The following is a 108,135-nucleotide window of genomic DNA, read 5'->3' as shown; positions in this document are numbered from 1 at the left end:
AAGGAAAATTAACATTATACAGATTTTTACATTTTTTGGCTAAGTTTTTTTTATGATCTTTTTATTTAGGATTTGAATAAAGGAAAATTAACATTATACATAATTTTACATTTTTTTGGCTAAGTTTTTTTTAAAAGGATAATTACTATTAAATATTTCTTTATATATATATGTTTTTAATTTCTTTACAGTTATCTTTTCTTCATGATTTTAGCAAAGGAAACATAGTATTTAATAATATATGAATTTGTAAAAACAACTTTTTAAAAATCGTGTTAATATGTGAATAGTTGTAGTTTTTATGTTTTTGATCTTTTTAATTAGGATTTGAATAAATTAAAATTAACTTATAAGTTTTTAAAAAAGGATAATTACTATTAAATATGTGTTGACATATATATATAAATATTTAATTTCTTTTCAGTTATCTTTTCTTCATGATTTTAGTAAAGGAAAATTAGTATTTAATAATATATGAATTTTTAAAAACAAAATTTAGTTTTTTGTTTATGATCTTTTTAATTAGGATTATTTGAATTAACTTTTAAAAAATAAAAATTAACATTATAGTTTAAACACACATGTCACAATTTTAAAAATTTACTTATAAGTTTTTAAAAAGGATAATTACTATTAAATATTTCTTGATATAAGTATATTTTTAATTTCTTTACAGTTATCTTTTTTCATGATTTTAGTAAAGGAAAATTAGTATTTAATAATATATGAATTTGTAAAAACGAAATTTAGTTTTTTTGTTTATGATCTTTTTAATTAGGATTATTTAAATAAAATTATAAAAAATAAAAATTGCCATTATAGTTTAAAACACATGTCACAATCTTAAAATTTTAATTGAGATGTGTCGCGATAATGTTAATTAGTAACTTCGAAGAACCAAGCTATATGTATTCAATTTCTATTAAATATTTCTATATATATATATTTTTTAATTTATTTACAGTTATCTTTTCTTCATGATTTTAGTAAAGGAAAAGTAGTATTTAATAATATATGAATTTGTAAAAACAATTTTTTAAAAAATCGTGTTAATATGTGAATAGTTGTAGTTTTTATGTTTTTGATATTTTTAATTAGGATTTGAATAAATTAAAATTAACTTATAAGTTTTTTTTAAAGGATAATTACTATTAAATATTTATTTATATATATATGTATATATATATATATTTTTTAATTTCTTTTCAGTTATCTTTTTCATGATTTTAGTAAAGGAAAATTAGTATTTAATAATATATGAATTTTTAAAAACAAAATTTAGTTTTTTTGGTTATGGTCTTTTAAATCAGGATTATTTGAATAAACTTTTAAAAAATAAAAATTAACATTATAGTTTAAAACATATGTCACAATTTTAAAATTTTACTTATAAGTTTTTTAAAAAGGATAATTACTATTAAATATTTCTTGTTATAAGTATATTTTAAATTTTTTTACAGTTATCTTTTTTCATGATTTTAGTAAAGGAAAATTAGTATTTAATAATATATGAATTTGTAAAAACGAAATTTAGTTTTTTCTTGTTTATGATATTTTTAATTAGGATTATTTAAATAAAATTATAAAAAAAATTGCCATTATAGTTTAAAACACATTCACAATCTTAAAATTTTAATTGACATGTGTCGCGATAATGTTAATTAGTAACTTTGAAGAACCAAGCTTTATATAATAAGATACAGATTGTCCCAACTGTTTTGGCAAATGGTGGATAATACTGATGAAGATGATTCTCAGTTAATAAATGACTATATAAAAATAAATATTGTTAAGCAACCATTGTGTGCACATCCTTATCGCGGTCGCCAATTTGTTGAGGAGTTGATTCACGGTCATCCAGATCAATGCCACTTTCTTCTGAGAATGCGTCCTAAAGTGGTTCTTGAGCTGTGATACCATAGAAAAGAATAATACAAGATGAGATCATCTCATAATGTGACAGTGAAAGAGAGAGCGGCAATGTTTTTACACATTTGTGGTCATAATATTACTCAATGAAATGCCATGAGAATTTTTGGGCATTCTCAGGAGACGATATCCAAAAAATTCCATGAGGTTCTTGATGTGTTGGAGCAGATGGAAATAGATATGTTTAAACCCGATCATATGAGTCTCACTCAGGTTCATCCTAAGTTGCGATCTGACAAGCATTATTGGCCGTATTTCAAAGTATTTATTGGTGCAATGGATGGGACACGTGTGCCTGTTGTCGTATCGGGACAAGATCAACAATGATACTGGAATAGAGAAAGTGTTTACAGCATGAACATTCTTGCAATTTGCGACATAGATATGTTACTTACATACATATATGTTGGTATGACTGGGTCTGCGCATGATGCAAAAGTACTTGCTTTAGCTATGCAAAGTGATCCTATTTTTTCACATCCACCTGTAGGTAAGTATTACCTTGTTGACTCAGGATATGCTTTACGGCGTGGGTATCTAGGACTTTATAGGCAAACTCAGTACCATCAAAACCAGTTTCAAAATCAAGCTCCACCTAGTAATCATAAGAAAATTTGGAGTCTGGAAAGGTAAATGGAGGATAATGCAAGACAGGGCAAGGTACAACATTGGAACAACAAGAAAGCTTGTGGCAGGAACTATCGCGCTACATAACTTTTTACGTAAATCAAGCATACATGATCCTGACTTTGATGTTGATTGGAGGGAAGATAATGATCAAAGACCTGCAATGAATGATGACGATGAAGCAATTTTAGAAGAAGGGACTGGTTCGAGGCAATACATAGAAGGTTTATGAGATAATATTGCAATGGATTTATAGAATACTCGTGGGTAGGTGTATCTATTGATTTAACAAAAAATAAATATTTTTTAGATTCAAACTTTATGAAAACTTTAGATTTTTTATAATTTATTCAGTATAATAATTAATATTATAAATTTTTATTTCATTTTTATTAAGATGTTGTTTATTATATGTATATAATGCTAATCTACATCAATTTTTATATGCCAATCAAGCTTTAAGAAATAAAAATTACAGATAAAATATCACAGCCAAAAATCTGCAGCAGTATGATCTACAGCTACAACAATCTTTCTACATCAAAAAAATTAAAGCTACAGTCTTTACCAATCGGCCCATTTATCTTGTATTTTGCACGTTTTTCATTTCAGTGTTTTCATCTTCAATTCCCAATAATGTAGATATATAAATTTTGGATATACATTATTATGTTTTGGTGTGGTAGATCGAATTGAGCTATACATTCAACTTGATTTTACTTTTGGTTTATTATTTAAATATAAAAGATTTTTATATTAAAAAATTTCTCTGTTTTGAAATCATTTTAACATTTATGGATATGCTTTTTTCCAGATCTGAGATTACTATTGGACTTTGAACTTCATTAGCAGCCTTCTTCAGACTTTTGGAGAAATCTGCTATGCAAACTGTCAAAATTTGTAAGATTTTATTCATCAAATATTTTTGTGATTTGTGTATTAAATCAACATAAATTATAAATTCAACTTAATGTAATATTTTTTATTATTTTAGATTAAATTATATTTTTATGGTCAATCTTCCTTTCTAAAAAGTAAGATATAAATCATTAAATATTTTGCATATTCATTTCTTATGTGTGTTAAAGCCAAATCTATGATATGCGTAAGTTTTTTAAAAATTGGTATAAGATATTTTGACTAATTATATTGTAATTTAATAAATATTAAATATGGTAATATCATATTGTGAATAAATAGTATCTCTTATTTTGAAAAACAAAATCTTAACACCGTACCTAATCAAGACAAATCTATGGTTTTATGGACTAGTCTTGCGAGTGTTTGGGCTTGTGTTACAATGATGCAAGTAATCTGGTGGGTGTGACCACCTGACTTTATCCGGTTATCCCGTCAGTCTAATTGATATCTTTAAAATTTTACACATTTATTGAAGACTTTACTATATCTCTTATTGACATCTTCAAACTAGTTTTATGTATTTTTCAATAATTTTGTACTACAAGACATAGATTTCTCGTATTTTGTGGTTTGAAGTCGTTGTAGGTTAAAATAGATAAAAATAAGTACGTAAATAAAAAAACATCTAAAATTAATCCAAACATATTATTAAGTTCAAAGACTTGATCGTTGCCCAAAATATCACACAAATGTGTTTTCACTAATAAAGGCTATGGTTGCTAGTTGCTACACTTTGAGACTAAAATTGAGACTCAAATTTTTCTCACATATTTATTACGTAAGATATATTATTTTGTGACTGATTTTGTATGTCAAAGAAATTTAGGGGGATGTATTCAATTTAGTATTTGATGTGATTTGATTTTTAATGGAGTTTTAGATGATTTTAATAAGTTGCAGAGATTTAGGTGATTTTTGTTAAACTACTCTAGAATATCACCTAAAACAATGAGATTTGAGTTTTATTTTTTTTTAACTAAGAAACTCCACCCAAACACCCTAAAATCACCTCAAAACTTTAAAATCCTACAACTTAAAATATTTTCAATAACAGTGGATTTCAGAGTACTTTACGAAATGTCAAGTTCAATAACAGTGGATTTTAAATGAGTTTTTAAAATTCATGTTTGAATAACAGTGGATTTGTCAATTTAATACAAATCACCTGAAACTCTCAGTTGAATACACCTCCCTTAGTTATTTCGTCATTGTGATCTGGTTTTTCATAACCAATTTACTCTCATTTAGTGACATAAATAAGACGAAAAATAAACGAAACAAAATCTATGACATAAATGTGACTATATTTATTATTACTATTATGACGAATATATGACTAAATATTGCATAAGTAATCGCCTCCATTGTTTGCAATAGAGTAACTAAGGGGAGTGTTTAATTGGGAGTTTCAGGTGATTTGTATTAATATGACATATTTATGGTTATTCAAACATAAATTTTAAAATATATTTTAAAATCTAGTGTTATTGAACTTATCATTCCATAAAACACTATGAAATTCACTGTTCTTGAAAAAAAATTAGAAAATTTAGAGTGATTTATGTGTTTTAGAGTGCTTGAGATGGGTTTCTTAGTTATAAAAATAAAAATTCAAATTTCATAGTTATAAATGAGATTTTAGAGTTGTTTCATAAAAATCAAATCAAATTCTCATATTCTCCTATAATCATCTACAAACTCATTAAAAATCAAATCACTTCAAATTTCAAATTCAATACACCCCTCTTAAATTTTTGTGATAAATTCATACAAAATGATGATAAAAATACTCCCTCTGTTCCACTTTAAGTGAAGTTTTAAGATTTTTATTTTGGTTCATAATATGTGATGTTCTCACTATTCTAGGTAAAATAAATGTCATTCAAATTTTGTGACCAATTACAAAATCATGTACTATTTTGTTATTGGTTAAACTTGTTTTATTTAATGTGATTTTTATATAACCAAGATAAAGTGCATAAAATTTTGTATTTTCTTAATAATTGTGTAAAAACCTTAAACATCACTTAAAATGGTACAGAGGGAGTAGTAAATTTCCTAATCAATATTTGTGAAGTAATTTATATATGTGCTGTCACCACATTTAATTTTTTTTTAAAATGATGAAATGACTATTTTAAAATGAAGATATGACATTATTCTAACTATGGCGTGTACAATTTTCCTTATAAAAGTTTATATTTTTGACAATTTGTTTTTAATATGGTAATGACTATTGACTCATATATCATCATCAATGTAAATTTTTAATAATATTTATTTTAGCATAGCTATTAAAATATATTAATAATAAATAACTCATATATCACTATTAAATTAATATAAATATATAACTATCACATTAACTAAAATAAACTAAATAAATTTACAAAAAAATTTACATTAATTTATATAACATACTTTGTATATATATATATAATCAAAATTAGTTGTAGATGCAAATAACATATTAGTTATGATTTTTATATTTTCCAAACCGATAAAGTTAAAAAAAGAAAATAATAATGTTCAAATGCAAAAAAAATCTTTTGAAATTAAAAAAATATAATACTAAAATAATTATTTATGTGCATAACGGATTAAAACTCCTAGTTGTGACTTAAATATACAGCATATACCTTTCACTTATAGTGAATTTCCGTCTCTGATTTTATGAAATGACGCTTACGTATTATGTTTCCAAACCTAGAATCTGTGGAGGAGCAATCATACCAAATTTAAAACCTCTCGGTTAAGACTTGGTTTTTGACTAGTAAACATTATTCCAATAGACTATGTAAAATCTCTATTTCTTAAAAAATATGTTGTGTACAACCTTATATTTATTTTCTACATGTTGAAGTGATATGGAATGTGTCACCGTAAAAATATGAATTATATCTAACTAATCTATATTTTTTTTTTGAGACTGCATGATCAAAGGAAAATATCAGTGAGACTAATCTATATTATTTATTCTTTTGAGACTGCATGATCAAAGGAAAATATCAGTGACACTAAGATGCCCGGCATGTTACTGAAACTCCTTGTAAAAGGTGCAGATTCATCCATGTTTATCTCACAGAAGAAACCAAAAAAGAGCTTAATGCTTATTTGATGGGTATGAGAAAACAGAAAATACAGATTTTGAGCAGTGCCGTTGTTCCTTTGAGGCGTCATGACATCTGAGTTCATTGATTTTGTGAACCCATTCAAAATTCCTTGTAGATGAAAGCTGGAATATGTTTTGTGAATATTCTTGCGTATTACATCCTAATTTAAACAAGAAATATGTCGTTACTCTATACCATTAGCTAAGGTTTGAGCTGTATTGAGTGTTTTGTACGTCTTATCGACATTGATTGGTATTCTTTGTAATGATTTTGTAGTTGCGTACTAATGCTATTTAGAGCTAAAATGGGGGTAAAAAGTTCTGATGTAAGCACATTCCAAATGAAATACAATATATTGTAAGGAAGTAGGGCAGATTGTTTGGTTATGTAACAAAGAAAGAGAGAACAAAAGAAGGTGGTAATGATTATAGTTAATGAGTTCCGTTACATCCACCAACATAGTGAATGCATATATGCATATAACAGTATGATCATATGATGTATAAGAGAGAGAATATCATTTAAGCCTCCTCGTTGTGGATGGGAGGCTTACTATGAGGCTAAAGATAATCCATGACCACTACTTCACCCGCTCATATTGACTTCATCCAGTACCCTCCTACTTCCTCCTCCATTGATGATGTCTAGTACCAAAGAATCAGCCTTGTGATGCCATGATATAATACTTGTGGGGTGTATTTTTCTTTGTGATTTGTTTCCCCTCACGCTTGTAGATCTCCTCCATATTATGAGATTCAGTGTCATGTTTCTTCTGGATCTTATGGTTATATCTTCGGATTTCTACTTCGACCACCGTATAACTATTCTTTTTTTTCCTCTGCAATCTGTTGTGGTACGTATGTGGTTTATAAACTCTTTATCTAAGGATACAGTTTATGGATATCTTTACATTGGCGATGTTTCTGTGGTATGTAGATATTTGGAATGCAAAATGTGTTAGTAGAGAAATGGAGATTTGGTCAGGCTTTCAACAGAATATAGAATGCAGATTTGATGTTGGATGGTTAGCTATGTTACTGGATCATCTTGATTTCATATTCAGAACGAATATGCAGCTAGTTTCAAGAGAACATAACAAGGATTGCTTGATTCTCTTTACCAACTTATGCAAGTTCACAAGATTTAGAGTCTTTGAGGTGTCCACATTATGTTGTGGTGTTGTTCATGAACAAACAAGTACATGGTTTTCAAGATGAGGATCTTTCTAGACATGGGGAGAAACTTAATTTTGCTACTGTTATTAGCTGTTTATACCTCTATGGAACTGATTCATATGGATGTTTGTATTTGGAATTGATTGTTTGTAAAATAGATTTGAAGATATTAGTGACAATTGGAGGTTTGCAAGGTGATAGCTCCAATTGAAGATGGTTCATTTGATGGATTTCTTGCTACTAAATTCTCTATTTGGTGTCATTATTTAAGCCTCGTAAGAAAACAATTTGTTGCTTTAAAGCGTTGGCGAAATCTGTCAATAAGAGATTGGTACTTCAGTTTCGTTTGTTTTGAAGCACAAATGAGATTAATGAAGTGAAGGTCTCCAATAGTTGCTGTTCAAAAACAGTTTGACTCATTTGTTTCAGCACATATGAGACAAATGGAACGGAAATCTCCATTGCTGTTATGGAGGTTAAGTTGTTGTAACAGAGATTACTTTCAAATTTTATACAAAGAAGAAGTCAAGACAATATATGGTACTGATTTGCTTGTACTGATTGCAACAAATGAGTTGCTACTGAAGCAGTTTGTGTTGCAAAACTGCTTTGTGGCTTTAGTTACAAATCCCTCCAATTTCCGTAGAGATTCCAAGTCCAAGTATCAAGTCTAAAATGTAAGATTTTTTCATGTTGAAGGAAAATATTAAAAATCAAATATCTATGTTTTATTGTGGTTTATATTGGTAATTGTATTTAGTTTACTAAAGCTTGTATAAAAACTTCATCTTCAACCCTTTGTAAGTCTGAGAGAAATTAGTAACATAAATCACATCTTTTTGGGATCTTGTTCCTGCTAAAGCTTTCTCTCCACTAATAATCTTCCTCTTGAATTAACTAGAATAATTGATGGAAGTTTTTCTCGGACCTAAACTAGGAATTTTCATATGCCGTGCTGCATGACTAATCATGTCGCATCAGGTTGGGTGGATCACATCCTTTCTAACCAGGTCATAGTACAGTCCATGGAAAATCAAGCCAAAACTGCAATCTAAATTAATACAATACTAGGTGATTTCTCGTACTTATGCACGGATATAAATATTTATAAAATAAATATATTATAATAATTGATTGCTATTTACTTTTAATTTATTAATTTATAATTTTATGCATAATTTATATTAACAATATTATATTGATTTAATTAAACATATGATTTTATATTTGTTATATCTAGTCAGTTTTGTTGTTTTTATAATTGATTTAGTTATTATTCGGATATATGGGATTGCATATATTTCTCTAAATTCAACTATAATATTTTTTATTCTAAATATGTTAAAATTTTAATTTTCTTATTTGTATTTAGGTTGGTTGTTTTTTAGATATATAAATATATTTTAGGAATATTATGTATAACTTAAGATATATTTTGCTTAGATTGAAATAAAAAATAAGCTAAAGTGTTTGATTCCATATTACATAAATTAATATAACGATAATATTCTGAAGTCTCATGCATATATTTAATTTTTTACATAAAACTAAATTGTAACAGTTGGTTAATATTTATTTTTATTTGTTAATATGTTTTGAGTTATCCTATAATTTATATTTTAAAAAATATTATTATTATAAAATTATATATTCTTATAGTAGTTAAATTTATGATTTTAGATATAAGTTGGGTTAGTCGAGTCATCATGTTGTGAGTATATTGAGTTACATATATTCCTTCAAATTCAAACTGAAGTATAATTATTTTTATTATATTAAGTTAAGTAAAATTAATTTCACTTATCTTTTAGTTGTGCATGTATTTTCATAGTATTTACCAAATTATATATTGATTGTCAAAAAAATATTAGAAAATAAATGATGTTCATTAGGAATTACAATATAAGTAACTGATACATTTTTGAAAGATCAGGAACACATATTAATATTTACAAACATTAAAATATTTTATAAATTTTAAATAAGTTTATGCCTTAGATTTAATGAATTGTAAGCTGAAATTTATTTTAAGTAATCTATAAAATGAGAATTCAGATTTGTTTTAGTATTAAGAAAACAAATAATTATTATAATGATAAAATATAATATATCTACCTCGTGATAGTATATAGTGTTATGTTATTTTAAATATTTGTAATTATTTGATCAAAAGATGTTTATTGTTAAAAATTATTTTTAGTTTTAATATCTCTTAAAAATAAGCAGTAAAACAATATTGTGATTGTATTTGATAAATCATATTATATAAGTTAAATATAATTTATAAAAAAAATTGCTTTAATTGAAAAATATTATAGTCACTAATATATGAAGAAATAAATCTAACTTTTCAATATTAATTATAACCTTTTTAGTCAATTATGCATATACTAGTTTATGTTACTTATTTATTTTATGTAAACATCTAAGAAATATATATATATTTCTTAGAACTATATTTTAGTCAAATTCACACAGATAATCTTGATATTAGAAAAATAAATATTATTTCTTTCAATACATAGTTATAAAAAATACAAAACAATATATATAAAGTAATAGAAATACTTAAATTTTAACAGTTGTTTTTTATGAAATCACATCATATACAAATATAAATTTTTCATCAAAGAAAATATTTTATTACTTCAAAAGTATTTTTATGTTATTTAATATATTTTAAATGAAATATTACTATTTTGTGAACTTTTCTTTTTGATGAAATCATATTATATATACATATATTTTCCTTTTTTTAATTTGTAAATGTTTATTTTTATTATATATGTTATTTCTAAAACTTAAAATAAAACTAAACAAAATATAAATAATAAATTTAAATGTAATATTTTTAGTTCAGTGTAGTCAACCATCGTGAGAGTAAACGTGAGCGCGATACATAGTAAACTTATTTCTCAAATAATTTTTTTTTGAAATCACATTATATACAAATATAAAACTTTCATCTGAGAAAATATTTTATTACTTTCAAAAGTATCTTTTATGTTATTTAAATTATTTTTAAAAGGAATATTACTATTTTGTGAACTTTCCTTTTTAATGAAGTCATATTACATATACATATATTTTGATTTTATATTCGTTTTTTAACTTTATAAATGTCTCATTTCTATTATATATGTTATTTTAAATTTTTTAAAATAAAACTAAACAAAATATCAATAATAATATTTAAATGTAATATTTTAATTCACTAAGAGTATCTGTGTAATCAACCATCGTGAGAATAAACGTGAACGCGATACATAGTAAACTGATTTCTCAAATAATATTTTTTATGAAATCACATTATATAAAAATATAAAATTTTCATCTGAGAAAATATTTTACTACTTTCAAAAGTATCTTTTATGTTATTTAAAATATTTTTAAATGGAATATTACTATTTTGTGAACTTTTTTTAATAAAATCATATTACATATACATATATTTTGTTTTTAAATTCCTTTTTTAATTTATAAATGTATCCTTTTCATTATATATGTTATTTTAAAAATTTTAAAATTAAAACTAAATAAGATATCAATAATAATATTTAAATGTAAATTTTTTAGTTCATTAAAGGTATCATATAATCAACCATTGTGAGAATAAAAGTGAGTTAGACAGACACATAAGAAACTAACTTCTCAAATAATATTTTTTATGAAATCATATTATATACAAATATAAATTTTTCATCTAAGAAAATATGTTATTACTTCAAAAAATTTTATGTTATTTAATTATTATTTTTTGAAAGTTTATTCGAATTTTTTTAAAATGGAATATTAATATTTTAAAATGAAATTATATTATATTATATATATAGACATATATATATATATATAATTTTTTTCAAACTTCATAAACATTTCATTTTTATTATATATGTTATTTGTTAAATTTTAAAAAGAAAACCAAATAATATCAATAATAATATTTAATGTAATATTTTTTTATTCATTAAGAGTATCAGTGTAATTAACCATCGTGAAAATAAACGTGAACGCGACACAAAAGAAACTGACTTTTCAAATAATATTATAGAGATGTATATTTATTTTTTTCGCATGAACACTATTATCTGCAGAATTATATTATAATATACGAAATCATGTCAAACAAAAAAAATAATTAGGTAGGAAATACTATGACAAAGATACAACCCTGACCCCAAAAAAGTAATGAATTATTGACCCAACCCAGGGATTGATCACATGCACAATCTTATCATAAACTCTACTTAATTACCCAAATATTAATATCTTATCGATTAACTTTTCAACTAACAAGATATTGATACCCGTATCTCAATCTTTAATCACGTACTAATCATTAACTACAACTATATCCGCGAGTAAACAATTTGGCCAGTATGGATGTTCATGGAAATAAAAATTATGTGGCCAGTAAGAGATGTGTGTCGTGTATATCCGAAATTTTGTATGTTCGTTGTTTTATCAATGATGTTTTGTAAGCTTGGATCCCAACCAGAAACTCGATGATAAACATGGTGTTAAGGATATAGATATAGATAAGAAAAGGGTTGTAATGTCAATATCTCTAATCTAGGTTTACCTCTATAATCATCCTATATATTATATTCTAATCATCTCTAATAAGATAAGTTCCACATCATATATGGTATCAGAGCCGTCGCTCTTAAAAACCTAATCTTATTTTCAAATTTTTCTTTTCACGCCACCATGGCTTCTTCAAACACCACCTCTCCTGCATCACCCAGCGAAACCATCATCACAACACCAACCAATCAAACTCTGTTTAACATCAACATGTCCAATGTTTCAAAACTTACCCCCACCAATTACCTCATGTGGAGTCTTCAAGTCCATGCTTTGGTTGATGGGTATGGTCTTGTTGGTCATCTTGACGGATCGACCGTTGTTCCAAATCCTGACGTAAGTGTCAATGGTGAAACATCTCCAAATCCAGATCATGTTACCTGGAAAAGACAAGATCGCCTGATCTATAGTGCACTTCTCGGTGCAATCACGCTTCCTCTCCAACCGCTGGTCTCTCGGGCAGCTACTGCGGCTCAGGTTTGGGACACCCTTGCTGCTACCTATGATAAGCCGAGCCGTGCCCACATGAAGAACCTCCGCAATCAACTGAAGTACTGGAAGAAAGAGAATAAGACCATCGATGCCTATGTTCAAGGTGTTACAACAAGACTTGATCAGTTGGCTATTCTTGGGAAGCCAATGGACCATGAGGATCAGGTTGATGCGATCTTGGAGGGATTACCTGATGAATACAAACAGGTCATTGACCAGATTGAAGGTCGTGAAGTTGCTCCCTCAATCACGGAGATTCATGAGAAGTTGTTACATCATGAAGCCAAGTTGCAAGCTTCCTCTCCGGTGGCTCAAGCCATCTTCCCTGTTTCTGCGAATCTGGTGCAAAACAAGCATCAAAACACCTATCAGAATCATGGCAAGAACAAGCAGCATAACAATCACTACACCTCGCAAGTAAGGCCTAACAACAACAACACCAACATAAACTGGCAGCAACAATCTCGTGGCCCAAGACCATACCTCGGTAAGTGTCAGATATGTGGCACGCAAGGGCATGGAGCTAAACGTTGCCCTCAACTCCAGAGTTTCCAGGCGACCTCCCAACAGAATCCGTTCACGCCCTGGCAGCCTCGTGCCAACATGGCTGCTGCAAATCCCTACACGGCTAACAATTGGTTGCTTGACAGTGGTGCCACTCACCACATAACTTCAGACCTGCAGAACCTGTCATTACATCAACCATATGAAGGAGGTGAGACTGTGGTTATTGCTGATGGATCAAATCAGTCAATTACACATACGGGTTCCTCTTCCCTCCCTTCTCAAAACAAAACTATTGCATTACAGGATGTTCTATGTGTCCCTAATATACACAAGAATCTAATTTCTGTGTATCGACTATGCAATACTAATAAAGTGTCGGTGGAATTCTTTCCTTCATCCTTTCAGGTGAAGGATCTGAGCACGGGGACCCGATTAATCCAAGGCAACACTAGGGGTCAGCTTTATGAATGGCCGCAAGCCACATCTCCACCTATGGCGTTTACTACTTCTCCCACTTCTAAGGCAACAATGTTTTCTTGGCATTTTCGTTTGGGTCATCCCTCTTTCTCAGTTTTAAACAAAACAATCTCTAAATTTTCTCTTCCTGTTTCTCAGTATTCAAATAAAAATTTAGCTTGCTCAGATTGCATGATTAATAAAAGCCATAAACTCTCTTTTTCTGATTCAACCATAACTTCTACTAGACCTCTTGAAGTTATTTTCTCAGATGTGTGGTCATCACGAATCCTATCCACTGACCACTTCAAATACTATTTTATTTTGGTTGATCATTACACACAATATTCGTGGCTTTACCCACTAAAACAAAAATCTCAAGTCAAGGAAACATTTGTAGCCTATAAAGAGTTGGTAGAAAATCGGTTTCAAACTCGTATTGGGACACTATTTTCAGACAACGGTGGAGAGTTTATAGCATTGAGATCATACCTTCGGCAACATGGAATCTCGCATCTGACATCTCCTCCGCACACACCGGAGCACAATGGCGTTGCTGAGCGGAAGCACAGACATGTCGTAGAAACCGGCTTGACCCTGATGTATCACGCATCTATGCCTAAGGAGTATTGGCCATTTGCATTTGCGACTGCAATCTTCTTGATTAATCGGCTACCAACACAAAATCTTGGGTTTCAATCACCATATGAGAAACTCTTTCAGAAACCACCAAACTACAATCGACTTTGGGTCTTCGGGTGCCTTTGTTTCCCGTGGCTCCGCCCCTACACGAAACACAAGTTGGATGATCGATCTCAAGAATGTGTCTTTCTCGGCTATTCAACGACTCAGAGTGCTTATGATATACCCAAAATCGGGAAGGATCACTTTAGCCGGGTGTTGGATATGAACCGAGAATGAATGGCACTTCTGGAACTGAGATGGAATGAATGGATCGTCAAGAGGTGCGGAATGACTCTTGATATACCAACGATCTAAGGCTAACCACCAAAGAACGGATGAATGTGTTGGCTAACAACCAAATAACACTCACAGATGATTGGCTGACCACCAAATCAACAAGCCGGTTCAAACCGATGAACTAGCTAAAGAACTCTCTCTCACTCAGAGAAGAAGAACAAAAATAAACAACCAAAATGAACTGATTTTATTCATGAAATGTATTAAATATTTATAGTAGAATGAGTCAAAGAAAGACTTAAATAATTGTGGAAAACTAGAAGCTTAGAAAACACAAACAAAGACTAAGACTAAAGACTTTTGTAGAACCGAGAAGTTGAATTTTGACTAGTCTTTGAAGAAATCAATGCAGGCCACGAATTTGACTTATTTTCTTGATATTTCTTGATGCAAATGGGCAGGAGACCATAAGGAAAGACCTGGTCGAGTTTGGTGTAAAACGGACCCAAACTGAATTTGTTATGAATTTTTCGGTGGGCCGAAAAAGGCTCATTTCGCCCAGACGCTAAACCAGCTCCTTCTTCAGTGTCACCTAACTCATTCAGCTCCAAGTTAGTGTCACTTAGCTCATCCAGCTCCATAGTAGTGTCACTTATCTCACTCAGCTCATCTAGCTCCAAAGTAGTGTCACGACCTAATGGAAAAATCCCGGTTGGATCAAACTGGTCGACATGATCCCCATCTTGGACCGTGTCCATGAAACAAAAAGGATGTTGCTTGATTTTGGTTCTATCATACTCTCCCTCTTCAAAAAGATTTGTCCTCAAATCTGAAACATTAAAAGGAAAATGATTATAAGCAAAAGAACCATAATCCAAACATGGCTCACCTTGAGTTCGGTCCGGTTTGTGAATGGAAGAAGATCCTTCTTGATTTGTTTGATGACCATGGTTTTGCTCTTCATCTGACCCTTCCTTCGGTTCATGTGGGTAGTCATCGAAGATTGGCAATGGATCTGAAAGTCCTTCCTTTTCTGGCTCGGTTTCAACTTCCTCCAAAGTTACCAACGGTTTCTGTTTTTTGCACTTGTTGGCATAATGATCGATAATATGGCATTTGAAGCACCTGGTAGAATGAGCTTTGCTTGTGGGTTTCACAGCTTTGCTTTTATCAGAAAACAACACATTAGTTTTCAAATCTGAATTTGAAAGAAAAGAAAGATTACTTTGCTGTTTTGGTGCAGGAGAAGTGTTGGTGTTTCCCTTCTTTTTGAGTTGCCGGATAACATGAATTGCCTTATGCAACATCTTCTCCAAGCTGGCATAAGTCTGAAGCTCTTTCTGATCAAGCATATCAGATCTGCTTCTCTTGGCTTTGGTGAAGGGACGATCACCATTTCTGACCCTCTTCTCATCATCATTGAACATGTTTCGTCTCTTCCTTTGTTTCTGCACAAAATCAAATCCATTAGAAGCAAAATGTTTCTTATCGAAAATCATTTGCTCCTTTTCAAAAGCAGTTTTAAAAGGGAAGTAGACATCTTGTTGTGGTTTTGATTTCTTGAGAAGTCCAAACATCCTGAAACACTTAACAAACGTTAGCACATAAAAATCATCACACTCTCAAAGTGTTTAGCTCACGATTTTTGGGTGATCACTCAGAGTTCTTTCCACTGGTTCAAAGGATGATAGGCAGTCAAAATCAGCAATCAAAAACCCAAAACAAACTTTGTGGAAAAAAGAAAAGAAATGAAGATGAAGAGATTTTTTTTTGTGTGGATCCGTCTTAACTGTCATAAGGCCGGATTTCTCCTCGGCCAGCAGGCTTTCTCTTCCACCACTCCCTCTGGATTTCTCTTCAGAAGTGATTCAAGCCAAAACTTTTATTTTTTTGTTTTTTTTTTTATCGATTTTTTTTTCTTTTTTTTTTCTTTTTTTTTCTTTTTTTTTATATGGCGATCACAAGGGAGTAAAGGAACAGCCCGGATCCAAAAAGAAATAAGAAGAGAAAATGATGAAGAGATGAGAAGGTGAAAAGAAGATAGAAAACAAACCAGCCAAAGTGGCTCTGATACCAAATGATATACCCAAAATCGGGAAGGATCACTTTAGCCGGGTGTTGGATATGAACCGAGAAGGAATGGCACTTCTGGAACTGAGATGGAATGAATGGATCGTCAAGAGGTGCGGAATGACTCTTGATATACCAACGATCTAAGGCTAACCACCAAAGAACGGATGAATGTGTTGGCTAACCACCAAATAACACTCACAGATGATTGGCTGACCACCAAATCAACAAGCCGGTTCAAACCGATGAACTAGCTAAAGAACTCTCTCTCACTCAGAGAAGAAGAACAAAAATAAACAACCAAAATGAACTGATTTTATTCATGAAATGGATTACATATTTATAGTAGAATGAGTCAAAGAAAGACTTAAATAATTGTGGAAAACTAGAAGCTTAGAAAACACAAACAAAGACTAAGACTAAAGACTTTTGTAGAACCGAGAAGTTGAATTTTGACTAGTCTTTGAAGAAATCAATGCAGGCCACGAATTTGACTTATTTTCTTGATATTTCTTGATGCAAATGGGCAGGAGACCATCAGGAAAGACCTGGTCGAATTTGGTGTAAAACGGACCCAAACTGAATTTGTTATGAATTTTTCGGTGGGCCGAAAAAGGCTCATTTCGCCCAGAAGCTAAACCAGCTCCTTCTTCAGTGTCACCTAACTCATTCAGCTCCAAGTTAGTGTCACTTAGCTCATCCAGCTCCATAGTAGTGTCACTTATCTCACTCAGCTCATCTAGCTCCAAAGTAGTGTCACGATCTGATGGAAAAATCTCGGTTGGATCAAACTGGTCGACATGATCCCCATCTTGGACCGTGTCCATGAAACAAAAAGGATGTTGCTTGATTTTGGTTCTATCAGCTTACCTGTGCGTTCATCGTCCCACCGGTCGTTTATACACATCTCACCATGTGATTTTTCAAGAAACTGTCTTCCCTTTCGCGACTCCAAGCTCTCAAAAGTCTGTGATTTCGGAAGTAGACGAGTCCGTTACAGTGCCGCTTCAACCACCATTTACTTCGATCCTTCTCCCGCAACGACAAACTTCGCCACCTCCTGCTCCTCCGTGCTCAGCTTCTCACCCTGGTCCCTCCACTATTCCGTCGTCTCCGGTCATTCCTCTACAACCTCAGGTATCGTCCTCTAACTCTGAAACTCGTCTCTCTTCCCCCTCCAATTCTGAGCCCACTGCTCCACCTCAAAATGGGCCGCAACCCACGGCCCAGACCAACCACCCAATAAATTCAACCCAACAACCCAATATCCCTGTCTCACAACCCACATCCCTTCCAAACCCAAATCACCAAACCAGTGAACCAGAAATACCGGCCCCATCAAATTCCAATCCAATTATCAATCCTCAACCCGAACCATCACAAACCTAACCCGAACCACCACAAACCCAACCCGAAAACCAACATCCTATGCGAACCCGGTCTAAAAATAAAATCACTAAACCAAACACAAAATTTATCCTGACCACATCCACTCTTCCTGAACCAAAAGAACCCAAAACCTTAGCTCAAGCTCTCAACGATGAACGATGGCGTAAGAGTATGTCTGTAGAATATGATGCTCAGGTTCAATTTGGCACTTGGGACTTGGTTCCACCGGATTCGACGCAAAACTTGGTCCGTTGCGGATGGATTCACACGATCAAGTACAAGCCCGATGGCCAGATTGATCGACTAAAATTCAGACTTGTTGCAAGGGGAAACACGCAGCAATATGGTATTGATTACGGGGAGACCTTTAGTCCGGTGATCAAATCGACTACAATAAGACTTGTACTCGACATTGTTGTTGCTCGAGGATGGGCTATCAAACAACTTGATGTGAACAATGCTTTTTTACAGGGAGAACTACACGAGGAGGTCTACATGACACAACCGCCGGGTTTCATCGATCATGATAGACCACACCATGTCTGTCGTCTCAAGAAACCCATCTACGGCCTCAAGCAGGCTCCTCGCGCCTGGTACATGGCTCTCCGACAACGTCTCCTTGACACCGGATTCCAGAACTCTCTATCGGACACATCACTTTTTACTCTGCTATCAGGCTCTCAGTATAAGTATGTGCTTGTATACGTTGATGATATCATAGTTACTGGGAGTCAACCACAAGTCATAGCGTCTGTTCTTCACTCCTTCGCTCAGCGCTTTTCTATCAAAGATCCCACTGATCTTCACTATTTTTTGGGTATTGAAGTGAACAGAACAGCTAAGGGTATGCATCTAATGCAACATCGGTACATTCTGGACCTTCTTGCTAGGATCAATATGCTTGACGCGAAGGCTGTATCCACACCGATGGAGACAACGCCAAGACTAACACTTCAAAGTGGTACTACTCTGTCTGATGCTTCTCAATATCGCTCCATCGTTGGCAGCCTGCAGTATTTGGCTTTCACCAGGCCAGACATTTCGTTCGCGGTAAATCGTCTCTCTCAGTTCATGCACAAGCCCACGGAAACACACTGGCAAGCTGCAAAGCGAGTTCTCAGGTACTTGGCAGGCACTGTGAGTCATGGAATTTATATGAAGGTTGGTTCGCCTCTCACGCTGCACGCATTTACGGACGCCGATTGGGCAGGGGACAGAGACGATTATGTCTCTACAAATGCATACGTCATCTACCTTGGTTCTACACCGGTGTCTTGGTCGTCGAAGAAGCAAAACGAGGTTGCAAGATCGTCAACTGAAGCAGAATACAGGGCTGTCGCTAACACGGCGTCGGAAGTGCGATGGGTCTGTTCTTTACTGCAAGAGCTCGGTATCAGGATCCCAGTAACACGAGTCATCTATTGCGATAATATCGGTGCAACATACTTGTGTGCAAATCCGGTGTTCCACTCAAGAATGAAGCACATAGCGATAGATTATCACTTCATCCGCAACATGGTTCAACTGGGCATTGTTCGTGTGTCACACGTCTCCACAAAAGATCAGTTAGCTGATGCTCTTACAAAACCACTATCTCGTCAGCAGTTCATCCTCGCGATATCCAAGATTGGAGTCACAAGATTACCTCCATCTTAAAGGGGCGTATTAAAGATATAGATATAGATAAGGAAAGGGTTGTAATGTCAATATCTCTAACTTAGGTTTACCTCTGTAATCATCCTATATATTGTACTCTAATCATCTCTAATAACATAAGTTCCACATCATATACATGGTATAATTTGTTTTCTCAACAAAAGAATACTACAATAAAAATCACACAATTTATACTTTTGTTAGATTTTTCTGCGTAATTTCGTTATTATATGTTTTCTTCAAAAAGTTTGTCTTATGGTATATTGTCATGGTATATGACTATATAGTATATCTATTAAAATTGACCCGTCCAAGGAATAAGTCAGCAGAACCCAGCAATTGCATGGGACTCGAGACAGTAGCCATTAGTATTTTTTTCTTAGTTAACATAATATTCTAGTTAGCTTGCATGGTACAATTAGTCGTAGTACCTTTTTGAGCGTCAAGATAGTATTAATTAGCTTCTTAGGCTTTCATGGAACGAAGAACTCGAAGTTTTCGTAGGAACAACTCACGTTTACTATATCGATAAAACAATTTATTCCAGTTTCCAGCTATACATATTGGTCATCACTGAATATAAAATACTAATTCCAATAACATTTCGAACTAATACCTATATAGAAAAGTATTGAACTCCATAACAAATTCAAACCCAACCACACAAGACAACATTTAAATTTTTGTAAGTTCCGTTTAGCAGGAAAATAAAGCTCCGTTGACCCCAAAAGATAAAAAAATATTTTGTAAACTACACTATATATTGCATTGCATCAAAGGTTTAAAATTTGACAAAATAATTAAAAGAACAAGATCTTTAAAACTTATTCATTCTGAAAGCTTTCAAAACACTCTCCTTTCTCGAAATTTTAAATAATAAACTAAAAGAGATAGGGTTCCATTAGAAAAAGGTACACCAACTCGATCGAAACATTCCATGTTCAAGATGTATCCACCATTAGCCGGTAATAAACTAATAATCACCTTTTATTCACTGGTTATAATTATTTACTTATTCATGGTTCAATTATTTGCATGAATCATTCTCATGAAGAAGATACGAGTTAGGTTTGGTACCGTATAACAAAACAAAATGCAGATTTTTGGGCAATTAAACAATTAATTTGGCCACCAATTTACGTGCTACCAATATCTTCAGATTTGAACTGCAGTATCATCCAATCGTTCCCGAATCACAAAAATAAAGGTATAGCTAGTGGCCGCATTATGTTACTTGTAAATTCTCCGTTTTTCATTAATTTGGAATAATGTTCACATTAGTAGTTTCTTAATTAATATTTTTCATTAATAACCTTTAATCAATTTTATGTTTCTATTTTAAAAACTAAATATCAAAAAGATTTTGTATTAAGGTATTCACTTTAAAATAACGGCGTTCTTTTAGTTTCATCCCAATTCTAATGAACCATGCATAGTCAAACGTTCATATGTATTGTATTTGTTTTTTCTTTTGCAAAAATATGTATTGTTGTACCTATAATTTTTTTGTGTATGCCTACACAAGATATAGAAGAATGTGCGTTCCTCCTAGCTGGGGAAGAAATAGTTGTCATAATAAAGTTTTCAATTGTTTTTATCTTTCTTTCCTCTAAAATATTTTTCAATGATTTTAAGATCTAATCAAATTTGTAATCATACATCAACGAGTATCATGTACTGTTCAGACATTTTTACATAATAACTATATAAGCACGCATCGTCGACGACTAATGTTTTATAACATCAACCATCTCTCTCTCTCTCTCTCAAAATTTGAAGATTCCGCCATTGTTGGTGAACAAGTTCAGTTTCAGTCCAAACTACAGTCAAGATTATGGTTCGTGTTCTTACCTATATATATCATATTATGGTTTCAATATTTCCTTTTCCTTTAGATCTACATAATATTTTTGTGTTTTCGTGTCTATGTACATACGCTTGGAAAACGAAAAAAGAAACTCTACAAATCCTAATAGAGCACTTGTTTTTAGTGTTATACATATAATGTAATGTTAATTCATTGCTTGTTGAAAGAACTACGATCACAGTGTACCTCTGATTCTTTTCTATTGACCCCGTAAAAAGCGACCCAGCTTCTAGGTTCAATATCATTTCTTGCTATTTTCATCTTAATCACTGTTGTCATTTCTTGGAACCACAAAACCAACAAAACCGTTTCTTTCAGAATTTCAAATCAAAACTTTCCAGTCCTTATTCACATCACTGTATCAGAATATGCCCCAAATGTAGCAATCTTAATCATTGATTCCGTCCAAATATCTCCCTGATTAATTTTCTCCTCGTCATGTTACAGGAAATTCACAACGATTATACACACGTGTGCATTTCTAATACTTTATTTAACTATTTGTACATTAAGTACTTGCCGGAAAAAGATAGTATATAGAATTATAGAATTATAGAATTATAGAATTTAATTATATATAAATTATGAACATATTATCAAAGTTTTATTATATATATATATATATATATATATATATATATATATATTTGTAATTTATAATCCACTCAGAAAGGAAAGTTAAAAAAAAAACATAAAAGAAGAACAAAACATATTTATTTTTCTGTTTATTTTTATAAAACTGTCTTTCTTATATATATATATATATATATATAATTAGTATATTATACAGTATATCTACTAACATTTACTACAATCTTTTATTACTTAAAAGGGTTTTAGTTTTCTACTTGTTAGATATTCTGGTTTTATTGGTAATAGATTGATCTTATATATAAAAATTAAATATATATTTAATGTTTTATTAAAAACATCCGTTCATAAAATCTATCACTCATAAGTAAAAATAATAAATAGTATTTAGTATATGTATAAAATGACAAAAAATCCATATTCCATTCAATTTATATATCATATCAAAAATGATAAATAAACTTACTATCAAACATATTTGATATTTAAATTAGAAAATCTGAAGATAATATGGTATATATGTAGATGATGATGTGTCGTCAACTTTTTATATATAATATAACTCACAAAGAAAATAAATAAGAGAAAAAGAGAAAAACAAAACATATTTATTTCTTCGTTTGCAAGAGGACAAACCGATGTCAGGAGAAATAATGGTACGAATCTTCCAAGAAAATGAAATGTCTTTCATATAGTGTAATAATAATACTCAAAACTGAGCCAATGCACTGTCTTTTAGTTTCTTATAGGATCATAAATGTTAAAAATCTAGGGTAGACAAATATAACAAAAAGTCGTAATATAGTTTAAATTTATACGTTGCAAGAATTTTGTTAAAGTTTATTATATATATATATGTATATGTATATGTATATTAATAAGTTTTCTATAGACTAATTCTCTTAATTGAAATATTGAAAATAAAAAGGCAAATATCCCAGTCAAAAAAATATTCCAAAAAATTAAAGTGAAATGATAATTCATAAATTACACGCATTTTAATAATTTTGAATGATTTAGAACTTTAACACTATTTTATGACATAAAAATACTAATATTGGTGAAAAATACTAATAAAAATATTAATATTACGCCATATGTTTATTTAATTAAAATTTAATTAAACAACTAAAATTTATATATTAGTCACAAAAAAAACTAAAAGTTTATTAAAAGATCAATATTATTAAAAGTGAGAAACTTTGATGCTCTTTAACACTGGGTTTTGTCGACAATCGGCTCTCCCCGTGTGTGTTCTGCACACACTAAACACGAATCTGATCCAAAAGGTTAACACTTTATTTATTTTAATATTTATAATCGCCGTTTGTGTGTGCAGAGACATAACTCGAAACCAGAACACAACTGTAAAAGAGTCTGAGAAATTGGTCGGGTAGGGAGGGAAAGAGGTTTTAATAGTCTCCTGTCTCCTAGCTCGCGGCCACTTCGCCGCCAAGACTCTGATTGGGCCGCCATTGATGAACCCAGACCCAGTCACAGACATAACGTGAATGTTCTGTCTATTTCAATCTCCCCTTTATATATTACTATCTCACACGGAGACACTTAATTAAAAAAAAAAAGAACTTTATTCTTTTGCTGGATCTTGAAGATACTAAAAAATCAAAACCATCGGCCAAAACATCGTTTGACTTCTTCTTTGTTGTTTGTTGCGTCATTGCTTGTTACGGAGCCAAAGGTACATTATACACACAACTTTTCACCTTTGGGTTTTTGATTATTCTATTCACTTCCTGAGTTTCAGGAACCGTCCTTTTGTTTTAATCGATTAGTTTAAGAAGTGGTCAAGACCTCGTACTTGTGTAAGTTCATAGAATGGAGTCGTTGTTCTTGTTCCTAACGGTTTTCACTCTTTGGTTTAGGTTTTGAACATCGAGGGATTTACGGTCCGTGAACCGCGTGGAGGCTACAAGAAGAGGGTTCTATAAAGAAAAAAAGAAACCAGATTTTGAAGTAGTTGTGATTTGAGATGAAGGGTGTAGAAAGAAGTAAAGGTGATGATGAGTTCTTTGATTCATCTGATGTTCTTCTGTCCGTAGATGAAGAAGAGTTTGAAGTTTGGTCAGGTGAGCCAGTTAGTGTTGAGGAACGTCGTGAACGGTTCCTCAAGAAAATGGGTCTACTCGAGGAGAAACAGAAACCCATGTGTTTGGAGAGGATAAATGATGAGAGCGATGAGGTTACTAGCTCTTCAGAGTCATCTTGTGGCGAGTGTTGTGTTAGGGAAGAGAACTACGGATCAACTAATTCAATGTCTGATGAGGAAGAGACGGAATCAGAGCAAAACTCAAGCAACGCTTCTTCAAGTCCATCTCCGAGTTTAAGCAAGAAGAGGAGTGCGAAGAAATGGTTGTTCGAGTGCTTTGTAGGGGAACATGGTAAAGATTTCAAGGAAGAAGTGATGATGAGCAAAGTGAAAGTGAAGACTAACAAGAAGAGTCATGTGGAGTTATCCGCCGCTTACAAGGTACAAGAGATTAATGGGCACAAAGGGAAGATTTGGGCGTTGAAGTTTAGTTCTGATGGTAAGTTTTTAGCAACGGGAGGCGAAGATGGAGTTGTGAAGATATGGAGAATCACGTTATCAGCTTCTTTTGTCGGACAAGAGCTGATGAGGGAGCAAGAAGCGTTGGTTATGTTCCCTCAGAAAGCTTTTTATATAGAAGAAACACCGTTTCAGGAACTTTATGGTCACGCCGGAGATGTCTTGGACTTGGCATGGTCAGACTCAAATGTGAGTTTTTAGTCTTTTTGTTGTTTTGTTTTTGAGATTTCTTGGATTCTTTTTTGTATTTTTTTTTCTTTTTATTTCATTTTCTTATGGTTTAGTCTGTATTTATTTGGTTTTTGCAGCTGCTTCTTTCGGCTTCTAAGGACAAGACAGTTCGGTTATGGAGAGTTGGTTGTGATGAGTGTCTTCATGTCTTTCATCATAACAACTACGGTAACTTTTGATAACTCAGTTAAAAATCAACAGATTTGGTAAAAAAAAAAAAAAAGTGACTCACAGTTCTTGCTTTTGTGTAATACAGTGACGTGTGTTCAGTTCAACCCTGTGAATAAGAACAACTTCATAAGTGGTTCCATAGATGGAAAAGCTCGAATCTGGGGTTTATCAGAAGAGAGAGTCGTCGCTTGGACCGATGCTCGTGACTCCATCTCAGCCATCTGTTACCAAAACGACGGAGATGTAAGTTTCATTTCAAGTTTCTCTTCACACGAAATATCGCTGCTTTGCTCTGTTTTTGAGATTCTAAAGTTTGCAACTTTACTCTAGTTTTGAGATTTTTTTTTAAAATCGCAGCTTTGCTCTGTTTTTGAGATTCTAAAGTTTGCAGCTTCGCTCTGTTTTGAGATTTTTTTTTAAAAATCGCAGCTTTGCTCTGTTTTTGAGATTCTAAAAATCGCAGCTTTGCTCTGTTTTTGAGATTCTAAAGTATGCAGCTTTGCTCTGTTTTTTGTATTCAGGGGTTCGTGGTTGGTTGCATCACGGGAGATTGCAGGTTCTATAAAATCGCAGGTAACGAAGTGTTAACGGAGGAGCAGATTCATATCAGGGGACGGAACAGAATCACCGGCTTAGAGTTTTGTCCGGGAAGCTCCGAGAAAGTCATGGTATCTTCCGATGACACGAAGCTCCGGATTTTTGATAGATCACAAATCCTTCATAAGTTCAAAGGTATGTTTAAAAATGAATCTTTTGAGTTTCTTACAGTTTCGAGTTTGTGTTTTTGATGTCTGAAAGTTTTATGAATTCCAGCTTCTGCGAAATTTGGAAGACAGTCGTCTGCGTCGTTTGTCGGGAAACATATTTTATCAGTGCGAAGAGGTCACGGTGTCTACCTCTGGGACAACGATAGCTTTCCGGCGAAGTCGTCAAGTTCGTTCGAGTATTTTAACTCGCCGGGTGTTTCCGTCGCGGCGGCTTGGTCTCCGACGGGTAAGAAAGTGGCCGGAGAAGACGACGAATCGCTGCGGGCGTTGAGAGGGATTCAGAGCTCCGGGAGATTGTCTCGTTCCTCTCGTGTGACCGCCACGTGGCCTGAGGAGAAGCTTACGTCCTCCGAAGGCGGCGCGTGGAGACTGGTGATTGTTACGGCGAGTTTTGATGGGGTGATTAGGACATTCCATAATTATGGACTGCCACGTAAATTGTAGAAATATAGAGGTTTCGGTTGTAATTTTCTAGAAATTAGTAAAGCTGACATGTTGATACCATCTATCTTATTAAAGCTGAAGTACAATTTCGGTGTGTTTGGATACTTGGATAAGAATATTAAAAAAATTTGGTGTGTTTGGAAACATGGATTGTAGTCTTTTTTAAAAAAAATTGATTTTGTTTGGAAACAAAGATAGTATCATTAAACAGAAAAATAATGGGCTTAAGTTATTAAGTCCATTATAAAAGAATGTTGTCAATATATATAAGAAAATATAATACAAAGTCCAATTTGAAATACCAACTCAAATTATAGTTTTTATATTTCATATTAAGTTTTTAAAATATAATATATGTAATTATTTATATGATGATACATATTAAATACTATTAATTATATGATTACTTATATGATGGTACATATACAATACGATTAATTATATGATGAAATTATATGATATATAATAATGACTAAGGATGGGTTTTCAGATATCCATACGGGTTTGGTTATGATCGGTTTGCGTTTCGGGTTTTCGAAGGTCAAAGATTTCAGTCCTATTAGGATGTTTCTAAATTTTTGTTTGAGTTTGATTCGGATCTTTGCGGGTTTGGTTTGCGTTTGGATAACCTATTTAAATTATTTTTAAAGTTTTAAATCACTATATATTTTAAATTTCTCAAAATCTATAAATAAAGTAAATATTACCTATAAATTTAAATAACATATGTCAGAATACCTAAGCTTAACATATCAATTGGTTCGATTTAAAATTTGGATACGAAATCAATAACTATTTTAAGTATTTTTGGTGATTTGAGTATACTTTAACTATTTCAGATATTTGTTTTTGACTATCTTTATATATTTTCAAGTATTTTAAACCAATTTAAAAGTATCATTTTGATGTTTTATATACGTTAAATATAAAAATAATTAATATATAAGTATATAAATCTATTTTTAGATAAATTCAGGTACATGAATACTTCGGTTCGGATCCGATTCGGTTCTCTAACTAACAAAATTTTGAATAATTCGAATATTTAATCAATTTATGTTCAGGTTTGGTACTATATTTACGGATTGGTATCAGTTCTTTTCCTCAGATTCATTTTGCCAAACCCTAATAATTATATGAAAAACAAATATCATCATATTTTTCAAATATACATCCGCGGAGGTGCAGAGATCAAAGTCTATAATCATTTATTTTAACAACAAGCCAAATAAAAATGTTGATTGAAGAGCGAATAAAACAAAACTAGAGAAATACTTAGTTTACGAGAGACACTCTATGTGTCAATTTATTATAAAGAAAATTTTATTAAAATAAATAAATTCAATAATTACAAACAAATAATATATTTCATAAAAGTGAAAAATAATATCCGCGCTTTCGAAGCGCGGGTCAAAATCTAGTCTATACTATTAAAGCAGGATCCTATTGGTTTTTTGTACTAAAAATACCCTTTTTTTTACTAACATTTCATATTTCATTAAGGACAATCAAGTAATATTAATGACATATCTATATTGGGTTTTTTTTATTCAGCCCACTGCCCACATCATATTTTTCTTGGGCCATTTGGGTCTGGAGAAAATAAAGTTTAATTTTCTAAACATAAATACTCATTAGACCTGGACGTTCGGGTATCCATTCGGGTATATGTCGGTTCTTTTGGATATCGGATTTTTCGGGTTTTGAAATTAAACCCCATTCGGGTATTATAAAATTTCGGGTCAGGTTCGAGTCGGGTTCCGGGTTCGGGTGAGTTTAGTTCTCATGCATAAGAACCTGAAAAATAACCAAATAACCAAAATATCTAAAACGGGTTCGGTTATTTGTACTCAAAGTAACCAAAGTATCGGATTCGGTTCAAATTTTTGTATCCAAATTACTCAAAAATAACCAAAAATGACCAAAAATATCCATTCTATACAGTTTTTTGGATAAACTTTTATCCAAACTATCATATTTTATCCAAAAATACTCAAAATATCGAAAATAACTACTATAGTTAACTTATAATATTAGTTTACAATATTAAAATAATTATAAATATAATTATAACATATATTTTTAGATATATATTCACATTTCAAATATCTTCGGGTACTCATTCGGTTCTCAGTTCGGGTCGGGTTCGGGACCGGTTCTTCGGATGTAGCAATTTAGAACTCATTCGAATATTTATCCCGAGTCTGATCGGGTTCGGAATCCTGATTTTCGGGTTGGTTCTTCGGGTCCGAATGTTGTGATTAGACATATTCTCCTTTAAAATGAAACACGATAAAAAAAAGATAAAAAGTTTAAGTTTTTTATAAAAAAACAAATATATAAAAATATGATATTTACTAAATATTTGTCAATTTAAAAAAAAATAAAGGAAAATAAATCCGCGCTTTGAAAGCGCGGATCAAAATCTAGTTGTGGGTAAAGTATAACAATTGTTAACAATAAAAATATTTAAAAGTACATGTATTTACAAGTAATATCTTAAATCTTATGTATATATTAATATTTATTTTACTATTAGTTAGAAAAACGCTTAAATGAAAATGTTTTAATGTTTTTGATATATTAGCTTGCTATTTCACTAAGAAAAATTTACATAAAATGTCTTTTTGATATACAAACAATACACCTCACATCCAATTAACTGGTTTAACTGGCTGACAATTTTCCTAAGCTGTTTTTAATTATTGTTTTCTCATTATATGTTTCTTGTAATCTACCATTCCGTAGTTCTAATAAAAATTTCCTAAGGTATTATCCTCTTATTTTTTGTAGAAATTATCCTCTTATTTATAATCGCAATTTCAAATCATAGTATTGGAAATGTTGATTTATAAATCTAAATTTCATTTTTTTGTTTAAGTTTATTTATATATATATATATGTTTAAATATACAAATTATATTTATAATGTTATATATACCATAATTCGTTTAAACAATCATTTTAATATCATCTATTATTGTAGTTAAGATAAAATATTTATTGTAAGTCTTTTAAACAGAAAATTACGATATACTTAGAAATCTTATTCAGTCTTCTGGGTTAAACAATAAAATACTTACATACTTCCTCTCACTTACAACCAAATCATTTGATTCTCATTCCCAAAAATGTTCAACACTATCTTCTGGTGAATCTATTAGAAACATCCAGTGAGAGTCAAAAAATTCATGTGAAGATTATCAACTAAGGTCATCTCCAATCCTACTCTATTTTCTACTCCAAACATCATTTTGGAGTAAAATCTTCTCCAACTCCACTCTATTTTCAACACCAAAATGAAGTAATGGTTATGGTTACTCCATTTATGGAGTAGTCTTGTTCATTACTCCGTTTTGGTGTTTAACTTTTTTTATTTGTACAATGGTCTTTTTAATTTTAATGTTTTTATTTTAGACTTATATAATATTTGAAAATGATATAGCAACATAAATAAACAAGATATCCCATTATTAATAATTTTGCATGAAAATATATAATATAACTAAATAATAATAATAATATAAAATAAAGATAACATAAAAGATCTACAATTGTGTTTCGCTACTGTGAAAGGACATATATTCGGTTTTGGAAAAATATGTTATATGACATCATATCTACATGTATAATTTTACATAACATGATATTTGAGAATGAACGTGAATTCGATGCACCAATTGAACTCGGAAGAGAAGCTCCACCTCCAGATATCAAAATTGCAGAAGATAAAAATGTTTAATTTTATTTTTTGCTCGATTTAGGAATAGCAAAGAGAAAAAAACTTATATTTCATTACGAAATGCATTAGTTGATCATTTGTGAGAAAACTATTCTAATTTCATTATTAAAGCAACTTCTATATTATCTTTTGTTATATTTTTATGATATCTTGTAATTTTCAATAACAAATATTTAATCTAAATAAATTATATTTTATAGAATTTTTGTAAACATAAAATAGTTGGGTTAATTAGTAAAATTTTATAAGTATGAGGTCTTACTAACAGTTTTTAATATAATATATTATTTTTGGAATAGAAAATAAAGTAATACATTGGAGTAAAATCTTACACCATTTTGGTGTTGCACTATTTTGGAGTAAAATATGGAGTAATACATTGGAGATGATCTAATGAGCTCTTCCTCTAAAGAGGATCTCAAGGATTGGGATGATGAGTTCATGAAAACCGACCAGTCGACGCTCTTTGACCTGATTCTTGCCGCTAATTTTCTGAATGTAAAAGATCTTCTTGATCTTGGTTTTTCAACAGACCATTGAAAGCCCAACTACATTGCATTGCCAGAATTCATGTTATATATTGGAAAGAGGTTGACCTCCTTGCTTCTATAAAAAAAAATGAAACTTACAGTCTTACGTTTCCACATCAAAGTGAACTAGAGAACTTCATTCTCTTTTTTTTCATTTCTTGCCAAACAGTGGCTGATATGATCACAGGTAAAACTTCAGAGGAGACCCGTACTGAGTTCAACATCGAGAACGATTTCACACCCGCAGAAGAGGAAGATATTCGCAAAGAAAACCAATGTGCTTTTGAATGATCGTGTCGATGATCACTTTGGATGAATTAGTCTCTTTCTCAACCTTTTCATGATTATGTTCCTCCTCGCACATTCGTGTGCTTTCTTTGCGTTGGATAATAAATTAATAAGAACAACTATTTTGCTTTTTTTCCTATAACGTTTCTTTTTTTGATAATTTTATAATAAAGAGTTAACAAATCTCATATTTATTAATCCTGGATCATTAGTAATATGATTCTTAGATATCCTAGAAAAATAAGTTGGTCCATAAAAATATATATTATAATTTTAATTACAATAATTATCAAAATAATTATTTGTGTATAAAAGAATATTATCAATTATTTTCTCAAATAAAATCTACGAAATTACCTAATATGATTAACATATTTAAGAAAATTAATGATTATGAATCATACATATTTGATAACATTTTTTGTAACCTCTCTCTTCATTGTTTAATTTATATTATTAAAAGAAAGTAAACAATCACATTAAACATATAATAAAAATTAGCTTTTTTTAATACGTGATATTTGAATTTTTTCTAAATAACTATCAATTACTAAAAATAGTAAATGTCCCACATTTTATTTATTTTTTATTCAAGCAAAATAAAAATGGTCATAAATTCTATGAATATGAAATCTCATTAATATATATATATATATATATATATCAATTAAATTAAATCATCAACTATATAAATATATATAAATATGTTCATTCCAGAATTTGCTTTGAAAAATTATTGAGATTTAATATTTTAATTTTTGAATTTTGTATTAAAAGCCTCACATTAAATTTTGTAATTAACGGTTTAAATTTATGTTACAACAAATATACAAATGTTAATAAAATCATATGAGTAAGAAATGCCAATTATAAATATTTATATTAAAATATACTATATATATTTATATCTATATCACTAAGTATAATTATTTACCATATAAAATAAAAAATGATTGTTTCACCAAAAAAAATGATTGTTTTGATTTATTTATCAAAAAAATGATTGTAAATAAATAAAATTTATTGATTTTGTATGTGCTTAGTCTAATTTATCTACAATTTTATGTATACACATTATTTTTAAATAGGTAGTCTAAAATATGTTATATGATCTTTAAGAGGATTTAATCACCGGCGAAATCGAATCTGACAACTTTTTTGATGGAATCGTAACTTTTCGATGATCCGGTCTGGACATCCGAGTCTTTGGGTCGGGTTCGGGTCAAGTCTTATCGGGTCCGGGTCTTTCGGATCTTGGAAATTTAGACCCATATAGGTACTTATAATTTTTCGGGGCGGTTCTGGGTCGGGTCTTGTCGGGTCCGGGTTTATAATTTCAAAACCTGTAAAATACCCATAATTTTCCGGGTCCATATTGGGTCCGGATCGGGTTCGGTTTCAGGTATTTAGGCTCCGAAAAATACATGACATACTCAAACTCACTCAAATTATCAATATTTGTCATATATATCTAAATATTTACAGAATAACTTAAATTAAACTATTAATAACTAATATAAAACATTTTTAAACTCTAAATTTTATATTTTAAAACTTCATATTACTTAAAAATGTTACAAAATAATAATAAATATTGTTAACAAAAAATATTTCAACTAAACAAAAATAATCTATATATATAAAAAATGTTTCATCCCTCACAGCCCTCCACGTCATCGCCAGGCTGGAAAGTCGAGTACTGTAGGGTTGACACGTCGATACGCACCGTTTCATTAAAGGTGCTGCGTGATTGTCTTCTCAATCTGATATGTTTATGGGCCTTGGTGTTGTGCTGTAAACGATTTCGGCCCTAGATAACATCATCGTCTATGTCACCCTAATATGCTTTACACGAAACCGATGTCGCGCAACTCTCATCTCCGATGACGATTCATATTTCGACACCATAACGCTCTGAGTAAAAATTCTGTATTGAATCCCTTCAGTCACTCATCCACTACGTGGCCTTCAATTCTCTTATTCGATCTTAGGACGGTGGTGTCATAGTATAAATAGGTGTGCGATTGCTTCTCTTCAACTCATCCTCTCTTTAATTCTCACTCATTCATGGCGGCGAGTGAATGAGTGACGAGGGTTCATCGGAGACGACGGCGGATGGCGGATGGCGGCGAGGGTTCATCGGAGAAGACGAAAGCGGAGCTCCCGGAGGAATTAACGAAAAGCGTTGTGATATTGACGTACGAGTCCACAGGGGAAAACGGATCTTGCGATGTGTGTTTGATCGGGACTGCTCATGCTTCAAAGGTATTATTCTCTTTTTTTTTCATTTTTTGCGGAAAGGATCTGTCTTTGGTGAATTGCATGTCAAATTTTCAAGAAATCTATTAAAAAAATGTATTTTTCAGATGTAAATGTCTCGGACAGTGTTTTTGGTTGTGTATTAAGAAGAGTTTCTGTAAGGGTTTTAGAAATCAAGTAAGGAATCCCTAGCTTCTTGCAAGTTGCTGAAGTAAAAAAAAAAAGATTTTGAATGGGTTTAGTACTTGATCTCAGCTTAGCTCTTTTTTTTTTCTTCATTAGCATTGAATCATTCATCATGGGACAATACTGTACTATTGTTTCTATTTTATTTTGTTTGTTATAGGAATCATGTCGAGAAGTTCAAGCAGTAATCAGCATCTTGAAACCAGAGGTTGTTTTTTCTTTTATATGTTCACAGGGAACTGAATTTTTATATCTTTGTGTCTATGTTTTGGTCTAAAGCAAGTGGCTGATGATTGTAGGCTGTCTTCGTGGAGTTGTGTTCAAGCCGTTTGTCTATTCTCAAACCTCAGACTTTGAAGGTTTGCTTCTTTCTTCCTATTTCGTTTGCTTTTCCCATTTTATGTGAGATTTTGTATAACAATGTGCATCGCTGTTTCTTTTGGTGGAAGATGATAGATTTTGTTGCTGTCGATGTCTATAACTCTGTATCAACAATTAAGAGAGATGCCAACTTTTCTTTTGTTAATCATAAAAACAGAGGATTTCTTTTCTTTCAAATGGAAAAGAGTTTGCCTATGGAATGTAGTTCAGTTGTTTTAATACTGGAAGGAAATTTTTTTTTAATACAACCTGATTTGACCAATGGATTCTACTAGCAACATATTTCTCTTAGGTGTTTTAATGATTTAAGCATTTAGTTGCTTAGTTTTTGGTTATACTTGGTCAATAGCATCTTCTTCTGTGTTCATAAGCTAAAGCTATGACCTTATGTGATTTATTTTTTCAGTGGTCCTTAGGATGAAGGGAAATTGAAATTGGAGCTTGATGTTTGAATGATAAGTGTCTGCATTGAGCTTGGTTTTTAGGAACAATCAGACACTGTCACAGTTCTGTGCAAGGTCTTCATCAAGATATCAGTAGGAGATGAATCACAAAGAAGGCCAACGAATCTGAGGGTTGGCAGTATAATTTAGGATTTTGCAAAGGATCTTTCTGTTGCTGTTCTCTTTATTTTCACTTAACATGTTAGTCTGATAGTTTTGTGTCTATGATGGGGTATAGTATGATGATAAGTACTAACATTTACTTGAGAAAGCGATTTTTTCCCTTAGCCACTTTAAACTTTTGGTAAGACATTCAGTTCTACCAAGTATTAACTACCAAGCAACAAAAAACCTTAAGAGGAAGGAGAGGTGTAGTAGATTTCAAGCATTACCCGAAAGAAAAACATAACATGCAAAATAAAAAAGAACTCTTGCGGAAACGTACACCATTGAATGAAGAACAACCTTAATAGTTGTAAAACAAACCCAAATTTAGTAGCCAATATCTACAAAACTTAACACTCCATTAAAATACTAAAATCTGGTAGTATAAAAAGGTTAGACCTCCACAGATGTCTTAATCAAATAATTTGTAATACAATATTTTTAAAAAATATTTTAAAATCTTGCTGAAAGAAACAAAATACAATGATAGAAAAAACTAAAATAATATAACAAAATAGAAAACTCCATGGCATCATAAAATCCTTTATCAATTAAATTATTTGCTGGTCTCTTTTTAGGTTCTATTATACTATTTGTCTCTGAATATTGACTTGGGTCTACACAATAGTATTGTTCTTACAATAAGTTAACTAGCAGTTGAACGATATGTTTAATTCATTTGCCAATTTTTTTTTTGTAAACTCATAAATGGTCAATAATTTATCTTAAATTTAATATTTTTAAAATTTAGAATGACGAAAAAGTTTGAGATCTAACATTAAAATCAACGTGCCATTGACCAGTACTACAAAGCTCTTTGTCTTATACTACCCCTTTCATTTAGCCAAGTTTGAGGGTGAGTGCGGTTGTGGAGCTTGAGTGTTATTAAGCATCGGTAGTTACTGTTATCCAGTCTAAACTAGATCTTGGACTCGGATGAGTGTCCTAGCTCATACTCGAGGGCGGTTTTCGAGCAGGCCTCTATATTACTTTAGAGGATGATCTTTGCTCAGGTGACATGCTGAATCAGCTTCTTGCTTGCATTGTTGGTCGTGGTTCCACTTTGTCATCGGGTTTCTCCTTTAATACATGTATTGACTCGATCTCTCATTCAAATGCATCAAGTTTGTATTGGTTCCTTTTATTCATGTTTGCTACCAAGCTGAACAGATGAAGTATTTATTGTCTTATTTAATGGAAATTATATTTAGTAGAATTTGTTTCCATGTCTTTTACTTCTTCTTTTTTGCCATGGAACCAATTGTTGAGGTTTTACATTTTATTACCCACTCTTTGTAACCTTCATACTTCATTGCTTGAAATAGTATTTACATTCTTAAAAAAAAGGAAATTATTAACCAGTACTATAAAGCTCTTTGTCATATGCTCCCGAGCAAAAATCCTGGGCGTAGCCCAGACTGACCCTAGTATATATATAAAATAGAACACAAGAAAATCATAGTTTTGAATATACAAATTTTTAAGTCGGGTACAAATCAGTTCTTATTGGATCGGGTCTATCCGGGTCGGTTCTTGGTCTATTTGGATCGGTTTTTGTCGGATCCGGGTCTATTCGGATATAAAATATTTAGATCCAAAAGATACTTGTAAACTTCCGAGTCGGGTTCAGGTCGGGTATTTTTGGACCTGTATGGGTTTGGGTGGATCGGGTTTCTGTGGTAAGGTTATGTAGTTACCTGATTTCATTAAGGTTACAGATGTCTTTAACGCTGTTTTGTATAATGAAAAGAAATTAGATCCAGTCCGTACCAAATCCAGTCCCGACAATGGCGAATTCCGTAACTCATTGCTTCTCCTCCTCATCCTCTTCATCGCTCTATCCTCCTCCGCCATCTTCATCAGGAAAATCACAAAGAAGGCCAACGAATCTGAGGGTTGGCAGTATAATTTAGGATTTTGCAAAGGATCTTTCTGTTGCTGTTCTCTTTATTTTCACTTAACATGTTAGTCTGATAGTTTTGTGTCTATGATGGGGTATAGTATGATGATAAGTACTAACATTTACTTGGGAAAGCGATTTTTTCCCTTAGCCACTTTAAACTTTTGGTAAGACATTCAGTTCTACCAAGTATTAACTACCAAGCAACAAAAAACCTTAAGAGGAAGGAGAGGTGTAGTAGATTTCAAGCATTACCCGAAAGAAAAACATAACATGCAAAATAAAAAAGAACTCTTGCGGAAACGTACACCATTGAATGAAGAACAACCTTAATAGTTGTAAAACAAACCCAAATTTAGTAGCCAATATCTACAAAACTTAACACTCCATTAAAATACTAAAATCTGGTAGTATAAAAAGGTTAGACCTCCACAGATGTCTTAATCAAATAATTTGTAATACAATATTTTTAAAAAATATTTTAAAATCTTGCTGAAAGAAACAAAATACAATGATAGAAAAAACTAAAATAATATAACAAAATAGAAAACTCCATGGCATCATAAAATCCTTTATCAATTAAATTATTTGCTGGTCTCTTTTTAGGTTCTATTATACTATTTGTCTCTGAATATTGACTTGGGTCTACACAATAGTATTGTTCTTACAATAAGTTAACTAGCAGTTGAACGATATGTTTAATTCATTTGCCAATTTTTTTTTTGTAAACTCATAAATGGTCAATAATTTATCTTAAATTTAATATTTTTAAAATTTAGAATGACGAAAAAGTTTGAGATCTAACATTAAAATCAACGTGCCATTGACCAGTACTACAAAGCTCTTTGTCTTATACTACCCCTTTCATTTAGCCAAGTTTGAGGGTGAGTGCGGTTGTGGAGCTTGAGTGTTATTAAGCATCGGTAGTTACTGTTATCCAGTCTAAACTAGATCTTGGACTCGGATGAGTGTCCTAGCTCATACTCGAGGGCGGTTTTCGAGCAGGCCTCTATATTACTTTAGAGGATGATCTTTGCTCAGGTGACATGCTGAATCAGCTTCTTGCTTGCATTGTTGGTCGTGGTTCCACTTTGTCATCGGGTTTCTCCTTTAATACATGTATTGACTCGATCTCTCATTCAAATGCATCAAGTTTGTATTGGTTCCTTTTATTCATGTTTGCTACCAAGCTGAACAGATGAAGTATTTATTGTCTTATTTAATGGAAATTATATTTAGTAGAATTTGTTTCCATGTCTTTTACTTCTTCTTTTTTGCCATGGAACCAATTGTTGAGGTTTTACATTTTATTACCCACTCTTTGTAACCTTCATACTTCATTGCTTGAAATAGTATTTACATTCTTAAAAAAAGGAAATTATTAACCAGTACTATAAATCTCTTTGTCATATGCTCCCGAGCAAAAATCCTGGGCGTAGCCCAGACTGACCCTAGTATATATATAAAATAGAACACAAGAAAATCATAGTTTTGAATATACAAATTTTTAAGTCGGGTACAAATCAGTTCTTATTGGATCGGGTCTATCCGGGTCGGTTCTTGGTCTATTTGGATCGGTTTTTGTCGGATCCGGGTCTATTCGGATATAAAATATTTAGATCCAAAAGATACTTGTAAACTTCCGAGTCGGGTTCAGGTCGGGTATTTTTGGACCTGTATGGGTTTGGGTGGATCGGGTTTCTGTGGTAAGGTTATGTAGTTACCTGATTTCATTAAGGTTACAGATGTCTTTAACGCTGTTTTGTATAATGAAAAGAAATTAGATCCAGTCCGTACCAAATCCAGTCCCGACAATGGCGAATTCCGTAACTCATTGCTTCTCCTCCTCATCCTCTTCATCGCTCTATCCTCCTCCGCCATCTTCATCAGGAAAATCGAGAATCATACCCATCCATTTCCATTGCAGACGACCTTCATCTCCATTCATTTCGAAACTAAACCGAGGTGTTCAGTTCATGTGTGTATCTAGTCGGAGAAGTTACGTATCATCTCTCTCTGCTCACCAAGCTTCTTCACCAGTAAGTACTATACTCTTCCTCTCCTCAGATTCGCCTCCTGATTTTTTAATAAAAATCTTTTGATTTTGCAGACTAATAATGATGTAGAAGCCCTGATTAAAGCTTATAAACAAGCTCTCTCCAACGGAGACGAACTCTCCGTTACGGAAATCGAAACGGTATTTTGCGAAATCGAGAAGGAAAAGAACAGATTCGACCATAAGGTTTTGTCATTATCAATGAAGATAGCTTCAGAGAAGGACACGAAAATCAGGTTGCAGGCTGATTTTGACAATACAAGGAAAAAGCTTGACAAGGATCGGCTTAGCACAGAGTCAAACGCTAAATTGCAAATCATGAAGAGTCTCTTGCCACTCATTGATAGTTTTGAGAGCGCTAGGCAACAGATTAAACCCGATACAGAGATGGAGAAGAAGATCGATACGAGTTATCAGGGAATTTACAGGCAATTCGTTGAAGTCTTGAGACACCTTCGTGTTAAAGCCATTCCAACTTTGGGCAAGCCATTTGATCCTTTGGTAAAGTAAAATAGCTCTTCACATCAGTTGTTGTGGAACGCTTTATAAGTAACACAAGTTTGTATTATTGTTTACCAGTGAGTAATGTTTGTTATTGTGTGTGACGTACCAATATCCTCTATTACTGTTGCAGTTGCACGAGGCTATTTCGCGAGAAGAATCTGAGGCGGTTAAGGTAGGGATGATAACCGAGGAGCTTTACCAGGGGTTTTCTTCTAGGAGATCGGGTTCTGAGACCAGCAAAGGTTAAAGTCTCTCTAGGACCCATCAAGAAGAAAACTGCTTGATCACCTGCTGACGAGACTACACCTTCTGCTTAAGTTGATATGTTTGGAAAGTGGTTCTATGTTTCTTTGTGTTCTAGTCAATTTCTTTTTTTTTTCAATGGTAACACACAAACATGGCTATTTTCTGTTTAGGATGTTCGTTTGCTGCTGAGAGTTGGTTTTACTCTCTTTTTTTTTTCAACCTGAATCATCAGTCAAAATGTCTCCTACAACAATTATGGTTCCAAGATTTTACTCAACCTGATTTATCACTCTTAACACTAATTGCCCACATCCCACCATCAAAGTGTTATTAACGTTAATAGAATCTCTTTTTACTCATTAACATAAAAGTATTAATATTTTGAATTAATAAGACATACACTAGTAAATATTTTAGAAGATTATATTACATGTGCGGATAAAACACATAATGTAATGATAACTTCATTATTATAGTTAATATTTAATTTATAGTTAATAATATAATGATAAATATAATTATTCATTAAAGATACCAAAATTAACTGGTATAGCTTTTAACCTAAAAAGTTCATAGGTAAAAAATTACTTTCGCAAAAAATAGTATAGTAGATCTTGATTTGCACATCCGAACGGATTGTTTTTATATTGACAAAAATAGTAATGTATATATACTCCAAAATTTATGATTAAGTTATACATATTTTGGTGCTATTCTTTATCCACATCATTTGACAAAAAATTCTAAAACTTTAAATATTAAGATAAACGTGTTGAGAGTTGCCAGTATGATAATATGAAATTTTGTAACTTTAGTTGAAGGTATACATAATTTATTTTAAATTTAAGAAATATATAGTACTATATAGATTAATTTAATTTATTATATTTTTCCTTAAAGATGTTTTTAGAGAATGTTATAATTAAAAAACCACATTTGAAATAAATCATGATTTTTGTGTTAATAGATAGAATATATTTTATTTTTATATTTAAAATAAACATGAATATCTGTTTCTAACAAAATTTATTTAAAATCTTTGTGAAATGTATTTTTGAAACTTAATCAATTAAAATTGTTATACAATTAAAATATAATTAAATTATTTATAGAATTTTATATTATTTATCAACCAAAAATAATAATTTTAATAGCTAATGATATATTAAAAGAAAAGGATAGCAAAAAGATTTAGTTAGATTTTCTTTTTGAAAATATTCATTTGGATTTCAAGTAAAAAAGATGATAGTATTAGAAATGTCTCAAATCTCAAACCTAGGGATGGCAATTGGGCTCTCCCGTCCCGTTCCGTTCCGAACCGCTGCGGATTTGGTTTCTGGCGGTACACGGCGGGCCTGTTCCACGCGGAAAGCGGTCTTCAAACTAACTGTTCAATTCCGTATCGCGAAATATGCAGACTTTTGCGGGCCGTCCCGCGGGACATCAAATTTTACATTGCTTGCTTTTACATGCACAAACAAATATAGACAAGAATTGAGTTTCAGTTTGCACATAATCGAAGATACTTTTACAAGATCAATACATTAAGCTTATACAAAACAAATATTTTTATTATCATTTATGATGGGTTAAAGAAGCTCCACCGGTGCAGATCAGAGGCGCTTAGAAGACCGGAAGCATCATCGACCTTGAAACCACCATCAACGGAATTCTATAATGTCTAATCTCTCTCTCTCTCTCTCTCTCTCTCTCTCGTGAAAGCAAAAATGGAAACTTAGGATCGAGGGTTTTCAAAATTCTGCGGTTTAACCCATCCCGCTTTGAGCCCATCCCGCTTTGAACCCGTCCTTTTTTGAACCTGTCCCGTAAGACCCACAATTTTGCGGACTTATCAAATGGAAGCCTAATCCTGCCTTACAATAAGTCTTTACGGACCAGATCCGCGGCGGTCCAGGTCATGCCATCCCTACTGAAACCCACCCACCTAAAAGCTAATTTACATATAGCTCCCTGAAACAAAGTCAAATTACTCCAACTCAGCGTCGTGTTTCTGTTCCTCTCGCCAAATCGAAAATAACGCGGCTCTTCTTTACCTCCTCGCCGTCGGTTTCGCTTCCGTCACCGATCGGGCCAGATCGTCGTGATCCTCTTCTCAGCGTTGTGCTCTTTCTTCAAGTCTAGAGAAGGAAGATTACTTTTTATTTCTGTCTCTCTCTGCTGGAAGCAACAATGGGTTCGTCTAGTGAGATAATCGATCTCTCTACTAGTGCTCGGAGAATAACCGTAGACAATCGTATCTCTCTCAAATTTTACTTCAGGATCGCTGATAATATCCTCAAACAGGTACTCGGTACTCCCCACTTTGGTTTTCATCTAGGGTTACTTGATTCTTGTATATGCGCCTTGGTCGCTTGACAAATCGATGCTTGTGTAGTCTTAGTGGAATTCGAGACTTAGTTCTTAGGTCATTCTCCATGTTTGTTAGCTTGTGATTTCTGTTAGAGTGTGATTGATTCCTTGTCTAAGAAAGATTATTATTGTTCTCTCCTAACGATATGCATAAACGTTTTTTTGTAGGCCAACATATTTCGGGCTGAGAAGAATGTAATTGATTTGTATGTCATGCTTCTGCGTTTCTCCAGGTGAGTGACAACTATACATGAGAATGAAAAGGCTACCGAGCCTTGAATAAGAACAAGATCCTACTACTTCTTCTGAAATTAACTATGTTTTTTTTTTTGTAACTAGCTTGGCTCTCGAGACTATACCTTCCCATCGAGATTACAGAACTTCTCTTAAGAGCAACAAAGAGTATTTGAGAATGGTAATGGGTTTATTATATATAGATCCTTGTCGATGTTGTTGTTTTTCCTGTCAACCTCGGTAGTTAAATGTGAGCTTTTTGTCTATTTTAGAGACTATTGGATGTGTTGACTGAGCTGGAGAAGTTGAAACCAGTTGTACAGCAAAGGATCGATGAACTCAATCCCAAGCCTTTACCTCGCTATAATCTGAAAGCTCATCCAGCAAATGGTACTCCACGCTGGTCTTCGTCTGTAAAACCAAGCTATGGTCATGCGAAGGTGTGCTTAATGCTCTACTCGTGTTTGTCAGATATGCCATTCCTATAGGTTTCTACTAAATATGCATTGGTCTCCACTCTTGTTTGTTTCTGAAACTTTTGGTTTCAGTTAGTAAAAGATGATGTTATTATGCGAAAATTTAAGCTGTAGTAGATAAACGTTTCCTGCTCCTTTTTGTTGTTGCTCTTGTTCTGCATAGGTAATAAATCCTTCTGGACATAATTTTGGCTACATGGGTTCCAGGGGTCAGCAATTCTTGAACGCTGCACCACTTCAAGAGCGTTTCCGAAACATGTATGTTTTCAGTTTTTATTTCTTGAAGCTGTTCTTAATTTAAGCTGTATTTCTTACACTAGTCTCCTGATCCTGTCTCATAGTTTTTAATTAAATGCACGATATTCTAGGTCAGTTAACTTGATGCGACCAACAGAGGAATCCCTTTCCAAGCATTCTATCTTGGGTCCTGGTGGACTCCGTGCACAGTGGCAGCCTCCCAAGACTGACATTAAGGTATTAACATAGCATTGCTACTCTTTATGCACTTCTTCACACTAAACTGATGTCCTTTTTGTTCTATTTTCAGGTTCAGTATCCTAGCAATATAGATTTTGCACCAGTTGAAATCCCAAGGTTCGACAATCTAGCTGGTTGTACATTTCCATTCTGCAGATAATGAGATTATGTTAATTGCATACATTTTTTCGCTCTTGTTATTTGATAATCTCATGCCTATGTGTTCGCCTTTTTTACTGATGCTCTCTATTGGGAACAGCTTCCAACAACAATTTGTGGATAGCAAACCAATGATAACAAACGGCAGTAACAACGAACCTGAGAGGCCAGTTGTGGAATCAACTTCTACTCCAAGTGAAAATATCCAGAAAAATTACACGGAAGAGCTTTCATCCATGATTTCTTTCGAAGAACCCGAAAGTGTTAATGACAACCATATCATCAGACAACCTTCACCACCGCCAGTACTGGCAGAAGTTCAAGACTTGGCTCCTGGTTCATGTCATGAAGTGATAGAAGCGGAATGTAAGATAGATAACCCCTTGCCAGATGAGTCTCTACGGTCAGAGTCTCCTCTTGAACTCCATATTGTAAGCTTCCTAGAGCTCTCACCTCTTTGTCGTTATTCTGATGTCACTACTCATACAAACATTAAGGAGAAAAGTGAATTTGGAATGTATCGATTGGTGATTTGTTGTGAATGCTTTATCTTGTTCTTTAGTTTGTCCTATATGACATCTAGATTTATGTTGATGAGTCCAATACATATCATTTCTTTTCGTTTCTCACGTAAGCATTGTTACATTATCTTCAATAAGATAAAATAGACTGAGAAAAAGTTCGTTAGCAGCCTCTGGTTCTATGCTCATTTATTCAGTTGCCTTACTGTATTTTTGATGATAACTTTTTATGTGCAGGCGACAACGATGATGGATACCTTTTTGAGGCTTGCCAAGTCAAACACCAAGAAGAATCTAGAGACGTGTGGTATTCTTGCTGGTTCACTGGTGAGTTGTTATATGACAATGGCCTTCTGTTCCTCAAATCTGAAAATTGCAATATTGAAATGGATCAGCAATAATGATTTGTGAATCACATGCGTGCAGAAAAACAGAAAGTTCTATATTACAGCTCTCATCATACCAAAACAGGAATCAACATCTGATTCAGTAAGTCTTATTTTGGTGCGCTTCTACTTTAGTTTATTGTTTGAGCAGATATGCTTAAACACTTGGCTCTCTCTCGTTCTCTCTACAGTGTCAGGCTACAAACGAAGAGGAGATATTTGAAGTGCAGGACAAGCAATCCCTTTTTCCACTTGGATGGATTCATGTGAGTAATATATATGATTTTTATACCTAACTTTATAACTGCTTTATATGCTTAAAAATCAGGCTTCTTCCTTTATATCGTTTCTATTGGTTATGTTATATTCTGTAAGCACTCGTTAATCACTGTCTCTATTTCTGCAGACGCATCCGACACAATCTTGTTTCATGTCCTCTATTGACGTTCACACACACTATTCGTACCAGGTACGGAGATATAATTGTTCAAAATAATTTCGAAAATGAAAATTACGCAATGGATTAGTATCTTCTTTTTGCTTATATAATATTTCTCAGATAATGTTACCCGAAGCTGTGGCAATCGTTATGGCGCCGCAAGACTCTTCAAGGTAATGAAAACAAACGAAAGACAAAAAAAAAAAAAACTGTCTCTTCCAAAATGAAATGATTCGAGATTGGTTATGTTACTTTTAGGAAACATGGAATATTCCGGCTGACGACGCCGGGAGGAATGACCGTGATAAGGAATTGTGACCAGCGTGGTTTTCACGCGCACAGTTCGCCGGCAGACGGAGGACCGATTTACAATACATGTACGGATGTTTACATGAACCCAAATCTAAAGTTCGATGTTATCGATCTCAGATAGCATCATTGGACTTGTGCAACTATGGTATCTTCCTTTACCACTTTAATATGATCTACGTAAGATTATGTACAATTTACATGTAATTTTGTGAAAAATAATTCAAAAACGAGAGAATTTCAAGTAATTGTATCTTAAACAAGCTCACAATATGTATTTAAAAATCAATTTATATCTGTATATTGATGGGGAAAATGTAATAAAAATCACAAATATTTGTGGTTTTTGTCGCCTTCATATACAAATGCCGACATGTTGTTCAATTTCTCAAACACGAAAAATTCCTATGATAATCACTTAAACAACTTAAAAGTCTTAATTAAGTAAACGGGTCCAGTTAGACTTGGCTTTAACATATGTTTATTTGTGATTTTTGTTGTTTCTTATCCAAATGGGGAGGGGAACATGTCATGTCCAGTTTCTCAAACACGAGAAATGTTATGTTAATCACTTATATTTAACTTTAAAAACTTTATTTAGTAAACGGGTCAAGTTAAACTTGGCTTTAAAACTTGTCTTTAACAGATGTTTAATCTTCATCACTTGCAACTTATTCCATTAATACATTTCTCAATATTAAATCATCTTTAACCTTTTGATATGTTCACGTATCATCTCTGATATATACATAGAGATTTCTTAGGTCAGTGGTGCGGCGGTGCTACCCACGTCTTACTTATCTCTTTATTGACATTTCAGAGTAAAAGAGTCTTTTGTATTGACAGAAACTTGGCATTGTTTGCAACAAAATTCATTTGTTAAAGTCTTCTATTAGATATGAGTCATATGACCACTTTAGTCTGATTACCAACATGTCACACTGCCGTTGTGTCCAGTTAAAAATACTGCAGCAACAACGTTTGGTAGTAACCCAAGAAAACACCCAACAATTTATAGATAACAATCAATCAAACGAGAGGAAAAACAATTAATACATCGAAACTCTGTTCATGTAAACCATCTACTTCTTGTTCTTCTTCTTCTTCTTGGTCTTATCTTTTGAGTGACGTAGAAACGATCCTAACCCAAACGTAGACGGACCATTGAGGACTGGGATAACCGAAAAGCTTCCTCCAGCTTCATCTTTCTTGCCTGCATGCCTTTGTGGCCTGAAGTGATAGTTGCAACAGATAGAGGAAGAAGAAGAAGAAGAAGTAGGAGAGACCCTATGGTGGTTGTTAACATCTCTCAGCATTGCTCTCTTTGAATTAGTAACCGAACCTGTAGAGTTGCTTCTCGTGAGACGAGGAAACGAACAGATCAGACTCTTCTTGATATCGCAGTTGAGGCTGGAGCTTCTCTTGAAACTCCAAAACGACTTTGACGACTTCTCTGCTTCTGAGTCAGAGTTTGCACCGCTAGCTCGCCCGTTGGTCTCCTTCTCGTTGTGTTTTGGCGGTAACGGTTGTGGAGGGAGAGGAGATGGGGAAAGAGAGGAGGTGATGGGAGGGAGTTCGTACTTGTAGAGACGTTTTGGCGCGGTGGAAGCTGGTGTGACATGGAAAGGGAGGATCATGCCGTCAGCAAAGATCTCATCGGCTGGAGAGGAGTCTCCAGGATCAAAGTTGTTTGAGATGTGGAACTCGAAAGAAGAGTTTGATGAATCAAGAAGAGATTCGTCTCTTCGGATAAGGGCTGGTGGTTCTAGTACATGTGGTGGTGGTGCGTTATCGGATTGGCCAAGATCACTGGAGAAGGAAATACGCTGGTGATTTGACTCCGTGCAGATCATATTTGGAAACAAAATAAGACAAACAATGTCAAACTTTGCTTTTTAGAACAATGGACGTTGCAAGGTTTAGATTAGAACTCATAAGTTAGTTGGTGGGACGAAGTTGTAAGGTTTGGAATAAAATAATAGAAGGCGTAATCTGTCTAAAGATTGTGGTTAGGCACTCATTACTTGTCTTCAGAGAAAGCTATTGCTTATATATATATATCAAATATCTAACTGTAATCTTAACAGGGTTTGAATAAGTAATGTTACCGTTAGGATGGATCATCCATCTAAGAATCATGAACGTAGAGACCAAGGGATTTCTTTTTTTTTTGGATTATACAGAGGTGTATCATGAACCCATTTCTTTTTTTTTGGATTATACAGAGGTGTATCATGAACCCACATAAGTGGGTTCAGACTAGTCACATGTTTGCAGTCTACGTTTTCAGCTCACATATGGATCTCCTGTCCATAGCGATACAAAAATGTTAATTCTTCAGTGACCAGCAGGATTCGAACCCGGGTCCGTATTAGGGCCGAAGCTCAGTCATGATGTTCGTTCATGCATCTATAAAATTTGGATCATCTGGACTTGGAAAAAACGGTGTGTAAATATGACATTTCAGATAGAAAGAAAACTGTGTTGAACCTTATGTGATTTTTGCCTGAAACTTGTGAAGTTATCAAACAACATATGATAGCAAAAATATCTTGTATGCAGATTCAGATATTGTTGTAAACATCTAACCAAGATCACACATACAAAGATTTTTTTCAAGATCATTATTAGTATATATAGATCAAGTTAGCTTAGTAAAATTTACAGCAGCATAATTTTGTTTTAATTCAGTATCCAGGCGCATAAAGTTGAGTGATACATCTCAAAGTAATCTTCATATTTAACAAAAAAAATAAACACTCATATCTGTAAGACAAATGACCAGAGAGAAAGTAACCACACACGTTAGACATTTGAAGTGTCTGTACAGAGAAACCTGTCCAGCCTTTGACAAAAATGTTTTCAAATGTAACCATTGGTGAAACGAGCAGCAAGTTCTTGAACCGAGTCATAAAACATACTCAAGAGACCAGACATTACAAAAAAAGAACAGCTGGAGATTACAACTAGACTGGTGATGAATACCAATACTACAATCTTCTAAACTAAAACATTATGAATAGACTGGTGTAAAGTCGCCTAAGGATCGATTGTGTGAATGTGCAAAGCTTGTTAATAAAACAGTTTCTTCGTTTTATTAAACTCTTAACTTCTTGAGATCATCTTACAATATAGATCTCTATATATAGGGTCTTAGCTTAACCTATTACAAAGTGATCTAGAAACTTAACATAAATCTAAATCAAGTTTTTCCTTTTTAGTTATTCAAACTTCCTTTTATGAATAACTTGTTTCCTAAGCTATCTTTGAAGCTTATCCAACATTCTCCCTTCTAAGCTTCAAGCCATCTTTGCTTAAGTCTTGAACTTGAATCAGCTCCCTCATCTCTTTGAACTTGATTCTTGCTAAAGCTTTAGTTAGGATGTCCGCTTTCTGCTTTTCTCCAGGAACATGTTCCACATCAATCTCGTCTTGCTCCACTCGTTCGCGAATGAAATGGAACCTCTTGTGAATGTGCTTGCTCCTACGGTGAAACACGGGATTCTTGGCTAATGAGATAGCTGACTTGTTGTCCACTCGTATCATCGTCTTCTTCATCTCTTTTCCTGTAATCTCACTTATCAAATCTTGTATCCAGACCGCCTGCTTTGCTGCTTCCGTTGCCGCCATATACTCTGCTTCACACGAGCTTAAAGACACCGTGTCTTGCTTCTGTGAGCACCAAGTGATTGGCGTTTCTCCTAGACAAAACAAGTGACCTGTCGTACTTCTTCCATCGTCCGGATCCGTGTTGTGACTACTATCACTATATCCCACGAGATTCATTGATCCACCTTGCTCGTAAGATAATCCGTACCCGACTGTTCCCTTTAAGTACCTTAGCACTTGCTTCAGTGCGTTGCCGTGAGACGTTCTTGGTGAGTGCATATATCTACTCAAGATGCCCACTGCGTAACACATGTCTGGTCTTGAGTGCATAAGATATCTGAGACAGCCAAGTCTCCTTCGATACAATGTAGCATCTATCTCAGGTTCGTCGAGGCCTTTTGAGAGTTGCAGACCGAACTCCATGGGTATACATGTCGAGTTGCAGTCGTCCATTGCAGCTTCCTCCAATACTCTCCTCGCATACGCTTCTTGATTGATCATGATGTACTTTGAGCTTTGTCTTACTTCCAATCCAAGGTAGTATGTTAGAAGACCCAAATCAGACATCTCAAAGTTCTTTGACATGTTCTTCTTAAACTCTGAGATTTCTTTTGCAGAGTCTCCGGTAATGAACAAGTCGTCAACGTAGATAGCCACGATAAGAAGCTTTCCTTTATCATCCTTTCGATAGACAGAATTTTCTTTAGAACACCTCTTGAAGCCGAGTTGCTTCAAAGTTCGATCAAGCTTTATGTTCCAAGCTCGTGGAGCTTGTTTCAATCCATACAAGGCCTTGGAGAGTTTGAAAACCTTATGCTCTTCTCCCTTCTTTTCAAACCCTTCAGGCTGTGACACATAAACTTCTTCGTGTAACTCACCATGTAAGAATGCTGTCTTGACGTCTAGATGGTGAATCTCCCACTTGTTCGCAGCAGCTAACCCAATCAGGAGTCTTATGGTCTCTAATCGAGCCACTGGTGCAAACACTTCATCAAAGTCGATACCATGTTCTTGTACGTAACCTTTAGCTACGAGTCTCGCTTTGAACTTGTTGATAGATCCATCAGCGTTTCTTTTGATCTTGAAGATCCACTTGAGACCGATGATCTTTGCTCCAGCTGGCTTGTCTGTTAGCGTCCATGTCTTGTTTATGTTGATCGAATGGATCTCGTCTTCACATGCCTTCGTCCATCTTTTTTCTCCCTTTGCTTCTTGGAAATTCTTTGGCTCATCATTGATAACATGAAGCAGCAGCTCACATTCTATCTCAGCAAGTAAAATGTAGTCATCTAGGTAACTAGGTTTACTTGTTTGACGAGTTGAGCGCCTTACTTCCTGTGTCGAGCTTTGATCAACTTCTTCTTCTTCGTTGTGTGTTACATCTGATTCTGCGTGTGTAACACCTGTTTCGACTTCTTGCTGCTCTGTTTCTGCATTCGCGGTTTCTTCTTGTTGTGTGCTGGCTATAAACGGACCATTCCCTTCGTTTACAGTCAGTCCCCACGTCATACGGAACATACCAGAGTCGTCTTGTCCTTCCTTAGTAGCTCCCTTCCAATTCCAACAAGTCTTCTCGTCAAAAATTACGTCCCGACTTACGACTATCCTTCTGAAAGTAGGATTATAAAGTCGATAAGCTTTTGTGCCTGGTTCGATTCCGAGATGAACAAGAGCTTGAGAACGATCATCAAGTTTCCTTAGATGAACTGAATCTACTTTCGCGTGAGCAACACATCCAAAAACTCTTAAGTGACCTACGTTAGGCTTTCCTCCCTTCAAGCTTTCGTATGGAGTTTTATTCTTCAATGCTCTAGTAGGAACCCGATTGATCACATATGTTGCGTGTCGCACAGCTTCTCCCCACATGTAGTTCGGTACCTTCATAGCTTTCATCATGCTTCGAGTCATCTCCATTAAAGTACGATTCCTTCTCTCCACAACTCCATTCTGTTGTGGAGTATATGGTGCTGTTAAATGGCGTTTGATGCCATGTTTGTTGCAGAAGTCTTGGAAGACTTTTGACGTGAACTCTCCTCCTCTGTCCGTACGGAGTGTTCCGATTGTCTTGTTTGCTTCCCTCTCAACAAGGGCTTTAAAACTCTTGAATCTGTCAAAGGCTTCACTCTTTTCTCTCAACAAAATAGACCACATATATCTCGTACAATCATCAACTATGACGAAGATATAGTTGTTGTGACCTTGTGTTGCCGGCGATATGGGACCGCACAGATCCGCGTGTAACAGCTCGAGAGCAACCGAAGCTCTGTATGCAGTTGCTGCAGGAAAACTGTGACGCGTCTGCTTCCCGACCAAACACGAGTCACACAGCTGCTTCTCTTCATGTATTTCAGGTAAGCCACGAACCATATCATGTGTTGCCATGGCCCTTATTGTCTTGAAGCTTATATGACCAAGGCGTGCGTGCCATCTCCATGGTTCCTCTTTGATCTTTGCGAGTAGACAAGTAGGTTTACCGACTTTGAGTGATATCTTATATAGACGATTAGAAGCTCTCTGAACTTTCACCAAAAGTCTACCGCTTGGATCTCTCAAGGTGAGGTAATCCTCTTTCATCCTTATGTCACACCCTTGTTCAGTTGCTTGACCCAGACTTAGTATGTTACTCTTCAAGTTTGGTATGTATTATATGTCGGTTAGGAGCTTCTGTTCCCCTGTCTTGGCTTCAAAGAGAATAGATCCTTTGCCGTTTATATCTACATATGAGCCATCTCCGAACTTGACTTTTCCTTTGATGTTCTCGCTGAGCTCTGAGAAGTAAGATTTTTCACCAGTCATGTGATTGCTCGCACTGTTGTCTAGATACCATATACCATCTTCTTTCTTGCTTGGCTCTAGTGAATTTGGTAAGACTTTTTCTTCGTTGAGATACACAACTTGATGCATGTATAACGCAGCTTCTGCTACCTCCGTCTCTGTCTTGTTGAGCTCTTGTTTCTCTTCTTTCTTCTCAGGACACACAGATTTGAAGTGTCCCTTCTTCTTACAATTGAAGCATGTGATCTGGGAGTAGTCTTTCTTTTCTTTGTTCCCCTCGCCAGTGTTGCTTCTTCCTCGTCCTCTACCTCTGTTTCCTTGACCACGACCACGATATGATCCTCTTCCTCTGCCTCTCGAGTTCTGATCGCTTGATGTTTCAGTGCTTGAGAACAACAGATTGTTTTGTTGATCATATGCAGTTTTGCCTTTTACTCGTTCTTCATATGCTTTGAGTCTTCCAATAATATCTTCAAACGAGGTTTTGTTTAGATCAAGCATCTGCTCTATTGATGCCGTCATGTGAATGAATTTCATTGGTAGACTGTTGAGAAGTTTCTTCACGAGCTTTGGTTGATCAATGCTCTGTCCCAACGAGGACGCTTTTGATGCAAGCTCTGTTAACTTGCTCGTGAAGTTATCAATACTATCCGAGTCTTCCATGCTTAATCGATCGAATTCATTCATCAGCGTTAGTAGACGAGCTTCTTTAACGCGTTCAACACCAAGGTTTCTGGTTTTAATGGCTTCCCATATAACTTTAGGGGAGTCATCTTCTCCGGCTTGTAAAACCATCGCTTCAGGTATTGAACCGAACAGAAGTCCCGGTGCGAGGTCGTTTCTTTCTTCATCGTCAGTGCCTGGGTCTACTGCACCCCAAACTTTATGAACCTTTAACAGAATCTTCATCCTCTTTGCCCAAACAGTGTAGTTCGTCGTATTGAGCATCGGACAGATTACAGCACTCGGAAAGTCTTCTCTTCTTCCTAGTGGCTTTATCTCTGTTAAAGCTTTTGTATCAGCCATGGATACAGCTTCTCGATTTCACAATCACACAAAAACCTAAGCTCTGATACCAAATAAAGTCGCCTAAGGATCGATTGTGTGAATGTGCAAAGCTTGTTAATAAAACAGTTTCTTCGTTTTATTAAACTCTTAACTTCTTGAGATCATCTTACAATATAGATCTCTATATATAGGGTCTTAGCTTAACCTATTACAAAGTGATCTAGAAACTTAACATAAATCTAAATCAAGTTTTTCCTTTTTAGTTATTCAAACTTCCTTTTATGAATAACTTGTTTCCTAAGCTATCTTTGAAGCTTATCCAACATGGTGATGAATACCAATACTACAATCTTCTTTTTTTTATTTTTGCTAAAATGATCATCTAATTATGTTCATCTATCTATATATCCTTCTAAATTATTTCCTAGTTTTTTAAATAGACGCTTAGCAAACATGTAAAATAGTGTGAATTTAACTAGTATCATATATGATATGAGAATGAGATGGTGGCTGTGGATGTATAACAAAAAAAAGTTGTATCAATACCCTACAGACACTCTTATTGCTAGTTCTTAAATATTCTCAACTGAACTTTGTTAGTTTGTGTAATTCCTCCCTATATAGTGTATTTTTAAAAAAATAATATATATATATATATATATATATATATATTAATATATACACAAACATATATATTGTAATTAATTTTTGAAACATTATATTATCTTCTGTTCAACAAGAAAAAATAAACTTGTTCCTACGAAGTTTCGAAGATCTAATCAAAGGCTTTTTCTCCCTACACATTTTTTTGGTAGAAAAACAAGAGCAAGCTCCCATTTATTATTCAAACTAAAAACTTCAGTCTACACATGAGTTAGTCATGGCCGTGGAGGTCCAACAACATCCTCTTGCATTACATCAGTAACCTCAACAGGTATAGTCTCAAAACTATGAAAGCAAGAGAAAAAGCAAGGTTAGCTAACCCATCAGCTAAGCGGTTAGCTTCCCTATACACGTGAACAAAACGGGCTAACTAGTCCCTCGAAATAAAGCCATGGCAAAGCCGTACCAGGAAAGACAACGGATGCATACCTCCAATCCCTGTCGTAAGAAAATTAACCACCTCCTTTGAAACCACTTCTATCTCCAGCCTCCTAATCTCCTTCTCCCAAGCGACCACAAGACCATAGTACACTCCCCATAGCTCAGCCAACAAATCTCCACATCGTCCTATGGTAACAGCAAAACCCCCACACCACTCGCCTTCATCATTTCGCATTACTCCTCCCACGGCTGCTGGTCCCGGGTTTCCATGTGAAGCCCCATCTGTGTTCATCTTCATCCAACCTGCTGGAGGAGCGGTCCACTTCACTAGGATTTCAGTCCTATTTCTCGGGTTCCCTCGTCCTTTCTCAATCTTATTAGCTACCATCACTTCCTTAGCTAAGTTCCGTAAGAAGCCAACTCTGTCCCTCCAAAGTTTATTCTCCCCAAACACATTCCCACATCTCCACTTCCAGCCCCACCACACCGCTACAGCGAAGCTTGTAGACCACGGAATTCCTCTCCCGTCTCCATTCTCCCTCAAATTCACATAGAGCTACTCAAGTAAAGGCATTGAGAAAAAGAGTATCTCTTCACCACTGGGACAAGTCGCTCCCATATTCCTCTCATTGCTGGACAATCTCTAAGAACGTGTAGAATCGTCTCTATTTCTCCCTTGCAGACCTGGCACACATCAGTTCCACTAACATGTCTTTTGAATCGCTCTGCGTTTGTCATGATTGCTCTGTGTCCTACTAACCAGAAAAATATTCTCACTCTCTCAGGAGCCAGAACATGCCACATACTTCTGAAAAGCTCCCCCATGCATGTGTGGTCCTGGTACATCATCCTGTGTGATCAAATCATAGACTGATTTTACAGTGAATTGCCCATTATTTGTTTGCCCCCAAAATAGCCTATCTTCACCTCTTGTAACGGTATCAACCACTACTGCCGCAAGCTCCAATCGTGTTTCATCAGATACAAATGAAATTCCATACACGTGAGGATCGTTTTAAGCTATAGAATATTGTATTTTTAGAAAATGAAATTCAAAAAAAAAGTAAGTAAAACGAAGATAATGAGAGAGAACTAAAATAATAATTCGAGAAACTCTTAAAGCATTAAGTTTCATACCAAATCACGTCTGTTATTAATGAAGCAACAAGTAAAATAGTCAAAATAGTAAGAAAAAAAAAACAAGATAATACAAATAAAACACACGCATTTCTTCCCAGTTTCTTGGGACCATATCATGGCTTAAGCAAAATGAGATGCACTTAGTGTACTGAAGAATCTAGCAACCACATTTTTCTCCAATACTTGTAAGCCCTTTTCAGAAGTGATGCATGTTGGAGTCTTGTATTGCGTAACCGAAGTACCCTTTGAGATGGACAAGTTCATAAGAGAATCGAACGTCCCATCGTTCACTACTCTTATCTCGAGAGGCCCAACAAATTCGTTAGACCGACAGTACCTGTATTCATCGTCAAACGAATCCTCCATTACTGAACAACATTCCAAGAATGTCTTCTGATCGAACTCGAGGTTCTTCATGTCTTCGTTTATAACATTTACTTCCCAATATATCACATAGTGACCCGGAGCACTACTGGAGACATCAGCATAGCTGGTGAAATCTACAAGCCTAAGATCTGATGACTTAAGAACCAGCTTTGCTCGATTTAGCGCCTTGAACAAGTATTCTTCATTTGTCCGGTCCGTGTCAATGCTTAACAAGGCGTTCTCTCTTCCTAGAAACCTAAACTGAGGTGCTTTGTTGTGGAATCCAGTCACCTTTACAATATCTCCGATTCTCATTCTATACAAACCCCACAAGTTCGTGACCAGTAACTTATAAGAAGAGCCGAGTTTGACGTCCGCCAAGTCCACAACATCAACAATGTCTCCCTCTACTGGTATAAACTCAAAGTAAGATATGTTGGGCATGAGTGTGTAAGAGATGTCTTCAGGCTCACACAAAGGGTAGATATTAATACCGATGATTGACTCGGACGAAGCATAAGTTGTTGAGACAAGAGGCAGGTCACTGCAGTAGTGTTCCAACGTAGGAATATATTGTACCATTGAACCTGTAACAATAGCTTCAATGTATTTGGTTTTTGGCCATAATCTTTTCATTATACCTTCCCAGGATTTCTGGCTGCATATATTTTCAATCTCGTCTGATAATTTGGGACGGGGCTGACCTCCAAGAACCATAGAAACAGCATTTCGACAACCAGAGTCGGTGATCCACTCGCTGAGATGACCTGATCGGATATTTGAACACAGCTCCTTCCAAGAATCTTCGAGAACTTTGATTACTCGGACCATACCTGAAGCATATGTGGAACTAATTCTCACGACCTCGTCTCTTTGGACAAGACCACATAGCAAATGGCAATGAAGGTTTTGCTTGAGGTCACTGCCTAACATAATTTCATCAGGACTTGTATAAGAGTAAAACCAATTAGATGGTCGATTCTTGAAATAGTCACTCTTCAAGTACCAACTTGTTCCGGGCTCAATGGGTAAGCCACCTGGGGTTCTGGTCTCGTGACCGGTTAAGTGAAATACCATCCCTTTTCCTTTATCCACACCTTCCACATGCCTAAACATAATAATAAAAACAGATTTAATATATTAAATCGTGGACTTATTTTCTGATTTGGTAGAGATGTTTGAGAGAGACTAGCAAACTAGTATAATAATTACTAGTATATACTAGATTTTCAATTTGCGCTACGCGCGAGTGTATTTTAATAAAAATATTTTAGTTTCATAATAATATCAAAATAACTTGTATATGGTTTTAATTACATTTTCTGTGAAATCATATAATAATTATACATTTTAAACAATTAATATTTAGGTATCTTTTTTATATATTTAGGTATCATTTGCCTTGTATATGTAAATATATGTGTGTTTGTAAAAGTATTTATCTTAATCATAATTAGAAAAAAAAATTCTTTAATGCGTATTAACTAATACTATACCAGTATAAATAATTTATTATAAGTTTGTATCTATCATTTTTTGAATAACATAAATAATTAATCCATATGCACAATTTCGAATTTATCTTTGTATACTTATTGTGTGCATATATATTTAAAATATTCTTATTTACTTATTTGAAATGCATATCTAATATATAAATATTAGATATATCTTCTACTTAATCTAGTTAGGGTATTATTGATCTCGGGACTATGATGTTTTATTATCTCACATGTATTTTTTATTGTTTAGAATTTTGTCACAATTTCATTGTTTCTATTTTATTGATTAATATTTCTTAGATAATATAATTTTTACTGACGAATGTAAAATGAATATACTCTATATTTATTTATTTTCTTGTCACTGTGACTATACTCTAATGCCAATATTATTTGAAAATAATAATATTAATTTCAACTAATTTATTTAGTGAACCTCTTTAGATTTTTTATGTTTTCATATATTTTATTAATTCTTCAAATATTTTTCTTTGACAAACTCGTGTTAAATTATTTTTATTGTATATGTTTTGTTGATTACTTTAATAAAGTTTCATACGTATGGATCCTATAATTTTTACTGATGAATTACATTAAATACTTATGAAAAATCACTCTGTACCTTATTTTTTAAAAAAATCTTGTAGATTATAAATATCATTAGGTTTATTTCAAATAAAAAACTATTTGATTAGATTAATGAAAATTTTTATTATAATTTCTAAAAAAACAATTTGTCCAAAAATATTGTAGTGCTATTAAAGTTTTATTTTGAAATAAATGGTTTCTGGTAGTATTGATAATTTTAGAAATAATAAACTAAAATGTGATTTCTCATAATATGATTGGTGGTTTTAAATCCTATGATTTGTCGTATAATTTTCACTTCTAATTTTCACTTCCTATAGCTTCAATTAAAAAGTTTTGTATTTTATTATTAAAAGGTTAATTTCCCAAAACAAAATTATATATATATATATATATATAATATATATATATATATAGATTAGAAAATCGTTAATTTATGTTATTTATATGTAATTCAAAATTCAATGTGATTTAGATTATTATATGTTTAATTTTTATTTTAAAATATATATTTTATGTTTTTGAAGATAATTATGCTAAATTGAGTTTTATTGGATTTGTTTTTTATTGGTAACCATATTTGTATAGATCTCTATTTTATTTTGGAAAATTAGTATTTGGAAATTTTGACATTTTAAAAATTGTAAACTAAAATAACTATTTAGCATATTATAATTGGTGATTTCAAATCATATTTATAATGGCTTATAGCCTCAACATATTATAAGAAGAAATATTTATAATGGCTTATAGCCTCAACATATTATAAGAAGAAGAATTTTTTGTTAATATTACTATTATGCTTTTCATTTTCCATTTTACTATAATAAATAACATTTTAAGAAAGTTTTCAAATTTTAATATTTATTTTAAATATTTTAAGTTATATATAATATTAATTTCGTTTTATTTTATTTTTTTGGAGATATTAACATTTTAAAATAATAAAATAATTTATTTTTATACTTTGAATACTTTAGCACTAATTTTCTATTTTATTTTGGTATAAAATGAATTTTAGATTTATTATATCTGAAAAGATGTAATTTTTTTTGTTACTATTACTTTTTTCTTTGATTTTCCATTTTTCTATAACAGTTACCATTTATTTAAATAAGTTGTTAAATGTTAATATTTATTTGGTTAGTTTATGTTATATATATTATTAATTTAGTTTTAAATAAATAATTTTTTGTAAATATTAACTTTTTAAGAAAATAATAAATTTAGTTGCTGATTTTTCATATTTTAATTGATTGTTTAAAATCTTACGTGGACGTTCTCAATGGTTTATAGCCTCAACTTTTATATAGTATAGATTAGTGTGATATATGTATTGGTTAAATGATAATAGATTGATTATTGATTGATAGATTTATTGTTAAGGGTATCTCCAAGAAAGATGAGAAAACGCCGTTATAGTGCAAAATATGACTTTTTTTCTCCATTATGACTGTATACTCAGCAGTATTATAGTGTTTTGCTCTTTTTCAACGGTGTTACACTAAGAGCATCTTTATTGGTATATTTCAACACATCTTAGAACAATATAATAAAAGGAAAAAATTGAAATAGTGATCAGAGATGTGTATCTCAAGGTCTTCCACAAGAAGTGTTTTGGTGAGATTATTAGGGTGACATGACACTAAATTTCATTTTTTACTTTATTTTATTAATTTTTCACATTTAAGATATATCTCTCCACTTATCCCATTAAAGATGCTCTAAGAGCAGTCTTATCGCAGTTTCTGTTGATGGTTTTTAGTGATAATGGCTCATTTAATTAAATCAGAAAGAAATTAATTGGGTGTAACCGATCCTTTATTGGCGACTTTCTGAACCGTTTGCAAAGGGGTTTCTGAAGGCACGTGTCAGCTTGGGAGCAAAGGTAGAAATAATTTTATGATTTTTAATTTTTCTTTCTTTCATAACTTTATTTGTTTCTTTCTTCCTGTTCTCGGCTTCTGTCGTGATCTCTGCTTCTGTCGATGTTCTTCTCAATCTCATCGTCTCGATCGATAAAAAAGAAAGAGCAACATCGGAGAGGGCATAGAGCGCGGCGGTTCCGTTCTGGAGAGCGGCGGTTCCGTTCTGGAGAGCGGCGGGGATGACGTACATAACATAATCAATCGCTAAAAAGTTCACTTCTCCCTCTCCAAATGGATTGATGGATTTTAGCAAAAAAAAAAAAATGGATTGATGGAAAGCCCCAGAAACCAGGTTTCTTCTTCACTCTCCTTCCTCAGGATCCTTGTTCACGTTTGTTTCTGTTTGATCGAGACCTAGGAGATGATAAAAGTTTTGACTTTTATTAGAACCACACAATTCGTTTCTTTTCTTTTCTTTTCTGTTCTTTATTTTTTTAATCTGAATTTTTAGTTGTACTGAGATTACAGTGATGATGAAAGTTTGTTCATTTGGTATTGATTTTGTTTCAGGAGCGGAGGTATGATGAGGATTCGATCGAACATAACATACCTGAGTATCTTGCGTTTGTTCGTTGTAAGTGGGTTTTTGGAGCGACTCATATTTTATACATCAACACCAATTAACATAATTGCAGCCACTTGTTATATACTCTTATGTTAAGCGACCAAATTGCAGTCACTTGATGCAGAGAGAATGTGATCAGAGATCAAACGAGGTTAGCTTTTTCATTGAAGTTCCAAGAAGTGAAAAAGGACAAGCTTTTGCTTATCTCTTAAAGAAGCTCAACACTGAATGGAAGCTTCCTCTTAATCAAAAGCAGGTTTATATTGTATCAGTTTTTTGATATGCTTTGATTTGCTTCCGCATGTGAGTTCAAAGTTTCTTACATTGTTCTTATATGCTATGTTCTTGCTCAGAAAATCATATATGTAATGTTTCCATGTTGGCTGCTCAATCCAGGGAACAATATTTCAAGGTACCTCCTCATTAGCGAATCATTGGCATCATTGGCCCTCGTCGACTTCGGGACTGTTTTTCTGCAGCTGAAGAATAAGCTACAGCTTCTCACAGTTGGCATTGGTGGTGTAGGTTTAGTCTGGACAGCCACGTTTACTTGTCCCCCTTTTGTTAGGACTTAGGATTGTTTGCCTGGTTTGAATATGCTTGTTTGAGTTAGGTTGTGGTTAGAATTTTTTTTGTTTTAAGAATCCTTGATTAAGAAACTTCCATTGGAGGTACAAATTCCAATAGTTTCTTAAGTAAAGTTCTGAAGTCTACTAAAGTACATTTATATACTTAAATAATCCTTAAGAAACACAAATGGGTTTCTGTGGATAATCAGTATAGTGTAAGTGCCACTGTAGCTACGGGAAAACTTTTTTTATTGAATTTCTTTTATTGTTTTATGTATTTTAATTTATTATATTTACTTCTACAAAATTACAAATAAAATTCACGTTTATGTAACTATGATATTAAATTTATTTATCATAATTTTTATATATTTTCTAAATTTTACTTAATGTTATTAATTAATGTAATATATAAAATAAATTTAAATACATAAAATTTATTTAAAATACATAAAATTACCCAAAAAACACTAAACAAACATAAAAACTGTGTGCAAGAAATTAAAATAGTGTTATGGTTGGAGAAACCTAATAGTTGGTAGTATATCACTAGTGAGGTATTATTATGATAAAAAAAGAGGTATTATTATGATCATAGTTGATTTATTAGGTTTGATGGTAAATGATAATATTTGAATGAGTTTAGCAAAATTATTATTTGTTGACACCAGCATACAAAAAAAAACAAATATTTGAACTAATGCAAAATATTATACTTGATATCACATATCTAATTAAGATGTGAACATAATAATACTAATACATATTAATTTACTTATCGTACATAACATTACAAAATAACTTAAATTTTTAAAAATATGTATCAGTTATTATAAATTAGTATTTTGTAAACGTTTATATATGTTCATAAACGCAAGAGATCGCTTAGTTATCTCTAAATAATTAGCCAAAAAACGTATATACATTTTTTGACATCAAACGACTATTCTCTTACTCAAATTTGAGGTGGCATGCGTAACCAGACTGGAATATAACAACCAATGAAATAGAGATCTTTATGAAAAGACTTTGTAATCCTAGCTAAAGAGTCCAACAATCCATTTTGTGCTCGAGGAACATAAGTGATTTTGAAGTTTGGGAATAATATCAACAGTCTTTATCTTCTCCAATTCAGTTGCAAAGCTTGGCCAGGCATGAGACTCTTTTATTATCGCAATCAAATACTTATAGTCCGTCCAAAAGCTCTGACATGTAGAATGCTGGAGCATGCTCTCCAACACCCAATTTAGTGCTTCCACTTCTGAATGTAAGGCTGACTCCCGCCGTCTATAATTCTTTGTCCCAATAAGTTGTACTTTCCCTAAGCTGTCCATCCAAGCCTATCTGCAACCGCTAAACTGAGATGTGGAAGTCCATGATCCGTCCACCATGCAAATATTGCCCAAGCTTAGGATTTGAGTCTCTGCTATACTATGTTCTTGTGGGCCTGGTGTGGTTGTCTCGTTAGCGTTGAACCAAGCTTGGCACTCACTCTCTCCATAACGAACTAATTCCAATGGATCTCTGTATATTCTTTGGAAGAGTTTGTCATTTCATGCCTTCCAAATATACCAGATTATACAGGGATAAAGATCCCTATCTAATTCACGTTCCATGATACTGTTCTTTCTCCAGAAAAGATAATCCATGTTTGTATAGATGCTCGATGATGGGAAAGTATCAGGGCTTGACGGTGTATCCGAAAGAGACCAAACTTGTATTGCTGGTGGACACTCAAAGATGGCATGTGTAACCGATTCTTCAGGTTCCTCACATCTTGGGAAATAGTTGTCACAATGGATATTACGTCGATTCAAATTCCTTGTTACTGCCACATGTCCTGCACCCAATGGCCATATAAGATAATACCTTCATTTCAACACTCGGCCACTAGTGAGTCAGGATATTAAACTAATCACCACAACTTTTTTCCTAGCAGAGCCATGTTAAACTCATGGATTAAATAGAATTCAACCCCCTTTCTTCTCTAGGTAAACAAAGTTTTTCCCATTTAGCCCAATAGATTCCTCTTTTGGGCGGATTCAAACTCCATCAAAATTGTGTAGTGGCACTGGCGAGATTTTCACATATATCCAAAGGGAGCATGAATGTAGACATAACATAATTTGGAAGAGCAAGCATTATATATTTAATTAAGATCTCCTTTCTTCCTTTCAAAAGCCATCTACCCATCAATCCATTAACTCGATGCATTAATTTATCTTTAAGAAAAGCGAACAACTTACACTTGGAGCTACTGATGTCTTCAGTGATTCCTAGATATTTTATCATTCCCTCATCATTTTCTCTAAACTTGACTTAAAGCGGTTCGTATCCACCAAGGAGATGAGTTGAAAACATCTTTCAAAACAACGCGAAGGCCTTTTTGAATGGATGGTAATGCCTTTTGGATTATCAAATGCACCCAGCACATTTATGAGAGTCATGAATCAGGCACTACGACCATTCATCGGCAAATTCGTAGTCGTCTACTTTGATGACATACTCATCTTTAGCTTGAACATGGACGATCATATGTCATATCTCCGGGAAGTCCTCCTCTTCTTACGCCATGACAAAATCTTTGCAACATTAAAGAAATGTGCATTTAGTTCAGAACAGGTTCACTTTTTGGGATATATTGTCTCTGCCGATGGTCTTACCGTCGATCTGGCTAAAATCGCTGCCATAAAATCATGGCCATAACCACACACAGTCTCTGAAGCACGGAGCTTCCATAGTTTAGCATCTTTTTACCATCGTTTCGTCCCTCAGTTCAGTGCTATAATGGCTTCGCTTACCGACTCTCTTTGAGATGGCACCTTCTCTCGTGGTCTCAGACTGCAACCAAAGAATTCAACGAAGTCAAGAACAAGCTTAGTACTTCCTCGGTCTTGGCATTTACAAATTTCACCACAGTCTTCGAACTCCACTGCGATGCATCAAAGACAGGAATTGGAGCTGTTCTCAGTCAAAAAGCCGACCCATTTCATTCTTTAGTGAAGAGATCTTTGGCGCTCACTTTCGTTACTGCACATATGACATTGAGTTCTATGCGATAGTTCAGGATATCAAACATTGGCGACACTACTTGTTTCACAAGGAATTTGTTTTTTACACCGACCACGACGCATTCAAACATCTCAGCACACAATACAAGGTTTTCTCGCCATGCATCCTGGATTGCATACCTGCAATAGTTCAAGTTTTGTTATTAAACATACGTCTGGATAGCAATCATGTAGCAGATGCTCTCAGCAGTCGCCTCTCTTTGTTGTCAATACTCCATGCATCGGTTCCGGGCTTTAGTTTGTCGCTGACTTTTATCCTTCAGACCCATTTTCGGTCCGATATGGATAGCAATTACAGCTGGATCCGCTTCACCATACTCTCTCCACGATGGCTTCCTATTTCAAGACAATAAACTCTGCATTCCAGACTACAGTCTCCTTCTGCAGCTTATCCTCGAACTTCATAAGGAATGTCACATCCGCCGAGATCTAACATTGCACCTAGTCTCTACAGCGTATTTTTTTCCATCACTTACGCCGCGACGTCCAGCACTTTGTTGAACGTTGTATCACTTGTCACACGGCAAAAGGAACATCTTCGAATGCGGGATTATATCTTCCTCTTCCTATACCATCTCAGCCATGGACAGATATCAGTATGGATTTTGTCATAGGACTGCCGCGTACGCAGAAGGGTTTGATTCTATCTTTGTGGTGGTCGATCGTTTTTCTAAAATGGTTCACTTCATTCCATGCAAACGAACGACAAATGCAGTTTAAGTTATCACATTGTTTTTCCGCGAGATCTACCACCTCCACGGCTTGCCACTTCAATTGTCTCCGATCGTGACTCTCGTTTTCTGGGACACTTTTGGCGTTCTTTGTGGAAACTCCTTGATACAAGTCTCGACATGAGTTCCGCTTATCACCCACAAAACAATGGACAAACCGAGGTTACTAATCGGTCTCTTGGTCATTTTTTACACAGACTAGTGGGAACTTCTATTAAGTTGTGGGATTCAACGCTTCCTCAAGCTGAATTAGCCCACAACCATGTCGTTAACCGCAACTCTAACTTCATTCTGTTTCAGATTATTTATGGGATGGTTCCTCGTGCGCCACCAGACTTGTCCACATTACCAGACTGAGTTTGTCTTCATGGATGCGCAGAAAAATTTGTGGAGCAGATTGTTGAGACCCATGCAATGACAAAGATAAACTTGGAAGCATCAGTAATGAAATACAAAGCTGCCACCGATGCTCACCGGCGACGCCTCGTCTTGAAGTGGGTGACTAATGTGGGCAGTTTTGACAAGATATCATATGCCTGCTCATGCCTACAATAAACTTAAAGCTAAGAAGATTGTTCCTTTTGGAAGTTCTCGAACGTATCAACGACAATGCATATCGCTTGCGCCTTCCTTCAGATATCACTACATCTGACGTTTTTAATGTGAAGTACCTTTCACGCTATTTCCCGCTGGATCAGACTTTCGATTCGAGGTCAAATCGTCTTCACCCCGAGGAACCTGTGCAGGAGCATTCTAGAGTTTAACGACAATTTTCCTTTTTATAATTTCTTTTTTACTTATGGCTTTTGTGCTTTGCCTTTATCTATTAGCTTAAGGATTTTAATGACGGTTTAAGAGTTCTATATAAAGAACTATTTTATAGCTTTTGTAAGGCACACTTTTCATAATTAATAAACTAACTTTTGCTTTATATTTTGAGAGAAATTTAATTCAATTCATCTTCTTCGAAAAACCATGAAAGAGATTCGATTAAATTCATCTTTTTCAAATAGTAGGTTTTTAGTGATTTCAATTAAAATCCCTAGATTGAGCTGAGTTCTTGTTCTTATCCGCCATCGTAAAGTTAGTAATACTGTTTCACAAAATGTTATTTTTCACAAACTTTCATTGGATCAATAACCGACCGAAACCCGTTCAAATGTCCAAATTGACTTATCATCATTCATAAATCTGACTTTTAGTATCAACATATATATACAGTAAAATGCTATGCACTTACTTGCTTATAACGTGCACGAGCAGATCATTAATGAATGCATAGCCATCCAAAAACTTGTTATTCGATGGTAGTAATTTGTTTGCGCCTCCAGAAGTTCCCGAACTACAATAGCAGTTTCAAAGCAATTACTAACACAAAAAAAGCAAGGAACTCTAGGACCAGCTAGCTCTTATTTTACCTCATGAAGAAATTTGTAAGGGGTAGGGCCGATATTATATCTGATGAATCTCCATTGGCGACACGATCAAAAAAAGGTTTCACATCTTTATAGGTGACTATTGGTAACTTCTTCTTAAAGATCTCTTTAGCAGAGCTTCCATGAAGGAAGTTTTGAAGATACTCTGTTCCTGAGTTAAGTGTTAGTATCTCTTTCAACAAATCATCTTGTATTTGTTTCACATTCAAGGTCAGGCCCTCAAGGACCATTCCTTTTTCGTCGTCGTTGAAATCAGAGATTATACTCATATTTGGTTATCTCTAGCTTAAATGGAATGGTTTGGCTTTATATGTAAGGCTTCGTGTGTTTTTTTGGGGGACGTTATTGATGTAAGGCTGCTTGATGGACAGCTGACTTGGAGCCCCGCATCACATGTGGCTGTGGATAAATTACGACATTGATGAGGTAGCCAGGCTGGCTTAAGACATCTACGTTTGTCAGATAAGGACGTGGTTCGTTCTTCTACCACATCACATGATAAACATACTATTTCTTCAGTAACTATTTGTCATTAATTAAAAACTTATTCTTGGGTTCATCCCCTATCAACCAATAAAAATCAGTTATTTCACAATCATATCTTTTAGAAAAAATATTGTCAAGTTATATTATATTTTTAAAATAAAAAGTTAAAAATAAATAAAATAGTAATATATGAAAAAAGGTTTTTTAAAAAAATACTAGGTGATTTTTCCGTGCTCATGCACGGATATAAATATTTATAAAGTAAATGCATTATAATAATTTATTTACAATATAATAATTTATTAAGATATTGTTTTTAAATTTTAATTATTCTGATATTTTATATTGTAATCAATATATATGGTTTATTTTAAATAAAATTATGTTATTTTAATTAGACGTATAATTTTGGATATATAATATCACGACTGTTTGATTATTATTTTGATATATTAGTTAAGATTGAATTTTTCGATTCAACTAAGATATTTTTGTTATACATATTAAAATTTTGTTATTTTCATGTAATTTGATTTTTGTCTTATATCTGTATATATATTTTGTAAGATTATGTATAATTTAATATATGTTATTTTGAGAATCAAATAGTAAAAATGAACTAAAGTGTTGATCAGTTCAAAGTTACATAAATAAATATAATAATGATAGTTAATTGTAATAGTTGGTTACTATATTTGTAATATTATTTGAGAATTTCATATTTATTTAGTAATATGTTGAGTCGTTCAATAATTTATATGTATTAAAAATTAGTATAAATGAAAATATATTATTTTTATTTAATGTTTGACTTTGTGTAAAAAATTGGATTGGTCTTGTTACTCATTTGTGGGTATATTGTTACTCATTTGTGGGCATACTGTGTTACTTATATTCCGTCAAATTCAAATATAATTTTCTAATCTAATTCAACCATATCAAATTATAGGACTTAGTAATTTGGTGTATGTTAATTTTCAAAAATAAATTATAAAACAAAGTGATGATAGATGCAATTGCATTAAAACATAATGATACATTCTAAAAAGGAAGATAAATTATTTATTTTAAATCAAGATAATTTTTCTAAACTTTCCTTTTTCTAAAATCACATTATATATAAAAACTATTTTCGCTTTAAGGTTTATAAATATATTCTTTATCATATATGTTATTTTAAAATATAAAAGGGAGCATAAAAATATTAAATCAAATTTTATTCATCAAAGATATCTTAGTTTATGTTATTTAAATTGTTTTGTAATAATTTTTAAATAGATTGATTTTAAATAAAATGTTTAATACTTTTAAAATATATATAATGTTGTTTAAGATTATTTTTAAAAGGAAAGATTATTTATTTACTTTAAAATCAAGATTATTTTGTAAACTTCCCTTATTATGAATTACACTATATATAAAAGATATTTATGTTTTTTGATTTATAAATTTTCTTTATTATATAGGCAATTTGAGGAAAAAGAAAAAGGAAACCTAAATAAAAAAAAAGAAAATAAAACAAATATTTAATACTGATACTTAGATAAATTTGATTTATCAAGGGTATCATTGTAATCAACTACCGTGAGAATTAACGTGAGAGTGCCACATAAGAAACTGACTTCTCAAATAATATTATAGAGATAGAGATTTTAGCGCCGTTATCAAAACACTAAACACTAAACTCTAAATCCTAAACTCTTGAGTAAATCCTAAACCTTGAATAAATTTTAAACCCTAAATTAAAAACGCTAAACACTAATTTTTAAAAATACTAAATCTTTAATCCTAAAGAAAGTTTAGGGATTATGATTAAGGATTTAGTATTCTTCAGATTTAGTGTTTTAGTGTTTAGAGTTATTGATTTAGAGTTTAGAATTATCCAAGGGTTAAGAGTTTATAGTTTAGAGTCTAGGGTTTGAAGTTTAGTATTTTGACGACAGCGTTCAAATATTTTAACTTTTTTTCTTCATATATGAAGGTTTATGGTTTAGAGTTTAGGATTATCTAAGGGTTTAGAGTATACTCAAAGGTTTAGTATTTATGGTTTAGAGTTTAGTGTTTTTTTATGATGTTAAAAATATTTTAAATTTTTTTTGTGTAGCTACTATTATTTTCTTTTTTACTTTTTTATTTTAAAAATAATATAATTTGATAATATTTTATTTTCTTTTTTAAAATATATCAATTATGAAATAACTGATTTTTATTGGTTGATGCACCTACATGTTCACCGTAGGGGTGACCCAAGAATAATTCTTAACTAGATTTTGACCCGCTCGACCGAACGGGTGTCAATTTTCATTTCTTTATCTTTTTTGTACTAAATGTTAGACATGATTTGCAATGTGTATGCTAATATAATATTTTGAGAAATAACACTATGTTTAATTACATCGAATAATTCTTTTCTGCGTCTACAATAAATCCTATGACCGATATTTATTGGACATCATAAAAACAAATCCAAAATTTTTATAATTAGATTTATATATAAAATATCTAAAAAATAAAATTTTTGAATTAAAAGTAAGAAAAATAGATAATATGAGTTAGTATGGTATTAAAAATTGATATATTAGTTATAACATCTGTAAGAAAATAAAACAATTGTAAGAAATTTATTCCATAGAATATTTGATTTGTATAATTATATCCATAATTTCAAAATAGAGAAGGTCTATGTACTGTAAAAATATTTTATCATGTTAGGAAGGATTGTAGCCGTCTTGGCCGATTGTACATATCAACTTAATTGATTTATGAATATAATATTTAATTGTTATTGCTTCTTGGTTAACTTTCTAAATAATATTGTTATACTAAAGATTATGACGATACTAAATATATGAATTTAAATTTGGTTAGCAAGATTTAAAAAAACATATATTTTTTTTGAAAATTTTAAATGGCTAAATAGGTAGGAACGTGATCTAAATTCGTAATAAGTGTTTATTTATATAAGTGATAATATAAATTTTTAAAATTTACTTGATTAAATAATTATTTAATATGACATTTTTAAAATTAATAATTTATAGTTTATATTGAGTAATTTTATTTTGTCTTGTAAACCATCAATGGTATCATTCATACCTTTTAGAATATGATTTGTATATCCGTAAAAATGTATTTTAGTTCTTTTATGGATCAAAATTTTATGATAATGTATAAGAAAATTGTTGTATATATTATTTAAAATATATGGTGCTATATAATTTATACTTTCAACATTTATCATAGTATGAACTTACATTGAGGTATTATTTATATGAAAATATATGTAAGATAATAAATTTATATATTATATAAATGATTCTTTTTATGTGACTTTTATTTGTTAGTTATTATAAATAAAAAATATAATTATATAAATTTAAAAACAATATTTTTCTTAACAATTTAAAGTTAGGTTTATTAATTATTGTTGTCATATATTTTTAGTTATAATTCGATTTTGGAAATGCATTAATTAAACATAAAAGACAAAAAATCATAAAATGTAAATTAACTAATAATTTTAGTGGCATGCCATTGTAAATAATTCTGAAAACTAAGGGTAATTTATATTTGTACTCCCCTTTTAATTGATTAGATTAAATAAAAAAACACTATTTTCATTAAACCCCAATATTGGACAATTACAAACGGTTTCAGAAAACACTAAAATCCAAATATACCAAAACAAAAAAGATACGATTTGCTAAATAATGGACATATGTTTTTCTCTGGAAATGGGAATGGTCAATTTATTTTTTGAAACTAGAATGAGCACATGTTCCACATGTAAAAGACTAAAAGAGGGTGCTGATACATAAGAAAGCGACATATATATATATATATATATATTATGTTTTCAATCTATCCGCAGAATTGAAATCGACGATAAGCAATTCCATATGACTTTTGCATCGTATTCTTTTTAATTGGTGAAGGAAAATTTAATTATTTTGGTTTGTTTAATCTCTGGTTTGGTTTAAAACCAATTGAATCTATATATGTTGATGATTAAAAATGGTTTTTAGAACCAGAAGAATAACAAACATAACAAGTGTTTGCATCCTATTTTGAAGAATACATCGAATCAAGGAAAGTTTTACTACTTTTGGAATCAAGTATGTACTCTCGATTCAAACATAAGGACTGATAACCATCACATGGTGGCCCAGTGGTAAGCGCCAAAGAGGAAGCGCCCTGGGTTCGACATGCGGTGGCCACCGGGGCTAGCGTTAAATCGCAAGAATACGTGGGTTGCCGTCGGCCTCGTGGGATTAGTCTGGGCGAAGCCTGGGACCCCCACGGTTATCAAAAAAAAAAAAAAAAAAAAAAAAAAAAAAAAAAAAAAAAAAACATAAGGACTGATAAACTTGCACGAGGTGCCGACGCAAACAATCATATTTTGTTTTTTTATGGACATAAAGTCCCCTAGTTGGTTAGCAAAGTCTTAATCAAATTTATTCATGCCTATGACAAAAATCAACTTTATAACTTGTGATTAATTTTAAAACTAGTGAGTATAATGATTGACAAGTTAGGCGGCAAAAGCTGATTGAGATAAAAAAGTTATGGACAGATTTTGAGATAAATAAGTTATGAACAAATTTGACGAATAAAACAAGACGAGACAGTAAACAATGATTTATATGGCTGTGCAAAAACATACTTAAATTTATATGATCATGCCAAAACATACCCAACTTATAATATTTTGACAAAATCATATACCGGTCGCCAAATCAGCTGCCATGTCATCTACTTTTGTTCACGTGGATGCAACGTCAGCTAATTTTGTTGACGAAGATGCTATATGTATAATTTTTTTTAACTAAATAATTTTGTTATAAAAATATTTTTTTTTAGAAAATGTAAAATTTATATTTTTTATTATTTAGTTAAATTAACAAAAGTTATTTAATTAAATTTTAATCTTATATAATAGATATATTCGTAAATGTTTCGATCCAATCAAAAACCGTCCTTATAAGAGTTATATATGTATTGTAATGATTCAAATCCAATGCTAGTGTTGGAGACGTGTTACTCTTGATTTAATCATGGTTGTGTTAATCTAAACTTTTTAAATGTAAACAACATACTCATGATTAATAAAACGTAACCTGATTTATAAAGTGTAACATAATTTATTTTTACGCTTTACTAATCAAGGGTATGTTATTTAAATTTAAAACAATTAGATTAAATGTAAATAATACAATCATGATTAATAAAGTGTAACATGATTCATTTTTACGTTTTATTAATCATGAGTATATTATTTACATTTAGAAATTTAGATTAACACAACCATGATTAATCAAGAATAATACGTCTGCAACACTAGTATTAGATTTGAATCACTAAATATATATATAACTCTTGTAATGACGGTTTTTGATATGATTGAAATATTTACGAACATATCTCTTATATAAGTTAGAATTTAATTAAGTAATTAATTAATATTTGTTAATTTTACTAAAAAAATATAATATTTATATTTTCTAAAATTTTATTTTTATAACAAAGTTAAATATATATTTTTTAAATTATACACATAGCATATTCATCAGCAAAATTAGCTGACGTTGCATCTACACGAACAAAAATAGATGACATGGCAGCTAATGTTGCGACTGGTGTATGATTTTGCCAAAAACTATAAGTTGTGTATGTTTTAGCATGACCATATAAGTTCATGTATGTTTTGACACAACCATATAAGTCGGGTATGAATTGAACATATCGCGATAGGTTGGGTATGAAATGACCGTTTTCCCGGGACTAACCATAACGATTTCAAGATTACATCTTGTTTTTTTATCTTTTAACATTTCACAACATTTTTCACTTCATCTTATCACTGAACTTACATTTAAACTTTACACAATACAATTATCTTTTGATAAAATTTGGTACTATATTTTACTGATTAATTAATATTTTATGTTTTCAAATTAAATAAAATTAGTATTTATTTATAAAGAATTTAGAATAATGATCTTCTTGCAAAAAATCAAAATCTCTAAAAATTTACATGTTATATCGGTGGTTTCCACCTTTTCTTTTTCTTTTTCTTTTTCTTATTCATATTGAATATTTTATATACCGAATCATCTATACTATCAAATATCATTTTTTTCCCATCGTTCTCTTTATTACTTTGGTTGTTCTATTCCAGTTTGGTTATCCAGACCACCTCAAGTTTGAGTAATAGATCAGCCTTTCGATGTTAAAAAAAAATCAAATATCATTTTTTTTTTTCAAAAACACATAATTCTTTAATCTTTTATTCAATATTCCCATTGCAAATAATCTAATATAAATATGTAAAACCCCACCAAACTATGACTTCGTGCTAGATAACCACAAATTAAAAGTTGTAAACTTATTTCTCCACGACACGATAGTTAAAACTTAATTATCCATAAACCATGATTTTAAATCGGTTTATTGGTTTTATTCGGTTTACTCTTAACCAAACTAATTAAAATTAATTAACCCAAACAAAAACTCAATTTTATATATAATTGTTTTTCTTTTAAATTGATCATCTTCTTCACATGTTTCTTTCTTCTCTTTCTTCAAGGTTGCAATGGTGGAATTAATGCTCTTTCATGATCAAACTTTTCTTCATAATACTATTCATCTCTGTTTCAGTTTTCTGGTGAGAACAAAAACAATAAAAGGCAAAGGTCCATGATAAATGAATTATTTTGTGCCAATCTTACTACACAATATCAATGCCTCCACTGCTGTCGTCTAGTAGCCGGTTCCACAATCTCCACTCCTCCACGGACATCTAGTCAAAAACGCAGTTCCTCTGGTAGAAGCTATGTCGCCATGAATCATCATCACATGACGTCTTTTACCATTGTAGATTCAATTATCGTCTTCCTCCTTGTGTTATTCTACTGATTTTTCATCTCTTTCTTCTGTTTTTATCCATTTTTTTTGTTACAAATCAGATAACTTCAAACATGAGTTACACCAGAGGCATTTGATGCTTTTCATTTAATGAATCATTGAATTTGAGATGTTAATGGAACAAATGTTGACCATAGCTTCAGCTGGTTTTTTTTTCCGTTATTGAAGAAAAAATATAATGTTATAATCCATAGTATGGATTGTGTGGATTGCCCATAACCAAGACCAAGGAGATTTACATCCGACCCGTCTATCCGACCCGTCTACATTCCGTCACACCGGTCCATCTACATTCCGTCCAAGACTAGTCAAGATGAAGACTCATTCAACCAGAACATTTACGAGCTTTGACCAAGTCTTGATATTGTAATGAATGTAGTCAATGTGTATTCAATGTGTAGATTCTCATTTGATGTAAACCCTTGTATGATCCCACTATATATAAGTGGCAAGAGCTAATGAAAAAGACACAACTTTCACAGCAATCACTTCTCTCATATTATAACACGTTATCAGCACGAAAAGCTCTCTCTACCTGAGAAATCTCTCTCCACCGGAGTTCCCTTTTTCCGGCCAGCTCCTCCGGCGCTCAGCCTTGTTCCGCCGGCGACTCCTCTCTCTCTCTCTCAGTTTCCGGCCAGCTCTCAGCCTCTTACTCAAGGTGGTCCATTCAAATTCCTAGTTGAGAAAAAGGTAAACTAATCAAAACCTTAATCAAAATCTAAAATCTAAGAACAAGTTTATAAGACCACTATATGATCATATCCTGGATCTATATGAATCCTAAAATCTTATAAAAATCTGTTGTTCTAAATTATTATCTAAAATATTATTCTTGAATCAAAAGTTCTATAAGTATATTGATTTTAAAATTATTCTGAATCTCTAAAGTCTGTAAAAACTTATTAAATCACATAAAGATCTATATGAATCTTGATTATAAAACTTTGAATCTAATAAATTATGTGAAATCCTAAATCCCCTTTTTGGTTTGTAAGTCATTAATCGGCTCTCCCTTTATCCTATATGATCCGGCCTTAAATCTGGATTTGTCTAAAGGATTAAAACCAATAATCAGAACTTTTGTTCATCCGCATCACCAGCTGTTCCAGCAGGTTGTATAAGCCGGTTATCAATACCTCACCATCAAAACCCTTAAACCAGCCAGATATGTGCCTCGTTGACCATTACACATATCAATCTTTATCCTCTTGCTTGGTTTTTCAACCAGCAAAATCAAAAATCCAAAAGATCAAAAACCATCGATCCCTTGCTGTGTCATTTTCGGCCAGCCCCCCTAAAATTCAGTCAACCAAAATAAAATCGATAATAAAACCAATTGATTGCATATTTTTGACTGTCATTGCTTGCTTTGTAACTGATAAATTTTTGAAACATTTTAAATGCATATTTTGACCATTGATATTTATTTTTGCAACTGATATGATTTTTATAAATGCAAATTCGATTTTATAAATGCATATACGATTTTCTTTGACTAGGTATTTAAATATTATAACCTTTTTTTTTGTCATAAAAAATACAGACTCATATTGACTCTGTACACCAAACCGGTAGCTCGGCATCCATGTGAATGACAAAAGACGATTGTTGTCTGGCACTGCGTGCTAAACGATCCGCCCTTGAATTTGCCGTCCTTGGTACATGAATGATCTGTGAGCTGTGGAAGCTACTTTGTAAACTCTTGATATCCTCCAGATAACTTGCAAACGCCGGCCACTCTTCTGGTTCCGAAACCATCTTCACCAACTGTGAACAATCCGTTGCAAACGTAACCTGAAATTGACGTAGATTCCTCATACATTCCATCGCCCAAATCAATGCTTCCACCTCCGAGTGGAGGGGAGACAAACTTGCCCGCACATTTTGGGCCCCCATTAGTCCTTCATAACCTTCGAGAGTACTGAACCAGCCTTGTCCCGAAAAAGAATCTTTATCCTTCCACGAACCATCTGTAAAGCACCATCTCCTGGAATTGAGGGAGGCTGATGTACCTGCGGTGATATGGAATGTCGGGTAGTCAAATCTTGGGTCGCAGCCCACATAGTAGATTCCGTCTCAGCCAGTTTTAGCGTATCCCTGGCATCAACATCCAGGTTACTAAAAACTTTGCTATTCCTTGCTTTCCAAATATACCATAGGATCCACACAAACTGATGATCATTCATCTTGGGTAAGACTCTCCAGAATAAATGATCCATATTAGTAAACAATGATTCCGAGGGGAAAACATTTGGATTTGTTGGTATAGCTGATAATGCCCATATTTGCCGCGCTGGAGGACATTCAAAAAATACATGATTTAAAGATTCCTCAGCACTTCCACATCTGTCACAATTAATTTCCCCTTGCATTCCTCGTGATTTTAAATTCTTTTTGATCGCAACACACCCTGAGACAATCTGCCATAGAAAATGCTTCATCTTTGGTGGGCACTTGACCTGCCAACAAAAAGCTTTCAAAGCATCTACCGTCGGTCCATAGAAAGCTAGTTGCTTTTCTTTATCGGGGTAAACCCTTTCCACCTCATCGCCTGATTTAACCGTATATTTTCTATTTTTGGTAAAATGCCAGCCATCCTTATCTTCAATACAAATCCTACTGAGAGGTATACTCTCAATAATCTTTGCATCCAAAGGATCCACCAAAGCCCGAATCGCTTGTAAGTTCCAAGTTCGAGAACCTGGAATAATAAGCGAATCCACCGTAAGTTCCGGAAATAAATTGTGATTATTTTTGTTTGCAGGTCTCGGGCGAGTGGTTGGGAGCCAAGGATCATTCCATACTGAGATAGATGAACCCGTTCCCACCCTTTTAATTAGTCCTTTGCTAACCAGAGATCGTGCAGATACTATACTCCTCCAACCATATGAAGGGGAGTAAGAACGGATTGGTTCCAGGGGTGAAGCGTTCCTGAAATACCGACCCTCGAATACTCGAGCGAATAGAGTATCCGGTTTATTTATTAGATGCCAAAGTTGTTTTCCAAGCATTGCCGTATTAAAATTCAAAATATCCTTGAAACCTAGACCACCCTCCTCCTTGGGAAGACATACCTTATCCCATGATTTCCAGTGCATACCTTTCGTACTGCCCCCGGGACTCCACCAAAATTTCGCTACCGTACATGTAAGCTTCTTTATAGTAGTTTGTGGTAGTCTATAACAGGACATTACATGGTTTGGTAAAGCCGTAATCACCGACTTAATAACCACTTCCTTCCCGCCTTTAGTAAAAAACCAAAAAGTCCACCCATTAATTCTTGTGTCTACTCGATCTTGTACAAAACCAAATACTTGTACCTTAGAACCACTTATGTTTTCTGGTAATCCCAGGTACGACCCCACACCTCCTATGTTCGGAATCCCCAATATATCCCTCATCTCTTGCCTCCTATCTTCCTCAATCTTATGTCCAAATTGGATTGACGATTTTTGAAAATTAATCAGTTGACCCGAGACAGCCTCATACTCCTTTAGAATCCTGAGAATAGTCCCACATTCATCCTTCTGTGCCTTACAAAAGAAAAGACTATCATCTGCAAACAGCAGGTGAGATATTGATGGGCAAGCTCTTGCTACTTTCATTCCATCAATTGTTTTCCTTGTTCCGCTTTCTTGATATTTGCAATTAGCGCCTCTGTACACAAAATAAAAAGATATGGGGATAGTGGGTCCCCCTGCCTAAGTCCCCTTTCTGGAGTGATAAGTCCCTTTGGTTGACCATTTAGCAGTACCCGATACTGAACCGAAGAAATACATCCCATCATCAGTTTTGTCCAATGTGGATCAAAACCTAATTTATTAAGTAGAGCTTGAATAAAGTCCCATTCCACTCTATCATATGCTTTACTCATATCCGTCTTTATTGCCATATACTTGTTTTGACAAGATTTATTTGTCCTCAATCCATGAAACATCTCTTGAGCAATCAGAATATTATCTGAAATCAACCTTCCTGGTACAAAAGCCGATTTTGTTTCCGATATAAGTCTTGGAAAACATATTTTCAGCCTTTCACAAAGCACTTTTGATATGATCTTATATCCCACATTAAAGAGACTGATGGGTCTTAATTCTGTCATCCGTGTAGGTCTCTCCGTTTTTGGAATCATGCAAATATTGGTAAGGTTTAACCTTGGATCCATATCTCCTGTAATAAAAAAATGATTTACCAATTCCACCAGGTCATCTATTATAATGTGCCAAGAAATCTGAAAAACAGGGCAGTCATTCCATCCGGTCCCGGAGCCTTCTCTGGATGCATCATAAATAAGGCTTTTTTCACCTCTTCCTCCGTTGCCACCCGGAGAAGACGTTGATTCATCTGATAGGAGATAGCTGGCGTTACCTCCTCCAAAAAATTATCAAAATTGGAAGGATCCGTAGTCGTGAACAGATTCCCGAAATAATCCACGGCCACCTTCTCCACTCCATCCACATCCGTTACCCAAGAACCAGCCTCATCATAAAGGCCGACAATCCTATTGCGAATTCGTCTTTGCCTTGTGAGTGCATGATAAAAATTAGTATTTAGGTCCCCCGATGAATACCACGTATTTCGACTTTTCTGATGCCAATACTCCTCTTCATCCTTATATGCATCCTGCAATTTCTTGGAGACTTCAATAATCTCCTCTTGAGATCTTGAATCATCAGTTTGTACCTCTTCCAATGCTTTTTGAAGCTCCACTATTTTTTCCTTCCCATACGGTGGGTTATTTTTCCTCCAAGCCGCAATCTCATGTATACAGTTACTAATTTTAGAGACTATGTCCTCCGATATGCCTGGACCAGACTCCATCCATCCCGAGGCTATAGATTCCAAAAGACCCTCTTGCCCAATCCATCTTTTATCAAATCGAAATTGTCCTTTTCTCCTACATACCTTATCTTCAATGAACGCCACTATCGGTCGATGGTCTGACCCTACCATTCCTAAGTATTCCGTATACGAGATCGGAAAAAGGGTATGCCATTCCTCATTGGCTAGTGCACGATCCAATCGACATCTAACTGTAAAAGCCCCTTTCCCCTTTCCTCTCCTACCTTGCCACGATATTTTATTTCCTCGTGCCGGAAATTCTAGTAACCCACTGTTCCTTATCATGTCATTAAAAGGGATAAAAGAACTGGCGCTCCGTAACGCCCCTCCCTCTTTCTCATGGTTACCAGTTATTTCATTTAAATCTCCAATAATAAACCATGGATCTCGCCAGCCCGTACCGTGTCAATCTCTCCCATACCTGTTCCCTTAGCTTCTGTACCGGATCACTGTATACGAAAGTTAAAAAAACTTTTTTTACCAAGAGTGACCGCTTCAACATCTATCATTCTATTGCTCGTATACAAAACCTGTACCTGAAATTCATTATTATAGAAAAGTGCTAAACCTCCACTTCTCCCATTCGGATCCACCGTAACTAAATTATCATAACCAAAATGTGCCTGAAGACCATGTACAAACTCAGCATCTTGTTTTGTTTCTGACAAAAATAGAAACTCGGGTTTATATTTGTGCCAAATATCACGAAGATAGCTCATAGTCCATTTACTCCCCACACCCCTACAATTCCAACTTAGAACTTTCATATTAAAAATTCTTTATATAGCTCAAAAGAACTGAGAGAGACAGATTTAATGATATCTTAATCTCTCATAATAGCCAATAAAACAGCCATCCATTTCCTCATATTCCATATTAAATCATCTATTTTACACCAATTTCTAATCTCCATGATTTTAACAAAACTCTGGCTGCGTTTCATCTGACAAAACCATCGCCAACAAAATGAATTCCAGTCATTAGAGAGCCACAAAAACTCATATTTTAAACTCTGAATGATTGGCCAAAATGTGCCCGTCATTGCCATCTTGTAACCCAAACAATTCCTACACTTCCATATAATATACTTCATTTCCTTTAGTATCCAATCGGGCATAAGCCATAATCCAATCCACTCTGTAAACAATACCAATACACCTTCTCCAACTCTCCATATAAGTAACAAATTGAAAATTATTTTCATACACCATTCCCCACAATACCATTTAAAGGACACGTCCCGTTGTTTCCAAAGCTTCCCTTCCTTAACACATATTATTCCCGTTTGTATCACCCATTGCTGCCCATCTTTCAGAGACATATGCATCAAACCAGAAAACACATTAGTGCCCATATTATTTTCGTTGCCATAATAAACCCATGATACCTCTCCATATGTTACTTTCATAACCCACACTGAATAAAAAACGCCAAAGCTCAAATGAAAATAATCACCAATACACAACCTCAAATAACCATACTCCTGTGATTTTATTATTTGAATAAATAAATTGACACAGAAATATGTGGAAACCACAACAACCAAATGAAACGCAAACAGACCAGAAAACTGAAACAAAATACTCATGCTCATCGAGATTATTAGAAACATAAAGCAAAACCCAAAAACAAGACCCAACTCCTGTTTTAGAAACATCTCAGAAGGGCTGACTTGATTCATAAAAACTATGGCTTTTGATGCACAGCCATAAGGTTTGAAGCAACCTTACTCTCCTGCTGGTACCTATTGTCTCCCGGACGATTCCCTGCCTTAGCCGGAGCCTTCTTGCGGGGGGGAAGCAAGGGCTTTAGCACTTCTCATTTTTGTGCTTGCGGCAGTGCTCAAAGTGGATTTAAAGAGACGCTTCTTGGTCACTTGCTTCATAAACTCCCCCTCAATCTGCTGTCCCTTATCATCCTCCGTCACCGGCGGTTCCTCAGTATCGTCTAGCACCGCATGTTCCTCCAATTCTGCGTTTATCGCAGCTACCTCCTCCTCGGTGAGATCCGGTAAGTTGTCAACTACCTCTAGATCATCCCATTCCATTACTTCGTCCTCACCTATCTTTAATTGCCCCTCCACCAAAGTCTGAATCTGTTTCAGTCCATTTACTGCATCAGTGGGATCCGATATCACCTCATTTCCAACTGCTTGTGTATTGGCCAACTGCGCCTGGAAGCATCATGTGACCCCTCCCCTCGTACCTAATCTCTCCTTCCTCCTCCACATCTTCATGTGACCATAGCTGGCGTTGTTGATCACCTTTTTGCTCTGTAACACCTGGTTTGTTTCCCTCCTGGTCGCTCGGACGAGACTCCTCCCGCATCTGAGACTTGGATCTTGACCCTTCCCCATCACCTCTATTATTTCCGTTGGGACCGTAAGGTTTCCTGTTACTCCGGTCACCTTTTCTCACCCATTTAGCATCAGTCTCTTCACCCATCTTGCCCTTCCCCTTTCCATGGTACTCCCTTGAATCTCTCTCACGATTCTGTTGTGCTCCATTCTCATGTATGGCCACTCCCTTATAGCTTCTCGCCCTATCGTCATGCTTATGTCCTTCATTCCAACTACCACTTCCTTGTCGAACCTCCGTCTTTCTCTCGGAGTTTTGCTTGAAGCCTTTCGTCAATGGACACTTTGATTCATGGTGGCATAGACTCCCACATTCCTCACAGTAACCAAATAACTTTTCATACCTCAATAGAATATGCACCTCCTCGCCATCGTAGAACTCCCCACCGGTGAAGTCCACTGAGGTCTCAAAGCATAATTCTTTAAAAGCATCCACCACCACGAGCACTCGCATTAGTTCCAAATCCACCTCAACCACTCTTCCAATAGCATCTCATATGCTTTCGAATGTGGGCACCGTCCTGAACTCCTTAGACACACCAAGAACCCGAACCCAAAACGGTATCTCCGATGGATAATTAATCGATCTCTTCGGTTGCCACTTAGCCACGGCTATCATCCAATAATCGAAATGATATGGCTGCAGCTTTAAGACCCCCTCCATATCTTCCTCCTTCTCAAACTCGAACTGGAACTTACCAAGTCCCAAGTCCTTCCCTATCACCCGATCTTCCAACTTCCAAATCTTCGGAAGGTTAGAGAGCAGCGCCTTCATTTCCTGAGCTGGTGGATTCATACAACGTCCCACCAAGATCCTTGAGAACGACTTGATCAAATCGGAATTGTCAAAGTGTGCCACCGTGATTTTCAGCCTCTTCCGTGTTCCCTCACCATTCCGTAACTCCCCCATTGACCCCACTAATTGCCCCTGTGCCATTGAAAACCAAAACTCAATCAAGCTTTCTCCGCGAAAACTAGTTGATATAAAGAAAAAGTTGGAACCGATGAGAAGAGCTTCCAAAGCAATGCAAATTATATAGTACTCCCTTGTTTCCCTTTTCACTTCCTCCCCAGAATCTAAATCAATCATGTATTTATCACCAGTGATTTTACACAGACTGATTCCACCACAAAGATATTTCATCCATAAATTCGCAGCCCCCAATTTTCCAAAGTAAAAGTGACCCTTGTTCAACTTTGTGAACTGGAAAATCTTAGATTGAATACCTTGGTCTCCCTGCGATTGCCTCATCATAAAGAAGAGAATCAAAATCCAACCAACCGAGGAAACCACCAGCTCTAGTATCCCCAATGTTGCCTTATCTCGCGCTCCCACAATCATATCACGATTCACCATATCTCGTCCATTAAACCATCCCCGATATGCTCCCCCTCTCTGGTTCCTTTCAACTCGGATCGAATCAATCGAATCCAATCGAGAAAGGAAAAAAGAGACCTTCCCTCTCTCCCCGTCTGCCTCCGTTTTTCCTTCAGATCCGAGAATCACCTCTATAATTCCCGGATCCCAATCACACGAAACCATCGTTCTCTCTCAATGTTTCCTTTTTGTTTCGATGCAGTTTTCCTTTTGCGTTGAATATTATAACCTATAGTCCTGATTTAAATTAATATGACATAAAATGAAATAAATTATAGTTTGCAATCATTTGATCTTATTATTGTTTGTCAACATTTATTTAAATCCTAACCGGCCTTGAAACTGGTTCATTATAGTAACCAACTTTGAAAATGATTTTCGTGATCAGCTTTGAAATCAGTTCATTATAGTACGTTCATGACTATATAATATGTTCATTATTGCCCCATGCACCACGAATTAGAGTATGTTTATGAGGGGGAGTGAGGATAAAACCCATGATACATGACCATACTAAAATCCGTGAAACATGGTCCACAACCTTGAAAATGATTTTGTGATGATTGAATTATATTCTGGATCATTTTTCATAACATCTATTTTTCTGAATCAACCATATTGAATCAAACATAGATTAGAAAATTATTAGGTCATGCTCATATTCTGAACTGACCATTTTCATGCACTCACTTATCATATTGTTTTATTGAAATCGATTATACATTCATATGATAGATTATTCTGATCATGATACATTGAATTAAAAATTCTGAAAATTATAATCATCTCTTGTCTTGTTTATGATGCATTTTTATATATGCTGTTTGACAATGATTGTTTTAATTCATATAAAATCCTCCTGAATATATAATACATATAAAATATTTCTGAATATAAAATACATATTAATGCCATGATCAAAATCTCCCTGATTAATATTCATAAAAGTCAAAACATGGATTGATCATATTATTATGAATCCTCATTCCTTATGGATTATTTGATTCAGATGTCGAAAATCAACAATCTTGAGTTTGCCGCCCTCAATCTCTCCGGAGATAATTACCTCCAATGGGCACTTGATACCAAGATCCTCTTGAGGTCCAAAAACCTTGGTGATACTATCACTGAAGGCACTGAACCATCAGTCAAGAATAAATACGAGGCAATTGTTATCATTCGCCATCACTTTGCTGAAGGTCTTAAAGATCAATATCTCACTATTGAGGATCCTCTGGAACTTTGGACAGAGTTGAAAACCAGATATGATCATCAGAAAACTGTGATCTTGCCAAAGGCCCTCTATGATTGGAGGATCCTAAGGATCCAAAAATATAAGTCTGTGGAAGAGTATAACTCGGTTTTATTCAAGATAGTCTCTAAGTTGAAATTGTGTGGAGAGACTATCACTGATGCTGACATGTTGGAGAAGACATTCTCTACATTCCACACCAGCAATGTTGTGCTTCAGCGACAATACCGAGAAAAGAGTTTCTCCACATATGCTGCTCTGATCTCTTGTTTGTTGCTAGCTGAGCAAAACAATGAGTTACTCATGATGAATAGTGAGCTGAGGCCACCTGGTGCTGAAGCATTGCCTGAGGCATATGCGGCAATAGAGCCAAAAGATGAGACTCCAAGAGAGTCATACCATGGTCATATGAGGGGCCGTGGAAGATGGCAAGAACATAACCGTGGGTTTCAACCACGAGGTCGTGGGTCTCAACCATGAGGCCGTGGATTCCAACCACGAGACCATCTTGGTCGCAGCCGAGGCCGAGGCTATAGCCGAGGTCATCAAGCTAGCCGTGGGTATAAGTCCGACTTCAAAACCCATGGCTCGACCAAATCTCCTTGCTATCGTTGTGGGATGACCAATCATTGGGCTAACCGATGCAAAACTCCCCAACATCTTGTTAAACTCTACCATGAGAGCATAAAGGGAAAGAACCCTGTGGCAAATTGGATCCATCAAGATGATGAGAAAGATTTCGACCATGAGAATGATGACCTTCTTGGATTTGAGACTTCGGATTGCCTTAAAGAGGCCAATTAAGATTTCGACATCATGTTGCTTTTGTCTTTGCACTTTTGCATTTTTGCTTTGGCTTTATGTATTTGTTTCCTATGTTCTATGACTTTGGCAATTCTATCTATGAAATAAAATTTTATTTTATATATATGCCTTATATAAGTTAAACTTATTAAGAACAATAAAACAAAACCATTAAGACATCCTTTCACCTAAGTAATATCTAAGGTGTTGACTCTTGTCTATTTTCAGAAGTGAAAGAAGGCAAGAACCTGCTAGTAGTGGATAGTGGATCAAGTCACACTATATTAAAAGACAAAAGATATTTTGTTAACCTCACCTTAAAGAATGCCAATATCAAAACTATAGCATGCACGGCCAGCCTTATTGAAGGCCATGGCTTGGCTCACTTAATAATGCCTAATGGCACTCATCTAGAAATTTCTGATCCATTATATTCTCCTAAATCAAAGAAAAATTTGTTAAGTTTCAAAGACATTCGAATGAATGATCTACATGTTGAAACTAGGGGCGAGGGAAAGAAAGAATTCCTTTTGATTTATAATAATGCCCAAGGCCATAAGAAAGTCCTAGAGACTATCCCTGCTATATCTATGGGCTTCTATTGTGCCAATATAAAAATGGTTGAGGCTAATGTCACAATGACTAATGAGTTCAAAGAAGCCTTTAAACAATGGCATGAAAGGCTCGGCCATCCTGGTTTATCCATGATGCACAAAATAATTTTGAACTCAACTGGCCATTCCTTGAAAGAAAGGAATATTATCCCTAAGAGCCTTACATGTATTCCATGCTCACAAGGGAAATTAATAATAAGGCCATCACCTGTAAAGGTGGTTAAAGAAACATTGAACTTTCTGGAAAGGATACAAGGTGATATATGTGGACCAATACACCCACCTTGTGGGACATTTCGATATTTCATGGTCCTTATTGACGCATCGACCAGATGGTCGCATGTTTGTCTATTATCAACTAGAAACTTGGAACTTGCAAAATTATTGGCCCAGATCATAAGACTGCGAGCCCACTTTCCAGATTTTCCACTAAAGACTATACGTCTTGACAATGCAAGTGAATTCAGTTCCCAAGCTTTTAATGATTACTGTATGTCCATGGGGGTAAGTGTGGAACACTCCGTGGCACATGTACATCCACAGAACGGATTGGCCGAATCCTTCATTAAATAGATCCAGTTGATTGCTCGACCATTACTCATGAGGTCGAAGCTACCAGTATCAGTTTTGGGACATGCAGTTTTACATGCTGCTGAATTGATACGCATAAGGCCATCCAGTGAACATAAATATTCTCCATCCCAATTACTCTCGGGTCATGAGCCAGACGTGTCCCATATCAAAACATTTGGATGTTCTGTGTATGTTCCTATTGCACCACCACAGAGAACAAAAATGGGACCTCAAAGGAGGATGGGAATATATGTTGGATTTGATTCTCCAACCATTATTAAATATCTTGAGCCTACTACTGGAGATTTATTTAAGGCCAGATATGCTGATTGTCATTTTGATGAATCAGAGTACCCAACATTAGGGGGAGAAAATAACAAGCTGGGCAAAGAAATAATATGGAATCAAACATCCTTATCATGGCAAGATCCTCGGACTCAATCATGTGATTTAGAGGTCCAGAAAATAATTCATATGCAAAAGCTAGCTAATCAATTGCCTGATTCCTTTGCTGACCCGAAAAGAGTGACTAAGTCCTATATACCGGCTTGTAATGCACCAATAAGTATTGATGTCCAAGATGGACACAATCAAGTGGCTACAGAGTCTAAAGCACGTCTTAAGCGTGGTAGACCAATTGGTTCCAAAGATAAAAGACCTCGGAAATTAAAGAAAGGTGCAAAAGAAACCGAGGTCATAGATTGTCCATACAAGGCCGAAATGGCCATGCCTAAGGTACCAACCAATGAGACTCGGGACGCCGAGCCTCATGGTACTGAAGGCATTGATAATGATGAGATCTCAATTAACTATTTTATGTCTGGGACAAAATGGAACCGGAAAGATGTCGACATCGATGATATATTTACATATAATGTAGCCCTTGATATGATGGACTTAAATGAGGATCATGAACCCACGTCTATACTAGAGTGCACTCAAAGATCAGATTGGCTTAAATGGAAAGAAGCCATAAACGTGGAGTAAGAATCATTAAAGAAAAGGAATATCTTTAGATCGATTATCCGGACACCTTATAATGTTAAACCAGTGGGATATAAGTGAGTATTTGTGAGGAAGAGAAATGAACATGGTGAAATTGTAAGATACAAAGTACGGCTTGTAGCACAAGGATTCTCACAAATACCAGGCATCGATTATGTGGAGATATACTCCCCTGTGGTGGATGCAACTACATTTCGCTTTTTAATAAGTCTGGCCATCAAAGAAAATTTGGATATGCGGTTAATGAATGTTGTAACTGCATACCTTTATGGTCCACTGGATAATGAAATATATATGAGATTACCAGAGGGTATTGAGCTTAAAGCTAACAAAGGTTCTTGAGAAGAACACTGCATAAGGCTGAACAAATCCTTATATGGACTTAAGCAAAGTGGTCGAATGTGGTACAATTGCTTAAGCGAATACCTTGCCAAAGAAGGCTATAAGAACGACCCTATCAGTCCATGTATCTTTATAAAGAATTTTGCAAACAATGGATTTGTTATCATAGCAGTGTATGTTGATGATTTGAACATCATTGGAACCTCTGGGGAAATCGCCCAAACAGTTGAATGTCTCAAGAAAGAGTTTGAAATGAAAGACCTAGGTAAAACTAAAGTCTGTTTGGGGTTACAACTTGAGTACATAAAAGGAGGAATCCTTGTGCATCAAAAGAAATATATAGAAAAGGTACTCAAGAGATTTAACATGGACCATGCTCACCCATTGACCAGGCCAATGGTTGTGAGGTCCCTTGGGGTGGACACTGACCGATTCGGTCCTAAAAAGGACGATGAGGATGTCCTGGGTCCTAAAGTGCCTTACCTCAGTGCCATAGGAGCGTTAATGTATTTGGCTAGCCACACTAGACCAGATATATGTTTTGCCGTGAACCTCCTAGCTCGTTTTAGTTCATGTCCGACCCAAAGACACTGGAACGGAATTAAACATATCCTACGTTACCTACAAGGAACTAAGGATTTGGGTCTATTTTATACCAATGAAACCAAAGATGGTTTAGTAGGCTTTGCCGATGCAGGCTACTTATCTGATCCACACCATGCTCGGTCCCAAACCGGCTATGTGTTCACTCATGGTGGTACTGCAATATCATGGCGTTCTATGAAACAAACCATAGCAGCCACTTCATCTAATCACTCGGAAATCTTAGCCATGCATGAGGCAAGTCGTGAGTGTGTATGGTTGAGGTCTATGACCCAACACATCCGATCAGATAGTGGTATGGTCGAGGACAATGGTCTAACCATCATATATGAGGACAATGTGGCCTGCATTGCTCAACTCAAAGATGGGTATATCAAGGGTGACCGAACCAAACATATTCTACCCAAGTTCTTTTTCACCCATGAGTTGCAGAAAGCTAAGGAGGTCAATGTCGTTCAGATCCGGTCTAGTGAGAACTCAGCCGACCTCTTCACCAAGTCACTTCCCACCAGCACATTCAGGAAGCTCACGCAGCAGATTGGCATGCGTAAACTCAAGGACCTTCAGTGATGTCCAAATCAGGGGGAGTAATGTGTGTTGTACTCTTTTTCCTTTTTTTTTTTTGTCAACGTTTTTATTTCATAATCTCAAAACAGAGTACTTGAAGAACAAAGTTTGGGTAAATCACCCTTTGCAAAATAAACAGTGCATAGATTAGAAGAACATGATAACGGAGTGATGAAAGTGACAAGGTTCCCAATGATGGAAAAACCTGTGATTTCAATCAAATCCAACCCTAAGCGCAGGGCAAAGACGGTAGAGTCCGAAAGACAATGAAGTCTTGAGTTTCCTGATGATAATGTTGAGAGAAGAGCTTTCTGCAGTGTAGCTTTGACGCCTAGAGCAGAAATCACAATCCATATTCTCTTCGAGAAGGCAGAGTGCTGTGAGGCAAACCACCATCGCCAAATAGCCAAGCAAAGGCTTGTAACATCCTCAATAAGAGGTAAAGGTCCATTCAAGAACATCATAACATCTTGATTCCAGAGACACATGGATCTCCTTCTTGCGAAAGCTTGAAGCAATGGAACTTGGATCCAGCAACATGAAATCCATGTTTCAGATGAAGGATCTTCTTTGTCTGAAGCCTGCACATAGCAGCAGGGAGCTGCACTCCAAAGGGTTGCACTGTGGTAATAGCTGCATTCAGAAAACAAACCACCTCCTGTATTTCACCATTCGAAGTCCAGTCCTCGAGACCTTGAACTGATGAGCAATAGAGGAAAGTAAGTTTGCAATCAGCTATCAGTAACCCTAAAAACCCTGCAACTAATATCTCAACCCATGCTTCTGCATCTGAGCAGAGAAACATGAGCGAGAACCTGGTAGAAGCACAGAGAAACCATGGCATCGGAGCTTCCGGTTCTTTCCGTTGGAGAGAAGTTATGACAAACGGCGAGATCTGGCGGAGGAAAGCGCAAACTAGGAGAGTCGGTGGAGGGTCAGGGGGAACTGGAGGGACATGAGGAACCACCGGCATCATCACGTCGAGATCCGGATCTGGTGGCTCAGGCGGCAGGGGAGAAGAACCAGATGAATCAACTGTAGGAGACTCCATTGACAGAGAAAAAGAAAAGCTTAGAGATGGAAATGAAAAGCGAGACTGTCCTCAATCCAGAGGTAAACGAAAGGTAGAAGGTCTTTTCAGGTAGAGGTAAGAGAGATATTCTTTTCGTCCTAGTTTGAAAAGGAGGGGTTTCCTCTGATGAGAGAACTCAAAAACAAAATCTCCATGACTGGATCTACCGATTGGCCGAAGGAAATCCTGATATGCTGATATTAGGTCATCAGAGATGATTACAGCGACAGTGTTTTAAAAAACTGAGATGTATGTACTCTTTTTCCTTAACTATGGTTTTATTCCAATGGGTTTTCCTAGTAAAGTTTTAATGAGGCAACGTTAGCACATTACAAGCCCGATATGGTTATGACATCCAAGGGGGAGTGTTATAATCCATACTATGGATTGTGTGGATTGCCCATAACCAAGACCAAGGAGGTTTACATCCGACCCGTCTATCCGACCCGTCTACATTCCGTCACACCGGTCCGTCTACATTCCGTCCAAGACTAGTCAAGATGAAGACTCATTCAACCGGAGCATTTACGAGCTTTGACCAAGTCTTGATATTGTAATGAATGTAGTCAATATGTATTCAATGTGTAGATTCTCCTTTGATGTAAACTCTTGTATGATCCCAATATATATGAGTGGCAAGAGCTAATGAGAAAGACACAACTTTCATAGCAATCACTTCTCTCATATTATAACATATAACTATTTATTTAAGAATACAACTAAAAGTTTTGATTTTGATTTGAAGATCTAAAAATACTTAGAATATTCTAAAAAATAAATATCATAGTGATCATTTTTCATTCATATATGTAATTATCCATAACACAATTACTTTTTTTTCTCTTGTTATTTTGTACATTTTCCGAAGAAAACCCATTATTACCAAGACGTGTTTAGTTAGTTTTGTTGTTACATTCCAATAACCTTACAGTACTGTTTTAGGATCAGTGTCGCCTGATCTAATATAACTGTAATGCCTCCGACAGCTTCTGTCAGTGCATCTCTGCATCTGTTCACTCGGTCCATGGACTCTATCACATGGACTCTATCACATTATGTTAATTTTCCGATGCCAAAATACTTAATTTGTTAACACTGAAATCATTACATAATATTTTTCTATAGTTTAACCTCACTCACATAATATTACAAATCATTTTTTCTTCGGTCATTAAATTTTCCATTACTTTCACTTTAATCATGTTTAACCTTAATATTATTTATGGATGTGTGACTAAAAAAATATGTATAATATTTGGTGACATAAATAGCCAAATCAGTTTTTGTAAGCCTTTCAACATATATTACCATGTAATACAAACCAAAATCTTACAATCACCCCATTTCACCAAATTTAAAGTTCTTGTTAAAAGTGTTACCTATGTTAGTGTAAACCCACATAAAATTCCACACTCGTCTGAATTTTGTTATGTTTCCATTTTAAAGTCTCACTAGATCATGACTCGCGCGACCGCGCGGATTCCATTTTTGTTTTAACATATAATCCATATTCTATAGTAGTTAATATAATTTGGAGTTTGTCTAATTTTATATTGTGTAGTTTTAAATAATTTTGAGTATGTCCAATTCAATACTGTGTAGTTTAATATAATTGTGAGTTTCTCTGCTTCGTAGTATAGATGTAAAGGTGAAAACAATAATCTAAATATTAACCAATAAAATTTAGACTAACATAACTGAAGTCTTTCTTAGGATATTAATAAAATAGTTATAATTTATACAATAGACAAATAAAAATATTTATGCAAAAAACCAACAAAGATTAACCGTGCTAATATATAAATGTTTTATATTTGGTTAAATAATTTAAACGAAACTGTACTAATCCAAAAAAATAGTTTCAATTTGTTTTTATTAATAAAATAGTATTTTGAATATATATGTTAAAAGTTCAATAAGAAAATGATTAATGTGTTTTTTTATAAAGTTAAATGCTTACAATGTTTCTGTTTTATACTTATTCACAATATAAATATTATGGCCCATAAAGTAAAATTTTATTGTAAATATCCATGTTTTGATATGTAATTAATAAGCCGTAACAACAATTGTACAGGAAAAAATGAAAGATGTTATATCTTATTGTCCTTTTCTTTGCTATATAGATACGGAAATATATTCTAGTTATTGCATATCTAAGGCAAATCCGTCCCTTTAAATTATAGAATGTTCTATGTTATACTTATATTATTTGAGTATCAAGAAATATATATATTCTGATATCTATATCCAGCAATTTAAAATCTAAATATTAATCAATAACTGGCTAATGACTTGTTAATGACTTCCAGTCGACTAAAGAGGATGTATAATATAATGCAAAAAAATTATAGCTGTTTACGAATAGATGTATAATACAATGTCCACAAGTATAATATAATGTATAAAAAATATAGTTGTTTACGAACAGATGTATAATATAATGTCCAGAAGTATGATATAATGTATAATGTATACAAAAATTATAGTTGTTTACGAACAGATGTATAATATAATGTATAAAAATTATAGTTGTTTACGAACAAATTTTAAATTTGTACTCGCATTTGATGTATAATAATAAAAAGAATGGATTTTTTTTTGTTTACGAATAGATGTATAATATAATGTATAGTGTCAATAGAGTTAAATTATTATACATCGAGTGTAAGATGTCACATAGTTGGTTGATATATAGTTATTTAAGGAAATATTTAAATGAAAGGTTAAGGTATGAATAATAATGTGATGTCCAATTTAAAAATCCACCTAGAAGAAGTTGTAATGTTTCTGTTTTAATAAGATAGATTTTCCTTAACAATGGACCCCCACAATCGTTTACTCGGACTGTGGGCCCCACAATTTGGCCAACGGTCGATTCATTCATGTTTAGAGGTTCAAAATACTTGTTTGCTAATCCTAAAATCACAAAATAATCATTTTCCGTATTTTTTCTTCACTTCTATGATATCGTGAAATTTTTCGATAATTCACTCATTCTTCCACTAATCTAGTTCAAACATTCTTAACCCGAAATTCTTTTATGTGTGACACAAAGATAAGTTTAATTTTTAGTGACATATATAGTCAAATCATTTCTTATAAAATTTTCAACATACACTACTATATACCAAAACTTGATATTACAATCACCCCAATTGTAATGAACTTAAAAGTGGCCCGCCTATTTTTTCCTTGCTTAGCCCACCAAAGATTCAAAACAATGTGTATAGTTGTATATGCATATATATTTTATCTAGCCACATTTTATCATCACTGATATCACTTTTTTTGCATGGAGGAGAGGAATTATCTTCATCCCACAAACAAGGCATAGCCGGATAGCCCTGTCCACACCACCGAAGTCATTGCAAAGCTACACTCTTTCAATTTATTTATTTGTGAATACTCTTTTGGCTCGATCTCCCATCTGATCGATCGTATTAAAAAATAAGAGACCACCAACATGTTCCTCTTGTCAAAACGAAGCCATAGCCATTGATCGCCTTGCAAACAGAGCCTTAACACGCCCGCATTCCCAAAGAGAAGTCTCACCAGAAACATTGTCCTCACCGTTGCCACCTTCGTTGTAAGTTACTCTGGTCAGTTACTTAGTGACACTAGAACGAGTCAAATCACTGACTTGACGCGTCAAATAACGACATGCTCAAATAAACCTTAAGTCCTCTCAAATAAGAGGATCATTGTAGTACTTAAGGATCAAATCCACACGGGCTAGAATCACACAATAGATTATCAGTTTCGAGCAAAGCTAAAAAATAGAAAAACAAATAAAACAAAGAATTGAAACAAATCGGTTTTTTGAAGATGAGAAGGCATCATATTTAGAGAAATCAAACGGGATATTCAAAACTCCAATCAATAGGTGCCGAGGGTTTGTTAAAAAAAAAATTCTAGAACTCGAATTTCAATAGTAAGTTAGCCATCTCTTAGTGCAAAAAACTATAGTGCCTAATTTTATTAAAAACCAACTCTCATGGCGGATTCAATGATTTAGACAAGCATTATATCAGATTCATTATTGTTCAACTAAATTCCTAGACTAACTCTCTTTTCGAATAAATATCTAGTCCAACAGGAATAGGTTCAAGTACTGATTACAGTCTTGTGTCTCTTGATCCTCCAAGTGGCTCCATAATCTCCAAACTGTTCCACTACATACATGACCCTGTGAATACTCTAGAACAGACGTGCAGAAAGTAATAAAGACTCTGAAACTGGACTTATATCATACTTAAAATCCATAAAAACCAAGGTATATCACCTCTCATGAAAAAATCCTTGTACTTGTCAAAAGCATTCTAAGAGACAAATCGAGTAGACAAACCTTGAAGAGAATCACGCTCCATACAAGTTCTGCGGAACCAAAGGATGATTGATTCGTAATAGATTATCCAGAGTTTCATGAGAAAAGGTGATAGAGTTCGTCGTTGGTTTATGAGAGCGAGCAGTTGAGATGAGACACTCAAATGTCAGATCGTTTTTAATACTCATGCAGGAGGCTTGATCGACACACTGGACAACATTATTGAAAAATTGTGCCTTTCGATAGGGCCATTGTAACACCCACAACTGTCTTAGGCATAGCTCGACCGACCGGACAACAATAAAACAAGAATATGTCCAATAAGCCTACTCATAGCAAGGTTTAGAGATGACATAGGCTAATCAGCCATCCAACAATCAAACAAGAACATGACTGTTCATCCAGCCCATGACCTGGTCTGAGAAGTGTTACATGATGGGTTAGGGACAATCCAGCCAGAGACATAACTTATTCCGTAACGTAGACCAGTTCATCCACTAACACTTCTACCTCTAGAGTTCTGTTAGTCCGGACTAGTCAATTATCATAGCTACCCTCAACAATGTGGATTCATGATTATGTAGCAGTATTGTGTATTGCGATCAGTTCTTTAGATTTTGTGTCTGGTGCTGAGGTGCATAATACCAGATAGGCTTTGTATCTAGATTGGACCAATAGCGAGAGACAAGCCTCAAAGATCAGGAAGATCTAACCACCTGTGAAGGGTGAATGCTTGGTTTACTTGATTGCTTTATTTTCGTACATCATATTTTTAAAGATATTTGACCTTTGTTGCTTGATGATTGATGCATATATGGGGAATGGTTTATATATTAGGGAACCTTGACTCACTGAGCAAATTATTTTTCAACAGACTTTTTGTTTTGCATGTAACTATAGGGGTACCTTAGGTTGCAAACATGCATTGTTGGTGGCATAGTGATTATGCCCTTTTGCAAACCAATATGTATTGTGTTATGAATGTATTACAATTACAGGCTTATATATATATCGTTTATATGTATTTGATACATATGTATTAGATGAATAATAAAGGTTTGTGAAAGTGTTTTGGTTTCAATATGATATTAGTCCTTGTCCAGGACGAACCAACAAACTGTTTCAAAATCGGGTTACAAAGATTTAACATGGAACCGATAGGATATCCGTTCTTGGATATTTTACCTTAAAGATTTATTTAGGAATATATGTAGAATTTGGGGTCTGCAATATTAATTATATATATGGTATTTACACAATGTATATGATTTTAAATACGATGAATTTTTTGGGAGGAGCTGGGACATTCAACAGGCTATTGTCACTAAAATCAATGTAACATCCATGTTTGTGGTATATCGCAGAATAAGTTAAAAGATTTTTAAAAATTTATTTTGTTTCCTATGAAAACAAAGTGCATATATTTTTTTTGTCAACCATCCAAAAAGAACATCTGAGTTAAGAGTATTTAAGCTAAAGTACTGTAAGGATGGGTAATATATCGTGAAATGATTAGCATTATCCTGTGACTGTAGCCAAAACACATTCAAAGAATCATCTCCAAGCCTACCGGTATGTTGTCTTCTTTGTTTTTATTAGTTTGGACCAAATCTCATCTTCTCCATTTTTTTATTTCTGGTCCACATAATAAACCCAAAAGTTTTCACATCTTTCCCTATAAAAAGGAGGTTATAGAGGCAGCCTCCTATATTTTTTCCACAAAAAAAAAACACAGCTGAGCTCTATCAAATTGTTGACATGGCATCTCCTTCTTTTAAATCTTGTTGTTATTATTCTTTCCTTCTTCTTTCTCTTTTCCTCTTCTCAATATGGTCGCTATATAAGGAGGTATCTATAGTTTATTGTCATCGTGTAGTCATCTACTTTGGAGTATTCTCGTGCTCGTGGAGACGAATGCAAGCCATTGGATATCCACAACTAACCAATCTCTCTTATTGTCTAGATATGTTTTGTCTTCCTTCTAAATCTAATCACCGGTGAGGTAAGGAACCGTAGTTCTCCCTTTTTCATTTCATTCTTCTCTTTTATCTTAGATCTCTTATCTAAGATGTTTTGGTTGTAGCATCAATCCTTTATGTTGTAGATCTGGTTCAAAGAAAACCTTATGTTGTAGATTGGCTTCTCCCTCCCTTATGTTCATAAACACTTTTGGGTTTTATAGTGTGATTCAGATTAATCTGAGTATTTTGTATGAGATTGAAGTGATTAAGAGATTAGAGAGAATAAGAACAAGAGAGAGACTAGAGAGAGACTCAAAACTCCATTAAAAATATTACAATGAGGGTTTACAAGGTTTTAAAGAGATTACAAGACTGTCTAGGTTCAATGTATCTAAACTTTATCCTGTTTCTTCTTTTCTGGGCGAGTATTGTAGCTACAGTCTCAAGTCTGGTGTATAACCTCTCAAGTCTGACAATCCTTTATAAAGTCTTATAAATCCTTATAACCCTCTAGTTTAATTCTCAAGTCTGGCACCTCATCTCAACACTCCCCCTCAAACTTGACCATGTGAAACAAGTCAAGTTTGGAAAGTCATGAAGACCTCCCTCATTAAAAACCTCACCAAGAAAACCCATTGCGACAAAACTTGATGAGGGAAAAAGAGTGGAGACTTCATGATCAAGGGGATCAGCTCCTAGGAGTAAGGTCAATGAGTCCAAGCCTAGAGTGTATGGACTCCATTGTCTTCAATCTCGCTGCTTTAGTAAACACATCTGCTAATTGATCCTCACTCCTTGTATAACATGGCAGTATCACTCCTAGGATAATCATCCACCTCACCTTGTGGCAATCTACTTCAATGTGCTTTGTTCTCTCATGAAACACTGAGTTGGAGGCAATATGAATTGCTGCCTGATTGTCACAGTGCATTGTCATAGGAGTGGTCTGCTCAATCTCCATATGCTTCAAGATACCCTTGATCCATACCAACTCGTTTGTCAGCTTCAACATGGCCCTGTACTCAGCCTCAGCACTTGAACAGGAAATCACTTTCTGCTTCTTACTCTTCCATGTAACCAGGTTCCCTCCAATGAAAGTGCAATACCATGTGGTAGACCTTCTGTCTACTCTATCTCCTGCCTAATCTGCATCACAATACCCAACCACTTCTGTATTGCCATTGCAACCCATCCAAACTCCTTGTCCAGATGTGCCACTCAAATACCTCAGTATTCTATCAACCATCTTCCAGTGATGGTTCTTTGGCGTATGCATGTGCTGACTCACTTGGTTCACAGCAAAACATATATCTGGTCTTGTGATGGTCAAGTAGATCAACTTACCCACCATCCTTCTATACAGCTTAGGATCCTCAAACAACTTGTTCTCTTCAATCTCCCCCTCACGCATGACCTTATATCCCTCCTCAAGAGGTGTCTTGGCAATCTTTCCTCCAAGCACATCAGTCTCCTTCAGCATATCCATAGTATACTTCCTTTGAGACATAAACAAGCCCTCCTTGGATCTGCATATCTCAATCCCCAAGAAATACTTCATCTCTCCCAAGTCTTTGATGTCAAACACAGACTTGAGAAAGTCTTTTGTGGCTTGGATCCCAACCTTATCACTCCCTGTGATAATCAGATCGTCTACATACACCAAGATAACAATGATCCCTGATGGTCCTGTCAGAGTGAAGAGGGTGTGATCTAGTTCAGACTTCCTGAACCCTCTCCCATTGAGAGTTGTACTTAGCTTGATGTACCAAGCTCTAGGAGATTGCTTCAGCCCATATATCGCTTTCTTCAATCTTAAAACATTTCCTGGCTTTACTAGATGTTCAAGACCAGGAGGTGGAAGCATGTATACCTCATCTTCTAGCTCACCTTGTAGAAAAGCATTCTTTAACCATTTGCCACAAATCCCACTCTAGGTTTGTTGCAATGGATAACACAATTCGAACTATATGCAGCTTGGCAACTGGCGCAAAGGTGTCAATATAATCCTCTCCATATGTCTGAGTGAACCCTCTTGCCACCAATCTGGTCTTCCTCCTATCTATCTTTCCATTTGGCAAGTACTTGATAGTAAAGATCCATCTGCTGGAAACTGCTCTCTTTCCCTTTGGTAGCTCACTCTCATACCATGTATCATTTCTGATCATAGCATTAGATTCATCGGCTACAGAATCTCTCCACTCTTGTATCTCCATAGCTTCTTCATAGGACCTTGGCACATAGCTCTCATCTAAACTAATCATGAATGCGTAATGCTCTTCAGGGAACTCAGCAAAGGAACACACGGCTTGAGAAGGATGCTCCACAATCTGGGCATTGTAGTACACTTTCTTGTTTACCCACTTGGAAGGATACCTTTGCCTTGTGCTTCTTCTTAAGACTGGCGCTTGAACCTCTTGAGCTGGTTCCGGTTGCACCTCCTCTTGTTCTTCTTCTCCTTGAGTCTGAACTTCTCCTTCAGGTTCATGACTCTCTTCTCCTACTCCATCTTGATCATGTTTACCTGATCCTTGATCTCCTTGACCTCCAGCTTCAGGTTCATGTTCATTACCCCCCTCATGATCAAGATGAGTTGGTTCTTCAGCTCCATATTGTTCTTGCACTCCAGGTTCAGTTCCATTCCCCCTCTCATGGTCAAGAGGGATTTCTCTGCTAGCTTCTTCAGCTTGATCAGTAGGTGTTCTTCTTGGCACCTGATCTTGAGACATGTTTATCCCAAGTTTTTCCATCAAAATCTTCAGAGTGTTTGCCCTTCCTGGTGATGCTTGAGACTGATCCTCCAAGTCTTCCCACTTTTCTTTCTCATAATACCCTGTAGACTCCACAAGCTTCACTTCTCTTGATACCAGCACCCTCCTTGTGTCTGGATCATAACACTTGTAATCCTTCTGGGTTATAGAGTATCCAATAAACATGGCTTTAGTACTCTTCTCCTCCAGCTTATTTCTCCGCTCTCCTGGAACCCAGAAATAGCACACACACCCAAAGACTCTTAGATGATCAATACTTGGCTTGTTCTTGTTCAACACTTCAAATGGAGAAAGATCCTTCAAGATCTGAGTTGGTACTCGGTTGATGAGATAGCAGGCAGTCTGAACAACATCACTCCAGAAGCGTTTTGGGACTTTAGCATGGAACATCATAGATCTTGCTACCTCCATCAAGTGCCTATTCTTCCTCTCAGCTACCCCATTCTACTGTGGTGTGTAAGGACAGCTTGTCTGTTGCACAATCCCATGCTTTGCTAGATGACTCTTAAAGGCATTACTTGTGTACTCTCCTCCATTATCAGATCTTAGAACCTTCACAGTAGCATTGTATTGATTAGCAACATATGCTTGGAAGTTTATAAAGACATCTAGAACTCTATCTTTAGAAGGAAGCATTGTGACCCAAGTATATTTAGATTTCTCATCAATAAACGTCACAAAATACTTCTGACTATCTCTAGACATGCAGGGAGCTGTCCATACATCTGAATGAACCAGGTCAAAGCAATGCTCATATATTGTCTCAGATCTAGAAAAGACAGTTCTACAATGCTTTCCTAAGATGCAAGCCTCACACTCTAAGTGATTGAATGACAATTTAGGTAAAATCAGTTCAATTGCACGAGTATGAGGATGTCTCAATCTAGCATGCCAAGTACTACTATCAACTCCATCAATAGCACTACTCAAGCAAACAGAATCAAAGGGTTTAGGATTCTTAGTCATTTGGAGATGGTAGAGCTGATTCTTACTGTCTCCCCTGCCAATGATTCTTCCAGTCTTCAAATCTTGGAACTCAACTTCATTTGGTCTGAATACCACTTGACAATCCAGATCAACGGTAGCTTTCTTTACTGATATCAGATTTGAAGTGAATTGAGGCAGATAGAAAGCTGCTGAGTTCTTTTCAAATAACTTGAGATTTCCTACTCCTTCTATTGGGATCTTATCTCCATTAGCTATCATCACACTCCCTGTTGCAGCCTTGACCTCACTAATCAGACTCCTATCACTGATCATATGATGACTTGCTCCAGAATCAATGATGACGGGTTTGGTTGTGGATGCTAAGGCAGGAGCTCCTTGACTCCGGGTCGTAGCCAAAGCATACACATACTTAACAAACTCATCCCATTCCTTCTTTGTGATACGATCATCTGCTCTTTTGGTCTCTTGCTTCCTTACCACCATACTTTCCTCACATGAGCTCCCAATGTAGGCAGAGTAAGAACACTCTCCCTTCACCACCTTTTGCGCAGCTTCCTTGATCATTTTCAAGCTCATCTTATCACTTAGATGACCTGATTCCTTGCCTCTTCTCCAAGTCTTTCTCATCATGAACCATCCCTTGGAGAGCTTTCTTAATCTTCTTCTTCTAAAGCTAGTACCACCCCTCACTTGAGTTGATACCTTCCTTTTCTCATACACATCACAAGTGTATTGAACAAACTCACATATCTTAGCCACCAGAAAGTTAAAGACACAATCTTGTTCTTTTCTTTCTTGAATAGTTTCTGACCTTGCCATAAGCTCCAGCCACACTTCTCTCAGCCTTCCCACAAGATGAAAAATCTCATCCTTCCCTTGTTTATAGTTGCGGATCAACTCTTTGACCTCACACACCTTCACAAGTTTGAATTTTTCTTCATGAGCTGCTTCAATTCCACTCTTTATAGTGTTTTCTTGAGCAGCCTCATCTCCATCTTCCAGACTTCTTGTCTGACCTTCTTCCATGACCATTTCCATTAAAGGTCCTTCCTTTACATGGCCACACCACAACCCACAACTCTCAAGAGTTGTTCTAGCCCATTTGGACCAACTTTCATCAATCTCCTCTTCATGCCTTGTTGTTGTATCAGATCTTAGCTCCATCTTTGTATTGAATAGTAGGTGCCAGATCTGACCTCCAAAACCTCCAAAAATAAACACCAACAGAAACAATCTTGAGTTTTTCAAAGATCTAGCTCTTGAAAACCCTCAAAAACACTCAAGAACACTCAGATTTAAAAAAAAATCACACCCAGATTTTTAGAGAACCAGGCTCTGATACCATAAACACTTTTGGGTTTTATAGTGTGATTCAGATTAATCTGAGTATTTTGTATGAGATTGAAGTGATTAAGAGATTAGAGAGAATAAGAACAAGAGAGAGACTAGAGAGAGACTCAAAACTCCATTAAAAATATTACAATGAGGGTTTACAAGGTTTTAAAGAGATTACAAGACTGTCTAGGTTCAATGTATCTAAACCTTATCATGTTTCTTCTTTTCTGGGCGAGTACTGTAGCTACAGTCTGGTGTATAACCTCTCAAGTCTGGTGTCTAACTTCTCAAGTCTGGCAATCCTTTATAAAGTCTTATAAATCCTTATAACCCTCTAGTTTAATTCTCAAGTCTGACACCTCATCTCAACAGTTCAAAGATCTAAGGCCAATGTGAGAACTGATATGATCGCTTTTTCCTTCTTTCTTTCTCGCTTCATAGTGGGAGTTTCTATAAGGAATTCATTCCTATTTGTTATCTATAACTATACACATAGTTGTTTGATAAGTGAACTATATCACATATATGCACACATGTATATTTCTTTGTAATGTGAGAATACCTAAATTTACTCATTGGTTGCTAAAACAAGAAATGATAGTGTATTTGATATAGGAAAGGTTTAAGGCCAATGTGTGTCAGTCCAACGTAAAGGAGGTACGTATATCTCGGGTGTTGCATTATATCATATTGGATCATGTGTATATTACATGAGGTGGCATGATTCATTGCCGGACCTGGCATGTGTCTTGCCTAGTATAGAACGGATCACCTGGAGACAGCGTATTGTGGTGGTGTAACCCTGTGCATGTGGTTGGCGGATTACATGGGATAGGAGTATAGGACACGCAAGCCGAGTGAAGGGGCATAAAGGTCCATTAGATTTGGGCGATCAAGGCTTTACAATTAACGTTAGTAGTTTAAGATAATTCTGACACAAAAATAAATCAAAATGCTATATCATAAAACAAGATACAAATAATAATGTTTTAAGTACAGTTCAACGTTTATAAAGACTCTCACTATGAATGATGCAAGCAACGACAGACACAGTATAGACAAACATGTAAACATAGATGACAGACAGTCATGACGATGACGCTTTACTCCGATAGATCGCAGTTATGTTTACAACTCAACTGAAAATCAAATGCATTTATCAAATGGTTACTTACAATGATGAAGATAACTCAGGCCCCCGAAAATAGTCTGGAGTATTGAAAGCAAAATAGCTGCCAAAACAGCTAAAGATGATAGAAGAGTCCAAGGAGAATCAAAGTGAAGGTGCTTGAACCTTGCAAACTCCACATTCCATCTGTTTGAAGTGTAATTGTTGATCCCTTCGAACTCTTCTTTCAAGTAACTCTTACTCATGTCGAAGGCAACATCTTTGCAAATGACTTTGAAGAATTGAGAGAGATCACTCCCATTCCCAAAATAGTTATCTATTATTCCTTTCTCACTAAGATAGGTAGCATCTGCCTCTTCATTCATCAGACATCCCATGAAAACTACATAGCTGGTTATATTGTTAGAACACTTTGTAGATAACTGCTCAAAAGCAACACAGTTTAGCAAGAAGGAGCTGAAGAATTCATCGAACACTATTGGTGGTATGTGAAGCTCATTTCCGTTTAGTTTTATCTCCAGTATTGTTTTTTCCTGCGAGCTTCTGCTTGGGTCAGATGAATGATAATGAGAAGCCTTGAATTTTATCCCCTGGAGGCGAAGTCTCTTGGCTGAAAGAATCAGTCTCGAATCATCATAACGAGAATTTGACGGTGTTTTCTTAGGACTCTGAGAGGTACCATTTATGAAATTCTTACGAATCAGATCAAGCAAATGTTTTGCTTCAAGGTTCTGTGATTCTTCTTCCTCAGCCATTGAAAGGTTAAAGAACTTAAATGCAAGTCTCTCAAGATTTAGAGAACCAAGACAAGATAAATCTGATTCTTTGAAAAGAGTGTCGAGAAGAATTAGAGGGACCTGATTTTCCAAAAGCAGAATATCACTCCGGATGGTGGAGAGGATCCATGGCGTTGTCAGAATCGGATCATTTCGTGGCTTGGCAGATGCTTTATCCACTCTTGCTATTGAAAAGAACAACATGAGAATGAAACAACCATCGAGAAGCATCATTTTGAGGAACTCCGGTTTATTAACAAGTAGCTTCTCAGAGTAAGAGTTCCTGATAGCTGTCTCAATTTGCAATATTTTTCTGCCCAAAGTGTTCGTAGTGACACCATCTTTTGCCTCACCAAGGAAAAGTTTCAAATAACGATGTTTATGCTCCTCGAGCATTTGGAGATGCTCTTTCCCGTGATGGTAAGGACCTATTGACACTATCTCAGGTTCATAGCCCTTGTGATGGATCTTCTTCAGGCTTTGGGGAATCTTGAATATGCTACACGAACCTTCTTCGCCTTTTCTTTGAAATTTTGAAGACTCTGCACCAATATGAATGAGCATATTCATCTTTGCTAATATTTCTGGAAACTTCTCATCATCATCTTGGTAACTGATTTCTGGTTTGCTTGAACTCTCTGCTTCATCGATGATTTCTTGTTCGATAACTTTTTGCTTCGTTGAACTATTAGCTTTTTCAACATCTTTTTGGTTGCTTGTTTTTTTACCTTTTTCAATATCTTGTTCACTAAGGATCATGGCTCAGCTCCGGTATAGAATTTTTGAAATCTTGTTAGTTTGTTAGGAGTCTTGTGAAAAAGAGCTTTAGAGGTTTTTCAGGAAACAAAGGAAGGAAATTGATAGGTCAAGTGAATGCATAGATCGAGAGAGAGAAAAACGAAGTCTTTCGGGTTTATAAATCACCATGAAGAACCAAGTTGTACTAGGAGTGACGATAGACACTATAATGTTAGGTTGGAGAATAACTTCTCTGGGGTCGTCTACCATTTGGTTAGTTGGGAGTATATGGGCTTCAGAGAGTTAAGAGGTGGGTCATTAGAAATGTTGTAACAAAATTGCCATCATAATATATTTTTTAGAAAAATTTTGGGTTTATAATTTTTTTTTTTTTTTTACATCAAGTGGCTTTATAATTTGATTGGCCAAAACTGCAACATGACAAAGATGAGGTGTAGTGATAAGTCGAGTGTGACGTCAAAATCACTTTAGGACTCGTCCTCAAGGACATGCTGACATGGCAATTGGGAGGTTACCTAACAAAATCCGTCTTTGATTCAAATTATGGGTAATCCAATTCCAAATTTATTTGGTTTCTAATTCTGTATCACAAGATTATGTGTTTAAATTCTTACTTGAGTCATATTGTAAAGCTTGATGAATTATTCAAACATATAGGGTTTAGCTTTTTTACTTTTCATGCTTAAAGTTAAATTAAGCCTATCATTTGCAACATTTAGGTACCAAGGTACAATAAACCCAATGACCAACTCATACGTTGAGTCGTTGATATAAGTCTTGTTCTTTTCCTAGTCGCTGTGTCAGCGGCTAACGGCAAAATTTATAACTGTTTCTTGCTCATGTGTTTCAAGAGCGATGCCGGCAGCGGTAGTTTTGCCCATCAAAAGTGATCACAGTGATCATTATAACCACCGTTCCTTTTTATAGCATCAAGTAATCGTAGCGACATCTTATTTGTTTACTTAGGCAACAAAACCATCGTTCCTTTTATAAATTATAACCGCTGCTGCGGCGTTCACGGGACGAACAAGGCTTAAGTTTATAGTTTTTAGTTTTAACCGTTTATGGTTTAGAGTTAAAACGATCACAACAATCATTTGAAAGATTTAGTTAACTTGGCACGAAAACTCTATAGCCGACTCATATGTTAATATATGTTTTATTGTTTAAGGGCTATGATTTAGTCATATGGTTTAATGTATATGGATTAAGGTATAAGTTATATTGATCAGACTATATCGTTTAATAGTATGACTAGGATAAGACCAGCACCTTGCGCATGGTGAATTTTATGATAAATATTTAAAATATATATATATATATATTGACAAATGATGTCAAGTCAGCAATAATTCAGTTTTATTAGGGGTAAATATGTCGGTTTAACTACGGATTTAAGTTTGGTTTGCTTTATTAAGGTTTAAGAGAACTTTAACCAAAGTCAATTCAAATTAGTTTGGTTTGATTTGTGTTCGGTTTTGTTTCGGTTTGGTTTGTGCTCGATTCAATTTAATAAAGTTTGAGTAAAAGAGTGGGAAATCGTGAAAAAAAAACAGAGAGGCGGCCATTAGGGTTTTCAATCGCAGAGGTTGAAGAAGAAACGAGGCTAATTTGGTAATTTTGCTCATTAATGACAAATGAGCGAAAATCAGTAAAAAAAAATACTTTACACTCGAACCCGCGACCACCACTGTGTCTTTCTGAGGAGGACTAACCACTAGACCATGCAAACTCATTTGCAGTAATGTCACGTATAACTTATATATAACATAACACTTTTAAAAAATCATAAAATTAATCCCCGATTAATCGTCGATTAATCTCCGATCTTTTCATTAATCGCTAGGCCCAACCCGAGCGCACGGATAGTGCCTAGCGAATTTCCGAACATGGGTTATAGTTGACCAACAGTAGGCTTAAAATGACTTTTAAAGTTGATGATTTTTGTGGCCCAAATATAAATTATCAAATTTTTTGAATAAAAAGATTTTTTTTTGTAAAAATAAATATTGAATAAATAAAATATAGTTTTTATTATTTTCTTCAAATGAAAATTAAATAATTTTCATTATATTCTAAAATAATTAACATATCATTAGTTTAATAATTATTTATTAAAAAAATAATAAAGAATAATTATGTCAGTTTTGTAACTATTCATAGAGTTTGGATTATGTTTCATAATTTTATTGTCAAAGTTGATATAATTTGTCAAAAAATATATCAACTTTGGCAATAAAATTATGATACATAATCCAAACTCTATGAATAGTTACAAAACTGACATGAACAGTTCTATTTAAAGCAAGAAAGTGGGAGCATATGAAACATCAATATTGTATGTTTAGTGTATCATACCTTTGAAGTATTTGGAGCCTTTGGGGGATCTTGATTAACATTTTTGCTAGAACTTGGACGGTCAGGCTCCTGCAAAGGTCATCCATAATGCCAAAAAACCACAACATGAATTATATCCCTTATCGAAAGGGAAAAAATACCAATACGGACCTTTAAACATGTATATTTCAGACACCAAAAATGTATAGTCGGAACTAAGAATGTAAGGTTCATTTTTTCATCAAATGGCTGATCTTATTACTCAAGCATAAGATAGTCTGAAAAACTAGACCAGAACAGAATAACCAATGTAATACAAATCTTTGTGTAAGGATCTTGATATCTTAGCTAATGAATCAAATAAATCATTTGCAGAGACTAAGTTCTAAAAATTAAAATATGCTTCCCATATAGATTACTAGATTTTGACATGAACAATTCATATTTAAAGCAAGAAAGTGGGAGCATATGAAACATCAATATTGTATGTTTAGTGTATCATACCTTTAAATTAGTTAGAGCCTTGGGCAGATCTTGATTAACATTTTTGCTAGAACTTGGACGGTCAGGCTCCTGCAAAGGTCATTCATAAGGCCAAAAAGGCACAACATGAATTCTATCCCTTATCAAAAGGAAAAAACAATACCAATACGGACCTTTAAACATGTATATTTCGGATTTTAAACCCAAAAATGTATAGCTGGGACTAAGAATGTACAGTTTTTTTTTCATCAAACGACTGATCTATCACTCAAACTTGAGATAATATAGAGAATCAGACCGAAACAGAACAACAAATGTAATACAAGTCCCTGTGAAAATATTTTGTTATCTTAGCTAATGAATCAGATGAAACATTTTCGGAACGACAAATAAAAAACTCTGTGAATGTAAAGTTTTTTCAAAGAAATCTTTTCACTTTTGTTAGTACTATAATATATGTATGATATTCTGACAATTTATTTTTATTTGTTGATTATTACTAATTTTAGTATTTTTAGAGTTTTGACAAAAAAAAGTCTGTTGGAGAAACTCTGGTGCTCAGGTTAATTATTGGTATCTAGTTTTTTTTCTTTTTTGAAAATTTGATATCTAGTTCTTTACAAAAATAAGCATAACACGAAGACATGGAAGAGAACAGGGAGGAATTCTTATCTTTTTTTTTTTTTTCACACTAAATATAATTTTCATTACCAAGTGGATCAAACCACAACCATTACATCCCCAATACAGAATAAGACTCAATCATACCCATCAAAAGTCCCAAGGGACTAAAGGTTGCTTACACAAAAAAGGAAGAAAGCCACCTAGGGTAACCTCTAGCAACATATGATTGAGCAAAATTCTCAGCAACAGCACTTTTGGCAATCAAGTAGGCAGGAAGAATAGCCTTTCTTTTAACCAACAGGAGCTTCCACCGATCCAAAAAATGAAGGGAACTTTTGATTTTTAGCGCAACACCTTTAAAAGATGGCCAAGCGGGAGGTCGAAGAATAGCCCCTACAATTTCCCCTGACTCAACACCGAAAATAATCTTGTTTCTCCCCAGACTTCCCATGCTTTCTATAGCCCATAACCAGCCATTTGAATGGGCATCAATAGCATCAGTCACATTAGCAAAAGAGCATCTACTGTGCAGCAACACCTCTCCTCTATCATCTCTTAATATCCAAGACGCCCCGCTGACTAGAGTGTGCTTGCACCATTCAATGCCAATATCGCAACGCACCCACCCCACTTCCGGTGGTTCCCATTCCAGCACCCGACTGTTATCTATCAACTCCCCATGAGTTTCTACATCCTTTGAAAGAGTTTGGGCCATTAACCACTCATCACAGTCAGCCACAGCTTTGGAGACAATATCCCGGGTTTCAAAGATCTTACCCTCAAAGATATAGGTGTTTCTATTTTTCCACAATCTCCATAAAATCCAGGGGTATACCTTATACCTGTCACTTTCCTTAGCCTTTTTCATCAAGAAATCCATATTGAGGTAAATGGAAGACTCGTGAAAACCATTCTCTCGCGCTGGAAATTCAGCTTCTGCCCACACCCTCCTCGCCACATGACAAGTGAAGAAAATATGGTTAGCCGACTCCGGTTCATCACCACAGAACTGACATCGCATGTCAACTTTCATTCCTCTACTCGCTAAACCTTCTGCCACTGGGAGAGCCAGCGACAAACATTTCCATAAGAAGACTTTCAGTTTAGGTGGGATCTTGAGGAACCAGATCCTTTCCTTTAGTGGATTTAGGGATGGCAAGGCCTCTGCTTCCATCTTTGCCTGCGAGGATGATAAGTTATAGCCCATCCAATACCCTGACTTAGTCGAATAGGCTCCACTTTTGTTGTGCTTCCATACTTTGAAGTCCTCTTCTCCCACCGCAACTTTGATCTTGAGGATCAGCTTGACATCTGACGGGTAAAAGAGGTCATTTAGGGTACCAAGATCCCAATCCCCTGACTCTGGATTAAGGAGGGTAGATACCCGTAGATCTATGTCTATAACCCGGTTCTTCATGTCAGAGGTGCTCTCATTCTTAGCCCATCATTCAACCATGAAGACGCCCACACCAGCACTTTAGATCCCGAGCCAATCCTCTGCTCTAATCCTTTATCAAGCAGTTCTTTTCCAAACATAATGCTCCTCCATCCATAGGATGGCCTCGAACCTATAACTGCCTCATCAAAGGTCTTCCCATCAAAATAGCGACTTCTGAGGAACCTGGATAGGAGACATTCGGAGTCATTCAGAAGCTTCCAAGCCTGTTTTGCCAGTAGGGCTTGATTGAACAAGTGGATATCTTTGAACCCCATCCCTCCTAGCCTCTTAGGCAGACACATCTTCTCCCAACTGAGCCAGTGGATTTTCTTCTTATCTTCCACCGAGCTCCACCAATATGATGCCATAGCGCTCTTGATGTTATCACAAGTCGTTTTGGGGAGTTTAAAACAGCTCATGGCGTACACCGGCATTCCCATTGCAACCGATTTGAGCAAGACTTCCTTTCCTCCTTGGGAGAGAGTTCTAGAAAACCATGAAGAGAACCTCTTCTTCATGTTGTCCTTAATGAAGCTCAACATTTCCACTTTGGATCCACTAAAGCACTCAGGTAGTCCCAAGTAGGAGCTAGCACCTCCCGTGTTAGTGATCCCCAGCCTCTCGTGAATCTCTTTCTTGATCCCTTCCTCCACCTTCTCACCAAAAGTGATTGATGATTTATCCAAATTCACGACCTGGCCCGTCAATTCTCCATATCTTTTCAATATATCCTGCATCTGATTGCACTGCTGGATAGAAGCCTCCATCATGAAGAGACTATCGTCAGCGAATAGCAAATGGTGAACTGACGGTCCTCCCGGAGAAAAGCTAATGCCCTTAATCAAGCCTTCATTCTCTGCTTTGTTCATCATGTGCGTTAGACCTTCTGTGCATAGTACAAAGAGGAAGGGAGATAAGGGATCACCCTGCCTGAGTCCCCTCTCCGGTTCTACCAGGCCATATGGCTGACCATTCATGAGAACAGTGTATGTCACCGTGGAGATGCAAAAGAGCACTTGCTGCACCCATCTCTGATCGAACCCCATCGCCAGAAGCAGTACCTTGACGTACTCCCATTCGACTCTGTCGTACGCTTTGGACATGTCAGTTTTGATCGCTATGCACCTCTTGGAGATATCATTGTGGGTTCTCAGGCTGTGGACAGCTTCATGCGCGATCATGATATTATCTGAGATAAGCCGATCAGCAACAAACGCCGACTGATTTGGTGCGACCAGCTCCGGTAAGAATGGCTTCAATCTGGTCACAATGATTTTGGATACAATCTTATACATCACTGAACACAAACTAATGGGCCGCAGATCTTTCATTGTGACCGCTGGTATCGTTTTTGGAATCAGACAGAGTTGAGTAAAGTTCCACTGCATCGGGAAGACTCCATTTCTGAAAAAATCCTGCACCTCCATCGTAACTCTCTGACCCACAACATCCCAGTACCTTTGGAAAAACAATCCAGACATTCCATCAGCCCCCGGAGCACTTCCAGGCTTTATCGCAAAGGCAGCTCTTCTAACTTCTTCTCTAG

The 108,135-nt window shown here is 34.7% G+C and overlaps 11 protein-coding genes across 21 annotated transcripts; 6 read left to right on the top strand and 5 right to left on the bottom strand.

The window, feature by feature from the left end:
• Positions 1-23,497: 23,497 nt before the first annotated feature.
• On the top strand, positions 23,498-26,550 carry LOC108854268 (uncharacterized WD repeat-containing protein C3H5.08c). Of its 2 annotated transcripts, XM_056987813.1 has the most exons (7): positions 23,498-23,808; positions 23,914-24,000; positions 24,185-25,056; positions 25,176-25,266; positions 25,355-25,512; positions 25,791-26,001; positions 26,083-26,550. In XM_056987813.1, the coding sequence occupies exons 3-7, from the start codon at positions 24,292-24,294 to the stop codon at positions 26,478-26,480; spliced, it is 1,623 nt and encodes a 540-aa protein (XP_056843793.1). In that variant the 5' UTR covers positions 23,498-23,808; positions 23,914-24,000; positions 24,185-24,291; the 3' UTR covers positions 26,481-26,550. The 2 variants fall into 2 exon arrangements, with proteins under 2 accessions (XP_056843793.1, XP_018483297.2); XM_018627795.2 differs by having other exon boundaries at positions 23,498-24,000.
• Positions 26,551-30,615: 4,065 nt separating this feature from the next.
• Positions 30,616-31,120, top strand: LOC108846401 (SKP1-like protein 1B). Its single transcript, XM_056990568.1, has 2 exons — positions 30,616-30,743; positions 30,911-31,120. Exons 1-2 carry the CDS (start codon positions 30,616-30,618, stop codon positions 31,041-31,043), a joined length of 261 nt encoding a protein of 86 aa, XP_056846548.1. The 3' UTR covers positions 31,044-31,120.
• A 7,025-nt stretch (positions 31,121-38,145) lies between these two features.
• LOC130496066 (uncharacterized) lies at positions 38,146-39,462 on the top strand. Of its 2 annotated transcripts, none has more exons than XM_056987819.1 (3): positions 38,146-38,413; positions 38,485-38,931; positions 39,065-39,462. In XM_056987819.1, the coding sequence occupies exons 1-3, from the start codon at positions 38,189-38,191 to the stop codon at positions 39,179-39,181; spliced, it is 789 nt and encodes a 262-aa protein (XP_056843799.1). In that variant the 5' UTR covers positions 38,146-38,188; the 3' UTR covers positions 39,182-39,462. The 2 variants fall into 2 exon arrangements, with proteins under 2 accessions (XP_056843799.1, XP_056843800.1); XM_056987820.1 differs by having other exon boundaries at positions 38,148-38,413; positions 38,485-38,936.
• Positions 39,463-41,169: 1,707 nt separating this feature from the next.
• On the top strand, positions 41,170-44,852 carry LOC108841000 (AMSH-like ubiquitin thioesterase 1). Its single transcript, XM_018613795.2, has 14 exons — positions 41,170-41,484; positions 41,719-41,783; positions 41,890-41,965; positions 42,057-42,224; positions 42,424-42,518; positions 42,629-42,734; positions 42,808-42,854; positions 42,997-43,327; positions 43,655-43,744; positions 43,844-43,906; positions 43,995-44,069; positions 44,210-44,272; positions 44,363-44,415; positions 44,501-44,852. The coding sequence occupies exons 1-14, from the start codon at positions 41,371-41,373 to the stop codon at positions 44,673-44,675; spliced, it is 1,521 nt and encodes a 506-aa protein (XP_018469297.2). The 5' UTR covers positions 41,170-41,370; the 3' UTR covers positions 44,676-44,852.
• Positions 44,853-45,462: 610 nt separating this feature from the next.
• On the bottom strand, positions 45,463-46,526 carry LOC108858665 (uncharacterized). Its single transcript, XM_018632554.2, has one exon. It carries the CDS (start codon positions 46,402-46,404, stop codon positions 45,634-45,636), a length of 771 nt encoding a protein of 256 aa, XP_018488056.2. The 5' UTR covers positions 46,405-46,526; the 3' UTR covers positions 45,463-45,633.
• A 7,565-nt stretch (positions 46,527-54,091) lies between these two features.
• On the bottom strand, positions 54,092-65,196 carry LOC108824044 (4-substituted benzoates-glutamate ligase GH3.12). Of its 2 annotated transcripts, XM_018597490.2 has the most exons (4): positions 64,866-64,903; positions 64,688-64,789; positions 64,119-64,185; positions 54,092-55,601 (listed from the first exon to the last, which is right to left on the bottom strand). In XM_018597490.2, the coding sequence occupies exon 4, from the start codon at positions 55,568-55,570 to the stop codon at positions 54,248-54,250; it is 1,323 nt and encodes a 440-aa protein (XP_018452992.2). In that variant the 5' UTR covers positions 55,571-55,601; positions 64,119-64,185; positions 64,688-64,789; positions 64,866-64,903; the 3' UTR covers positions 54,092-54,247. The 2 variants fall into 2 exon arrangements, with proteins under 2 accessions (XP_018452992.2, XP_018452911.2); XM_018597409.2 differs by lacking the exon at positions 64,119-64,185 and having other exon boundaries at positions 64,866-65,196.
• Positions 58,533-59,807, top strand: LOC108824188 (uncharacterized). 8 transcript variants are annotated; one of them, XR_008935106.1, is made up of 5 exons: positions 58,533-58,803; positions 59,022-59,085; positions 59,188-59,332; positions 59,473-59,488; positions 59,556-59,807. XR_008935106.1 is itself a non-coding variant. In XM_056987825.1 (4 exons), exons 2-4 carry the CDS (start codon positions 59,032-59,034, stop codon positions 59,649-59,651), a joined length of 408 nt encoding a protein of 135 aa, XP_056843805.1. In that variant the 5' UTR covers positions 58,533-58,803; positions 59,022-59,031; the 3' UTR covers positions 59,652-59,807. The 8 variants fall into 8 exon arrangements, 1 of the variants encoding a protein (XP_056843805.1); XR_008935110.1 differs by having other exon boundaries at positions 59,430-59,488; XR_008935109.1 differs by having other exon boundaries at positions 59,188-59,379.
• Positions 65,197-78,610: 13,414 nt separating the features above from the next.
• Positions 78,611-81,097, bottom strand: LOC108835564 (uncharacterized). The gene is made up of 2 exons (XM_018609089.2): positions 80,722-81,097; positions 78,611-80,422 (listed from the first exon to the last, which is right to left on the bottom strand). The coding sequence occupies exon 2, from the start codon at positions 79,946-79,948 to the stop codon at positions 79,277-79,279; it is 672 nt and encodes a 223-aa protein (XP_018464591.2). The 5' UTR covers positions 79,949-80,422; positions 80,722-81,097; the 3' UTR covers positions 78,611-79,276.
• Positions 81,098-81,881: 784 nt separating this feature from the next.
• On the top strand, positions 81,882-82,604 carry LOC108848469 (uncharacterized). Its single transcript, XM_018621845.1, has one exon. It carries the CDS (start codon positions 81,882-81,884, stop codon positions 82,602-82,604), a length of 723 nt encoding a protein of 240 aa, XP_018477347.1.
• Positions 82,605-97,204: 14,600 nt separating this feature from the next.
• LOC130497618 (uncharacterized) lies at positions 97,205-98,872 on the bottom strand. Its single transcript, XM_056990558.1, has 2 exons — positions 97,972-98,872; positions 97,205-97,854 (listed from the first exon to the last, which is right to left on the bottom strand). The coding sequence occupies exons 1-2, from the start codon at positions 98,870-98,872 to the stop codon at positions 97,205-97,207; spliced, it is 1,551 nt and encodes a 516-aa protein (XP_056846538.1).
• A 1,158-nt stretch (positions 98,873-100,030) lies between these two features.
• On the bottom strand, positions 100,031-103,831 carry LOC108837796 (UPF0481 protein At3g47200-like). The gene has a single exon (XM_018610809.2). It carries the CDS (start codon positions 101,705-101,707, stop codon positions 100,211-100,213), a length of 1,497 nt encoding a protein of 498 aa, XP_018466311.2. The 5' UTR covers positions 101,708-103,831; the 3' UTR covers positions 100,031-100,210.
• Positions 103,832-108,135: the final 4,304 nt, after the last annotated feature.

This window comes from Raphanus sativus, chromosome 1 (genome assembly GCF_000801105.2).
Source record: "Raphanus sativus cultivar WK10039 chromosome 1, ASM80110v3, whole genome shotgun sequence".
Taxonomy (NCBI): domain Eukaryota; kingdom Viridiplantae; phylum Streptophyta; class Magnoliopsida; order Brassicales; family Brassicaceae; genus Raphanus; species Raphanus sativus.
The sequence above is the reverse complement of the archived record's forward strand: the minus strand, read 5'-3'. Positions and strand labels throughout refer to the sequence as shown.

What these genes read in the sequence shown, in the direction of transcription:
- LOC108854268 (XM_056987813.1), top strand. Translation starts at nt 24,292, where the DNA reads ATGAAGGGTGTAGAAAGAAGTAAAGGTGATGATGAGTTCTTTGATTCA. An exon ending in TGGCATGGTCAGACTCAAAT is followed by an intron (nt 25,057 to 25,175) that starts GTGAGTTTTTAG and finishes TGGTTTTTGCAG; the next exon opens with CTGCTTCTTTCGGCTTCTAA. An exon ending in GTTACCAAAACGACGGAGAT is followed by an intron (nt 25,513 to 25,790) that starts GTAAGTTTCATT and finishes TTTTGTATTCAG; the next exon opens with GGGTTCGTGGTTGGTTGCAT.
- LOC108846401 (XM_056990568.1), top strand. Translation starts at nt 30,616, where the DNA reads ATGAGCTCTTCCTCTAAAGAGGATCTCAAGGATTGGGATGATGAGTTC. An exon ending in AAAGATCTTCTTGATCTTGG is followed by an intron (nt 30,744 to 30,910) that starts TTTTTCAACAGA and finishes TTTTTTCATTTC; the next exon opens with TTGCCAAACAGTGGCTGATA.
- LOC130496066 (XM_056987819.1), top strand. Translation starts at nt 38,189, where the DNA reads ATGGCGAATTCCGTAACTCATTGCTTCTCCTCCTCATCCTCTTCATCG. An exon ending in CTCACCAAGCTTCTTCACCA is followed by an intron (nt 38,414 to 38,484) that starts GTAAGTACTATA and finishes TTGATTTTGCAG; the next exon opens with ACTAATAATGATGTAGAAGC. An exon ending in GCAAGCCATTTGATCCTTTG is followed by an intron (nt 38,932 to 39,064) that starts GTAAAGTAAAAT and finishes TTACTGTTGCAG; the next exon opens with TTGCACGAGGCTATTTCGCG.
- LOC108841000 (XM_018613795.2), top strand. Translation starts at nt 41,371, where the DNA reads ATGGGTTCGTCTAGTGAGATAATCGATCTCTCTACTAGTGCTCGGAGA. An exon ending in CTGATAATATCCTCAAACAG is followed by an intron (nt 41,485 to 41,718) that starts GTACTCGGTACT and finishes GTTTTTTTGTAG; the next exon opens with GCCAACATATTTCGGGCTGA. An exon ending in CAAGCTATGGTCATGCGAAG is followed by an intron (nt 42,225 to 42,423) that starts GTGTGCTTAATG and finishes TGTTCTGCATAG; the next exon opens with GTAATAAATCCTTCTGGACA.
- LOC108858665 (XM_018632554.2), bottom strand. Translation starts at nt 46,404, where the DNA reads ATGATCTGCACGGAGTCAAATCACCAGCGTATTTCCTTCTCCAGTGAT.
- LOC108824188 (XM_056987825.1), top strand. Translation starts at nt 59,032, where the DNA reads ATGATGAGGATTCGATCGAACATAACATACCTGAGTATCTTGCGTTTG. An exon ending in GTATCTTGCGTTTGTTCGTT is followed by an intron (nt 59,086 to 59,200) that starts GTAAGTGGGTTT and finishes CACTTGATGCAG; the next exon opens with AGAGAATGTGATCAGAGATC. An exon ending in TTCCTCTTAATCAAAAGCAG is followed by an intron (nt 59,333 to 59,429) that starts GTTTATATTGTA and finishes GTTCTTGCTCAG; the next exon opens with AAAATCATATATGTAATGTT.
- LOC108824044 (XM_018597409.2), bottom strand. Translation starts at nt 65,152, where the DNA reads ATGAGTATAATCTCTGATTTCAACGACGACGAAAAAGGAATGGTCCTT. An exon ending in CTTACAAATTTCTTCATGAG is followed by an intron (nt 64,790 to 64,865) that starts GTAAAATAAGAG and finishes CTGCTATTGTAG; the next exon opens with TTCGGGAACTTCTGGAGGCG. An exon ending in CTCGTGCACGTTATAAGCAA is followed by an intron (nt 55,602 to 64,687) that starts GTAAGTGCATAG and finishes TATTATGTTTAG; the next exon opens with GCATGTGGAAGGTGTGGATA.
- LOC108835564 (XM_018609089.2), bottom strand. Translation starts at nt 79,948, where the DNA reads ATGCGAGTGCTCGTGGTGGTGGATGCTTTTAAAGAATTATGCTTTGAG.
- LOC108848469 (XM_018621845.1), top strand. Translation starts at nt 81,882, where the DNA reads ATGTCGAAAATCAACAATCTTGAGTTTGCCGCCCTCAATCTCTCCGGA.
- LOC130497618 (XM_056990558.1), bottom strand. Translation starts at nt 98,872, where the DNA reads ATGGAGCTAAGATCTGATACAACAACAAGGCATGAAGAGGAGATTGAT. An exon ending in GGTCAAGGCTGCAACAGGGA is followed by an intron (nt 97,855 to 97,971) that starts GTGTGATGATAG and finishes ATCTGATATCAG; the next exon opens with TAAAGAAAGCTACCGTTGAT.
- LOC108837796 (XM_018610809.2), bottom strand. Translation starts at nt 101,707, where the DNA reads ATGATCCTTAGTGAACAAGATATTGAAAAAGGTAAAAAAACAAGCAAC.